We start from the raw sequence: 132020 nt of genomic DNA on the forward strand, positions 1-132020 counted from the left end.
TGAGGTACCGCTGTATTTTCCACTTACTGCTGACTTACAATAGCCAGAACTTTACCTGAGAGAAGGGTGTTTTTCTTCCCTTCCTGCGCAGATGTTTTTTTGTTCGTGATGCCTTAATTATATCTGCAAATGATTCACTGGCAACGCAGACCTGGATGGACTTATAGTGACTCAAAGTGGAATCCTACAATGTACTTAACCTTAGCAGCTCCCTCCAGCACCGTGCGGGCAGAGATCTCCTACGTACCTTCCATTGAGAGGCACAAAGACAGCTTAGATCTGAGTGGTTTTAAAAAGTGTTTAGGGATGCAGTTGGTGCTGTGGGTTAAACCACAGAGCCTAGGACTTGCCGATCAGAAGGTCGGCGGTTCGAATCCCCGCAATGAGGGCGTGAGCTCCCATTGCTCGGTCCCTGCTCCTGCCAACCTAGCAGTTCGAAAGCACGTCAAAGTGCAAGTAGATCAATAGGTACCGCTCCGGCGGGAAGATAAACGGCATTTCCGTGCGTTGCTCTGGTTCGCCAGAAGCAGCTTAGTCCTGCTGGCTACATGACCCGGAAGCTGTACGCCGGCTCCCTCGGCCACTAAAGCGAGATGAGCGCCGCAACCCCAGAGTCGGTCACGACTGGAGCTAATGGTCAGGGGTCCCTTTACCTTTAAAAAGCGTTTAAGCAAGCACTTGCACATCTGGGGGTGGGAGATTCAAGAGGATGGCCCAGATGCCATTAATTTAAAACGCATGCCAGCTTTACAGACCCTCAAAGTGTTCCTGTCTTCCAGGGGCGTCCCTGATTTAGAGAAGCCGTCCCATTTTCTGATTTGATCCTGGAATGTCCCACTTTTTCTTTGGACCGTGGTTTTTGACCAGTGTGCCATGGCATCCTAGGGTGCCTTGAAGGATGGTCAAGGCTGCTGCAGGCAACACTGGCCCATAGCTGTCAACTTACAGATTTGAAAATAAGGGACCAGCAGCCTCGGAAATAAGGGATCAGCAGCCAAAATAAGTATTTTAATATTATTTTGGGAAGCCCAGCTTGATGGGCGGGGTATAAATAATAAATTATTACAGTGGTGCCTCGCAACACGAAAAGAATCCGTTTTGTGATTCTCTTCGTCTGTTTTTTCGTCTTGCGAAGCAAGCCCATTGAAGGATTAGCGCTATTAGCGGCTTTTAGCGGCTTATCTGCTGATCGGATCAGCTGATAAGCGGCTTAGCGGCTTAGAAAAAAGGGGGGAGGAAAAAAAACCCGCAGGAACTTGCAAGACATTTTCGTCTTGCGAAGCAAGCCCATAGGAAATTCGTTTTGCGAAGCACCTCCAAAACGGAAAACTCTTTCGTTTAGCGAGTTTTCCGTCTTGCGAGGCATTCGTCTTGCGGGGCACCACTGTATTATTATTATTAAATACGTACCAGTGGGAAATTTCTCCTGTTTCGTTACTGGAAGATGCCTGGTTTGGCTTTTTTTGTTTTCAGGTGGTCTTGGGGCCTTCTGCTCTCCTTCAGGAGCTTCCGAGGGCGTTGGAGCCCCCCCCCCCGAGCCTAGCGGGATTAGGGTAGAAAGTAATTTAGGGGTGGGGAGAGAGGGGGGAAGACTCGTACGTGTGACAGACTCAGAGATCTCCCTGTTCCCAGTGACGGCAGCGTTCAAATAATGCAACAGAGGAACAGCTTGGAGGGGTCAAAATACGCACGGAAAATGATGATGCCTCGCTCCCCTCCCCATTTTTCCTTCCAGAGAAACTCCTTACGGCTCCAGAAATAGGCCTGCTCAGATTGGGTGCCAAAAGGATGCCCACAAGGCCCCCCTCGAGAGTTTGGAGAAGCAGCAAAACATAATTCGATGCAAATGAGAACTTACTTGCATTTGCATAACTCTACGACCGCCAGGAAGGGACGCGGGTGGCGCTGTGGGTTAAACCACAGAGCCTAGGGCTTGCCAATCAGAAGGTCGGCGGTTCAAATCCCTGCAATGGGGTGAGCTCCCATTGCTCTGTCCCTGCTCCTGCCAACCTAGCGGTTCAAAAGCACGTCAAAGTGCAAGTAGATAAATAGGTAAACGGTGGGAAGGTAAACGGTGTTTCCGTGCGCTGCTCTGGTTTGCCAGAAGCGGCTTAGTCCTGCTGGTCACATGACCCGGAAGCTGTACGCCGGCTCCCTCGGCCAATAAAGCGAGATGAGCGCTGCAACCCCAGTTGGCCACGGCTGGACCTAATGGTCAGGGGTCCCTTTACCTTGCCCAGGCAAGGAGGAAGCATGATCAGTGTTTGGAGTCACATTTCCAGCGAGACACAAAAAACACTCGAGGAAGGGGCAGGGCAGAGCAGGCAAGGGGTGTGGCCTGTGGAAAGGGGCGTGTCCTGACAAAAGGGGAGTGGCATCAGGAGAGTACCAAGGGCCAGAGAGTTTTGGAGGGCCACATTCAGGCACTAAGACACCGTAACCCAAGTTTCCACGGTGGTATACTGAAGGCTCAAAAGGCTTCCACCTACGTTTGGATACAGCCAGGCACCATTTTGAATCAAGATGGCAGATGGGAGCGTTTCAAGACTGCACCAAACCTAACCAAATTTCGCCCCATGGTCCCTTCCGCTATCCTGGCCAAACTTTGCATGACAGTTCGTAGGATGGAGGAGCAGGATCTTGCCTGTGTTTTGGCCGCCGTTTTTGAATCGAGGGGGCTGACCGAACCTCTCAAAACTGCAGTGGTTTTTTGCTGTTAGAATTCCAGAGCGAAAGAAGAGGAGGAGGAGTTTGGATTTGATGTCCCGCTTTATCACTACCCAAAGGAGTCTCAAAGCGGCTCACATTCTCCTTTCCCTTCCTCCCCCACAACAAACACTCTGCGAGGTGAGTGGGGCTGAGAGACTTCACAGAAGTGTGACTGGCCCAAGGTCACCCAGCAGCTGCAGGTGGAGGAGCGGGGAAGCGAACCCGGTTCCCCAGATTACGAGACCACCGCTCTTAACCACTACACCACGCTGGCTCTCAGCAGAAAGCAACTGCTGCGGGCATGACCTGCGGGAGGAGGAAAAAAGTAAATAAAAACTCGACTCTTTCGTCTGTTTTTTCCCCCCACGTTGTCGTTTCCTCCAACGTAGGGCTTTATAATTAAATAAATAAATGAAGGGTAATTCAAGGCAGTTTTCACTTCACAGTGGAGAGACCCTTCGCGCTTCTCACCAGAACGTGTCAGTGGGTCGCCCCGGGGTGCGGTGTATCGGAATCACGTTCACGACATCCCTTCCCCTCCCTGAGAGGCGGAAGGAAGGGAAACAGGAGAGGAAAGCTGTTGGTCTGCCTCCCCCTTTCGTGGAACACCCCGTCATCGCCCCAAGACACACATAAGTTTCCGCGGCATATATATATATATATCCCGCTTCCCCACAACCTGTAAACAAACATTTTTTTCTGCAGGGAGAGGGGTGGGTGGGAAAGAATACATTTATAAATTAGACATATTAAAATATGAAATTGGGGGGGGGAGAGAGAGAAGGGAGAGAAATGAAATAGGAGATAGGTAAGATGGCAAGAGAGTCAGTGGAGAGAAAGTCTCCTAAATGTTGCAAGAAAGGATCCCTTAAATAAATAATAAAAAGGGGATATTATGAACAGGTGAGGGCACATCATGGGCAGCTATGTGGGTCGAATTTCACTTCCCCCCTTTTTTTTACAGAGGCTGCTCGGGCGGATGGGGTAGGGAAACATATCCCTGTGTAAACCCAGAGGCGTTATTTGGGTGCAACGCAGTGGACACACGCAAACCGATTTTCTTGAAGAGTTCCAGGAATCGGAGATCTCTCCGTTGCGGTTTCGTCTGACTACCAGTGTAGTCAATGGAACAAGCTCACACCTGGGTGATTTGAGGAAATAGGCCGGGTACCACTGCGCTATTTACCGCAGGGATGGAGACGTGACTGTTTTCCTAAGGTCTCTCTACGGTCTATACGGGAATGCCAAGAGATTTGAGTGGGGGAGATTTGAGTGCAAAGGAAATTATGCAACCCTACAGCAGCACCTCTGGCTTGTATCCAGAGCACTCATAGAAAGAAAACGGGCTTGTCTGGGGGAAAGGTCCAGATTGGACGGGCGTGAACTAAAGGAAGCAAAAGTGGGGGTAGGTGGGCAGAGAGAGAGGAGGAAGCAGAGGACTTAAGGCCCAGCGGAATGTGTGGCCCTACTTCAGCTGCAAAACGCTACACCAAAGGAAAACTGAAAAGCCATCAGTCCTCATTGACGCCTCATAGTCAAGATGGCCACAGGGGCAGCCGATAGAATAGCGGCGACCCGGGATGACTTGCAAGCGCAAGGGTGGTATTATATACCCATTGCACAACTCACTTATAGGAGTTTTCAGGCAGCTGCGTCTTCGCCAAGTGCTGTGAATCTTCAAAGTGGGCACGGATGCACATTTGAGTCTCACTTGAGCTGGTGCCACAACGCAACGTGCTCTGTTTTGCTGGGTCCGTGACCACAAGCCCCACGTTAAATGAGCCCTCTCTCTAGCTTTCTTAATCTGCCGCCCGACTCCCTGATCAGAGCCGGCACGACACTTGTGCAAGACTCTCCCCTGCCTTTTGCACGGCGGGCGTGAACCGTGCAACAGGAGGCTGGTGCGCTAACCACGATTGCTGCCGCTAGCATCAGCGGAGGCCAACGAAGCGATTATTAGAAGCTGCAATCCACGGCTGCCAACTGCCACCTGGAAACTGCAGGGTGGTGTACCAAGGTTTATGCAGGGAGACGGACACAGGAGAGAGGTGCAGGAAGTTGTCTCTACACCTTATCAGCTCCCGCAGTTTGGAAGAAAAGCCCCTAGTTGCATGACCAAGAAAGGAGTGAATGGCCAGGTGGACGACCAATGCTTGAGGGGCGGGTGGAATTAGGTTAAGGGTATGTATGCTGCCACGAACCACCATCGCCCTGCACCACAAAATGAAAACGATGGGGGGGGGGAGGGATATACCGTATTACCAGCAACAAGGAAAAAAGCTTCCCCGTGGCTGAGGTTGAGAAAAATGGAAGAAGAGGGAGACAAGGAGGTTTGAATGGCACGGAGTCCGTCCTCGTAGTATTTTGCCAGCTGGCCGAACCGGGCAAGGTTGGGGGGACAGGACGGGACACCCGCGTTTCATGCTCTCTCTCACGCACAGAACGCGCATATACCTCCCTCCCCAGAGTCTGTTTGGCACTCCAACCGGTGCTCCTGCCGCCACCCGGCTGCCTCTCTTCCGGCAAAAGCAAACGCGAAGATTCTTGCTGGCTTTCGGAAGCCTGGCCTCCAGACCACCATGGCGGACGTCCACCCCTGGAGCGCCCCGCCCCTGCCTGAGAGCTGTGCAGTTTTGGCAGCAGGGCCTGAGAGCCTTCTTCCGTCCTGCCCCTCCACGTCCTCCCCAACCCAGCACCATCCCCGGAAGCCGATGCATCTTCGGAAGGCTGCGACATGCGGGTTACCGTCTTCGCAATGCAGGGTGCTGTTGGAGGGGATGAAGTTTCTCCCTCTGCCCAGAAGGCGGGTCCCGATAAGAGGGTGCCTTTAAAAAAAAGGCCTGGGGCGGTGTGCTTGCGTAGGGACGAAAGCGGGAGCAGGGTGGCGATTCCACCCACCCTATGGCAAACCAGGATGCGGCCACAAGGTTTGGCAAAAAGGAACGTCCCCCGCCGCTACTGAAAACGAAACTAAACAGAGGGGCCACCACAACTGAAGGAAAGTGCCCAACTTAGCTTGCTTTGCACCTTCGGAACCAGTTGTGTTCCACGTCCGCTCGCGCCGTGCGTGAAAGCTTTCCGCCCCACCGACACATCTCCTTCTCTAAAAGTGCTCCTGGCAACCCTCTCTATCTCTGCGGCCTCCCGCATTGCGCTGGGGGGTTTTCTCGGCTGGCAACGCTGGATATCCAGCTTGCCCAGGGCGGGGTTGTTGGGGAGGAAGACTTCGTCTGCCCCCCTGCATGGCTTTGCCCCCCATCTACAACGGCCCCATGGGGGTCACAGGTTCCCCTCCATCGGCTTTCTCTCTCTCTCTTTCGCAAAGCTGTGCGAGAGAGTACGACGGAGGCGTTTGGTTTCGCCAGAGGGACGTCGAGCACAGGGGCAGGAAGAGCAGCGGGCGCCCCTTCCGCCCCCCGCGATTTGGAAAGGCGAGGACCGGACGGCTCTTGACCGGCGCTCGTGGCCCCGGGGGAGTGTGCGGGGGAAGGAAGGGTGACGATAGGCTGACCCGTCTCTGTGCCCCCTCCCCAAAGGGCTATTCCGTCCAGTCCTGCCAGAGTCAGCTTTCGTCCGTCAGCGGACCCCTACGCAGAGGCTGCAGTCACTGAGACAAGGACTCTGAGTGAACCCTGGGAGCTGGGCAGCCCTGCTGAGTGGCCAGGAAGCTATTTACATCTCCAATGCCAAGGAGGCTGAAATCCGGGACCGATAAGGACACTTGAGAGGGGGCCACCAACGTCTCTGGATCCCTGTCCAGTCCCACGTGGCCGGAAATTAAAGGCAGCCCCTCCGCGACGTTCCCGGGGAGGGTGAAGTCCACGGCAAGGGCGTTCCCCGAGCACCGCAGTGGCTCCTGTTTCCCGGCTGCGGCCACCTGGTAGAAGCCGGCTTCGGGGGGGTTCGGCGGGCGCTGCAGGAAAGCGGGCGCCCGGCTGCCGGCGGCGGCTTCCTCGGCGGGGTCAAAGGAACAGTTTGTTTCCGAAGGGGTGCTGTATTCGTAGCCGTGGCCCGACTCACTCGTGCTGCCCAAACTGCACGCTGCGCTCTCGATGCTCAAAGGTTCTGTGCGGGGGGGGGAGACACACAAAAGCCTGGTTCACACATCACAGGTACTTGATTTCAACTACTGCACACTCTAAAAACGGGAGTCACCAAGACAAGGCCTTTTCGGTGGCGGTGCCCCAGCTGGGAAATGCCCTCCCCCCTAGCAAGGTTGCTATTTCGGGAGAAAACCGATTTCTATCAATTGAACCAAAATATCTTTTGAATTCCCAATGTCATGTTAGAACATTTTCGCCCCCCTCATTTGTGGAATCTGAAAGCTGAAAAATCCATCATGTCCTACTCTAGGGTGATGACAGCGTTACAGTTTCATGAAGAAGAAGAAGAGTTTGGACTTGATATCCCGCCTTTCACTCCCCTTAAGAAGTCTCAAAGCGGCTAACATTCTCCTTTCCCTTCCTCCCCCACAACAAACACTCTGTGAGGTGAGTGGGGCTGAGAGACTTCAGAGAAGTGTGACTAGCCCAAGGTCACCCAGCAGCTGCAGGTGGAGGAGCGGAGACTCAAACCCGGTTCCCCAGATTACGATACTACCGCTCTTAACCACGACACCACTGGCAAAGGTAAAGGTAAAGGGACCCCTGGCCATTAGGTCCAGTCGTGGCCGACTCTGGGGTTGCGGCGCTCATCTTGCTTTATTGGCCGAGGGAGCCGGCGTACAGCTTCCGGGTCATGTGGCCAGCATGACTAAGCCACTTCTGGCGAACCAGAGCAGCGCACGGAAACGCCGTTTACCTTCCCGCCAGAGCGGGACCTATTTATCTACTTGCACTTTGACGTGCTTTCGAACTGCTAAGTTGGCAGGAGCAGGGACCGAGCAACGGGAGCTCACCCCGTCGTGGGGATTCGAACCGCTGACCTTCTGATCGGCAAGTCCTAGGCTCTGTGGTTTAACCCACAGCGCCACCCGCGTCCCTCTTAGACTACTGTAATTAAGCGGCAACGTAAGTTGTAGCAAATGACAAATAAACATGCTTTTCCAGGACTCAGAATTTTGAAAGCTGAACAAGGGCAATTCTGACCAGCCTACCTGTGCTTTCGATTGCCAGGTGATCTGGGTTGAAACGAGAGTCGAGGCATCCAGTGGACGATGGGATGGGTGGGGAACCTCGCGAACGACTGGCACTTTCTACTTCGCCACCATCCAAAAAATTATCCACGTAATCCCTACAGGTTGGAGGCAAGCAAAACAAAACACATTTGTAGATTATGATGTCCCTCTCTGCATTAACCAATTACGGAGAGGTGGGTGGGGGGTGGAGTGGTTATCAAGGGGCATCCATGCCCCACATTTTCAGGCCTAAAGGCAAAGGGACCCCTGACCGCTAGGTCCAGTCGTGGCCGACTCTGGGGTTGCGGTGCTCATCTCGCTTTATTGGCCGACGGAGCCGGCGTACAGCTTCCGGGTCATGTGGCCAGCAGGACGAAGCCGCTTCTGGCGAACCAGAGCAGCGCACGGAAACGCCTTTTACCTTCCCGCCAGAGCGGTACCTATCTATCTACTTGTACTTTGCTGTGCTTTCGAACTGCTAGGTTGGCAGGAGCAGGGACTGAGCAATGGGAGCTCACCCCGTCGTGGGGATCTGAACCACCGACCTTCTGATCAGCAAGTCCTAGGCTCTGTGGTTTAACCCACAGCGCCACCAGCGTCCCTATATTCAGGCCTACACATTTGGAATTACAAGCGGTAACAAACAAACAAACAAACAAACACACTCTGAGAATAGTGCCTGCATGTTTTGCATTCTACATCAGGTTCTACAAATCCTAGTCACTCTTCTTTTTTTTAAGAACGGGAATATTGGGCGGGGGTGCCCTCCTGCAGAGTGGGGAGCAGCCCACGACCGTGCAGTGTGTGTGGCACAGGAAGAAGCAAAGATCACCCGTGTCGAGGCAATGATTCTTCCACATCAACTTTGTTGGACTGGGGTCATGTTGTGCAGATGCCTGATTATCGTCTTCCAAAGCAACTACTCTATTCCGAACTCAAAAATAGAAAGCGTAATGCTGGCGGTCAACAGAAGAGGTTCAAAGACTCTCTCAAGGCAAAACTTTAAAAATGTAGTATAAACACCGATAACTGGGAAACACTGGACTGCGAGCGCTCCAGCTGGAGAACAGCCTTTACCAAAGGTGTCATGGGCTTTGAAGATGCTCAAACTCAGGACGAAAGGGAGAAATGTGCTAAGAGGAAGGCACGCTTGGCAAACCCTCACTGGGATCAACTCCAGAGTGCACGGAAACACCATTTACCTTCCCGCCGGAGTGGTACCTCTTTATCTTCTTGCACTGGCATACTTTCGAACTGCTAGGTTGGCAGGAGCACGGAACGAGCAACGGGAGCTCACCCCGTCGCGGGGATTCGAACCGCCGACCTTCTGATCGGCAAGCCCAAGAGGCTCAGTGGTTTAGACCACAGAACCACCCGCAGGGGGGTGGTGTCGCTCCTCCTGCTAAAGCTTAAATGCTTCCAGATTAAATGTGGGCACCTGCCAGTTTTCCTCTCCTACTTCCAAATCTCCCTCTCCCTCCTACTTCCTTTCCCTCCCTTCCACTTCCTAGTGTTCCTCTTCCCCTGTCTTCCCCTCTCTTCTGTTTCCTGGCCTTCATCTCCCTCCTTGCTTCTGTCTTCCAGCTCCTTCTCCAACTCAAGCCCCTGGGCCTGCGATTCACCCGGTGCTGTGGACACAGGCCCCAGCGCTCCACCCAGCTCCCACGATGCTCCAGGGTGGCGGTAGGGGAACATACTTCTTCCTTCCAAACCGCGTCTGCTGGGTGAAGTAATCGTAGCGCTCCGATTTCTTCCACATGTAATAGTACTCCACACATTCGCCTACCGACCGGGTGCGGACCTGCGGGGGAAAAGGGAGGAGAGGGAAAAGGTTGGGACAAGCCACGGCTTCTGGAACACCTCTCAGGAGCGACACTTGTGTAGGGATTGCCATACGTCCGGGATTTCAAAGGCGGAAGTGACGTCCAGGGGCAATTCTCGCAAGGTGGCGGTTTGTCCTGGATCTTTGGCAAGTAAACCGAGAAATCACAGATTTTTTTGGTGGGGGGGGGAAAGCTCACCAACTTTGGGGGTGTCCTGGGTTTTTTTTTTACTTTTTGAAATAAGGCAACCCCACGCTTGTGTGAACACAGCACACGTCCTAGAATCCTCTGGGAAGCACTAGGCTTACATAGCCTTTTTTTCTGGGGTGGGGGGAAGGAAGGGGCAGGATGCCTGAGAGACAGTGTGCAAAGGGTTCTCTCCAACACAAAAGAATACTACTTCACATTTCTGTAGCACACAGGTTACCAGCCGCTGAGATTTCGGGGCCCAAACTTGAGACCCAAGTTCCTGCTGGGCTGAACCTTGCAAGCTGCACGCAGCCTTCTTAACTGAGCAAAAATGCAAAAGAATAAAGAAACTCCTGCCCACCTGAAGGAAAACTTCGGGTCAGCCTTGGAGGTCTTGAGACCCCACCCCCTCCCCTCTCCTCCCTGAGAGACAGAAATAGAGAAAGCTCATACAGTGGTACCTTGGGTTACATACGCTTCAGGTTACAGACTCCGCTAACGCAGAAATAGTACCTTGGGTTAAGAACTTTGCTTCAGGGTGAGAACAGAAATCGTGCTCCGGCAGCGTGGCAGCAGCGGGAGGCCCCATTAGCTAAAGTGGTGCTTCAGGTTAAGAACAGTTTCAGGTTAAGAACGGACCTCCGGAACAAATTAAGTACTTAACCCGAGGTGCCACTGTACAGTAATACCTTGGATCCCGGATGGATGTTTTGGCTCCCGAACGACTGAACCCAGAATGAGTGTTCCGGTTTGCGAACGTTTTTTGGAACCCAAACGTCCGACGGGTCTTCCACAGCGATTTGGAAGTCGAACGGACTTCCGGAACGGATTCCGTTCGACTTCTGAGGTACGGCTGTACATGCATACATGCACACTTTATTTTCCAAGGGATCTGGGTGCGAGACCCAGCGCAATTACTCCGAGCCTTGAAATGCACATTGAGCTAGAAGCAGAAGTTACAAACCATGTCTGTCTCCCAGACCTCCTCCTACAGCTCTATGGGCATTTAAAAGGGTGATTCCTCTTTTCCCGGGCTTCACTCGTGATTGCAGGGAGACCAACTGTCCCGGGCGACATACACACAACGGCCAACTACCTTGTTTGCTTGGATGAGGTGGAAGTTCTTTCCGTGGACTCGGAACCCGTGTTCGAAATTCCTGCATTCCTCTTCGCTCCAGGCACAGAGCTCATCTGTAGCGGAGGCAACGGGGGGAAATTACTTGTGAGAGACGCCTGCTGAAAGTTTGCAGAACCTCTCCAATAGATGTTTCTCTGTGTGACTGAAGAGTTCTCCATAGCTGTCAACCGTCCTTTATTTGGTGGGAAAGTCCCTTATCCCAGCGCTGTGTCCTGCTGCTGTCGCTTATTGATGATGTCCCTTAAATTTCCTGGGTTTCAAAGGAAGCAGCTCCTCTCCCTCCCTCCCTGCCGGCCAGGGAGGAGGGAGGCTCCAACTGTGTTGCTTGGCTGCGTTGCTCACCCAATAAGGAGTCTAAGAACGACTGGGGGGTGGAGCTTGCATGCCTTGTGCTGATCAAATCGCCTTTGCTCAGCGCTTCCCAGCGGAGAGGTGACGGTGGTTTTCCTTGCTGCATCCCCTTTGCTGGGTTGTTGCGCTGTGGGAACCACCGCTTGAGGCTTCGTTTGGCTGCTGGCTGGGCTTTCTGCCTTTGGCTCAGGCGGCTCAGAAGTTGAACATACCTGTGCTCGCAAAATCCCTTATTTTGGCTGCTGATCCCTTATTTTTGAGGCTGCTGGTCCCTTATTTTCAAATCTGTAAGTTGACAGCTGTGGAGTTCTCCCCGCCCCCACCTCCACCAAGCTCCTTGGAGAGAAGGATGGGTTGATACTGTCTCACTTGGGAAAGCCAGCAGTGCTGGGGAGGGGGAATTATTCCCTACCCCCAGGAATCTCTCACCTCGAATGACCTTCACGTTGAACCGGAGTCTCCGCAGCGCCTCTTCGGCGTTGAAGTTGCACTTTACCAGTTCGTACAGCGCCTGTGGAGCAAAGGGAAGCACGTCTAAGAGAAGCGGGGAACTTCGGCGTTGTCAGTCCGGTCCTGTGGAACGCCCTGCCACTAGAGTTCCAGCAGGAACCTTCTGTGACAATTTCTAAACGCTTGCCGAAAACCTTTCTGCTCCACCAGGCCTATGCAGGCAATTAAGATTACATCCTTCCAAACAGTTAGTAGATAACCTGTTGCTAACTTGTTAATGGTTTTAGGGTATGGTTTTGTGTTTGTATTGCTATAATTGCTATAAAAGGGGCACGGGTGGCGCTGTGGGTTAAACCACAGAGCCTAGGACTTGCCAATCAGGTGGTCGGCGGTTCGAATCCCCGCAATGACGGGGTGAGCTCCCGTTGCTCGGTCCCTGCTCCTGCCAACCTAGCAGTTCGAAAGCACGTCAAAGTGCAAGTAGATAAATAGGTACCACTCCGGCGGGAAGGTAAACGGCATTTCCGTGTGCTGCTCTGGTTCGCCAGAAGCGGCTTAGTCCTGCTGGCCACATGACCCGGAAGCTGTACGCCGGCTCCCTCGGCCAATAAAGAGAGATGCGCACCGCAACCCCAGAGTCGGCCACGACTGGACCTAATGGTCAGGGGTCCCTTTACCTTTAATTGCTATAATTAATAAAACCATTATTATTGTTAATTAATTGTCCAACAACAGCTGGGGGCCCAAGTTCGAGAAACGCTGCTTTACAGGATACTTTGGGGAAAGACGTGACTGTTTAAAGTGGCATGAAACGGGTTTAAACATATAGAGTGCAGACGGGGCCTAAGAAGAGGAAAGAATGGAGTAGAAGAAGAAGAAGAAGAGTTTGGATTTGATATCCTGCTTTATCACTACCCTAAGAAGTCTCAAAGGGGCTCACAATCTCCTTTCCCTTTCTCCCCCACAACAAACACTCTGTGAGGTGAGTGGGGCTGAGAGACTTCAGAGAAGTGTGACTGGCCCAAGGTCACCCAGCAGCTGCAGGTGGAGGAGCAGGGAAGCGAACCCGGTTCACCAGATTACGAGTCCACCGCTCTTAACCACTACACCACACTGGCTCTGAGTAGACTCAGGCAGAGAGGCTGCAGGTAGACTCTTCTGCGACGGTAGGGGCTGGGGCTCACAGGAGCTTTCAAGATGGATTTGTATCTCACGGCACACTGCCATCTCATGCGCTGTTTGGGAATGAACACTGAACTCACTTGCTCATTGTCCTTGACCGTGTCCCCCTCTGCAAGGCTGGCGTTCGAGACTTCGTCCCACCTTCTCTTTATAGCTCGGTAAAGGAACTCTTCCACTTCCCTCTCGGGGAGGATGTTTGGGTCCCAAAGGAGCTGGTCGTCATTTTCGTAGACTGGGAGAGAGGAAACATGGGAGGGCGGGTCTGAAATCAAGGGCCCCAAGCAAATACTTTGCCTTCCACTAAACCGGCTGGTGTGGGATGTGGGTGGCGCTGTGGGTTAAACCACAGAGCCTAGGGCTTGCCGATCAGAAGGTCGGCGGTTCGAATCCCTGCGACAGGGTGAGCTCCCGTTGCTCGGTCCCTGCTCCTGCCAACCTAGCAGTTTGAAAGCACGTCAAAGTGCAAGTAGATAAATAGGTACCACTCCGGCAGGAAGGTCAACGGTGTTTCTGTGCGCTGCTCTGGTTTGCCAGAAGCGGCTTAGTCATGCTGGCCACATGACCTGGAAGCTGTACAATAAAGCAAGATGAGCGCTGCAACCCCAGAGTCGGCCACGACTGGACCTAATGGTCAGGGGTCCCTTTACCTTTACCTAAACCGGCTGGCGGCTGAGTGACACAGACTGTGGGACGGACACCTTCCCCTCCGAAGCCTCACCAGAACCAAGTGGGTTGTGGCAACAGGAGGAACGGAAAGGCGCATGCCTCCTTCACCGAGCCCGTTCGCCCGCATGGAATCCCTGCTCGCCTGTGGCGACCAGCCAAGGAATCAAATGCGAAGGATGCTTTTTTAAATATAAAAGCTCCTTCTCTTAGAAAGAGGATGCTGGCTTTTCCCAAGGAGCCAAATTCTACTATCCCCTGGTTCTCTTGGAACACACGCAGATGCACACACACACACACACACACACACACACACACACACAACACTCTGGCTGGGATGAAGTCCAGAGCATGTCAGTGCCCAAGGTTTGCCTACCTTTTTCGCCATGCCTGTTCAGGTGGAGGAGGGGAACAGCCGCCTGGTATTGAGGACCAACCATGATCTCCTGTGAGCGAAATAATAACAAATGACACCAGCAGGATCATTCAATTGGCAGTAGTTGTGTACCAATCTTTCCTCGCCTCTCCTGCTTCTTGGAGGTAAGCTGGGAGGGGAGTACCTCTTCCCTATCTATCTATCTATCTATCTAGGTAAAGGTAAAGGGACCCCTGACCATTAGGTCTAGTTGTGGCCGACTCTGGTGTTGCGACGCTCATCTCGCTTTACTGGCTGAGGGAGCCGGCGTACAGCTTCCGGGTCATGTGGCCAGCAGGACTAAGCCGCTTCTGGCGAACCAGAGCAGCGCACGGAAATGCTGTTTACCTTTCCGCCGGAGCGGTACCTATTTATTTACTTGCACTTGATGTGCTTTCGAACTGCTAGGTTGGCAGGAGCAGGAGCAGGGACTGAGGAACGGGAGCTCACCCCATCGCGGGGATTTGAACCGCCGACCTTCTGATCGGCAAGTCCTAGGCTCTGTGGGTACCTTAACCTATAGCACCACCTGCGTCCTGTATCTATCTATATAGATATAGATAACAACAACAACATTTTATTATTTATACCCTGCCCATCTGGCTGGATTTCCCCAGCCACCGTGGGCGTCTCCCAACAGAATATTAAAAACACAATAAAATATCAAACATTAAAAACTCCCCTAAATGGGGCTGCCTTCAGCTGTCTTCTAAAAGTCAGATACGGTAGTTGTTTATTTACTTGACATCTGATGGGAGGGCGCCACCACTGAGAAGGCCCTCTGCCTGGTTCCCTGTAACCTCACTTCTCGCAGGGAGGGAAATACCAGAAGGCCTCGGAGCTGGACCTCAGTGTCCAGGCTGGACAATGGGGGTGGAGACGCTCCTTCAGGGATACTGGGCTGAGGCCGTTTAGGGCTTTAAAGGTCAGCACCAACACTTTGAATTGTGCTCGGAAACGACCTGGGAGCCAATGTAGGTCTTTTGGGTCCGGTGTTATGTGGTCTCGGCGGCCGCTCCCAGTCACCAGTCTAGCTGCTGCATTCTGGATTAGTTGTAGTTTCCAAGTCACCTTCAAAGGTAGCCCCACGTAGAGGACAATAGGGGAGAAAACTCTTCCGTTCCTTGCTCGGAACAGGGGTGATCCCCCAACCATTTTCCTGACTGCTTATTTATCCCTTCCTGAAGGAACGGAAGAAAACGGTGAATGCCACAAGAGAGGTCCCACCACAAACCTTGGGAAAACCAAGATGGGCAAGGTTTCCAGGAAGTGTTTTAAGTACGATTGTAAGCCAGCAAGGGATCAAAGACCTGCCCTGAAAAACCTAGTCCTACTGAGATCAACTAGATCCTTTCGGCTTCCAAGCTGCCTGGTGGAAAAGTCGGCTGAAGATGGGAGAAGGGGCAGCCCCCATATCGATTAAGATTCAGCAGATCTGCAAAACATAACCGAGCTGCAAAAACGTCTGCCCGAAAAACAGACAGAGCCTAATGGACATTTTCTTGGGAGAAAAGCAATGACAAACCTGGACAGCATGTTAAAAAGCAGAGACATCACTTTGCCAACAAAGGTCTGTATAGTTAAAGCCATGGTTTTCCCAGTAGTGATGTATGCAAGCGAGAGCTGGACAATAAAGAAGGCTGGTCACCGAAGAATGGACGCTTTTAAATTCTGGTGCTGGAGGAGACTCTTGAGAGTCCCATGGACTGCAAGGAGATCAAACCTCTCCATTTTGAAGGAAATCAGCCCTGAGTGCTCACTGGAAGGACAGATCCTGAAGCTGAGGCTCCAAGACTTTGGCCACCTCATGAGAAGAGAAGACTCCCTGGAAAAGACCCTGATGGTGGGAAAGATGGAGGGCACAAGGAGAAGGGGACGACGGAGGACGAGATGGTGGGACAGTGTTCTCGAAGATGCCAGCATGAGTTTGACCAAACTGCGGGAGGCAGTGGAAGACAGGAGTGCCTGGCATGCTCTGGTCCAGGGGGTCACAAAGAGGCGGACACGACTAAACGACTAAACAACAACAACAACAATGGGCAATTGGCTAACAGCACTCCTGAATGTTTCAGTCCTGGCCAAATACTGTAATAGGTGAAAGAAGCTTCTCTCAGAATTCCTCTTAGCCAGGGCCCCCTTCCTGTTTCCCACCTGTCCCGGTGGTGGACGGCGAGCACCCGCCCCCGGACGAAAAGGCCTACCTTCTTGCACTCGTTGGCGGGGATGGCGTCTTCTTCCGAGTCCTCAGCCGAGAAGGAAGCACACGGGGAAGAGCAGCGGCCTTTGCCTCCATCAGCTAGGAAGTTTGCTTTTTTTCCGGAAAGGGAGGAAGGTGAAGAGACAACCTCAATGCCTGGAAGGCGTAAGGAGCGCGAGAGAGGGGCCCCGTGTCCGGAGAAGGCCCGTCAATTCCACTGTCCTCTTTGCTATAGGGGACTACTAGAAGCCCACAGACAGCTGGCGTCCGGAGAGCTGGCGAGGTGAACTGGGCCTGAGAGAGACTAGGGTTCAAATCCACCGCACTCAGACACATGAAGGTCACTGGATGACCCGGGTGTCTGTGTGTGTGTTTGTGTGTGCAGCCCCTGGCTCTCTCAGTCTAGTCTGCTTTGCAGAGTCGTTGTGGGGATTAAACAGAGAGGAGTACCTGGGAGAGGTGAAGGTAAAGGGACCCCTGACCTTTAGGTCCAGTCGTGGCCGACTATGGGGTTGCGGCGCTCATCTCGCTTTACTGGCCAAGGGAGCCGGCGTACAGCTTCCGGGTCATGTGGCCAGCAGGACTAAGCCACTTCTGGCGAACCAGAGCAGCGCACGGAAACGCCGTTTACCTTCCTGCCGGAGCGGTACCTATTTATCTACTTGCACTTTGACGTGCTTTCGAACTGCTAGCTTGGCAGGAGCAGGGACCGAGCAACGGGAGCTCACCCCGTCATTGCGGGGATTCGAACCGCCGACCTTCTGATCGGCAAGCCCTAGGCTCTGTGGTTTAACCCACAGCGCCACCCACGACCTGGGAGGGACAGGGGCTCAAATCCCCTCCCAGCCACGTGAAGCTCACTGGGTGAGCGACGATGGGCTGGTATTCTCTCAGGGATTAAGTGAGGAAGGGGAGAACCACGTCTGCCCGCTTGAGTTCCTTGGGAGGTAAAAAGGTAGGATAGAACTTTAACAAACGGATAAAGGAATGAATGAATTTGGGTGCAGACTGCCCCAAATGTGGTATTTCCACTCAGCTTGATGGCTAGCTGCTACTCTTGTTGCTGCTGCTGCTGTCATTTCATGTGTTTATATGCTGCTTTCTATTATTATTATTATTATTACTTCTCGTGTTTATTTCCTGCCTTTCTCCCAAGTTAGCATTTGAGGCGGCTCCCCCAGAGTTTCAAAGCGTTGTTGTAAAATACAAGGAAATAGAAACAAAACCCGTTAGGAAAGAGAAATTAAAATAATAATAATAATAATAATAATAATAATAATAATAATAATAATAATTTATTTATACCCTGCCCATCTGGCTGGGTCTCCCCAGCCACTCTAGGCAGCTTTCAACTGAATATTAAAAACAATAGAGCATCAAACATTAAAAACTTCCTTAGTTATCTTTAAAAAGTGAAATAGTTGTTTATTTCCTTGGCATCTGATGGGAGGGCGTTCCACAGGGAGGGCGCCACCACCGAGAAGGCCCTCTGCCTGGTTCCCTGTAACCTCACTTCCTGCAGGGAGGGAACTGCCAGAAGGCCCGCGGAGCTGGACCTCAGCATCCAGCAGAGAGAAGCAAAAGCAGGGGAAGGGTCCCGGCTGGCCTTTCCTTTGCGTGTCTGTTAAATACGACTAGGCCTTTGTTCCCTTTTTCTCGAGGCGTCTACACATCTCAGAGAAAACTTACATCCCATCTGGTTGGGGAAAAGGTCCGAGGCGTCGTGGGAGGTGACGGAAGGGGTCAGGTCATCGGCCGAAGACTGAGTCTCCTCTTCTTCTTCCCCGGAAAGCAGGTCCTTTGCTATCTGCTCCTGACCAGAAAGAAGGAAGGAAGGAAGGAAGGAAGGAAGGAAGGAAGGAAGGAAGGAAGGGTGTTGTTGTTTTTTAAATTATTTTCTTTTATTTTGACAAAGTAATATACATAAAAGAATAAAAATGTGCACCCCATCTCCGAGACCATTCCATTGTAACTATCCAACCTCCCAAAATGTCAATACCTCTTCCAGTGGTTTGACCCCTTCCTGTTTTAAAAGTACAAATTCTACATACACCTTCCACATCTCCAAATCATTTCTCCTGCGTATTCCCCGCCTTACCTTAATGGCACATGTTAAGGTAAAGGGACCCCTGACCATTAGGTCCAGTCGTGACCGAGCAACGGGAGCTCACCCCGTCGTGGGGATTCGAACCGCCGACCTTCTGACCGGCAAGCCCTAGGCTCTGTGGTTTAACCCACAGCGCCACCCACGTCCCAATGGCACATGTTAATTTATCATTAAGAGCTATAACCCACACCTCTTCATACCATTCCTCCATTTTATATTCCGCTTGCCCCTTCCTCTTCCAGCTATCATAATTTGTGCAGCTGTCAAGAAAATTTGTGAGCAAGGCTTTCATAACCTGCGAACCTTCCACCCCGTCGTAAATTGATAAGAATGCTACCTCTGGACTTTCGGTCAGCTTTAACCCAGTTTTTTTTTTTAATGCATACACAAACACACCATTATGATACGATGGAAGCCTTGCTTTAATATTCGCCTTCAAGCCCCTAAATGGCTTTAGAAATCAGAATTCTTGTTATTAAAAAAGCGCACCTTGTTGCGCCCACAACCTAGGTTTAAGGTGCCATTATCATATCTCGGTTTCTGTCGCTGTGCTTCTCCCCTTAAAGGTTACCCTCATGAGGACTAGGAGCAGGGAAAGGCGGCTGGCAGGGAAAACGGGACTTACCTTATCCAGGGTCATGTCTGGAAGGTTGGGCGAGGCATCGTTGCTCTCGCTGTCCTGCTCGGAGATGGGGTCAGAGGCCTCGTAGCCGTAGAGCGCAAGCAATTCCTCAAACGGCATTTCAGAGTTCTGAACGGCAGGAGAACTTCGTCAGGAAGGGAAGGGGCTCCCTACCACACCCCCGGAGCTATGCCGGCCAGGCAGAGGATCAATGGGGCAGACTTGGCAGCTGAAACAGCCTGCATGTCATGGTAAACTATAGGGCGATAGGAAGCTGCCTTGACGCAGTCAGGCTGCTGGAGACACCAGCTGTGTCATATACAGTGGTACCTCGGGTTAAGTACTTACCGTATTTTTTGCTCTATAAGACTCACTTTTTCCCTCCTAAAAAGTAAGGGGAAATGTGTTTGCGTCTTATGGAGCGAATGCAGGCTGCACAGCTATGCCAGAAGCCAGAACAGCAAGAGGGGTTGCTGCTTTCACTGCGCAGCGATCCCTCTTGCTGTTCTGGCTTCTGAGATTCAGAATATTTTTTTTCTTGTTTTCCGCCTCCAAAAACTAGGTGCGCCTTGTGGTCTTATAGAGCGAAAAATACGGTAATTCGTTCCGGAGGTTTGTTCTTAAGCTGAAACTGTTCTTAATCTGAAGCACCACTTTAGCTAATGGGACCTCCCGCTGCCGCCGCCCCGCCCGATTTCTGTACTTATCCTGAAGCAAAGTTCTTAACCCAAAGCACTATTTCTGGGTTAGCGGAGAATGTAACCTGAAGCGTATGTAACCTGAGGTACCACTGTAAATTTTTTCTTAAATTTACATCCTTAAGATATCAATGACTTCCCTTCTTCTCTTCCCATGGTTCATTTTACATATCATAAAAAGGTAAAGGGACCCCTGACCATTAGGTCCAGCCATGAACGACTCTGGGGGTGCGGCGTTCATCTCGCTTTATCCTGTTCACAACCAGAGGTACCACTGTGTTTCTTTTTCCAAACTTTAATAAAATCTATTCAAAAGGGAGAGAGAAAACCACAAAGCGCCTTACCTGGGAGGCATTGAAGCTCTTCTCTAGCTCCTCCAAAGGCTTCGCTTTCCCCTGTGTGTGTTCCTGCTGCTGATCTTCCTCAGTCTCTTCCCGCACCCCGTAGTTCTGAGCAAGGATCTCAGCCAGGTTGAAGCGGTGGTCACCTGAGCCCATAGACACCACTGCATGGAACGACGTTTGGAACAATTAAGCAGGTTCATTTCGAAGAACGCTCCTCGCACGAGCAGCGACATAGCACCAGGGCTGGGAGGAAATCTCAGGCCTGGCTGTTTCAGTGATTAAAAAGGGGGGTGTTGCTTTTGCAAAACGGCCCTTCGGGGTATGCCGCCATGGCAAGTTCACAGCCTCCTAACTTACCTCACAGGGTCTTTGTACAGATTAACTGAGGACGGGGGAGTGAGCCATCTACTCCTTGGAGAAAAGGGTGGGAGATAAATGCAATAAAAAAGTTCTTCTGGTGATCTGCTAAAAAACGCTGGAGGGGCGGCCAGACAGAGACGTCAGTTGCTAACCCGGCAACCAGAGATCTCCACGTGTTTTCAGTTGGACCCGTGTCAGCCGCAGAACGCACCTGGCACATGTCTAACACAGTCCCTAATCTAAGAGGAGGAATTCCCCCTGTCTCGGGAGGAATTGTAAACAGGCTACCTTTGAAGGTGACCCGGAAATGACAACTAATCCAGAATGCGGCAGCTAGACTGGGGACTGGGAGCGGCTGCCAAGACCATATAAGACCGGTCCTGAAAGACCTGCATTGGCTCCCATGATGTTTCCGAGCACAATTCAAAGTGTTGGTGCTGACCTTGAAAGCCCTAAACGGCCCAGTATCCCTGAAGGAGCGTCTCCACCCCCATCATTCTGCCCGGACGCTGAGGTCCAGCTCCGAGGGCCTTCTGGCGGTTCCCTCCCTGCGAGAAGTGAGGTTACAGGGAACCAGGCAGAGGGCCTTCTAGGTGGTGGTGCCCGCCCTGTGGAACGCCCTCCCATCAGATGTCAAAGAGAAAAACAACTACCAAACTTTTAGAAGACGTCTGAAGGCAGCCCTGTTTAGGGAAGCTTTTAATGTTTAATAGGTTATTGTATTTTAATGTTTTGTTGGAAGCCGCCCAGAGTGGCTGGGGAAACCCAGCCAGATGGGCGGGGTATAAATAAATTATTATTATTATTATTATTATTATTATTATTATTAGAGACATTCTTCCATCTCTTGCATTCCTCCATTTCAGGAAAGGGGAATGCCTTTTCTGAACAGATAGGGAGTCGGGAACCCGACAAGGTCCTCACCCTGGTTCAGAGCCAATGGAAACCAGGGATGAACCAGGTGGATGAATACAGGGCAGATGCTCAGCGACCCACCTTCCCACAGAGGTGAGAGCCAGGTGACGGAGGAGGGGGGAAAGGCAGAAGTCCTGCAATACCTGGCACTAGGTAGATTCAAGATCTCCGTACCTGCCGTGGTATGAAGGCTGGGTCTCCCAGGACATAAGTTCCGCGCAGGGTAGGACACAACCCTTGGACTCTGCCTCCCAACTGAGGCCTTTAAAAAAGAAAAGCAGGACACATGGTTAGTATTTATCTATGCCTTTCTAGGGTTCAAAGGGACGCAGGTGGCGCTGTGGGTTAAACCACAGAGCCTAGGACTTGCCGATCTGAAGGTCGGCGGTTCGAATCCCCGCAACGGGGTGAGCTCCTGTTTCTCGGTCCCTGCTCCTGCCAACCTAGCAGTTCGAAAGCACGTCAAAGTGCAAGTAGATAAATAGGTACCACTCTGGCGGGAAAGTAAACGGCGTTTCCATGCACTGCTCTGGTTCGCCTTGCTGCAGAAGGGCATCGACACTGAAAGCTGCCCAGCCCAGAGTGAGCATGTCGCAGGGCGCACCTTGCTCTCTTAAGAAGACAGAGCTTCTAAAGGAAGCCTAAAGGAAGAAGACAAGACCTTATATTTATACGCAACAGTAGCCGCAAAGCTATCGATTGCGGAAAACTGGAAAAGTGGTATTGTACCGACAAAAATAGAGTGGCTTGCCAAATTAGTGGAGTACTACAATATATCCAAAACAATGGGAGAAATTGGAAGGATCTCAAAAGAAAAGATAGATAGGGACTGGAAGGTGTTTAAAAGATACTTGCAAAACCATATCGAAAAATCAGAACTCCTATTAGAATAAACAAGTTCCGTTTCAAACACTGAAATACTGAATAAGATGGATAACAATGTGTAATAGAAAAAGAAGTGTGAAATTAGGCTAAAGGCGTGTGAAAGCAAGTAATAGAAGTGGAAAGAAATTGCAATTGAGTAGATTGGAAGTCTAACACAAAGGTGGGGTGATGGGTGGTGGATGGTGATGGGAAAAGGAATTATTTGTGGGAATGAGTGTAAGTATGTTTGAACACTTTTAAGGACTGTATGAAATGTATGCTTGTATATGTGTATTAATGATGAACTATTTTAACAATAAACAATTTCTTGAATAAATAAAAAATGAAAAATAAGAGAGAGCTTCTGCAGAGACGGTTCTCCGGATTTCACAAGGCAACCGTGGGAATAAGAGCTCCCTGCCTACCAGGAAAACTTTGCAAAGGAGGCTGCCTCCCAACTTAAAGGCAGGCACTCAACGTGTGCTGCAATGCGCTAGTCCCTGGTGTCTCATTAGTGGCCGGCGGTGTATTCTCACCAGAGACCACCCTGTCTGCTTGCGGAACGAATCCAATGGATGCCAGGAATGGGAGTCGGAACAAGAGTTTCGACCTGAGAGTTTCCACGGCAAGCTGTCCTCCTCCTCTCAGAGCAGGGGCTGGGGTTTCTTTGAAGGTATTTATTGACGTTATCCCCCCCCCCCTTTTATTTCGAAAGTGTTGGTGGCGGCTCCAAACTAGACGTGCACCAAATCTGAATACTGGAATTCCTGTAAAAACTCTTCCTTGCATAAAGGTTTCCTCCAACGTGCAATATTTTCCTCCCCCCCCAAATTTTTGTTATTAGTTTTCGCAATATTATAAACAAACAAACACATAAAACAGACAAACATAAATCATAGCCTTATTGAAAATTAGTTATTAACTTTGTTAAGTGACTTCCTCGCTTCCCCTTGGTTGAATTTCATTGCATATCCTTCTAACGGTTTTCCAAATCCCAATTTTTATGAAATTTAACTTAAACATTAACATCCTTGGATCTTCACCTTATGGAATTAAACATATTACCGTATTTTTTTTGCTCTATAAGACGCACCAGACCACAAGACGCACCTAGTTTTTGGAGGAGGAATACAAGGGAAAAAAATATTCTGAATCTCAGAAGCCAGAACAGCAAGAGGGATCACTGTGCAGTGAAAGCAGCAGTCCCTCTTGCTGTTCTGGCTTCTGGGATAGCTGCGCAGCCTGCATTCGCTCCATAAGACGCACACACATTTCCCCTTAATTTTTAGGAGGGAAAAAGTGAGCATTTTATTTTAACATAAATAAAATCCTTAGCCCATTAAGTATCTGCAAGCTAACGTGTGATATTTTCCAATGATCCGTTACTAATATATCCCTGCTTTCTTTTTTTCAACAGAAGTCGAGATTCCAGGGGTTCCATTGCAGAATCACCACCTAGGGGGGAGATCCCACCAAAATGCGACCATTTACAGCCCATCTTCCCTTCTTCGTAAATTTATGAGGGAGGGAAAGCGACTAATAATTAACACCCTGGGCTTTGGACACTTTGCACGCACATTTTTTTTAGGACACATCTGATTTCTGTAACTTCCGAGTTGCTGGAGCAGTTCTTAATATTGCGCTTTCAATACTAATATTGTGTTTAAATGGCTGTAACCCACCCTGGGAACTTAAGATTTTAAACTGTGATTAAAAATAACGAACCATGATTCAGACAACCAAAACGATGAGAAGGTTCTGGGGATAAACTCTAACTTGGTGATCATTCAGTGCTTGTCAGCGGTGGTGGCAGATTTCAGAGGAGTCTTGGGTCAGATACCCTGAGCGGAGGCTCCCTTCCCGAGTGAGCCGAACTTCACGGTTAAAGGCAGTGTTAAAGGTAAAGGTACCCCTGCCCGTACGGGCCAGTCGTGACCGGCTCTGGGGTTGCGTGCTCATCTCGCTTAAGAGGCCGGGAGCCAGAGCTGTCTGGAGACATTTCCGGGTCACGTGGCCAGCGTGACGAAGCTGCCCTGGCAAGCCAGCACCAGCGCAGCGCACGGAAACGAAAGGCAGTGTTAGAAACTCATATATACGCTAGGCGCCAAATGGCTCCCTAAACCAGAGTTAAAGGTAAAGGGACCCCTGACCATTAGGTCCAGTCGTGACCGACTCTGGGGTTGCAGCGCTCATCTCGCTTTACTGGCCGAGGGAGCCGGCGTACAGCTTCCGGGTCATGTGGCCAGCAGGACTAAGCCGCTTCTGGCGAACCAGAGCAGCGCACGGAAACGCCGTTTACCTTCCCACCAGAATGGTACCTATTTATCTACTTGCACTTTGACATGCTTTCGAACTGCTAGGTGGGCAGGAGCAGGGAGCGAGCAACGGGAGCTCACCCCATCGCAGGGATTTGAACTGCCGACCTTCTGATCGGCAAGTCCTAGGCTCTGTGGTTTAACCCACAGCGCCACCTGCGTCCCTTAAACCAGGGTTACAAAACGGAATGCCTAGTTGCCATTTGTGGGGCTGGGCAAAAGTTGTATTTTTCCATTTTGCTCCCGAAATTCATTCTGATCATGCAGGTGAAATATAATGGACAGAAATTCTACAGGGTGGGGTACGATTGTGTGGAAACGGTCCAGATCCAAAGATCCCCCCAGGCACGCAGTGTGGTAATGGTCCAGATCCAAGGATCCCCCAGGGACACACCTCCAGGTGATGGAGATGTCAGGCTGCCAGCCATCTTGGCACCTGGGCATCTTCACCTGGTCGCAAGTGGCCAATAGCCAAGTGCAAAACCACAGAAGCGAGGAGAGTTGCATTTGGGTCCTGTAGACATCTGCTTGGCCCTTGTGAGGAATCATAGAGTTGGAAGAGACCCCAAGGGCCATCGAGTCCAACCCCCTGCCAAGCAGGAAACACCATCAGAGCACTCCTGACATATGGTTGTCAAGCCTCTGCTTAAAGACCTCCAAAGGAGGAGACTCCACCACACTCCTTGGCAGCAAATTCCACTGTCCAACAGCTCTTACTGTCAGGAAGTTCTTCCTAATGTTTAGGTGGAATCTTCTTTCTTGTCGTTTGGATCCATTGCTCCGTGTCCGCTTCTCTGGAGCAGCAGAAAACAACCTTTCTCCCTCCTCTATGTGACATCACTTTTATATATTTGAACATGGCTATCATATCACCCCTTCACCTCCTCTTCTCCAGGCTAAACATGCCCAGCTCCCTTAGCCGTTCCTCATAAGGCATCGTTTCCAGGCCTTGGACCGTTTTGGTTGCCCTCCTCTGGACACGTTCCAGTTTGTCAGTGTCCTTCTTGAATTGTGGTGCCCAGAACTGGACACAGTACTCCAGGTGAGGTCTGGCCAGAGGAGAAAGGATGCTGGAGCAAATGTACCACTGGCCTGATCCAGTAAGCTCTTCTTATGTTCTTATGAGAGCACAAGGCAAGCGGGGCGTATTAAACTGTCTCCTCAATCTTGCATTTGATTGCTTCCATGTTCCAAACCATTGGCTCGCCTGAATGCAGCCCCTGTGCGTCTGTCTTCATTCGAAAACAACAAAGCGATTTCCCCTCCGCTACTGATGTGGTAGGAAACCTCCAGATGCTGTGGGACTCCGATTCCCATCAGCCCCGGTCAGCATGGCTAACAGTCAGGGATGATGGGAGTTGCAGTCCAGCAACATCTGGAGAGAATGAACCCAGCAAAATCCCAGTAAGCGATCGAGCCCTGAGCGTTGAGTGTGATCTTAAGGCTCCGATCTGTTCTTGGCCGGGCAAGGAGCAGCTCTCGCTCAAAGAACGTGTCTTATCATTTCCACCATGGTTCCATCCCGATTCCCGCGAACCTCTTGAAGCATTTTCACAGCTACAGCCAGCAAGGGACAAAGAGGATAACGATGGGCCCTTGATGTCAGCATTCTCATGGACATCGAAGTTCCACCAGAGATGATCTCCGAAACCTACAAAGATCGCCCAACCTAAGCTGCAACACCCTCTCCCTGGAAATCACTGCCCCACTTCAGGAGACCTTACAGCAGGGGTGTCAATGTGGTGCCTTCCAAATTAAAAAAATTTTTTTGACTACAACTCCCATCATCCCTGTCCACTGCTGCACTAACAGAGGACGATGAGATCTGTAGTCCCCACAACTTCCGGAAAGTATTGCAATGGCTGCCCCTGCCTCAGAGGACCAAACATTTGCGTGTCTGTGTTTCCCAGGGGAAGCCCATTGCACCAGTGGTGCGATTCAGCACCCAAATCGGAAGCATGTACAGAGCCCATTTTCAAGAACCGACACGACACCTTTGTTTACATCTGCGTTCTGCACACCCCCAAAAAACTTACCAGAGAAAGCAAACGTATAGGGCACGGAAGCCAACGAAGGCAACTTTTAAGTCAGACACTCACAATCCAACGTGATTGTATGACTTAATAATAATATAATAATATTTACATGCTGCCCATCTGACTTCCTCCATTATCACCAATTTTCTGTTTCTGGTGAGACCCTTACCAAACAAAAAAGGGAATTCCTCTACCATTTTCTAATCATCGCTTCTCAGTCATTCCCATACGATCTCGGCCTCCACCTGTACCCACCCAAACCCCTGCAACCCTCAAGGCAGGCCCCCAAACATGACCCACCAGCAGCAGCCTCCACCAAGGGGTCCCAAACAAATTTGGCTTGACCCTTCGAAAGCACCGGCAGTTTAACACCACAGACGTAGTTGCATTAGGGTTCAGCCCCCAAGCGTCACCAACCATCACAACATTTGTTTCTTGCACCTTGCTAAATAAGTCACTTTGGGATGTTTTTGAGGGGTTTTGGCTGGGAAGTGCACATTTAACGGGCCTTAAATCACTCTTGAGGGACGCGGGTGGCGCTGTGGGTTAAACCACAGAGTCTAGGACTTGCCGATCAGAAGGTTGGCGGTTCGAATCCCCGCGATGACGGGCTGAGCTCCCGTTGCTCGGTCCCTGCTCCTGCCAACCTAGCAGTTCGAAAGCACGTCAAAGTGCAAGTAGATCAATAGGTACCGCTCCGGCGGGAAGGTAAACGGCGTTTCCATGCGCTGCTCTGGTTCGCCAGAAGCGGCTTAGTCCTGTTAGCCATATGACCCGGAAGCTGTACGCCGGCTCCCTCGGCCACTAAAGCGAGATGAGCGCCGCAACCCCAGAGTCGGTCATAACTGGACCTAATGGTCAGGGGTCCCTTTACCTTTTTAATCACTCTTGGGATGTTGCCTGCTGCCTCCTTAGCCTCAGGTATGCCTCTACCACTTCCCGCACCAATCGCTTTCTGCACCCCCAAATTCCAGCCTCTGTTGCACCACCCTCCAGCCCCCAAAGCAGCAAAATATTCTCCACTACCGACACTCCTAAATTTGCCCTTTTCTATAAAAAGTCAATCATGCCTCTACCAGAATCCACTGCAAGATAGATTTAATTGCACCCCTCCCCTGTATGGCATTTTTCAGGGTCGTTCCCATTAATTCCTCATCCCCCCCAAAAAGCATGGCAATTCGAACTCTCAACCTCGGTCCAGCCACACCCCTTGAAATTCCTCTCAAGTCGCAAGAACTTCGCTCCACCAGCTTGACCCCACAAGTGATGCAGTGCGACCCTCGAAGTTTCAGCTGGTCCCGAAAGACCCCAAATTTGTTCCCGCCAGAGCTGCAGCTGTTTTCGTTGCTCTCCTGTGCAACCCCAAAAGCTTGCTCTACGCAACCCCCCAAATTGCACCGTCTCCACCAGCAACTGCCCCTGTGGCCTAGCACACTGCCCCCCAAAAAACCATCTGCAAAACCAAGTCATTACAGGCATAAGCTACATGCACCCCACAAAATTCCAGCTGCTGCACAGCCACTACTTAACCCCCCCAAAAAAAAATCCAATGCAAAGTTCCGCAGGCACCACTCATAAAAACACACTTCTCTGAACCCCTAAATCTTTGATAGGCTTCTCCCCAAAACCCGAATTCTCTCCGTAGCCGTCAGCTGCCCCCTAAGCCATCGCTGCCCCCCATTAAAAGTACCCCCGGCCCAACAGCACCCCCCAAAACCGAACCCCCACATAAAAGTCCAGCCACTTCACAACTAGCAGAACCCCGAAGTTTTTGTTGCCCCCCAAGAAAAGCCCCCATTCCTGCACCCCAAATTTTTTTACCGAGACCTCCCCCCCAAAAAACACATTCCTGATTCTTCATAGCCCCCCCAAATCGTTGCAGCGCCCCAGGAACACCCCCTGGGAGCCCCAAACTTGTCACGTCGACATTCCTGGGCCCCCTAAGGGTAGGTTGGGCCCCCTAAAAGTGTGGGTTGACCCCCACCCGACCCCCCACCCCCCCAAAAAAAACTCCAGCTGCCAAATCCTTGGCCAGCCCCAGAAAAGTCACAACTGCTCCATCCTCGCCCCTGCACCCCATTAAGCCCTGTGCTGACCCCCCCAAAAAGTCGGCCCCTTAAAAGTGTGGGTTGACCCCCCACCCGACCCCCCACCCCCCCAAAAAAAACTCCAGCTGCCAAATCCTTGGCCAGCCCCAGAAAAGTCCCAACTGCTCCATCCTCGCCCCTGCACCCCATTAAGCCCTGTGCTGACCCCCCCCAAAAAAGTCAACCCCCTAAAAGTGTGGGTTGACCCCCCACCCGACCCCCCACCCCCCCAAAAAAAACTCCAGCTGCCAAATCCTTGGCCAGCCCCAGAAAAGTCCCAACTGCTCCATCCTCGCCCCTGCACCCCATTAAGCCCTGTGCTGACCCCCCCAAAAAGTCGGCCCCCTAAAAGTGTGGGTTGACCCCCCACCCGACCCCCCACCCCCCCAAAAAAAACTCCAGCTGCCAAATCCTTGGCCAGCCCCAGAAAAGTCCCAACTGCTCCATCCTCGCCCCTGCACCCCATTAAGCCCTGTGCTGACCCCCCCAAAAAGTCGGCCCCTTAAAAGTGTGGGTTGACCCCCCACCCGACCCCCCACCCCCCAAAAAAAAACTCCAGCTGCCAAATCCTTGGCCAGCCCCAGAAAAGTCCCAACTGCTCCATCCTCGCCCCTGCACCCCATTAAGCCCTGTGCTGACCCCCCCAAAAAGTCGGCCCCTTAAAAGTGTGGGTTGACCCCCCACCCGACCCCCCACCCCCCAAAAAAAAACTCCAGCTGCCAAATCCTTGGCCAGCCCCAGAAAAGTCCCAACTGCTCCATCCTCGCCCCTGCACCCCATTAAGCCCTGTGCTGACCCCCCCAAAAGTCGGCCCCCTAAAAGTGTGGGTTGACCCCCCACCCGACCCCCCCCCCAAAAAAAAACTCCAGCTGCCAAATCCTTGGCCAGCCCCAGAAAAGTCCCAACTGCTCCATCCTCGCCCCTGCACCCCATTAAGCCCTGTGCTGACCCCCCCAAAAAGTCAGCCCCCTAAAAGTGTGGGTTGACCCCCCACCCGACCCCCCACCCCCCAAAAAAAAACTCCAGCTGCCAAATCCTTGGCCAGCCCCAGAAAAGTCCCAACTGCTCCATCCTCGCCCCTGCACCCCATTAAGCCCTGTGATGACCCCCCAAAAAGTCGGCCCCTTAAAAGTGTGGGTTGACCCCCCACCCGACCCCCCACCCCCCCAAAAAAAACTCCAGCTGCCAAATCCTTGGCCAGCCCCAGAAAAGTCACAACTGCTCCATCCTCGCCCCTGCACCCCATTCAGCCCTGTGCTGACCCCCCCAAAAAGTCGGCCCCTTAAAAGTGTGGGTTGACCCCCCACCCGACCCCCCACCCCCCAAAAAAAAAGTCCAGCTGCCAAATCCTTGGCCAGCCCCAGAAAAGTCCCAACTGCTCCATCCTCGCCCCTGCACCCCATTAAGCCCTGTGATGACCCCCCCAAAAAGTCGGCCCCTTAAAAGTGTGGGTTGACCCCCCACCCGACCCCCCACCCCCCCAAAAAAAACTCCAGCTGCCAAATCCTTGGCCAGCCCCAGAAAAGTCCCAACTGCTCCATCCTCGCCCCTGCACCCCATTAAGCCCTGTGATGACCCCCCCAAAAAGTCGGCCCCTTAAAAGTGTGGGTTGACCCCCCACCCGACCCCCCACCCCCCCAAAAAAAACTCCAGCTGCCAAATCCTTGGCCAGCCCCAGAAAAGTCACAACTGCTCCATCCTCGCCCCTGCACCCCATTCAGCCCTGTGCTGACCCCCCCAAAAAGTCGGCCCCTTAAAAGTGTGGGTTGACCCCCCACCCGACCCCCCACCCCCCAAAAAAAAAGTCCAGCTGCCAAATCCTTGGCCAGCCCCAGAAAAGTCCCAACTGCTCCATCCTCGCCCCTGCACCCCATTAAGCCCTGTGCTGACCCCCCCAAAAAGTCGACCCCCCCAAAATAAGAGGCACGGCTTCACCTGCCTACCTGGAAGACCCCCCCCCCAAAAAAAACACACACACACCCCACCACTTCTCCCCCCCCCCAAACAAACGCAAGCCCCACCCCCCCACCTCGGTGCCCCCCTCTCCCTTTTTGGGGGTGGGGAGGGGGGGTGGGGGAGAGACCCGACTTTTCTCTCCCCCCCCCCCCGCGCTTGACACTCAAACACACACTCACCTCCGCCATAGCCGAGAGTGCGAACGGCCGGGCGCGGGGGGGGGGGGAGAGCCCCGGATGTGGAGCCGCCCGCTGATTGGCTGCTACGCGCAGGAGATGGAAGGGGGAGGGGGAGGAGGCAAGAGGGGAGGGAGGGGGAGGGGGGAGATTCCGGGGTGGGGGGGAGAGAGGGGGGGCGGGAGGGGAAGGTGCGAGGCAGGGGAGGGAGGAGGCAGGGGAGGGGGAAGGAGAGGGGGGTGGGAGGGGAGGCGGAGGGGCGGATGTGGGGGGGTCGCTGAGGTAAAATGTGGGGGGGAGCGGGGGAAAAGTGGGGAGGCTGAGGTGAAATGCGAGGTGGGGTGAAAGGGGAAGTGAAGGGGGTAAATATGGGGAGAACAGAGGTAAAATGTGGGGGGAGCGGGGGAAAGTGGGGAGGCTGAGGTAAAATGCGAGGTGGGGTGAAAGGGGAAGCGGAGGGGTGGATGTGGGGAGAACTGAGGTAAAATGGGAGGGAGGGTGAAAGGGGAAGTGAAGGGGTAAATATGGGGAGAACTGAGGTAAAATGGGAGGGAGGGTGAAAGGGGAAATGAAGGGGTAAATATGGGGAGAACTGAGGTAAAATGCGAGGTGGGGTGGAAGGAGAAGCGAAGGGGTGGATGTGGGGGGACTGAGGTAAAACATGGGGTGGGAGGGGAAAAGTGGGGAGACTGAGGTAAACTGCGAGGGAGGGTGAAAGGGGAAATGAAGGGGTAAATATGGGGAGAACTGAGGTAAAACGTGGGGGGAGCGGGGGAAAGTGGGGATGCTGAGGTAAAATGCGAGGTGGGGTGGAAGGAGAAGCGAAGGGGTGGATGTGGGGAGAACTGAGGTAAAACGTGGGGTGGGAGGGGAAAAGTGGGGAAACTGAGGTGAAATGGGAGGGAGGGTGGAAGGGGAAATGAAGGGGTAAATATGGGGAGAACTGAGGTAAAATGGGAGGGAGGGTGGAAGGGGAAATGAAGGGGTAAATATGGGGAGAACTGAGGTAAAATGGGAGGGAGGGTGGAAGGGGAAATGAAGGGGTAAATATGGGGAGAACTGAGGTAAAACGTGGGGGGAGCGGGGGAAAGTGGGGAGGCTGAGGTGAAACGCGAGGTGGGGTGAAAGGGGAAGTGAAGGTAAATATGGGGAGAACTGAGGTAAAATGGGAGGGAACGGGGGGAATGTGAAGGAAAAGTGGGGAGGCTGAGGTGAAATGCGAGGTGGGGTGAAAGGGGAAGCGAAGTGGTGGATGTGGGGAGGACTGAGGTAAAATGGGGGGAGCGGGGGAAAATGGGAATTTGAGGGAAAAGTGGGGAGACTGAGGTAAAATGCGAGGTGGGGTGAAAGGGGAAGCGGAGGGGTGGATGTGGGGAGAACTGAGATGAAATGCGAGGTGGGGTGACAGGGGAAATGAAGGGGGATGTGGGGGGACTGAGGTAAAACGTGGGGTGGGAGGGGAAAAGTGGGGAGACTGAGGTAAAATGTGAGGTGGGGTGAAAGGGGAAGTGAAGGGGTAAATATGGGGAGAACTGAGGTAAAATGTGGGGGGGGAGCGGGGGAAAGTGGGGAGACTGAGGTAAAATGCGAGGGAGGGTGGAAGGAGAAATGAAGGGGTAAATATGGGGAGAACTGAGGTAAAATGGGGGGAGCGGGGGGAAATGGGAATTTGAGGGGAAAGTGGGGAGGCTGAGGTGAAATGCGAGGTGGGGTGAAAGGGGAAGCGAAGGGGGTGGATGTGGGGGGGGACTGAGGTAAAACATGGGGTGGGAGGGGAAAAGTGGGGAGACTGAGGTAAACTGCGAGGGAGGGTGAAAGGGGAAATGAAGGGGTAAATATGGGGAGAACTGAGGTAAAACGTGGGGGGAGCGGGGGAAAGTGGGGATGCTGAGGTGAAATGCGAGGTGGGGTGGAAGGAGAAGCGAAGGGGTGGATGTGGGGAGAACTGAGGTAAAACGTGGGGTGGGAGGGGAAAAGTGGGGAAACTGAGGTGAAATGGGAGGGAGGGTGAAAGGGGAAATGAAGGGGTAAATATGGGGAGAACTGAGGTAAAATGGGAGGGAGGGTGGAAGGGGAAATGAAGGGGTAAATATGGGGAGAACTGAGGTAAAATGGGAGGGAGGGTGGAAGGGGAAATGAAGGGGTAAATATGGGGAGAACTGAGGTAAAACGTGGGGGGAGCGGGGGAAAGTGGGGAGGCTGAGGTGAAATGCGAGGTGGGGTGAAAGGGGAAATGAAGGGGTAAATATGGGGAGAACTGAGGTAAAATGCGAGGTGGGGTGAAAGGGGAAATGAAGGGGTAAATATGGGGAGAACTGAGGTAAAATGCGAGGGAGGGTGGAAGGGGAAATGAAGGGGTAAATATGGGGAGAACTGAGGTAAAACGTGGGGGGAGCGGGGGAAAGTGGGGAGGCTGAGGTGAAATGCGAGGTGGGGTGAAAGGGGAAATGAAGGTAAATATGGGGAGAACTGAGGTAAAATGGGAGGGAACGGGGGGAATGTGAAGGAAAAGTGGGGAGGCTGAGGTGAAATGCGAGGTGGGGTGAAAGGGGAAGCGAAGTGGTGGATGTGGGGAGGACTGAGGTAAAATGGGGGGAGCGGGGGAAAATGGGAATTTGAGGGAAAAGTGGGGAGACTGAGGTAAAATGCGAGGTGGGGTGAAAGGGGAAGCGGAGGGGTGGATGTGGGAGAACTGAGATGAAATGCGAGGTGGGGTGACAGGGGAAATGAAGGGGGATGTGGGGGGACTGAGGTAAAACGTGGGGTGGGAGGGGAAAAGTGGGGAGACTGAGGTAAAATGTGAGGTGGGGTGAAAGGGGAAGTGAAGGGGTAAATATGGGGAGAACTGAGGTAAAATGTGGGGGGAGCGGGGAAAGTGGGGAGGCTGAGGTGAAATGCGAGGGAGGGTGGAAGGAGAAATGAAGGGGTAAATATGGGGAGAACTGAGGTAAAATGGGGGGAGCGGGGGGAAATGGGAATTTGAGGGGAAAGTGGGGAGGCTGAGGTGAAATGCGAGGTGGGGTGAAAGGGGAAGCGAAGGGGGTGGATGTGGGGGGACTGAGGTAAAACATGGGGTGGGAGGGGAAAAGTGGGGAGACTGAGGTAAACTGCGAGGGAGGGTGAAAGGGGAAATGAAGGGGTAAATATGGGGAGAACTGAGGTAAAACGTGGGGGGAGCGGGGGAAAGTGGGGATGCTGAGGTAAAATGCGAGGTGGGTGGAAGGAGAAGCGAAGGGGTGGATGTGGGAGAACTGAGGTAAAACGTGGGGTGGGAGGGGAAAAGTGGGGAAACTGAGGTAAAATGCGAGGTGGGGTGGAAGGAGAAGCGAAGGGGTGGATGTGGGGAGAACTGAGGTAAAATGGGAGGGAGGGTGGAAGGGAAGTGAAGGGGTAAATATGGGGAGAACTGAGGTAAAATGGGAGGGAGGGTGAAAGGGGAAGTGAAGGGGTAAATATGGGGAGAACTGAGGTAAAATGGGAGGGAGGGTGAAAGGGGAAGTGAAGGGGTAAATATGGGGAGAACTGAGGTAAAATGCGAGGTGGGGTGGAAGGAGAAGCGAAGGGGTGGATGTGGGGGGACTGAGGTAAAACATGGGGTGGGAGGGGAAAAGTGGGGAGACTGAGGTAAACTGCGAGGGAGGGTGAAAGGGGAAATGAAGGGGTAAATATGGGGAGAACAGAGGTAAAATGTGGGGGGAGCGGGGGAAAGTGGGGAGGCTGAGGTAAAATGCGAGGTGGGGTGAAAGGGGAAGCGGAGGGGTGGATGTGGGGAGAACTGAGGTAAAATGGGGGGGGAGCGGGGGAAAGTGGGGAGACTGAGGTAAAATGCGAGGGAGGGTGGAAGGAGAAATGAAGGGGTAAATATGGGGAGAACTGAGGTAAAATGGGGGGAGCGGGGGGAAATGGGAATTTGAGGGGAAAGTGGGGAGGCTGAGGTGAAATGCGAGGTGGGGTGAAAGGGGAAGCGAAGGGGGTGGATGTGGGGGGGACTGAGGTAAAACATGGGGTGGGAGGGGAAAAGTGGGGAGACTGAGGTAAACTGCGAGGGAGGGTGAAAGGGGAAATGAAGGGGTAAATATGGGGAGAACTGAGGTAAAACGTGGGGGGAGCGGGGGAAAGTGGGGATGCTGAGGTGAAATGCGAGGTGGGGTGGAAGGAGAAGCGAAGGGGTGGATGTGGGGAGAACTGAGGTAAAACGTGGGGTGGGAGGGGAAAAGTGGGGAAACTGAGGTGAAATGGGAGGGAGGGTGAAAGGGGAAATGAAGGGGTAAATATGGGGAGAACTGAGGTAAAATGGGAGGGAGGGTGGAAGGGGAAATGAAGGGGTAAATATGGGGAGAACTGAGGTAAAATGGGAGGGAGGGTGGAAGGGGAAATGAAGGGGTAAATATGGGGAGAACTGAGGTAAAACGTGGGGGGAGCGGGGGAAAGTGGGGAGGCTGAGGTGAAACGCGAGGTGGGGTGAAAGGGGAAGTGAAGGTAAATATGGGGAGAACTGAGGTAAAATGGGAGGGAACGGGGGGAATGTGAAGGAAAAGTGGGGAGGCTGAAGTGAAATGCGAGGTGGGGTGAAAGGGGAAGCAAAGGGGTGGATGTGGGGGGGACTGAGGTAAAACATGGGGTGGGAGGGGAAACCGAGGTAAAATGCGAGGGAGGGTGAAAGGGGAAATGAAGGGGTAAATATGGGGAGAACGGAGGTAAAACGTAGGGGGGGGGAGAGTGAGAATGTGAGAAAAGTGGGGAGGCTGAGGTGAAATGCGAGGTGGGGCGAAAAAGGAAATGTTGCTGCTTTAAATGTCTAGGGCAGAGACAGCCTCTTGCTCACTCCAAAACAGACTAAAAAATGAACAGACTCTAACCAGGACTAAGCGGGCAGGTGTGGGGGATTCCCTGGTCCTGAAAGGGGTCACTGTGCCCCTGAAGGACCAGGTGCGCAGCCTGGGAGTCATTTTGGACTCACAGCTGTCCATGGAGGCGCAGGTTAATTCTGTGTCCAGGGCAGCTCCATCTGGTATGCAGGATGAGACCCTCCCTGCCCGCGGACTGTCTGGCCAGAGTGGTGCATGCTCTGGTTATCTCTCGCTTGGACTACTGCAATGCGCTCTCCGTGGGGCTGCCTTTGAAGGTGACTTGGAAACTGCAACTAATCCAGAATGCGGCAGCCAGACTGGGGACTGGGAGCAGCCGCTGAGACCACATAACACCAGTCTTGAAAGACCTACACTGGCTCCCAGGACGTTTCCGAGCACAATTCAAAGTGTTCATGCTGACCTTGAAAGCCCTAAACGACCTCGGTCCAGTATACCTGAAGGAGCGTCTCCACCCCCATCGTCCAGCCCGGACACTGAGGTCCAGCTCCGAGGGCCTTCTGGTGGTTCCCTCCCTGCGAGAAGTGAGGTTACAGGGAACCAGGCAGAGGGCCTTCTCGGTGGTGGCACCCGCCCTGTGGAACGCCCTCCCATCAGATGTCAAAGAAAAAAATAACCACCAAACTTTTAGAAGACATCTGAAGGCAGCCCTGTTTAGGGAAGCTTTTAATGTTTAATAGGTTATTGTATTTTAGTGGTTTGTTGGAAGCCGCCCAGAGTGGCTGGGGAAACCCAGCCAGAGGGGCGGGGTATAAATAATCTATTAGTAGTAGTAGTAGTAGTAGTAGTAGTAGTAGTAGTAGTATAGAATCATAGAGTTGGAAGAAATATCAACAACCTCAGATACGCAGATGACACAACCTTGATGGCAGAAAGTGAGGAGGAATTAAAGAACCTTTTATTGAGGGTGAAAGAGGAGAGCGCAAAATATGGTCTGAAGCTCAACATCAAAAAAAAAGAAGATCATGGCCACTGGTCCCATCACCTCCTGGCAAATAGAAGGGGAAGAAATGGAGGCAGTGAGAGATTTTACCTTCTTGGGCTCCATGATCAGTGCAGATGGTGACAGCAGCCACGAAATTAAAAGACGCCTGCTCCTTGGGAGAAAGGCGATGGCAAACCTAGACAACATCTTAAAAAGCAGAGACATCACCTTGCCAACAAAGGTCCGTATAGTAAAAGCCATGGTTTTCCCAGTAGTGATGCATGGAAGTGAGAGCTGGACCATAAAGAAGGCTGATCGCCGAAGAATGGATGCTTTTGAATTCTGGTGCTGGAGGAGACTCTTGAGAGTCCCATGGACTGCAAGAAGATCAGACCTCTCCATTCTGAAGGAAATCAGCCCTGAGCGCTCACTGGAAGGACAGATCCTGAAGCTGAGGCTGCAATACTTTGGCCACCTCATGAGAAGAGAAGACTCCCTGGAACAGACCCTGATGTTGGGAAAGATGGAGGGCACAAGGAGAAGGGGACGACAGAGAATGAGATGGTTGGATGGTGTTCTTGAAGCTACAAACATGAGTCTGATCAAACTGCGGGAGGCAGTGGAGGACAGAAGTGCCTGGCGTGCTCTGGTCCAGGGGGTCACGAAGAGTCGGACACGACTAAACGACTAAACAACAACAAGAGTTGGAAGAGACCCCAAGGGCCATCGAGTCCAACCCCCTGCCAAGCAGGAAACACCATCAGAGCACTCCTGACATATGGATGTCAAGCCTCTGCTTAAAGACCTCCAAAGTAGGAGACTCCACCACACTCCTTGGCAGCAAATCGCACTGTCGAACAGCTCTTACTGTCAGGAAGTTCTTCCTAATGTTTAGGTATTAGTAGTATTAGCTTTCTGGTTTCAAACTGGCAACTAATCCGTCCAATTTGGACTCTTGCTGATTAACCCATTAAACTGAGAGAAGCCGACAGGTGCAGCTCTTACTGATACACCTGTGGGACTCTCTGCCACATGATGCCATGATGGCCTTCTAAACACAGCTGGCTCTTTCAGTGGCAAAGTTTTTATCCGTGGTTGCAAGAACCACTGATCCCTATCTTTTGAGCAAAATGCTTGTTTAACCTGGAGGTAGGCTGTATGAATTGTGCATTGCTTTGTAACAATTTGTTGGGTCTCTGGACCGTAATAAAGACTGATTGATTGATCAATGGATTGGCTTTTCGAAGGGGTCGAGAGATAAAAACATACTTCTTTACGTGATGCAGAACTCATGTACCGAAATCCCGAGGGAGCAGAAAAGACTATGGATGCGACCATGGCTGCGCAGATGTTACTGGCCCAGAGATGGAAAGACAAAGTTCCTACCAGAGAAGTATGACAGATTCTTCCATCGTGGAACTGAGGGCAGGTAATCGGTCTCTTGTGTAGACTTGCTATACTCCAGTCCTGTTTAGCTTCAGCAAAATTTCCTCAAGTGCCTTCAGTCTATTCCCTGAAACATCGGGTTTTATCAAATGCTAATCCTATGCAGAGCAGACCTTTTGAAATGGATGGATAACCTGGAATAGAACCCATTATGATGAAATCTAGAATTCTAAGAGATGAGGGGAAAGTAAAAGGTGAGAGGCGAAGCCAAATAATGTGGAAATAGAAATAAGAGGTGTCCGGGGCAGTGATAGGCAGTTCTCATTTCATTAAAAAAAAAGACGGGAGTTCAGACCTCTTCTGTCTAATCCAAGTCATTTGGAAACAGATACGGTCGTTTTTGTGAGTGAGAAGTTGGTACTTTACACATGCTCAGAAGCACTTAATATCTGTACCTTGTCTGCAAGACACCCTTGTGTTTGGCATTGAGCCCCATCATTCAGGAAGCATATTGACAGCTTGGAAAGAAAAAAAGGTAAATGGACCCCTGACCATTAGGTCCAGTTGTGGCCGACTCTGGGGCTGCGGCGCTCATCTCGCTTTATTGGCTGAGGGAACCGGCGTACAGCTTCCAGGTCATGTGGCCAGCAGGACTAAGCCGCTTCTGGCGAACCAGAGCAGCGCATGGAAACGCCGTTTACCTTCCCGCCGGACCTATTTATCTACTTGCACTTTGACGTGCTTTCGAACTGCTAGGTTGACAGGAGCAGGGAGCTCACTCTGTCGCAGGGATTCGAACCGCCAACCTTCTGATCGGCAAGTCCTAGACTCTTTGATTTAACCCACAGCGCCACCCGCATCCCCTTGGAAAGAAACACGCACGTAAAATCCAGTGACGACTTTTGTACGTCAAATGTGAACCATCAAAAACCAGATGCTGGAGACAAGGTTATAGCATGTGTTGGCCCCATTCTGAGTAGACCCATTAGAAATAATAAGCATCACTAACTTTGGTCCGTTAATTTCCCTTCCCGCCAGAGCAGTACCTATTTATCTACTTGCACTTTGATGTGCTTTCGAACTGCTAGGTTGGCAGGAGCAGGGACGGAGCAAAGGGAGCTCACCCCGTCGCGGGGATTCGAACCACCAACCTTCTGATCGGCAAGTCTTAGGCTCTGTGGTTTAACCCACAGTGCCACCCATGTCCCACAAGTTAGTATTATCTCCCACTAAAAGATTGCATTATTTTCAGTGAGTTTACCCCGCGCATAACTTAGTTGGATACAACCCAAAGCAAACAGAATAAATAATAAGTAAACATAGATGTGTATCACTTCTCAACACCTCCAGCACGGTGCTTAGCAGTGGAATCTATTTGGCTGTGATTCAAGCAAGAGGCGGCTCTCAAGAGGAGAGAGGACAGCAGCAAAACATCTGTATGAAATAAACCATAGCAAGGGGAGTTCCTTAAAGAACCAGATACATTTAGCCTAGAGAAAACGAGGCTCAAGGAGAAATGGGTGAATCAGATTTCCAAATTCTGAAAAATACATCTTATAGGACGGGGATGGGGTGGAAACTGTTTGCTTGATTCACTTTGGGCAGGACGAGAATCGATCGGTAATGCAACATGCAAGGATTTAGATTCCAAGGTCCAGTGGCCACTTTTGAAACAGTCTTTCAGATTTTTCTTAGTTGCCCACGTATACTTGCCCATGTTCTTATGACATGGAGGCAGATCTAGGGAGATGCACAGATCAAAGCCAGGATCTGATCTGACGAGGTCATTCTATAAGGAAAAGGTAAAGGACCCTGGACAGTTAAATCCAGTGAAAGGCAACTATGGGGTTGCGGCACTCATCGCTTTCAGGCCAAGGGAGCTGGCGTTTGTCCACAGACGGCTTTCTGGGTCATGTTGGCAGCAGGACTAAACCACTTCTGGCATAACAGGACACCGTGACGAAAATCAGAGTGCATGGAAATGCCATTTAGCTTCCCTCTGTAGCAGTACCTATTTATCTACTTGCACTGGCGTGCTTTCGAACTGCTAGGTTGGCAGGAGCTGGGACAGAGCAACGGGAGCTCACCCCGTCGCAGGGATTCAAACCGCCGACCTGATCAGCAAGCCCAAGAGGCTCAGTGTACTTAAATGATGGCACTGTGGTGGAGCCTAGAAGGGCTGTACTGCTTCTTGCTCCCCTATGACCTTGACCACAAGGTGTACACATGTGCAGGTGAGAAGGGCTTTGTCCTGAATCCCACTGCCTGGTCCCAACAGACGTGCCAGACACCAACAGACGTGCCAAATGACAAGAGGAGTATGGAAACCTGGGGCAAGCGAGGCAAAATGATACGCCACTATAAAATCTCACAGCTGGTATTGGAAGTGGGGCAGCTCTCCTGTCACAAGATGCATTAACTCAGAGCCATGACCGCTCATCCTTTGATGAAACCTGTTCCCTGCAGGCCAGAGATGCAGCAGGCCACAACCAAATAAACGAAAAGTCCCACAACCAAATAAACAAAATACACCATGGCTTCTTTTCAGTTCCGAGAGGTCTGGGATCCTTTAATTTGAAATCAAGGAAGAGTAGCATTTACATAACTCAAGCCACTTTGCCTCTTATCCTCACCGGGCGGCTAATTTCGAGAATGCGAGGAGAAGCAACGTATTGGAGAGCCGCCTTGGAAACCTGGAGTGGATCGCGTTTGTCAAAGGTGTAGATTTTGGGTTTGGAGAGCTCGTCATACTTTGCCGCTCCAGCAGGATGGTGGATTAGTTTTCTATGTGGCTCTGTAGGAGTGAACCAAAAGAGAAGCAACATTGGCTAAATTCGACACAAGCAGCCCTTTCCCCAAAAGGTTTGAAGGTCTAAAACCTAGAGGCGATGCAAAATCGCTGACAACCATTGGATTTGGGAGCATTCTTCTGTCTTGGGGAATTCACATTATAGGGCGAAACTAGCCGACAAGTCTCATGTCAGGTTACCTCAGAAATCGTTGGCGTATCAATGATATCTTTGGAAGATAAAGGTGGCATATAAATGCAATTAATATGGAAAGGAAGAAACTTGTGAATGCTAGGTGACAGAACGAGTGTGTGGAGGCAATGGCGCCTTGTTCATGGATGGTTGGGGAAACACCTCCATCACTGGGCAATCAATTTTTTCAGATTTCCCCCCAAGTTTGTCGAAAACGTGTTTGACCGCATAAAAGATATGCACCATGAAAGTTCTCAGACCACCTTTGGGTCTGTTAAAATCACTTGCCTTGCCCCCCAGCCTGATACACATCTGTTCAGCAGCCAGGTGTTGACAGATACTGCTTTTCTTCCTGGCCCAGAGGCAAAGAAGGCAGTTGAACCCCCAGCAAAATAACAGAAGGCGGTACAGTGGTACCTCAGGTTACAGACTCCGCTAACCCAGAAATAGTGCTTCAGGTTAAGAACTTTGCTTCAGGATGAGAACAGAAATTGTGCTCCGGCGACACAGCAGCAGCAGGAGGCCCCATTAGCTAAAGTGGTGCTTCAGGTTAAGAACAGTTTCAGGTTAAGAACGGACCTCCGGAACGAATTAAGTACTTAACCCGAGGTACCACTGTACTCAGGTGTGTGCCTTACAGCTGAGGGTGAGATGCAAGGCAAGTAGTTTTAAAAGTTAGGTGGGAGGTGCCCCCCCCTCAAGCAGAAACAAAAGTCTTCCAAGTTGGCATCTGCAATCCGACTGCCGACGGCTTTTCTCTCAGGGCAGGGGGTGCGCAGGTAGCCGTTCCCGCACCGCTCGGCTGTCAGAAGGGGGATCTCGGAAGCCGGTGGGAGCCCTGCTACCAATGCACTTAGGCACCTGTGTTTGTACAGCACTATTCCCATGTTCCTCATCTTCTAAAAATGGGAAGGTTTATTGTTTAAGTGAGCGGCAGGGTGGCACAGCCTCCCCACCCACTTACGTATCCCAGAGGAGCCACAGCTAGACTCGTCTGGAGAGCAAGCTATCGTCATCGTTAGCAAGAAGGTGGAAACGTATCTCTTACTCTTTGGAATGGAGGGCACAGTCCGTGGTATGGCTAGAGCAATTATCCTTTGCGAGGGAACAGCGGCCAGTGCTCCTTTGCTCACCTGAAGACAAGAGACAAAGGAGAAAGGAAGAAATGGCTGGATCAGCCCAATGACCCATCAATTCCAGCGTCCTGTTATCACTGTGTCCAGCCTGCGGATTCTAGGAACTGGTATTCCAACTTGTGGAGGCAGAGCCAACTCAGCTCCATAAACTTGCCAAATCCCCATTTAAAGCCACCTACCATAAATAGGTACCGCTCCAACGGGAAGGTAAATGGCGTTTCCGTGCGCTGCTCTGGTTCGCCAGAAGCGGCTCAGTCCTGCTGGCCACATGACTTGGAAGCTGTACGCCGGCTCCCTCAGCCAGTAAAGCGAGATGAGCGCCGCAACCCCAGAGTTGTTCACGACTGGACCTAATGGTCAGGGGTCCCTTTACCTTTACCATATTTTTCTGTGTATAAGACGCCCTCCATGTACAAGACAACCCCTATTTGTTTTGAACCCAAAATAAAGAACCCAACCTTTTAGACCTCAAACAGAACGGCTTTGATATAGCAACCCCCCAAGATTGCCGCAAGTCAGGCATAGGTAAACTCTGCCCTCCAGATGTTTTGGGACCACAACTCCCATCATCCCTGACCACTGGTCCTGTTACCTAGGGATGATGGGAGTTGTAGTCCCAAAACATCTGGAGGGCCGAGTTTGCCTATGCCTGCCCCAAGTTGTTGAGCTCTTTTTTTGAGATTGCCCAGGGGCTCCAACGCCCTGCACCCCCCCATAATATATTAAAGCATCAGCAGTGGCCCCCCTTAATGTCTGGCAGAACTCTGTGCTCTGGTTGATAAGTGGATTGGCGATTCTGGCAGCTTCTTCATGGCAGCTGCAGGAACATAGCAACCCCTGACTGCGCATGAGACCATCCAAATTTTTTGGGAATTCACCCTATACCAAGAATTATTTACCAAAAATCTTATTCTTTTTGTAAACCACTCTTGAGGGGTTTTTAAATGAAAGAAGTGGGGAGCCGCCACTTACAAGGACTGTTCCCTTGATGCCACCTTCCATGGTGAGAGCACATGAAGAAGGTCTTCAGATGACAATTTATGGTATAAGTTATACCATATGGGGGACGCGGGTGGCGCTGTGGGTTAAACCACAGAGCCTAGGGCTTGTCGATCAGAAGGTCAGCGGTTCGAATCCCCGCGACGGGATGAGCTCCCATTGCTCAGTCCCTGCTCCTGCCAACCTAGCAGTTTGAAAGCACGACAAAGTGCAAGTAGATAAATAGGTACCACTCCGGTGGGAAGGTAAACGGTATTTCCATGCGCTGCTCTGGTTTGCCAGAAGCGGCTTAGTCCTGCTGGCCACATGACCTGGAAGCTGTACGCCGGCTCCCTCGGCCAGTAAAGCGAGATGAGTGCCGCAACCCCATAATCGGTCACGACTGGACCTAATGGTCAGGGGTCCCTTTACCTTTACACCATATGGAGGAAAGGAGAATTCATTATACAACAGCGCCAAGGTTGGTAGGGGCTTTATTAAATGGTCTCCTTGGAGACCTCCCCAATTTTCAAGTGGTTCGTCTAAATAAATGCTTCGGTACCACTGAACCAAAGCACGAGCAAGTATGCCAGAAGCAGCTGCCCCATGGCCAGGAATAATAGAATTGTAGAGTTGGAAAGGGACCCAAAGGAGCATCTAGTCCAACCCACTCCCCTGCAATGCTAGAATCTTAGTTAAGGTGGCAGGCCGGCCAAGGGTATACATACCAACGGATATAGGGGACGGTTTATTTCCCAGGCAGACCGGTAAGGCCGGGGCTGTGCCAGTTCTATCAGCCTTGACGACGCCTTCACCTTTAGGGCTGCAGCTTTTACCGGCCACGCAGCAGTGGGTCTGGATTAGGGGGAGAATATATTTGGAATTTAGCAATATAGTAAGAAGAAGAAGAAAAGCCCACCCACACCTGCAAAAGTCAAGAAGCATAAGGCAAATTAAAGCAGTCTTTGTGGCACTTTGTGGCAAATCCCCAACTAGGGACTAGTTTACCTTGCCCTATGTATTCAGAGGGACGCGAGTGGCGCTGTGGGTTAAACCACAGAGCCCAGGACTTGCCGATCAGAAGGTCAGTGGTTCGAATCCCCATGACGGGGTGAGCTCCCGTTGCTCAGTCCCAGCTCCTGCCAACCTAGCACTTCGAAAGCACATCAAAGTGCAAGTAGATCAATAGGTACTGCTCCGGCGGGAAGGTAAACTGTTTTCATGTGCTGCTCTGGTTTGCCAGAAGCAGCTTTAGTCCTGCTGGCCACATGACCCAGAAGTTGTACACCAGTTCCGTCGGCCAATAAAGTGCGATGAGTGCCAGAACCCCAGAGTCGCCCACGACTGGACCTAATGGTCAGGGGTCCCTTTACCTTAACTTTATGAAGAGGATTTGCCCCCTCAATGTGGCTGTTGTTACAGAGGGAACTAAGGCGAAAAACCTAACTGTCCAACTCTGATTCTGTTACATAGAAACCAGGCTTAAATTTGTCCCCTGAACAGAACAAAGTCGTCACAACCAAAACTTGTGGACCTGCAGGTGTTTCTTCGTGGTGGCCCCCTGATTATGCAATAACCTTCCCATAAAGGCTTGCCTGATGTCCACTCCATAATCTCTTACAGTGGGAATATTTTTCTGTTGATTCTTCCATCAAGCTCTACAAATGCATTTTAGCTGCTGTGTCTATGCTGAGTTTGAGGGTTACTTACCTGTATTACCGTTTATCCTTTTTATTACTTGTAATTGATTTCATTGTCCAAAACATTGACATGAATTTTAACAGGCCTGTAAATCACCCAGAGGTAAATGAGATGCAATGGGCAAAAAAAAAGGTTCAGGCAAAATACATCTATGTATTTTCTGTTTACAGCTGTTATTCTCTCCCCCCCCCCCTAATAAAAACCCCACTCACCCAGTATGTGTTTTTTTGGGGGGTGATTTTTTGGTCTGGTTACATTCTCTCCCTACCTGTCCCCGCTGTAGTCTGAATTGACCTTTTTGGATCGAGACAGGACTTCCTGCCGGGGAGTTAAGACTGCAAAAGAACAGGTGGAGGAAGAAAGGTAAATAGATGTGAACATTGATATAGCCTTGCCAGAATGTGATCAGATTAGCCCATCTGCGCCAAGAACATCATATTCTCCCCTAGCTTGACATTAGGGGGGTGGGAGAGAAATTTGATTCCATTTTCATTTAAGGGTAAGCCTACCTAATTCACCCCTTTTCCAAAACAACACGCAAACACAGCCCTCCTTCCAAAATTTGCACTTTTGCGAATTTTGCAATGCAGTTCTCCAACCAAGAAAAGCATACAGAAAAATTCATGTGCTAGAACCGGAAATAGCTTGCAGATACTTAACGGGCTTAGGGTTTTATTTATCTTAAGTGATGAATTAATACGTTTAATTATATAAGGTAAAGATTTAAGGATGTTAATGTTTAAGTTAAATTTCATAAAAATTGGGATTTGGAAAACCGTTAAAAGGACATGCAATGAAATTCAACCAAGGGGAAGCGAGGAACTCACTTAACAAAGTTAATAACTGTAATTTTCAATAAGGCTATTATTTATGTTTGTCTTGTGCGTTTGTTTGTTTGTTTGTTTGTTTATAATATTGTGAAAACCAATAAAAAAAATTTTGGGGGAAAAGAAAAATTCATGTGCTAGGATAAAGCATGCGCAAGACCACATGTTAAAGAAAACAGTTCAATTCTTTTATTTTCTTAACTTGCCTGGAACTGTTATTCTAGGCTGCTCCTTAGGTATCTTATCTACCCAGTATACAGAAGGCCTGCGGAAAGAGAAAGGAGGGAGAGATGGTTAGAGATGAGTTGGCAGAATATCTCCCTCTCCTGCAATTGTGACACCTATCCTACTGCTCCCATCGTGTCAAGAACAGGCCAGTTCACTTCCGCTCAGCCTCTGTCCTGGTGTTTATCTGTCCCCCCCCCCTTTTAGTATTAATGAATATTAATTTACAAAGCCCTGATCAACTTAGGCCCGGGGGCACCTCAGGGTAGGGTTGCTACCCATCCCTAGAAACGCAAGCATCCTTTTTCTTTTCACATATTCAAGCTGCTCCTCCTCCTGCAAATTGCGCAAGGAGGGTGAGTCCGGTGGGGAGATTACAGAGATCACCTGCGGTAGCATCAATGGTCATTCCCTGAATTGGCAAGGCTCATTCAACAGCAACTAGCAACCCAGTCCTGTGGAACTTCCTTTTCAACCTTATAAACACCTGCTGGAAACTTTCCTGTTCTGCCAGGCTTGTGCAAACAGTGAAGAACGCATCGTTCCATCTGATTTCAACATTTCTGCGTGGTTTTTGCTGTCTAATGTGCAATTGTTGCAAACTGCTCTGATGAAGCAAGTGTTGGTAAGGGAGGGATGGGCAGACCTCCTCCCTCCAGCCCATAGACCTCGCCTGGCAATGCCAATTCACCAAAACTGTGGGCACCTCCCATCATACACAACGTCAGGTGCTGGGCAGTGAGAGGTTCAGCAGCCAATGAATGATCAGGAACCTTAAGGTGTGCCCCTGATCAGTGCCGGATTTACCTATAAGCTATACAAGCTATAGGGACGCGGGTGGCGCTGTGGGTTAAACCACAGAGCCTAGGACTTGCCGATCAGTAGGTTGGTGGTTCAAGTCCCCATGACGGGGTGAGCTCCCGTTGCTCGGTCACTGCTCCTGCCAACCTAGCAGTTCAAAAGCACGTCAAAGTAGATAAATATTCACTGCTCTGGCGGGAAGGTAAACAGTGTTTCCGTGCGCTGCTCTGGTTTGCCAGAAGTGGCTTAGTCATGCTGGCCACATGACCCGGAAGCTGTACGCCTGCTCCCTCGGCCAATAAAGCGAGATGAGCGCTGCAACCCCAGAGTCGGTCACGACTGGACCTAACGGTCAGGGGTCCCTTTACCTGTACCTTACAGGAGGTGAGAGTGCTCTTGTTGGTGCCGATCCAACAGTACTCTTAACATTCTCTAAACGCACAGTGCAGATAAGGCCACAGTGCAATTTAGCTGGATGCAGACCTGGAAATGCTATGTTAAAACTAAAACGGCGGTTGCTCCTGCTGGGGCTGAGAGGTCTAGCAACCAGGTTCTTACCTGCAGAAGACGGTTTGGTGGATAATTTTCGGCTGGGCAAGGATGCTGGTGCGGTCTTGCTTCTGAATCCATTCCGGAGGCATGAGTTGACAGGGCACCTGGCTCTGGAGATCTCCAGATCACCCAACAGGCAGACTAAGCATGTTGTTTAGAGTGCCAGCAAAAACAAGAGATAATTTTTTTGAAATATGTAAGTTGATTGATTGACAACCAAAAAGTACATAGTAGCAAACAAAACCTACAGAGCAAATCTTGACTGTGAGTTTAGTCCCAATACTACTTTTTGATGTCAGAGACAGCAATGTGGAAGGCCAAAGGAAACAATTTATAATGGTTTAAGCTAGCGACCAAGTGTTACATTTGTTATCAGGGACGGGAGTGGGGGGGGTGGCGGCATTGATGAGTAAGAATGAGCGCATATGTCAATTTTTTGGTTTCTCATTTCCCCAAACTTCACTTCGACATTTCTGCAGCAATTTGCAAATTAATAAGAAAAACTCCTAAAAATTCACCGACATTTTAGAGCAAATTCCCCCAAATTTTGCAGGTTTTACAGGGTGTAAAAAGCTTCGGCAATTCTGGGGAGGCGGGAGGTGAATCACAAATCTAGCAAGCCCACCAATGCCATTTTATAAGTCTACCTAGAAACTGTCATAGGTATAAACCTTATATTAATCATATATATTTGAAACTATATACTGTACTGTGTATTAATTGAAAATATTGATACCGACCATCACCACTAGGGGGCAGCCCTGGCCAAAATATCCACACTGTGTTTTATTTGCAAAGGTGAATCTGTTCTGCCATGACCACAGTGCAAGAATTAGGCCTAATCTATAGATAGGAATTATTTGTGCAACGGGAGGTGAACTGACCTGATACTTACCTCCTGGGCAAATGTGCTGATCAGAAGGTATGTCTTATCTACCAGATCTCACACTTCTGAAATAGTCATCCGACACAGTCCTTAACTAAAGAAAGAAAGAAAGGAAGAGAGAAAGAAAGAGGGGAGAGAGAGAGAGAAAGATTAAAACCAAATTTTCATTTTATACATTTTGAAATAGAATTTTCATGTGCCGCTCCTCAGATTAAATAAATAATAATAATTTATTATTTGTAGCCCGCCCATCTGGCTGGGCCTCCCCAGCCACTCTGGGCGGCTTCCACAAAGACCAAAAATACACTAAGATGTCACACATTAAAAACTTCCCTGAACATTAAGATGTCTTCAGATTAATGTGAAATAGATTCACCTACCCTGAGAAATAAAGAGTCACGTCTTTCCTCACTCTGCACAGGGACATAGCAATCAGCCTTTCCCCCCAAGGCAGAGATCATTGGGCCCATCAAGCTCTGTACTGTCTGCACTGGGTGGCAGCAGCTCTCCAGGGCTTCAGGCAAGGGGACATTTCCAGGCCCACCTGGAGATGCCATTGGGGGGGGGGCAACATTTGTTAAGGGTGCAGAGAGTTGCTGAGAGACCCTGGTTCCTCTCATACAAACCCCAGGGGTTGGTTGTTAAACCACGCTGGCAACTCTAGATATGGATAGGAGAAGCCACTGGGGGAAACCAAGACCACTAAGGATGCTGAGAGTTTTTGGGGGTGATTAAAAACTTGGGAACTATGGGAATTGCAGCTGGGGTGGGGGCTGAGGTCTCTGAACGTCTCTCAGCACCCACAACAAACGATGCACTTCCCAGGATTATTTGGGCGGGGGGGAGAGAAGCTATGGCTGCTTAAAGTCCTTTAAAAATATAGTGCCCCCCTTTTCTTTCCAGCCTTGGTTGCCCTCCCCACATATCCCCCCCTTTCCCCCTTCAAGATACTAGCCTGTCCCGAGTCTATCCATGGCTCAACAGAGCGCATCAGTACTAGCATCTGTTGCCATGGAGATGGTGACAGCGTCTTCCGTTGCCAGGGAAACCCCTTTGGACCAAATACCTAGCTGGCAACGGGAACATTAGAAGGATGCCTTACTGGATCAGACAAAACGGTCTGTCCGGCCCAACCTTTCCCAACCTGGTGCCCTCATGCTGTTTAGGACTGGGACTCCCTGCCCGGCACAACCTAACCAGACCCAGGGTCGCCTTCCTCTCCATACTTGCCAGCTTGTCAAGGTCCTCCTTAAATCGTGGCGTCCAGAATTAGACACAGGACTCCAGGTGTGGTCTGACCAGGGCAGAAGTGAGCCGTGAAAGCTCACTGGGTGACTATGGGCCAATCACCATCTCTTAGCCTAACTGCCATGGTCCAGTCTATGGGCATTCGAAGTACCGGCTGAGGACGTCAGGATCGGGGACACGATGGCGGGGTGGGAGCAGGAACGAGAGTCCAGAAGCCAGGGGTATGAGCGTCGGGAAGCAAAGAGTCACAAAGTCAAGGGTCCGAGGTTCGAGAAGCAAAGAGTCCCGAAGTCAAGGGTCCGAGGTTCGAGAAGCAAAGTCACGAAGTCAGGGGTCCGAGGGTTGAGAAGCAAGGAGTCCTGAAGTCAGGGGTCCGAGGGTTGTGGAGCAGGGAGTCACGAAGTCAGGGGTCTGAGGGTTGAAAAGCATGGAGTCACGAAGTCAAGGGTCCAAGAGTTGAGAAGCGAGTCACAGAGTCAAGGGTCCGAGGGTCGAGGAGGAAGGAGTCACGAAGTCAAGGGTCTGAGGGTCAAGAAGCAAGGAGTCAAGAAGCTGAGGTCCGAGGATCAGGAAGCAAGAAGCCAAACACAGCAAGGCAGGAAACATGTTGCTGTGGCAAAGAGCCGAAGGGAAATGCTGACCTTATATCCCTTCCCGGCTCCTGCCACCAGGTGCAATGTGTTACCAATCGGCCTCACCCGTGTGGCCGCACCTTGCCTCTCCAGAACAAACTTAGGAAGACCCCAGTCCTGCGAAGTCCTACTGGTCACAGGGCCCGGCCCCTGCACGCACTCCTGACACTAACCAACCTCACCCGGTTGTTGTGAGGAGGGGAATAATGTACACCGCCTTGAGATCTGTGGAATAAAAAGGTCTATAAATGATATAATAAGTGTGGCAGTACCCACCCTGCCCTTTGACATCACAGCCCTCATTCCTCCCCCCATTTCTATTTTATCTATCTATCTATCTATCTATCTATCTATCTATCTATCTATCTATCTATCTATATTACAGCTGTGTTGCATACTCAAACAAAACCAAAGAAAGACAACTCCCTTCTCTGGAGATAATCTACAGGGCACAATGTAGGAATCAGGGCCTTCATTGTGGTGGCACCGGCCCTGGTTTCCTTTGCCACCTACCAAATACCTTCCTCTTCCATCAAGCCATTCGAGTGAAGCTCTCTCCCTTCATCTGCACTGGAATTATTTGAAAGACTTCTGCATCCTTTTATCGCTTGCCGCTTGCCCCCTTAGGCTCCTTCAGGGTGGGGGTGTAAAGGCAGGATATCCCTTTAATAAAATTAATAACATGACACATTTTTATGTGTGCGTTATTTTCACGAAGACGGTATTTCCAAACACGAGGGTTGACCGGGACACTGGCGGTCCACAGAGTCGGCCCAAGAGGTTCATATCCTTTTCCCCTACTTTCAAATAAGAATGAGAATTCCCTCCCATTGTTCCAATGGAAGGAAATGAACGGAACTTCGCAACAGCTTTTGGCATGGCAAGTGGCACGGAGGGTGTTGCAGCGGAGGAAACAGGAAATCCAGCATCCGATCTTCCTGAGATTTGAGCTCTCCTAAATATTATGAAAATGATTTATAGGTGGTACATGACCCCAGTCAAGCTAGCAAAAATTTACCATTTGCCTGATAATAAATGTTGGAAATGTAGAGAAACTGAAGGTACTTTCTACCACCTTTGGTGGACATGCCCGAAGATTAAGGCTTTCTGGGAAATGATATATAATGAAATGAAAAAGGTACTTAAATGTACTTTCCCTAAGAAACCAGAGGCCTTTCTCTTGGGCATTGTCGGCCAACTGGTGTTAAAGAAAGACAGAACTTTCTTTATGTATGCAACAACAGCAGCAAGAATACTTATCACAAAGTATTGGAAGACACAAGATCTACCCACCTTGGAAGAATGGCAGATGAAAGTGATGGACTATATGTCATTGGCCGAGATGACTGGCAGAATCCGTGATCAGGGAAAAGAGACGGCGGAAGAAGAATGGAAGAAATTTAAAACCTATCTTAAGGACTACTATAAACTTGATGAATGTTAGAATGTCGAGGTTTTCAGAAAGAAAGGGTTACAGCAATATAAGACTAGATTAAAGAAAAGACTAAGATGACAGAGGTTCGACAGAAATATTTAGAAGTTGCTAAAAAAATTTGGACATTGGGATGCAGAAAGGGGAGGTACGGGGGAGTCTCAGAAAAGAGGTTTATGAAAAAAAATGTTTTGAAACTATACGTGTTTGTATGTCTGTTTATATGTTTGTTTGTTTTTTAAAAAAATTGTAAAACCAATAAAAATTTTATAAAAAAAAGAGATTTGAGCTCTCCTTTGAGGGTCCCGGGACACCAGGGCCCATAATTTCATTTGCCCTTTGGTTAAGCTTTGGACTACAGTGGTGAAAGGGATGCGGGTGGCGCTGTGGTCTAAACCACAGAGCCTAGGGCTTGCCGGTCAGAAAGTCGGTGGTTTGAATCCCAGCGACGGGGTGAGCTCCCATTGCTCGGTCCCTGCTCCTGTCAACCTAGCAGTTCGAAAGCACATAAAAGTGCAAGTAGATAAATAGGTACCACTCCGGCGGGAAGGTAAACGGCGTTTCCATGCGCTGCTCTGGTTCGACAGAAGCGGCTTAGTCCTGCTGGCCACATGACCCGGAAGCTGTACGCCGGCTCCCTCGGCCAATAAAGCGAAATGAGCGCCGCAACCCCAGAGTCGGTCACGACTGGACCTAATGGTCAGGGGTCCATTTACCTTTACCTTTAAACCCAATTCACATAACACTTGTTCACAACAAATTGCATTTGCCATTTTATTCCCCGTTTGCTGAGCTTGTAAATGTCCTATCTAGGACGTCTAGGACTTCGGCTTAAAGAGAGCTATGCTTGCAAATGATCTGGGTGCTGCTACTGAGCTCGGATTCAAATTACAAGGAAGGCAATTACGACTGAAAATCAGGAAAATCAGAAAAATCAGTGAGAGCTGCTCGAAAGTGTAATGGATTCCCTCAGAAGGTGCTCGACTCCCCTTCCTTGGAGGATTTTAAACACAGGTTGGATGTGCCTGAATTTTAATGTAAGCAGCACAGCCAAATCTTTAGGTTGTTAACAGCGCTTGGGTAGAATCCTGTCTCCATTAGAGGAGGCCTAATAAGTCTAGCATCAGGGGTGGGAGCAAAGAGAGAGAGAGAGATCCCTCTTATTATCTTTTGGAGCAAAAAAAAAAAAAAAAGCTTTCCGTGGCCATTCTGAATATTCATTGCTTCACGATGAATATTCAGATAATGGATTTGGCAGCGCAAAGATCTCCAATAGGGAATTCATTAGGCCAAGGAGGCTCTGTGCTGGAGCTGATTATTATGGCCTGGGGAGGCGGCATCTCACAACCAGCTTATGACGCGGCATGAATATGACATCCGATGCACTTCTGGTGTGCATTTTCACAGAATCGTGGAGTTGTAAGGTTCCCTCAGGGGTCATCTAATCCACCCCCCTTGATCTATGTCCAGGTGTGCGCTCTGTGGAGCAGTTGCAGCAACAGGCGGCCATGCTCCAGGTCCACCAGTTTACGTACCTTTCCCCGACGGACTCTGCGCATGCAGCCGGAGACTATGGCTGCATGGCAACTGCCTTTGCTCACCCCTTTTCAGACCCTTCGTGGTTCCGGGAGGCAGTGGTGCAGGAAAATGTTGGGAAAGCCCTGGCCCTTCACCTGCCCGGCCTGCCTCTTCCTCGTCTTCTGAACCTCCCCCTGCCTCCGACTCTTGTCTCCTGGTCCCCACAAACCACAGTCCCCTTTCTCCCCGCGTCAGACTCCAGCCCCACACTCATCAGTGTCCCTGACAATAAGATGCATAAATATTAAGGAGGTAAAGGTAAAGGGACCCCTGACCATTAGGTCCAGTCATGGCCGACTCTGGGGTTGCGGCGCTCATCTCGTTTTACTGGCCGAGGGAGCCGGCGTACAGCTTCCAGGTCATGTGGACAGCAGGACTAAGCCGCTTCTGGCGAACCAGAGCAGCGCACGGAAACGCCGTTTGCCTTCCCGCCGGAGTGGTACCTATTGATCTACTTGCACTTTGATGTGGCAGGAACTGGGACCGAGCAATGGGAGCTCACCCCGTCGCGGGGATGCGAACCGCCGACCTTCTGATCGGCAAGTCCTAGGCTCTGTGGTTTAACCCACAGCGCCACCCGCGTCCCTAATATTAAGGAGAATTGCATATAAAAATGTGTGTATTAGGAGAAGTTCTCACTGACAAATTTTAGTGAGTTGTTTTCTTAATAGATGATGTAAAAATAAATCACAGATTACTGAGGAAATGTGGAGAAGGGGGTTGGAATGAGAAACAGAGAGAAACCCTTTATCTACCGCTGAGCTCTGAGCTGCTTCCTCCAGGAGGCTTCTATTCAACCAAGCCGCTAGTCCTTTTGTCTTCGCATCTTCTGGAAGAGCCGACCAGGATCTGTGCAATAGCAGGTCCTTTGCTGGGCCGCCAGGGGGCAGCACAACTTCACCCTTAAAATGGCAATTCCAAGCGATGTCGCTGTCGCAAGGGCGACCCGAGACGAAACCAATGGCGGTTTGCCCCACAGACAATTTGGGCACTGCCAAAACCTGCTTATCCTTCCCTGTGTTCCCTGTGATGGCGTTTGCCTGCTTGCTTGCCTTGCTTCTCGCGCTCGCTTCATCGGAACGTTCATGATGTCATGGCCAACCTGGTTGCGTAGCTTGTGACATCATCTTTTCTAGCCAATCGGTGGATTCGCCTGCGTGGCAAATCGGAGTGCCGGCTAGACTCGCCCTCTGCCATAACTGCACGGCCCTACAGTGGTACCTCGGGTTACATACGCTTCAGGTTACAGACTCTGCTAACCCAGAAATAGTACCTCGGGTTAAGAACTTTGCTTCAGGATGAGAGCAGAAATCGTGCTCTGGCGGCGTGGCAGCAGCAGGAGGCCCCATTAGCTAAAGTGGTGCTTCAGGTTAAGAACAGTTTCAGGTTAAGAACAGTTTCAGGTTAAGAACAGACCTCCGGAACGAATTAAATACATAACCAGAGGTACCACTGTATTCAACTTTGCATTTAGCACCGCAACATTAAACCCATTCGCTGTGTGTTTTCCTGCTGGCTTCGGTTCGTAGATATGACTATTGATTGAGGAAACGGTTTTGGTCTTTTTTTAAAAATTGACTTAAGAATATTATACAGACAGCAAAACAAAGAAGTCTAAGTTAACATTGCCGTCTACCGATAAGAAATAATAATATTACAATAATGAAAATACTAAAAATGTACTTCCCCTTTTGAACTTCTATTCTGGTTACAATATATTACGATTCTATAAGAATCTATTATATCCTTTGCTTTCCCATATATTATTTTATTTCCCAAATTCAACCTAACCCTCCCCTCCTCCCCAGTGCTTCCCTTCACCTGTGCGAGATCTTCCCAACATAGTATTTTTTCACCTAGTTGCTTTAACAAAATAAAATAACATGAAAACCGGGCAGCTCCCAACACACAATAAAACATCAAATTTCCCTAAACAGGGTTGCTTTCAGATGTCTTCTAAAAGTCAGATAGTTGTTTATTTCCTTGGCATCTGATGGGAGGGCATTCCACAGGGAGGGCGCCACCACCGAGAAGGCCCTCTGCCTGGTTGCCTGTAACTTGGCTTCTCCCAGTGAGGGAACCACCAGAAGGCCCTCGGAGCTGGACCTCAGTGTCCGCCAGTGTCAGTGGCTGAGCAATGGGAATGGAGACGCTCCTTCAGGTATACTGGACCGAGGCTGTTTAGGGGTTTAAAGGTCAGCACCAACACTTTGAATTGTGCTCGGAAATGTACTGGAAGCCAATGTAGGTCTTTCAGGACCGGTGTTATGTGGTCTCAGCGGCCACTCCCAGTCCCCAGTCTAGTTGCCGCATTCTGGGTTAGTTGTGGTTTCCGGGTCACCTTCAAAGGTAGCCCCACATAGAGCGCATAGCAGTAGTCCAAGCCGGAGATAACCAGAGCATGCACCACTCTGGCCAGACAGTCTGCGGGCAGGGAGGGTCTCATCCTGCGTACAAGATGGAACTGGTAGACAGCTGCCCTGGACACAGAACTGACCTGTGCCTCCATGGACAGCTGTGAGTCCAAAATGACTCCCAGGCTGCGCACCTGGTCCTTCAGGGGCACGGTCACCCCATTCAGGACCAGGGAGTCCTCCACACCCACCCGCCTCCTGTCCCCCAAGAAATCCTTGTCAGGATTCAACCTCAATCAGATAGCTGCCATCCATCTCCATCCCTGACAGAGGCAGGTAAAAGGAGGAGGAAGAAGGACACATTTTTGTGGGGGGAGTTTAGAATAATAGAATTGGAAGGGACCCCAAGGGTCATCCAGTCCAACCCCTGTGATCTGAGAACCCGGTGGGCAGATATTGGCACAGCTGCTGCCTTATGGTTTGTGCCAAGCGCAAGAATTGGGCCTCGGATCGGTCTTGCGGCCTTTGCCCTTGCCTACGTGTTTCCTCTAGACAAACCTAGACAGCATCTTAAAAAGCAGAGACATCACCTTGCCAACAAAGGTCCGTATAGTAAAAGCCATGGTTTTCCCAGTAGTGATGTATGGAAGTGAGAGCTGGACCATAAAGAAGGCTGATCACCGAAGAATGGATGCTTTTGAATTCTGGTGCTGGAGGAGACTCTTGAGAGTCCCATGGACTGCAATATGATCCAACCTCTCCATTCGGAAGGAAATCAGCCCTGAGTGCTCACTGGAAGGACAGATCCTGAAGCTGAGGCTCCAATCCTTTGGCCACCTCATGAGAAGAGAAGACTCCCTGGAAAAGACCCTGATGTTGGGAAAGATGGAGGGCACAAGGAGAAGGGGACGACAGAGGACGAGATGGTGGGACAGTGTTCTCGAAGCTACCAGCATGAGTTTGACCAAACTGTGGGAGGAAGTGGAAGACAGGAGTGCCTGGCGTGCTCTGGTCCAGGGGGTCACGAAGAGTCAGACACGACTAAACGACTAAGCAACAACAATGTGTTTCCTCGAAGCGAGGTGAGGAGGAATAAAAACAGGTCCACTCTTTCTGCCAGCTCCATTCCTGTGCATCTTTCAGGATTAAAACTAATTAGTTCTCCTACACACACACAGACATACACATAGAGAGAGACAGGAGCAACCCCAGAGGAAATTTGATAACCACACAAGCACATAAAGCCCGAGTCACTGCTATCAGCAGCAAGAGAAAGGCACTTGATAGAGATCTTAATGGGTTCTTTGTGAAGTCTTAACTGTCATCCTGAAGGAGAGAGATTTTGATTTTAGAGCCAGACCTGATTTCCTTTGGCTCGAGGGGGGAGGGAGAGAGAGACAGGGGTCACCTGTTTTTGCAATTGAGCGTTAGATCTCACTATTTCAGCAGCAAACCGCTGTCATAAGACAATAAGGTCTCAAATATATAAATGGAATGTTCACAAATTTACAAGTCAAACACATACATACTTGTTGTTGTTGAGTCGTTTAGTCGTGTCCAACTCTTCGTGACCCCCTGGACCAGAGCACGCCAGGCCCTCCTGTCTTCCACTGCCTCCCCCAGTTTGGTCAAACTCATGCTGGTAGCTTCGAGAACACTGTCCCACCATCTCATCCTCTGTCGTCCCCTTCTCCTTGTGCCCTCCATCTTCCCCAACATCAGGGTCTTTTCCAGGGAGTCTTCTCTTCTCATGAGGTGGCCAAAGGACTGGAGCCTCAGCTTCAGGATCTGTCCTTCCAGTGAGCACTCAGGGCTGATTTCCTTCAGAGTGGATAGGTTTGATCTTCTTGCAGTCCATGGGACTCTCAAGAGTCTCCTCCAGCACCAGAATTCAAAAGCACCCATTCTTTGGCCATCAGCCTTCTTTATGGTCCAGCTCTCACTTCCATACATCACTACTGGGAAAACCATAGCTTTTAATATACAGACACATACATACAGTAAGTATATGAACCACGTGTCTGAAATAGTACAGGAGAGCCATTTTGACTCTCCCAGTGACGTCAAATATTCCTCTGCACTAAGGGAGGCAAATGGGGAAAGCCTTCCCATTCTCTTTTTGCTTACAGATCCAGTATTAAAGGCGTATTTGTGTATGAATAGGGTGAGCCTGTGACCTGGACTCAGGAACTAAAAGTATTTACCATCAGAAAAGAATGCCCAGGCTGCCCAGGTAATGCAATCAGTGACCATTATCAGGTATCCTGGCAGACAGGATTTCTGCCGCAGACCGCCTCCTTCTGTGATGTATGCATGATGCTTTAGGGGGTGGTCTTGGGCTACAGGGCGGGCAATTTCAAAAGGGCTTGCGCACCACTGTTCTGGGTTCCTCTCCTCCCTCCGGCATGTGATGAGTGAGGACCCTGTTGCAACAGTTTAATAAAGATCAGGCTTACTAGCTGCTTTGCCAGTGGCGTAGCGTGGGGGGTGCAGGGGGGCCCGGCCGCACTGGGCGCAACATCTTGGGGTTAGGGCTAGGGGGCGCAAATCCACGGGTTAGGGGGCGCAAATTACTTGCCTTGCCCCGGGTGCTGACAACCCACGCTACGCCACTGTGCTTTGCTTCTCAATAGTCTCTGGTTGGCCTCTGTTATTTTCTCTTACCGATAGGGAACTGACTTAAGGACTCTATGCGGGCTCTTAGATACCCCATAAGGGATAAAGGGGCAGGTTTTTCTTATAACACCACCGATATTTACAATTTGTAACTCAAAGTATTTTTTTATGCATATCTCTCTCAGGTGAAGGTCCTGTGTGAGTGTCTGGAGGCGGTTGGAGGATGGATGGCGGCTAACAGGTTGAGGTTGAATCCTGACAAGACAGTACAGTTTTTGGGGGACAGGAGGTGGGCAGGTGTGGAGGATTCCCTGGTCCTGAATGGGGTCACTGTGCCCCTGAAGGACCAGGTGTGCAGCCTGGGAGTCATTCTGGACTCACAGCTGTCCATGGAGGTGCAGGTCAATTCCGTGTCCAGGGCAGATGTTTATCAGCTCCATCTGGTACGCAGGATTAGACCCTACCTGCCTGCAGACTGCCTCATACAAATATTCTAATCAGTAAGTTTTCTAAATCTTTCATAAATCTATTCTAAACACAACCAATAGGTAAAGGTAAAGGGACCCCTGACCATTAGGTCCAGTCGTGGCCGACTCTGGGGTTGCAGCACTCATTTTGCTTTATTGGCTGAGGGAGCCGGCGTACAGCTTCCGAGTCATGTGGCCAGCAGGACTAAGCCGCTTCTGGCAAACCAGAGCAGCGCACGGAAACGCCGTTTACCTTCCCACCAGAGCGGTACCTATTTATCTACTTGCACTTCATGCTTTCAAACTGCTAGGTTGGCAGGAGCAGGGACCGAGCAACGGGAGCTCACCCCGTCATCGCAGGGATTCGAACCGCCGACCTTCTGATCGGCAAGTCCTAGGCTCTGTGCTTTAACCCACAGCGCCACCCGCGTCCCTTAAACACAACCAATACCTTACACTTAATCTTTGTCTACATAAATAACCGTTAAACATTTCCATTGTTTCTGGATTATATTTTTGTCGTATTAAATCAGTCAGCTTTGTTGTTAAATGAGGAGCAGCTCCGTGGAGGAACCTGGTGAGATAAAAATGCAAAAATAAATGCAAACTAGCCAGCCGAAAGCAAAGCACATCTAGATCTGGTTGTTTTCATTCCAGTGTGGGCCCCGTACTGCAGGATGACTTTAAGGCAAGTGTGAAGAATCCGCAGCCGCTATCAAATGGCGATTTCGAGCAAGAGGCCTTTGAAGCCAGCAAGCGAAGGAGATACCCTTACGCTCAGACGCCGGTTTGAACTTCTCAGTGTGGAAGTAAATGACTTGTTTCCATGGGAACTGGGAACAGGAAGAAACTTTTCTTATCGTCTCTCTCTCTGCGTGTGTGGCTTTGCCTCTGCTTTGTATTCCTATTCCGGCGGGGAAATGGCAAAAAACAGAGGCAGGTGGATGACAAAACAGAAAGGTTAACAGGTACTTCAGGTGCTCATCTCCAAGTTTCCTCTCTCGTCTCGGTTTGTTTGTACGTTTCGGGGGTTTTTTGGGGGGGCTGGGGAAAGCAAGGAGGATTGTTCTGACCCTCGCCAACAAAAGAACCCCTAGCAAGCCTTCGGTATTTCCTGAAGCCCATCTCTGAACGAAAAGGAGCTATAGGAATAATAGCAATAATCCCAAAGTAGCAGCTCGAGACCTGAGAATCTTTTCATCGCTGCAAAATCCGGCACCGAAGAGGGGAAGGAGAGGGAGGGGGGTCACCTATTTTTGCAATTGAGCGTTGGAGCTCACTATTTCGGCAGCAAACCGCTGTCATAAGACTTTAAGGTCTCAAATATATCAATGGAATGTTCTCAAATTTACAAGTCAAACACATACAAACAGTAAGTATATAAACCGCGTGTCTGAAATAGTACAGGAGAGCCAATTTGACTCTCCCAGTGACCTCAAATATTCCTCTGCACTAAGGGAGGCAAATGGGGAAAGCCTTCCCTTTGTCTTTTTGCCAGTGGCGTAGCGTGGGTTGTCAGCACCCGGGGCAAGGCAAGTAATTTGCGCCCCCTAACCCGTGGATTTTAGTAGGGGCAGAGAGCTGCGAGTGCCAGCGTGCCCCCCCCCGATGTTGCACCCGGTGCGGCCGGCCCCCCCTGCACCCCCACACTACGCCACTGCTTTTTGCTTACAAATCCTGCCTTAAGGACATATTTTTTTATGAATAGGGTGAGCCTGTGACCTGGACTCAGGAACTAAAAGTATTTACCATCACAAAAGAATGCCCAGGCTGCCCAGCTAATGCAATCAGTGACCATTATCAGGTATCCTGGCAGACAGGATTTCTGCTGCAGACCGCCTCCTTCTGTGATGTATGCGTGATGTTTTAGGGGGTGGTCTTGGGCTACAGGGCGGGCAATTTCAAAAGGGCTTGCGCACCAGTGTTCTGGGTTCCTCTCCTCCCTCCGGCGTGGGGTGAGCGAGGACCCTGTTGCAACAGTTTAATAAAGATCAGGCTTACTAGCTGCTTTGCTTCTCAATAGTCTCTGGTTGGCCTCTGTGCAGGGCGTAAAGGTTTGGGCTATGGCTGGAGGCCAGGAGAAAATTAAAAACGAGGAGATTGTTACGGAAAAGGAGCAATGCGGCCGCGAGCTGCTGCTAGCTTGGAAGCAAAACATAATGGGAATGTTGGGTACTGTTCCGTGGGAAACAAAGGGACCGTCTTTTCACAGTGCGAAGCACCGGAATCAGCTCACAGTGTAATATGAGCTGTACAGGAAGTATGGGAGGAGTTTGTCTCTCTGCTGTTGGAGTTTGAAGAGAGCAGACGTGTTTCTCTGTAATGCTGCAAAGACAGAAATAAAGGCATGTAAATACGTTTCTGTCTATCTCTTTCCCCTGCCCCTGGGGGCAGGAAAGAGTGGTGTGTTCTCCTCACGCATGAGGAGGATCGCCGATCGCGACCTTGCCTGGATCTTGCCGGGAATGCAGACAGGGAGGTCAACTAGGAGATCAAGCCGGGTGCCTGGAATGTGGCCAGTTTCTCCTGAAGGCAGGCTTGAATCCCGACAGAGATCCAATGGGGAATTGAAGCCCCATTGTATCTCTGACCCATTAGCGGTTCACTCTCTCCTGCAGAGGCAGCCTGATGGAATATGGAGAGATCCTAAACCTCCACTGTCTTGCAGGATGTCCTCAGAAGAAGAAGAGAAGAAGAGTTTGGATTTGATATCCCGCTTTATCACTACCCTAAGGAGTCTCAAAGCAGCTAACATTCTCCTTTCCCTTCCTTCCCCACAACAAACACTCTGTGAGGTGAGTGGGGCTGAGAGACTTCAGAGAAGTGTGACTGGCCCAAGGTCACCCAGCAGCTGCAGGTGGAGGAGCGGAGATGCGAACCGGGTTCACCAGATTATGAGACTAACGCTCTTAACCACTACACCGCACTGGCTCAGGAGTAAAGACTACACAAATCCGGAGTGGAGTCCCAAAGGCAATTGGAAGACATCTTCTGTAAGCCTCGCTTTATGCAACTCCTACAGCTAATCTGGTGCCCAACTATGAAGTTGGGGCTACCTTTGAAGGTGACCCGGAAATTACAGCTAATCCAGAATGCAGCAGCTAGACAGGTGACCGGGAGTGGCCACTGAGACCAGGTGCGCAGCCTGGGAGTCATTTTGGACTCACCGCTCTCCATGGAGGCACAGGTCAGTTCTGTGTCCAGGGCAGCTCCATCTGGTACGCAGGATGAGACCCTCCCTGCCCGCAGACTGTCTGGCCAGAGTGGTACATGCTCTGGTTATCTCTAGCTTGGACTACTGCTATGCGCTCTCCGTGGGGCTGCCTTTGAAGGTGACCCGGAAACTACAACTAATCCAGAATGCAGCAGCCAGACTGGTGACTGGGAACGGCTGCCAAGACCACATAATACCGGTCTTGAAAGACCTACACTGGCTCCCAGTACGTTTCCGAGCACAATTCAAAGTGTCAGTGCTGACCTTGAAAGCCCTAAACGGCCCAGTATCCCTGAAAGAGCATTTCCACCCCCATCATCCAGCCCAGTCACTGAGGTCCAGCTCCAAGGGCCTTCTGGCGAATCCCTCCCTGTGAGAAGCGAGGTTACAGGGAACCAGGCAGAAGGCCTTCTTAGTGGTGGCACCCGCCCTATGGAATGCCCTCCCATCAGATGTCAAGGAAATAATCAACTGTCTGACTTTTAGAAGACATCTGAAGGCAGCCCGGTTTAGGGAAGTTTTTAATGTTTGATGTATTATTTTATTTTTTAAATATTCTGTTGAGAGCTGCCCAGAGTGGCTGGGGAGGCCCAGCCAGATGGGTGGGGTATAAGTAATAAATTATTATTATTATTATTATTATTATTATTATTATTATTATTATTATTGCCTGGTCTCATTGAAAGATGGGGGGAGGGCTACAATGGGCAGAGCCTGTTAGAATCTGGGGTCTCCTGGGGCAGAATTCACTGTTGTTTAGTGGTCATTCAGTTACAGGGAAAGGGCCGACTGGGGGCAGGGTCATGCCCCCCCCACTCCAACCTTCATATACAGTGGTACCTCGGGTTACATATGCTTCAGGTTACAGACTCCGCTAACCCAGAAATAGTGCTTCAGGTTAAGAACTTTGCTTCAGGATGAGAAGAGAAATCGTGCTCCAGCGGCACAGCAGCAGCAGGAGGCCCCATTAGCTAAAGTGGTGCTTCAGGTTAAGAACAGTTTCAGGTTAAGAACGGACCTCCGGAACGAATTAAGTACTTAACCCGAGGTACCACTGTATGGAGATTTGTATTGAGGATAACCTTCCAACCTTCTGAATTTAACTTCTTGGCCTTCTCATTATTATTATTTTTTTGATAACTTTGATTTTTATTTTATTTTTTGCTCCCCCCAAATTGCTGGAGGCTTTCATCAAACCCGCCCCCCCCATCCGTTCAGTTTTAATTACCCTGCAAAGCGCCTTTGCGGCACCCAATTAACTGCGATGCTATTTGGCTGGTGATCGGCTGAGACGGGATAATTAGCGGACGCCGGGTGACTGCGTGCGGGTCGGGGGTTGGCAGAGGTTGCGAGAGGGAGAGGAGGGCGCAATTAACGGAAATTTTATAAAGGTCAGCAGCTGGGGGCATCCCCTTCCGCCCTGCGCAATTGTTGCAAAGGTCGGGAACAGAGCGAGATGAGGGTTAATTCCGCCTCCCCCGTTTAGCCCAGCAGCGCCCCCTGATGGTAGAGCCGGTAACTGCTTACTGCCCTTGCGAGAGAGGGAGGAGAAACCTTCCGAGGGTTCAAGGCTGCTCTACTGGATCATAACTGTTGCAGGATGCCCCCCCCCAAAAAAATCATTCAGCTTGTACAAACACGACACGCACTCACACACGACATAGGCGGCGTTTCTGTTATAATTTCATAGTAAATCAGCCGTACATTGGATTTACACCGGTCCACTTTTATTTCGTTGTCTTTGTCCATGGAGTTTTCTTGGCAGGGATGCTGGAGTGGCTTGCCGGTTCCAGTGAAAGCTGGACCATAAAGATGGCTGATTGCCGAAGAATTGATGCTTTTTGAATTCTGGTGCTGGAGGAGACTCTTGAGAGTCCCATGGACTGCAAGAAGATCAAACCTCTCCATTCTGAAGGAAATCAGCCCTGAGTGCTCACTGGAAGGACAGATCCTGAAGCTGAGGCTCCAAGACTTGGGCCACCTCATGAGAAGAGAAGACTCCCTGGAAAAGACCCTGATGTTGGGAAAGATGGAGGGCACAAGGAGAAGGGGACAACAGAGGACGAGATGGTTGGACAGTGTTCTTGAAGCTACCAGCATGAGTTTGACCAAACTGCAGGAGGCAGTGGAAGACAGGAGGGCCTGGCATGCTCTGGTCCAGGGGGTCACAAAGAGTCGGACACGACTAAATGACTCAACAACAACAACACTTTTATTTTGTTCCATGAAGGAAGGACTATCAAAGGGGGGATGGTTTGATACAGGACGGCCATCATCCCTTAAGCGTACCAACACATACTCAGGAGCCCTACCCAGTTGGCATGACAACCTTGATGGTCCCAGACAGAAGACCATCAAGGTCACAAAGGACTTGCACATGGGAATGGATTCAACACGGACTGGAACAAAGGACAATGATCAGATCTTCCCTCTGGGGGCAGGAAACTGCCAGCTCCCCTTTGTCCTCTGGAAAATACTCATGGGGAGTGAGAAAGGAGGAACCAGCCAGGTGATAAGATACTCAGGTTACCTCCACAACTCCTCCCTCAACCCCTCCTTTTTGTGATGTGTCAATGATGTAGTCATGATGTAGTTGTGATGTAGTTCTAGGGGTGTAGCTTGGGGGATTAGTAACTAATAAAAGTTGGGGTCTTCTTTTGTTCCGGGCTTCCATCTTGTTGCACCTTGTGGCAGGTGGGAGTCCTGTCGCGACTGTCTTCAATAAAGACCAAGCCGATCTTTCAAGACCAGTGTTATATGGTCTCGGTGGCCGCTCCCAGTCCCCAGTCTAGCTGCCGCATTCTGGATTAGTTGTAGTTTCTGGGTCACCTTCAAAGGTAGCCCCACATAGAGCGCATTGCAGTAGTCCATGAAACTCCCTGGCACATGTGTCTGTGGAGGCAGAGGATAGCCAATGTGGCTGGTAGCTGCTGAAAGCTCCCCTTTGAATGTGCCCAGTCCTCTTTCAAAGCCTTGCAAGTTGGTAACAGTCCCTGACTCCTGCCGGAAGGAGTTCCACAGTTCAACGATGCACCATGTGAAAGCACTTTATTTTCCCGGTCCCGAATCTTCTAACCGTTTCTGTGCACCGCGTCCTCTTTTTATTTTCCTTTCCTTTCCGCCTGCCGTGCAAAAGTCGCAATTCGCACCCGCCCGCCCTGGCCATGCTTTTAAATGGGCCTGAATTGTCCCTGTAGATGCAACCTGGAGATTGATAGAAAGGACACAATCAAGACTTCTCAGTGACTCATGCTTCAGGGGTCATTAAAGCACTTTGCACAATCCCCGAGACTTGAATTCGAAAGTGCTAACTCCGCGCTCTCTCCTGTGTCCAACCTCTCAGTCCATTATGGCCTCCCTCCCCCCCCCAGTCCAGCTTCAAACACACACCCCCACTTTCTATTTTAAGAGTCAAGGGCAATGGCGCCGGAAGGAGAAGAAATGTGATTCTGTTTGGACTGAAAGGCAGACGTAGGCAATTCGCGCTCTCCGAAGCAATGTGTGAATGAAAACGGCAGCCGTCCTTTGAAATTCACCATTCCCCGAGGTCCTCCAGTGCAAAATTGCATAGAGCTACGGCGAAGGCTTCAGCGAAATGCAGATATTAGTAAAAAATACCATATTTTTCGCTCTATAAGATGCACCAGACCACAAGACGCACCTAGTTTTTGGAGGAGGAAAACAAGAAAAAATATATTCTGAATCTCAGAAGCCGAAACAGCAGATTACGAGACTCTTAACCACTACACCACACTGATTCACTAGGACTAAGCCGCTTCTGGCGAACCAGAGCAGCGCACGGAAATGCCATTTTGCCTTCCCGCCGGAGTGGTACCTATTTATCTACTTGCACTGGTGTGCTTTCGAACTGCTAGGTTGGCAGGAGCAGGGACCGAGCAATGGGAGCTCACCCTGTCACGGGGATTCGAACTGCCGAGCTGTTGTCGTTGCATATATGAATATATATATATTTCCTGGTTCCTCCCTCTGCAGCATATGAGCACAAGAAAGGTCTCCCGTCCTGTCATACCTGGTGACTGGGATTCAAAAGCAGTGCTTCTTCTGTCCATGGAAGCAGAGTCTAGCCATTCTGGCTGGTAGCCATCGAAAGCCCTCACCCACCCAAACCCCGAATTTGTCCAGTCCTCTTTTAAAGTTGGTTGGCATCCCTGCCTCCATAGTGATCCATGCGACGGTCACCTCCAGGCTTGACTACTGTAATTCGCTCTACGCGGGGCTGCCCTTGAAGCTGTCCCAGAAACTCCAGCGGGTGCAGAATGCTGCAGCGAGGCTCCTCACGGGGTCCCTGCCATGGGAGCATATTCACCCAGTGCTTTTCAAGCTGCACTGGCTCCCGGTGGAGTACAGGGTCAGATTTAAGGTGCTGCTTTTGACCTTTAAAACCATTCATGGCCTAGGACCCTTGTACCTATGGGATCGCCTCTCCTGGTATATGCCACGGAGGACCTTAAGGTCCATAAATAGCAACACCCTAGAGGTCCCGGGCCCTAAGGAAGTTAGATTAGCTTCAACCAGAGCCAGGGCCTTCTCAGTGATGGCTCCGACCTGGTGGAACGCTCTGCCTCATGAGACCAGGGCCCTGCAGGATCTGATTTCTTTCCGCAGGGCCTGTAAGACAGAGTTGTTCCACCTGGCCTTTGGCTTGGAGCCAGTTTGATTCCCTCCCCCTCTTTCTTTTTTCTTTTCCTTCTCCTCCTGCGATGAGGCATTTTAATATTTTAATGTTCCAATATTTTAATGTTATATTTTAATTTTGTTCTAAGTTGTAACCATTCAACTTGTTTTTATTATTGCTTGTTAGCCGCCCTGAGCCCGGCCTTGGCTGGGGAGGGCGGGGTATAAATAAAAAAATATTATTATTATAGGCGCTAGGAGTGCGGGACACCTGGGCTCCGGGCTCTCAGGGGCGCCAGGACGAGAGTCCGCGGCCCGAGAGTTGAGTCCGGGGAAGAGCTCGTCTGTCAGAGTGCTACAGCGGGCTCTGTGCTCTGTGCCATGAGTTTGGGGGAGATACAAGTCCGGCTTGACCCTGCGGTGAAATCTCAATCCACGCCAGGATGCCTCCCTTGGTTGGAGTCGACGCAGCCGGCAAATTCTCCAAACTTTCCCGAATAAAACTGGGCACTTTAGCAGAAGCGGAGGTTGAAAAATGGGCTGTGTATGCGTGTGTGTGAGAGAGGAGCATTTGCCACAGCAGTGTACCAACAAGAGGTCAGGAGCCGCAGCGTCACTTAGCAAAGCTGTGAAATAGCAAGTCTTCGCAGGAGTCGCAATCTATTTCCAGACTTAAAGAAAGGATCTGACAAGCAGGCGGCAAATGCTTTGCCCAGAAGTGGGCTTCGGAGCCGCTTGAAAAGTGGAAATAGTTGAGCTGCTCACAGCTCACCAGGACACAATGCCTAACCGGGGAGGGCAAGGTACAAACAAATAATAATAATAATAATAATAATAATAATAATAATAATAATAATAATAAAAAAACTCACCCCTGACTCTCGACCAGCGGTTCCCAACCTTTTTGGGGGGTCATGCCCCACCCAAGCATCTCTAAACTCCTGATGCCCCCCCCCCGCCTACCTTCTGATCGGCAAGTCCTAGGCTCTGTGGTTTAACCCACAGCGCCACCCGCGTCCCTTGAGTTACAGTCATAAGGTAAAGGGACCCCTGATCATTAGGTCCAGTCGTGGCCGACTCTGGGGTTGCAGCGCTCATCTCGCTTTATTGGACGAGGGAGCCGGCGTACAGCTTCCGGGTCATGTGGCCAGCAGGACTAAGCCGCTTCTGGCGAACCAAAGCAGTGCACGGAAATGCTGTTTACCTTCCCGCTGGAGCGGTACCTATTTATCTACTTGCACTTTGACGTGCTTTCGAACTGCTAGGTTGGCAGGAGCAGGGACCGAGCAACGGGAGCTCACCCCGTCGCGGGGATTCGAACCGCCGACCTTCTGATCGGCAAGTCCTAGGTTCTGTGGTTTAACCCACAGCGCCACTCGCATTACCTTTATGACTGTAACTCATTCTCGAATTGCCCCCCCCCGCAAAAATCAAATCCCCCCCCATTGGGAACCACAGCTCTAGACGGACCTGTGCAAATTCCAGATCCTGAATCTGGAGCGACCGCTTTCTGCCCAACTGCCCATACTCCATTCTCCGCCCGCCCCCCAGTCCTTCAACTCTCTGAGCACTCCGACGCCCTCCCACCCAAAACAAAAAAGCAGATAGCAACCAACCAGCGCCAGAACCGATTTCTGAGAGCAAGCATTGGAAGGGAACACACCAAAGCGCACGTAATTCCAGAGGCCGCATTTGCAGGAACGTCCCCGCTTGGGTGACCTTTGTCTTTCCATGTCAACCGTAAGTCCTGCCAGGTGGGTGTTGACACCTGTTCTGTGATCTGGGGCCCCCTCGGTTCGCTTGTGGGCAAAGAAGCGTGTCGCAGCATGGAAGGGGGTGGCGGCGGTGTGTGTGTGTGTCTGTGTGGCGGAAGCGGCACACGTCGGAGCGGGTATCAAAGAGACATCTGCCAAGCGGGCGACTAGGGGCTGCTGGCGAAGATTGTCTTTGGCTTGTTCTCCTGGGAAACCACTGTCTCCCTTGCGCTGGCTTGAAGCACGATGGAGGAGAGAGAAATAAGCGACACTCTCTCTCTCTCTCTCTCTCTCTCTCTCTCTCTCTCTCCATATGCTAAAGAAAGATCCCACTAGTTAGAGGCGGATCTCGCCGATCTGCTAATAGGAATGACAGCTACAAGGACTGGGTCCTCATTATTTTGGCACGACGAGCGGGGCTGCCAGTTCAAAGGAATAACACTGCCAACACCCTTCCCTCCAGTCCTGCAATACAGGGGTATTCTCAAACTGAATCCGTCCCAGAAGTCCGTTCCAAAACCAAAGCGTTCCAAAACCGAGGCACGCTTTCCCATAGGAAGCAATGCAAAACGGATTAATCCGTTCCAGACTTTTCAAAACATCCCCTAAGACAGCAGCTTAACGTGGATTTTACTATCTAGCAACACTGTCGATCCATAAAACGAAAGCAGTAAACGATGTACTGCAGCCACACAATCAATCAATTAGTAGCTGAACTGGGTTCCACGCAGTCACAGAAGCGAAACAAAAAAGAGCCGCAAAAATGCAAAATAAATAGCACAAACAGACCTCAGTGTGGCACTCAAATCGGAAGTGTAACACTCAAAACGGAGCCCGTTCAGCTTCCAAAAAAAGTTCACAAACTGGAACACATACTTCCGGGTCTGCAGTGTTTGGGTTCCAAGTTGTTGGAGTACCAAGGCGTTTGAGGACCAAGGTACCACTGTATTTTGCAAAAGTTCCTGCTTTTGAAACCATTAAGAGCTAAGAACCCCGAAAGAGGCTGCAGGATCAGGCCTGTCCATCCCCCAGAGTGGCCGACTGTGCCATCCATAGCCTTCACCCAAACCTCTTCTAAAGCTGTCCAGGTTGTGTCCTGTGGCAGTGAGTTCCACAGTTTATCTCTCTGCTGCGCGAAGGAGGACTTGGCTTTGTCTGTCCTGAATCTTCCAACATTTCACGAGTTCGGAGTATTACGAGAGAGGGAGAAAAAACTTCCCTGCGTCCACACTGTCCCCGCCATGCATAAATGATTAAGCTTTTAATTTGTTTTTGGTTTTTTGGTAAATCACACTTGTTGCTCCACCTGTCTATGCCTCTGGCTATGCTAACCAACAAAGCTTGCTCAGTGTGGAATGTGGACCTCCAGTTCAGAAATGTCCTCTGCCTCATATTTACGGAAACAGAACAAAAAGAAAGAAAAAAGAACTGAAGATCCCCAGTGATATATGAGTAAATAATATTTGGAATGTGACTCTATCAGAATGCCTTACTCACCGTGTTGTTGTTGCTGTTCAGTCGTTTAGTGGTGTCCACCTCTTTGTGACCCCCTGGACCAGAGCACGCCAGGCACTCCTGTCTTCCACTGCCTTCCGCAGTTTGGTCAAACTCATGCTGGCAGCTTCGAGAACACTGTCCCACCATCTCGTCCTCTGTCATCCCCTTCTCCTTGCGCCCTCCATCTTTCCCAACATCAGGGTCTTTTCCAGGGAGTCTTCTCTTCTCATGATGCGGCCAAAGTCTTGGAGCCTCAGCTTCAGGATCTGTCCTTCCAGGGAGCACTCAGGGCTGATTTCCTTCAGAATGGAGAGGTCTGATCTTCTTGCAGTCCATGGGACTCTCAAGAGTCTCCTCCAGCACCAGAATTCAAAAGCATCCATTCTTCGGCGATCAGCCTTCTTGATGGTCCAGCTCTCACTTCCATACATCACTACTGGGAAAACCAGAGCTTGAACTATACGGACCTTTGTCGGCAAGGTGATGTCTCTGCTTTTGAAGATGCTGTCTAGGTTTGCCATTGCTTTAAGGCACTTGAAAGATAGGCAATTCTGGTGGGACTTGGGTTCCGGTTTTTCCCCTTTATAAATGAGACAGAAGATGCTTTTATTCCAGAACACATGAATCTCTGTGGAGAGGATACTTGAATTGACAACGCATACATAAACGTATTGCTTGCGTACTGTGTACCGCATATGAAACTTAATAAGAATATACGACTGGACAAGTGACTGTCGTCATATGTTGGCCTTTGTATTTACATGAAAGCCAATAACAATTATTTGGATTTTAAAAAAGAAAAGAAGTACAAGAGAGGACGCAAGAAGCAGGAAGGTTAGAGTCATTTTTAGTTAATAGCCTCAGCTTGGAAAGCTCATACCAGGCTCCGCAAGAGGTGTTTGTCTTTAAAACAAACAAGCCCCAGCACCCACTTAAAACAGCCTCCCTGTGCCATCCTTGCGTTTGTGAGTTGGCACAGGGGTCAAAGGGCACAGCTGGTCATGAGTTCTCTGCCAAGGCTCGCTGCTTGCGGAAATCGCTCCATTCGCTGCCCTCTGTGGAGCAGGAAAACGAAACTCACCTCTGTCCTTCGCAGTACAGTGGTACCTCGGGTTAAGTACTTAATTCGTTCCGGAGGTCCGTTCTTAACCTGAAACTGTTCTTAACCTGAAGCACCACTTTAGCTAATGGGGCCTCCTGCTGCCGCCGCGCCGCCAGAGCACGTGCCGCCAGAAGCAAAGTTCTTAACCTGAAGCACTATTTCTGGGTTAGCGGAGTGTGTAACCTGAAGCGTACGTAACCCGAGGTACCACTGTAGTTGTTTATTTCCTTGACATCTGATGGGAAGGCGTTCCACAGGGCAGGCGTCACCACCGAGAAGGCCCTCCGCCTGGTTCCCTGTAACCTCACTTCTCACAGGGAGGGAACCACCAGAAGGCCCTCGGAGCTGGACCTCAGTGTCTGGGCTGATTGATGGGAATGGAGATCAAATGAAAGGAGCATTCAGACCATATAAAACCGGTCCTGTAAGACCTACATTGGCTCCCAGTAATTTTCTGAGCACAATTCAAAGGGCTGGTGCTGACCTTTCAAGCCCTAAATGGCCACTGTCCAGTATCCCTGAAGGAGCATCTCCACCTCCATCGTCCAGCCCAGAAGTCCAGCTCCGAGGGCCTTCTGGCAGTTCCCTCCCTGCGAGAAGCAAAGTTACAGGGAACCAGGCAGAGCGCCTTCTCGGTGGTGGCACCCTCCCTGTGGAACACCCTCCCATCAGATGTCAAGGATATAAAGAACTTTCTGATTTTTAGAAGACATCTGAAGGCAGCCCTGTTTAGGGAGGTTTTTAATGTTTGATGTTTTATCATGTTTTTAATATTCTGTTGGGAGCCGCCCAGAGTGGTTGGGGAAACCCAGCCAAATGGGCGGGGTATAAATATATTGCTATTGCTATTGCTCCTGGTATGCCCCACAGAGGACCTTAAGGTCCATGAATGACAACATTTTGGAGGTCCCAAGTCGCAAGGTGGTTAGATTGGTCTCAACTAGGGCCAGGGCCTTTTCAGTACTGGCCCCGAATTGATGGAGCACTCTGTCACAAGAGACTAGGGCTCTGCAGGGACTTGACATCTGTCCGCAAGGCCTGCAAGACAGAGCTGTTCCGCCTGGCCTTTGGTTTGGACTCAGTCTGACCCTTATGTTTCCCTCCCCTTATGGTTTTGATCAATGAGCTATTTTTAAAATGAGGCTGCATTTTAAATTGGTTTTTTCTTTTTCCCCTATCGTGTTTTTTACTGTGATTTTATTGGTGTTAGCCACCCTGAGCCTGGCTCTGGCTGGGGAGGGCGGGGTGTAAATAAATTTTATTATTATTATTATTGCTATTGTTATAAAAGGCTCAGTACCAATAAAACGAAGGCTCAAAGCAGATTTGCCGCTGGTAGCTTTCTGCTCCTCTTCCTCCAATGACAACGCTCTTCGTGTTTTTGTTCAAATCATGCCTTCCTCTCTCCCGATTACAATTTCGAAGCAGCCCTAATAAAATTATAATAATACCAAATGCTGCCTCCTCCATCCTCCACCTCGACGCTGGAGCCATGGAAACCAGATCACATAACACCTGTGCTTTGGACTGAACCGTTGCTCAGTCTCTGGGTCTGCGGAGCAGCCGTAATTAAATATACATATAAACAGAGCACCGGGGGAAAGCTGGGTTTGGTGGGAGGTGGTATAGATTGAGGCTGGAGAGAAGCCAAAAAAACCGGGGGGGGGGGGAGGAGCAGGCAAGTCTCGCTCAAACCCCTGGTCTGGCGTTATGTGCTTTGCAGAGCATCAGCAATGGAGTAAGGAGAAGAAACCCCCACTCACACCTGCAGCAAAAACATCTGTAGGGAAGAGGAAATGGGCATCTATAGACAAGGACGTTCCCTTCCAGATGAACCATCATTCCCAGTTTTCTTGCTTTATACGTAAAAACGTAAGGTTGTCGTCACGTAGGATTTGTAGTGTTGCAAGAGAACCCTAGAATTGCATGAAGTCGGGACTCAGGGGGAAGCTGTAGGTCAGGGGTCAGCAAACTTTTTCATCCGTGGGCCGGTCCACTGTCCTTCAGACCTTGTGGGGGGCCAGACTATATATTTTTTTGGGGGGGGGGAATGAACGAATTCCCATGCCCCACAAATAACCCAGAGATGCATTTTAAATAAAAGCACACATTCCACTCATGTAAAAACACCAGGCAGACCCCACAAATAACCCAGAGATGCATTTTAAATAATAGGACACATTCTACTCGTGTAAAAACATGCTGATTCCTGGACCGTCCATGAGCCGGATTCAGAAGCCGATTGGGCCGGATCTGGCCCGCGGGCCTTAGTTTGCCTACCCATGCTGTAGGTGGTTAATGTGGGGCTTGATTTGCAGAGTTTACAGCGCCACAGGTCCATGTCATCTTTTCTAAAAAGAATGGGTGGCATTTGGGAATGTGTGATACAAGCCAAACTGCGCAGGCACTGATTTCGTGTGTGCATGGAGCTCATCGGTTTCACACTTACGGCGTTTTACTGTCGTCGTTCCCTGACCAGATTCTCATGGGCACCCACAAAAGGCGGCTTACATGCCAAGGGTCATAAGAACTGACCCAATTTGCACTTCCAGAAACAATACACGAACGGTAAACACTTTGTTGGGCCTTTGCCAACAAAGGTCCGTATAGTTCAAGCTATGGTTTTCCCAGTAGTGATGTATGGAAGTGAGAGATGGACCATCAAGAAGGCTGATTGCTGAAGAATGGATGCTTTTGAATTGTGGTGCTGGAGGAGACTCTTGAGAGTCCCATGGACTGCAAGAAGATCAAACCTCTCCGTTCTGAAGGAAATCAGCCCTGAGTGCTCACTGGAAGGACAGATCCTGAAGCTGAGGCTCCAAGACTTTGGCCACCTCATGAGAAGAGAAGACTCCCTGGAAAAGACCCTGATGCTGGGAAAGATGAAGGGCACAAGGAGAAGGGGACGACGGAGGACGAGATGGCTGGACAGTGTTCTTGAAGCTGCCAGCATGAGTTTGACCAAACTGCGGGAGGCAGTGGAAGACAGGAGTGCCTGGCGTGCTCTGGTCCAGGGGGTCACAAAGAGGCAGACACGACTAAACGACTAAACAACAACAACAACAAAGACAGCTGCATTTTCAAATCCCACTCCTCCCTTTGCTGTGAAATGCCCTTCTCCCCACCAAAAATGCACTCACAAAACTGGAAAAAACACCCATGACTAAAATTGCATATAGATGAGTGAATGTAATATGCAAAAATGCCTTCTAGTAGTACAGTGGTACCTCGGGTTACATACGCTTCAGGTTAGAGACTCCGCTAACCCAGAAATAGTACCTCAGGTTAAGCACTTTGCTTCAGGATGAGAACAGAAATTGTGTGGCGGCAGCAGGAGGCCCCATGAGCTAAAGTGGTGCTTCAGGTTAAGAACAGTTTCAGGTTAAGAACGGACCTCCGGAACGAATTAAGTACTTAACCTGAGGTACCACTGTACGGGATAGAACAGGATTCTGTACTCAATGGGCCTCATACAGCAGCCTCTTCTGTTATGTTCATCCTCAAGAATGACAGCAATACACATATTAACTTGTTCCTCTTTGTGATGCTGCCCACAAATGTTCTTTATTCTCTTCTTCCTACGGGCTAATTTGTCCCCCGCTCAGATCCCAGCCTCGGTTGGCAAAACTCACAGTGCCGGGCCTCAAAAGGCGAGTGACCGCGCCGCGGAGAGTTCCCCCGCTTTTCTTCCTTCGTGAATGGACTTTAATTTCCATTGATGAGGGCTTGCTGGTGTTTTCGTGGCCCAGACGCCGCTTTAAACGTATCATTAGCTCCCGCGGCCAGACGGATGCTGCGCTTTTGTTGGGTCTTAATGGAGGCCGCCTAACGAAAGAGAGAGAATTTGAAGCAGGGTGGAGACCAGAGACGGAGGCGAGAATGAAGACAACGTCTGGACCAACGACTCATCAAGAGAGGCCAACGCCACCCTGGTCTCCCTCCGGTCCTCTGACGGGCAGATCACGAGAGGCAGCGGCATTAGAAGAACTTCAAAGCTTGACCAAGTAATAGGTAGATGTTGTTGTTGTTTAGTCGTTTAGTTGTGTCTGACTCTTGGTGACCCCCTGGACCAGAGCACGCCAGGCACTCCTGTCTCCCACTGCCTCTCGCAGTTTAGTCAAACTCATGCTGGTAGCTTCGAGAACACTGTCCAACCATCTCGTCCTCTGTTGTCCCCTTCTCCTTGCGCCCTCCATCTTTCCCAACATCAGGGTCTTTTCCAGGGAGTCTTCTCTTCTCCTGAGTTAGCCAAAGTCTTGGGGCCTCAGCTTCAGGATCTGTCCTTCCAGTGAGCACTCAGGTCTGATTTCCTTCCGAATGGAGAGGTTGGATCTTCTTGCAGTCCATGGGACTCTCCAGAGTCTCCTCCAGCACCAGAATTCAAAAGCATCCATTCTTCGGCTATCAGCCTTCTTTATGGAATAGGTAGATACAGTCCACCAACTCTAACGGGGCTCTCCTTCACTGCCAAACAGCTCTTATTGTCGGAAAGTTGTTCCGAATGTTTCGTCGGAATCTCCTTTCTTGCAACTTGAAGCCCTGGGTTCGAGTCCTGCCCTCCAGAGCAGGAGAAAACAAGCATGCACTTTCTTCCATGTGACAGCCCTTAAGATATTTGAAGGTGGCCCTCCTCTCTCCTCTCAGTAGTCCCATATGAGCCCATCGAGCCGAACCAGGCAGAGGGCCTTCTCGGTGGTGGCACCCGCCCTGTGGAACGCCCTCCCATCAGATGTCAAGGAGATAAACAACTATCTGACTTTTAGAAGACATCTGAAGGCAGCCCTGTTTAGGGAAGTTTTTAATGTTCAGTGGTTCAGTGTTTAATCGCTTTTAAAATTATTATTAATACTCTGTTGGGAGACGCCCAGAGTGGCGGGGTAAATAAATTATTATTATTATTATTATTATTATTATTATTATTATTATTATTATTATTATATTGGGATGATCCACAGTCCTCAACCTCATCCCAGGGATTTCACCTGTCTCTCATTTCCGCTAGCTTAGGGTTCATTTTCCAATTTTTTTGTTCATTAAGTTTGCATGGCTGCCCTTCATCTGCAGATATCAGGGCGCTTCACAACATAAAACAGCAATATAAAAACCACAAAACACTAGATAGATCAGTTGGTTAGAGCATGGTGCCGATAACACACCAGGTTGCAGGTTCGATACCCGTATGGGACCGTTGCAATACCCCTGCATTGCAGGGGCTGAGACTAGAAGACCCATAGGATCCCTTTAAATTCCATTATTCTGTGAAAATAAATAGTAAAAATAACATCAACGTGACACATTTAAAAGGGCACCAGATGTCCATCAGCCCAAGGCCTGGCTGAAGAGGAATATTTTCGACTGGTGCCTAAAAATACATAATGAAGGCGCCAGGTGAACTTCCCTGGGGAGAGTATTCCAGAAATGGGGAGCCACCGCAGAGAAGGCCCCGTTCTCGTATTGCCACCCTCTGGACCTCTTGAGGAGGCGGCACATGAAGAAGGGCCACAGAGGATGATTTCAGGGTCCGGGTAGGTTCATATAGGGTTTTGCAGTCCTCAGCCGTTTAAGGCTTTATGAGTCAAAACCAGGACTTTGAATTGGGCCTGGTAACTAATTGGCAGCCAGTGCAGCCAGGCCAGGATCAGTGCGATATGCTCAAACGGTCTTGCATAATTCTACATAACTTTGCAAAAAATATATATTTTTTAAAGAAAGCCCTCTAGCCCTCTGGAAAACACACCAGTATTTCAGAATGAATTTATCCAAAAGGAGCCCATTATGGCAACCAATCTTACCATATCTAACGCTGTCTCTCTTTTTTTTGGCATGTCCTTTTTGCCAATCTAGGTATTTTTGTGTGCTCTCAATTCCCCCCCCCCCATACGCACAAGGCTAGGCTGACGAACCTCGTTGCAAAATTCGGAAAAAAAGTGCAAATTCTGGCTGGCTGGGCTTCGATTCTCCGATTGTTTCAGGGAGCGACGAGCTGGGAGTTTTGCATTAAAAAGCTGAACTGAATTCCTCTCCCAACCTCTGTAGAAGGGCAAAATTGACACCCCCCAACCCCCCCCCCAAGTAACGACATTGCAGATCCCAGTCCTGTTGCTGCCAACTGGTTTGAAGACGAACCTGGCAGCGATGGGGCCCCCATAACTCCCCAAAACCAGAAAGCAAATCTTTTTTCCCCTCTTGGCCAGGAGCCCAAACAGCCATCTGTTCGTTTGGTACACAGCGACAGAAATGCCAGCCGCCATCCACTCAGCTCTCTGTAATTGGGGGCAGTTTTTTTTTCTGCTGGTATACCTGTAAGCACCTGAGTAGGGGGAAGAGATGAGAAACCTGTTATTATTCCACAGATGCCTTGCCAGTTCCCACCTTCTATCTGTACACCTCCCCCTGCCACAATTTGTGCAGGTTGAAAGGGATGGGGGGGCTGAGTACCAGCCATATGGCTCGATGTTTCTGCAATGCACCTTCACTCTTTTTAAACTTTTTTTTTACTTTTAAAAATCATCCCTCCATCTGATCGACGTGGCCTGTTCTGTGTGGAAAAAAGGGGTCTTGCTTTGCCTCTTCTCTGCAAGGAATTCTGAAGGCTTATTTATTCAGACGTCTTAGACTTACGTGTGTCTGCGTGCCTCTGAGCATGTGCAGAAGGCAAACTTTTTAGTATAGAGGACAGGAAAGGAAGAGGTGAGCTGATTGGGCTTTCTCAAATCATATGTGGGCGTCAGGCTGCAAGGAATCCTAGCCCTCTCATGGTGTGATGCCAAGAAGCCTCGGTCCAGTATACCTGAAACAGCGTCTCCACCCCCATCGTTCTGCCCAGACACTGAGGTCCAGCTCCGAGGGCCTTCTGGGGTTCCCTCCCTGCGGGAAGTGAGGTTACAGGGAACCAGGCAGAAGGCCTTCTAGGTGGTGGCTCCCTCCCTGTGGAACGCCCTCCCACCAGATGTCAAAGAGAAAAATAACTACCAAACTTTCAGAAGACATCTGAAGGCAGCCCTGTTTAGGGAAGCTTTTAATGTTTAATAGGTTATTGTATTTTAGTGTTTTGTTGGAAGCCGCCCAGAGTGGCTGGGGAAACCCAGCCAGATGGGCGGGGTATAAATAATAAATTATTATTATTATTATTATTATTATTATTATTATTATTATTATTATTATTAGCAGACCCAGAAACTCCAGCAGGTGCAGAATGCCACAGCCAGGCTCCTTATGGGGTCCTCACCACGAGATCACATTCATCCAGTGAACTGGCTCCCGGTGGAGTACAGGGTCAGGTTTAAGGTGCTGGTTTTGACCTTTAAAGCTCTATGCGGCCTAGGACCCTCGTACCTACGGGACCGCCTCTCCTGGTATGCCCCGCGGAGGACCTTAAGGTCCACAAATAACAACACTTTGGAGATCCCAGGTCGCAAGGTGGATAGATATGTCTCAACTAGGGCCAGGGCCTTTTCAGTGCTGGTCCCGACTTGGTGGAACGCTCTGTCACAAGAGACCAGGGCCCTGCGGGACTTAGAATCATAGAATCATAGAATCGTAGAGTTGGAAGAGACCACAAGGGCCATCGAGTCCAACCTCCTGCCAAGCAGGAAACACCATCAGAGCACTCCTGACATATGGTTGTCAAGCCTCTGCTTAAATACCTCCAAAGGAGGAGACTCCACCACACTCCTTGGCAGCAAATTCCACTGTTGAACAGCTCTTACTGTCAGGAAGTTCTTCCTAATGTTTAGGTGGAATCTTCTTTCTTGTAGTTTGGATCCATTGCTCCATATCCGCTTCTCTGGAGCAGCAGAAAACAACCTTTCTCCCTCCTCTATGTGACATCCTTTTGTATATTTGAACATGGCTATCATATCACCCCTTAACCTCCTCTTCTCCAGGCTAAACATGCCCAGCTCCCTTAGCCGTTCCTCATAAGGCATCGTTTCCAGGCCTTTGACCATTTTGGTTGCCCTCCTCTGGACACGTTCCAGTTTGTCAGTGTCCTTCTTGAACTGTGGTGACTTGACATCTTGCGTGTTTCTTGTCTCTTCGGTCATTCCTCTCGTGATCCTTTCTAACCGGCTTAACCTTTTCTGCGGTTGCCAAGGGGGAAACCATGATGAAATGACCAGTGTCCCCTCCTGATTCACAGCAGGGGTGAGCAATGATGTCCGGCCTCTTTGCAACGTCTTTTACAAACACACGGGCTACCATGATTTCTCTCTCTGTCTCTCTTTTAGTAGAATGTGTGTTTTGATTTAAAATGCATCTCTGGGTTATTTGTGGGGCGTAGGAATTCATTCATTCCCTCCCCCCAAAAAATATAGTCCGGCCCCCCACAAGGTCTGAGGGATGGTAGACCGGCCCCCTGCTGAAAAAGTTTGCTGACCCCTGGTGTAGACCGTCCTGAGCTAGATAGACCTGGGAGAACTCAGTCGGTTGAGCGTGAGACTCTTAAACTCCGGGTTGCAAGTTTGGGCCCCATCGTCAGATTTCTGCGTGGCCGGGGGTTGGACTAGATAACTTTAGTGGTCCCTTCCAACGCTATCACTCTATGGCCAAACATTTTATCAATATACAAGGAAGCTGGCTACGCTTTTACTGTACAGTGATACCTCAGGTTAAGTACTTAATTCGTTCCGGAGGTCCGTTCTTAACCTGAAACTGTTCTTAACCTGAAGCACCACTTTAGCTAATGGGGCCTCCTGCTGCCGCCGCGCCGCCGGAGCACGATTTCTGTTCTCATCCTGAAGCAAAGTGCTTAACCTGAAGCACTATTTCTGGGTTAGTGGAGTCTATGTATGTAAACCGAGGTACCACTGTACTCGTGGTGTTCAAATGAGCACCGGAATACGTAAAAAGAGGGGATCCATACCAAAGTCTGTGCTCAAATGTGTTGATGGGATGTGGGTCTGTTCGCTCCCTCACCCCCAAGCCTGGCACAGAGTTATTGCATTCCTCTCAGAAGTCTCTCCGTTCAAAAGACTTCCGCGGCGAGAGTCAAATGAAGGAGACTCTGAAAAGAAAAAGAAAAACGAATAGCAAAAAGCAATCGGAGTTCTTGATCGTTCAAATGCCTTTTTGTCGTTGTTATGCGGTTCGGAAGACGATAAAACACAGCACAACTTGAGCAGAGGAGCAGAGGCTAGTAGGATAATGAGTTTTCATTTGCAAATAGTAAAAAAAAAAAAAGGAAGGGAAAAAAAGAACAAACCACCCAAACTCGTCGGGTCAGCCCTGGGGAAGGAAGAAAAGCTCTCTGAGGACAGCGTCGGTTGTTGTGGTACCCGGTTGCCATGACAACCTGCAGGCCCTGGATATGGTCTAGAGCATCAGCTTCCGGTTGCTATGGCAGCAAGCCCGGACCATTCTAGAACTAGTGGCTGGTTGCTGATACCCCCATCCAGGGGAGATGCAGCCACAAGTCGTCGCGTCGTCCCCCCCCCCCCGCGCCTTTTTTAGAAAAGCATAATTTTAGGAGCCAAGTGCCAGTTTTTTCGACCCTGCGCCTGTGTTCGAGTGGGCTGTTTTGTTTTGTTGCTTTAAACAAAAGGTTATCTCTTTTAAAAGGAAAAAATATTAAGCGTACCTTTTAAAACGATAATTACAGGTAGCTGATGCAAACATCAAAGGTAAAGCATTAGGGATAATCAAGTTACCCAGATCATGAAAAAGCAAAGCGTGTCGGAATTAAATATAAAAAAGGCACGAATAACCGAAAAGGTGTCTTAAATCATTAAAGTTCTCCCAAGCACAGAGGAGAATGGAGAAAAAACAGTGTTTTTTTATTTTTAAAGGAAATAAAGAGGAATTTTAAAGATGAGGATTTGTCCCTAAAACTAAATGCAGACGCTCTCGCATATCCGATCATCCCAGTTCTCTATATTTTGAGAAATGGTTCGTCCGTCTTCTCTCTATGGGATAGGATGCCTCTTGAGATTGCGGCGAGATGTCTTCAGTTATGACATCCCTGTTCCGATAGGCTTTCCCAGCTGGATAAATGGCTCTTGCCACAAGTGTCTATTGGTGTGGTTTGAGAATCACAGAGTTGCAAGGGACACCCAAAGGTCATCCAGCCCAACTCTCTGCAGTGCAGGAACCCTGCTTGTAGCCAACCCTGGTGGGCTAGAACCACCAACAGCTTGACACGCTAACCTATTCCACCATGGAAGCCTATTTTGTTTTAATTGCATTGGTTGTTTTCTCACTTTTTTTGGAGGGGAAGATTTTATTAAGGTGGTTGTGCAAGGGGGTGATAATAAACAGAAGATGACGATGAGTAATGATAATAAGTGTCAATTAAAAAAAAAAATCTCTCCCCAATCACTAACTGCGTCTCACAAATTTTACTGTTAGCACAGTGTTTAACAGTCCAGAGGTCCTTTACCTTTTTTACCTTTGTTGAGTTGTTGATCTTCTTGCAGTCCATGGGACTCTCAAGAGTCTCCTCCAGCACCAGAATTCAAAAGCATCCATTCTTCGGCGATCAGCCTTCTTGATGGTCCAGCTCTCACTTCCATACATCACTACTGGGAAAACCATAGCTTTTACTATATGGACCTTTGTTGGCAAGGTGATGTCTCTGCTTTTTAAGATGCTGCCTCCTGACTACGCGTTGTATGAAGACGGACTTTGCCTGTCCAGAATCTCCCAGCATACAGCTTCGTTAGATGCCCCCAGGATTTAATATTATGAGGGAGAAAAGGTTTTTTCTACACCTGGGATAATTCTGCGCATGTCTCCTCTTATCGTTAGTAAAAGTTTCTCAAGCAACAGCAGATGGGGAGTCAGATTATGCCTGTTGCCCAAAGCCAGCTCCCCACAGAACACATCCTTGGAGATTCCGCCATCATCATTAAAAAGGTGGGGCCCTCACCAAAAAGGCCCCGTAAAACAATGCTGTAGCTGGTGGGTTCTGGACTGTTCCATTATTATTATTATTATTATTATTATTATTATTATTATTAAATTTATTTACAGTGGTACTTCAGGTTACATATGCTTCAGGTTACAGACTCCACTAAGCCAGAAATAGTGCTTCAGGTTAAGAACTTTGCTTCAGGATGAGAACAGAAATCGTGCTCCAGTGGCGCGGTAGCAGCAGGAGGCCCCATTAGCTGAAGTGGTGCTTCAGGTTAAGAACAGTTTCAGGTTAAGAACGGACCTCCGGAACGAATTAAGTACTTAACCCAAGGTACCACTGTATTTGGTTTTTCAAATTAAATTTTTACAGAGATATGTCAAACATAAATAATAAGAACAAGATTTGTGGGTCCTGTTATTAAGCATTTCCTCCCGCATCTTTTATGACAGTTCAAATCTTTTACATCTCCATTGTGTCCAGAATTCACCCTTAAACTACAAGCGATATTCCTTAAACTACAAGCGATTTTAACTGTTTACAATGGTCTTTAAGTTATAAATTTTCCCTATTCCTTATTAAAATTTTGGTCTTCCTGATTTCTGATTCTTCCAGTCATTTTAGCCATTTCTGCATAATCCATCAACTTCATCTGCTATTATTTTCTTGTAGGGACTTTGTCTTCTTTCCATCTCTGGGCCAATAACATCCACGCAGCCGTGGTCACGTACATAAATACCGTATTTTTTGCTCTATAAGACATACCAGACCAGAAGACGCACCTAGTTTTTGGAGGAGGAAAAGAAGAAAAAAAATATTCTAATCTCAGAAGCCAGAACAGCAAGAGGGATCGCTTTGCATTGAAAGCAGCCTGCGTTCGCTCCATAAGGCGCACACACAATTCCCCTTACTTTTTAGGAGGGAAAAAGTGAGTCTTAGAGAGCAAAAAATACGGTATTTTCATTTCTGCTCCCTTGGGATTTCGGCATCTGATTTTGAACTGTTTCAGTTCAGCCTTAGGCAGAGAGACTAAAAGATCGCCTCAGCCCTTAAATGCTCACGCCAAACCACCCATCATTTTGCAGAAGGAAAAGGAAATTTAAAAGAACGGCAAAAGCTTTTATCTTCCTCCTCGTTGGTAGGTTGTAATTAAGTTCTATTTGCATCTCGCTTCCAATTTCCCTTTCCGCCATTTCTGAGAGCCGGCCCAATTGCAGCGTGGTAAATCTTGCGCGCTCTCTGCCTCCGGCAAGCGAGAGGCGAGAGCACAGGAAATGCGTCCCCTTCAGCTGGCTGTCAAAAATGGCAAATATTTCACCCTGGGTAGGAAAAGATTGGGTGGCACTGTGGGTTAAACCCCACGACGATGGAGTGAGCTCCCGTTGCTCGGTCCCTGCTCCTTCCAACCTAGCTGTCGAAAGCACACCAGCACAAGTAGATAAATAGGTACCGCTCCAGCGGGAAGGTAAATGGCATTTTCGTGCACTGCTCTGGTTCGCCAGAAGCGGCTTAGTCCTGCTGGCCACATGACCCGGAAGCTGGATGCCGGCTCCCTCGGCCAGTAAAGCGAGATGAGCGCCGCAACCCCAGAGTCAGCCACGACTGGACCTAACGGCCAGGGGTCCCTTTACCTTAGGAAAAGACTGTCCCTTTGCAGCCCATTGTTTACCTATCCCAAACCTGATGTCATATATGATGTCAGGGGTTGAGTGTTTGGGTACTTGGTAGGAAACTACCTTGCAAGTCCTATCAAGACTACTGCCAAGCTGCTGCTGCTGCTGCTGCTGCTGCTGCTGCTTCTTCTTCTTCTTCTTCTTCTTCTTATTATTATTATTATTATTATTATTATTATGTCTCAGCTTCAATTCCCCCCTGCTGGCCTTTCCAGATAGGGCTGGGAGGGACTCTGCCCAAACCCCTAGACCCTGCCCATCTGGCTGCTTTATAATAATATAAATCATGTTGCCTTATAATAGGATAATGACAATGACAATGACAATGATAATGATAATGATAATGATAATGATAATGATAATGATAATGATATAGTTTATGACTTATACCCCACCCATCTGGGTTGGCCTCCCCAGCCGCTCTGGGCGGCTCCCAACAGAATATTAAAAACACAATAAAACATCAAACATTAAAAGCTTCCCTAAACAGGGCTGCCTTCAGATGTCTCCTAAAAGTCAGGTAGTTGTTTATTTCCTTGACATCAGATGGGAGGGCGTTCCACAAGGGCACCGCCACCGAGAAGGCCCTGTGCCTAGTTCCCCGTAACCTCGCTTCTCGCAGGGAGGGAACTGCCAGAAGGCCCTCGGTGCTGGACCTCAGTGTCCGGGCTGAACAATGGGAGTGGAGACGCTCCTTCAGGTACACTGGACCAAGGCCGTTTAGGGCTTTAAAGATCAGCAGCAACACTTTGAATTGTGCTCGGAAACATACTGGCCTAATTTGGCCAGATACCTCTTGTGCCTGATCTCAAGATATTTAAGAATACCCTCCTTTGCAGGTCACCTCTCACAATGGGGAGCCCATTTGCCCCTCACCTCTTGCAAAGTTTATCTTACTTGCACCTCACCTCTTGCAAAGCTTATCTCCTTTGCATCTCATCTCTTGCAAAGTTTATCTTACTTGCACCTCGTCTCTTGCAAAGCTTATCTCCTTTGCATCTCACCTCTTGCAAAGTTTATCTTGCTTGCACCTCACCTCTTGCAAAGCATATCTCCTTTGCATCTCACCTCTTGCAAAGCTTACCCTACTCGCGCCTCATATCTTGCAAAGCTTATCCTATTTGCCCCGCCGTGATTTGGTAGGGAACCTGTGGAGTCCGTAAAGCATTTGACGGGGAACGAAAGCGAGCCGCGATGTGGCAACGGGGAAAAGCAAAAATGCAAGACGCTTTTCCTCTTCGACTTACAGCTCGCTGCTATCCAGAGGGATGGAGCTGGCAGCCACGATGGCTGAGATGCATATGCAAAAAGAGAAGGATGAAAACACACAGCAGACGCGGTTCCCAGCAGCAACCCCCCTGCATTATTTATCCGTATTAACGTTTCTTAAAGGCAAATTAAGGAAGGGGCGGCGGAGAGGGAGAAGCGAGCCCCAAACGAAAACAGTGACTAGGCAGTCGCAAGAGTCTGGTGGAGAGAAAGCGTCGGGGGGGAAGCCGGGATGAGTTTGGGTTGGCATGAAGTCTCTAAGTGGAACCGTTTGCGCCACGAGCTGTCAAAACAGTGGGGGCTTGCGGGGAGACGGCGAAGCAGCGGGACACATTCTTGGCTCCCCACCCCACCCCCCGCTTGCACAAATTTGGGATGGATCCCTTAGCAACTCCTGCAGGAGTGACAAAAGAACACAACACAAGGTTGCTGGACCAGGGCAAAAAAAGTTCAGCGTCCTCACAATGCCCCACCAGCTGCCCCCAAGGAGGGCTGGATTAGGTTTCATGAAGCCCTAATCCAGGCATAAGTGAACTCCAGCCATCCAGATGTTGGGGACTACAATTCCCATCATCCCAGAACACTGGTCCTGTTTCCTAGGCATGATGGGAGTTGTAGTCCCAAACATCTGGAGGGCTGGACTTTGCCTATGCCTGCCCTAAGCTACTGAAGGTAATGGGGCCCTTTCTATGTCCAGCTGTCCTTTGTCAACAACAAATTGCCGCTATTTTTTGTGTGTGTTGAATATATGCTGTATGGTCATTTACGGACCTAATAGGTATCTCAAGCCATTTGCCCGTGTGGCCATGCAACCAGTCCATGCAGAATGTAAAGGTAAATGGACCCCTGACCATTAGGTCCAGTCGTGACCGACTCTGGGGTTGCGGCGCTCATCTTGCTTTATTGGCTGAGGAGCCAGCGTACAGCTTTTGGGTCATGTGGCCAGCAGGACTAAGCCGCTTCTGGCGAACAAGAGCAGCGCACAGAAACAACGTTTACCTTCCCGCCAGAGTGGTACCTATTTATCTACTTGCTAGGTGGGCAGGAGCAGGGACAGAGCAATGGGAGCTCACCCCGTCATTGCGGGGATTCGAACCACCGACCTTCTGATTGGCAAGTCCTAGGCTCTGTGGTTTAACCCACAGCGCCACCTGTGTCCCATGCAGAATGTCGGCACCCTATATATAGAAAGGAGCAAACCAGGGATATTTTAGGGAGCAGGCTAGCAGGCGGGGCCCATGACTTACATCCTAGAACCCTACACAACACAAAACACCGTTTACCTTCCCGTCGCAGTGGTACCTATTTATCTACTTGCACTGGTGTGCTTTCGAACTGCTAGGTTGGCAGGAGCTAGGATGGAGCAATGGGATCTTGCTCCGTCGCAGGGATTCGAACCGCCGACCTCCCGATCGGCAAGCCCAAGAGGCTCAGGGGTTTAGACCACAGCGGCATCGTGACATGCGCATTTCAGAAGGCACTGCTAGTCCGCATTGGCTTGATTTTCATGCGCAGAGCATTTAACCAGGCCTTGACCTTGTTTGTTATTTTTAACAATTCCCGGCTTGATTATTTACTTTGCATTTTAAAGTATGTTGCAATCCGCTTCCTGGACGGTTTTTGTTTTGTTTTGTTTTGTTTGTTTTACCCAGAGCAAAAATCTATGAAATGCATACATAAGTAGTTCTTTTAGATCTGCTCTAGCATAGCAGAAATCTGGGCAGTCGTGTGTGTGGGGGGGGGGACTGTTGGATGGGACCATAGGTGGGCGGATAGGTGTGTGGGTGGATGAGGGGCGGGGGAGGCACAGAGAGTGGCAAAACACTCACTCGCTCGTCCTCAGTGGAGCAGTCAGCAAGAAAGGAAAATACCGTATTTTTTGCTCTGTAAGACTCACTTTTCCCCTCCTAAAAAGTAAGGGGAAATGTGTGTGCGTCTTATGGAGGCTGCGCAGCTATCCCAGAAGCCAGAACAGCAAGAGGGGTTGCTGCTTTCGCTGCGCAGCGATCCCTCTTGCTGTTCTGGCTTCTGAGATTCAGAATATTTTTTTTCCTTGTTTTCCTCCTCCAAAAACTAGGTGCGTCTTGTGGTCTGGTGCGTCTTATAGAGCGAAAAATATGGTGAATCTACGCTGCCTCCTGGGCTGGCAGAGTTTCCACCCCACCCCAGTTTGCGGGTGTCATAGGGGACCTTAACCAACGTCAATACGGAGTCTGGAGGTTATCTGCAGTGGCGAGAAGCCATCTAACTCCCAGGTTAGAGTGCTCTGTCTCTCTCACACACCCTTTGTCCTCAGGGAGGGAAATCTGATGTTTTCTATGGCTCCCTCAGATACCCTCCTGGGGGCCACAGGATTGCAAGATGAATGATCTTACCGTGGCCTCCGCCGGACACTCCCAGGTTTTTCTACAGCCATCGGAACACCTTCCCAGGGGCCATAGGATTACAGGCTCCTGTGGCCCCTGGGATACCCTCCCAGGTTCTTTTGTGGCCCTTGCAGCATCCTGTCTGGGGCCATAGGATTGCAGGGTGAATGGTGTTATGTGGCCCCAAAAACACCCTTCCAGAGGGATTGCAGCGTTAATATTTTTATGCGGGGGGAGAGAGGGCTTTTGATGCTAAAGTTTCTTCAAAATGCTGTCTGCCTGTCTGTTGCATTTAGGGACCCATTCTGCCAAGAGTATTCCCATTCCCTGCAGACATCCACCCAGGGAATATCTCAGCCCTGAGGTCTGCAGGGAAGCATTTGACGGCGATGCCAGAATTTTTTGTTTCATCGCTATTGCTGTTAGTATTAGGAATGAATTCCATCCAGCCTTTGTTGAGATCTCTTTCGGGGCTGGAACATAAGGCTGTCTCTCTCTCTCTCCCCGTTTCTGCACACAATCGCACCCCGAGACGCCACTAGGAGCCAAGCAGATACTGAATCCCAACAAGCCTATTTCTTGAGCCAGGAATGTTAAGGGAAAAACAACAACAAGGTAGAGAACCCAAGATATGCAGCGCATTTGAAATCCGTTTTTTGAAAAGACAGATGGAAATCGTCTCTCCCCGAGCCCAGAATGCTGCAGAAATGAGCATGATTGACAGCCGCCCAAGACGTTGATCTGGGGTCCTGCCCTGCTTATCATTCTCTCCGAAATTGTGCTAAGGAGGTGGAAAGGATACCAGGAGGAGGACCTCAGGAGACCAGGGCCAGATTTATGTATAGGCTAAATAGGATGCGGGTGGCACTGTGGGTTAAACCACAGAGCCTAGGACTTGCCAATCAGAAGGTCGGCGGTTCGAATCCCCGCAATGACGGGGTGAGCTCCCGTTGCTCGGTCCCTGCTCCTGCCAACCTAGCAGTTCGAAAGCACGTCAAAGCACAAGTAGATCAATAGGTACCGCTCCGGCGGGAAGGTAAACGGCGTTTCCGTGCACTGCTCTGGTTTGCCAGAAGCGGCTTAGTCCTGCTGGCCACATGACCCAGAAGTTGTACGCCGGCTCCCTTGGCCAATAAAGCGAGATGAGCACTGCAACCCCAGAGTCGGTCACGACTGGACCTAATGGTCAGGGGTCCCTTTACCTTTACCTTATGACTGTACTAGAGGATGTGGGTGGCGCTGTGGGTTAAGCCACAGAGCCTAGGGCTTGCCAATCAGAAGGTCGGCGGTTCAAATCCCCGCGACGACGGGGTGAGCTCCCGTTGCTCGGTCCCTGCTCCTGCCAACCTAGCAGTTCGAAAGGATGTCAAAGTGCAAGTAGATAAATAGGTACCACTCCAGCAGGAAGGTAAACGGCGTTTCCGTGCGCTGCTCTGGCTCACCACGGCAAACCCAGAAGTATTTTACCTGGTTTCGCCATGTGCTCATGCGCAGAAGCGGTCCTCAGGTTGCGAAAACCTTGGGATCCGACCGCACCTCCAGAATGGATCCCGTCCACAACTTCAGGTACCACTGTATAAATTTATAACGAAACCAAATACATATCCAGATAAAGAGATTGTGAGATGCTTCCAGCCAGTGTAGGCAATATTGAACTAGATGGTATAAGGCAGGTGTTTTTTTTAATATATCCCCAAATGTAGTTGATGAGGGGTTTTCAAAAGGTTTTGGTCAGGCAGCAGTAAACCTGGACTATCCTTGCTCATTTATTTCTGTCATTTTTTTTGGCTTGTTGGTGCTGTCAGGTATCAAAGGGCAGTGTTTGATCTTGAATCTCAATCGCCCACAAAATTTTGCCCTCTCTCCCTGCCTCACTGTTTCTTATATCATAGCCAGATGCCACCCACTCAAACTTCTAACCATCTCTTTATATACAAAAGTTTAAGGTTCAGCTAAGGAGAAGGACCTAGTTCTTGTAAAATGTTTTGTTGTCGTTGTCGTTTAGTGACTCCATGGACCAGAGCACGCCAGGCCCTCCTGTCTTCCACTGCCTCCCACAGTTTGGTCAAACTCATGCTGGCAGCTTGGAGAACACTGTCCCACCATCTCATCCTCTGCCATCCCAGCTCTCACTTCCATACATCACTACTGGGAAAACCATAGCTTTAACTATACGGACCTTTGTCGGCAAGGTGATGTCTCTGCTTTTTAAGATGCTGTCTAGGTAGGGACAACTCTGCTACTTAACCACCACCTTCCTCGCTCAGGACACCGAACTCAGAGGGATAAGGCTGGGGAGATGTTGCGCCGTGGAACACACCTGCTGGAAGATCCATAGCATCTTAGACTTGGGAGGGACCCAAAGGTCATCTAGTCCAACCCCCTGCAATGCAGGAATCTCAGCTAAAGCACCCGGGACAGATGGCCATCGAAGCTCTGCTTAAACACCACCCGGGAAGGGGAGTCCACCACGGTCAAACAGCTCTGACTCTCAGAAAGATGTTGAGTCGGAATCCTCTTCCTTGTAACTTGAAGCCACGGGTTCGAGTCCTGCCCTCCAGAGCAGGAGAAAACAAGCGTGCTCCCTCCTCCGTGTGGGAGCCCTTCAGATATTTTAAGGTTAGCTCTCATATCTCCTCTTTTCCAGGCTAGACATACCCAGCTCCTTCGACCGTTCCTCATCAGGCTTGGTTTCCAGACCCTTGATCATCTCAGTCACCTTCCTCTGCACACCTTCCAGCTTGTCAACATCCTTCTTAAATTCTGGTGCCCAGAACTGGACACAGTATTCCAGGTGTGGTCTGACCAAGGCAGAATAAAGCGGGACTATCAAAAAATTAGTTTCTTCTCTAGTATGGTGAATCGTTAGTTCTGTTGAATAGCACAGTGAATCGTCAGTTCCACTGCTATCCCTAATATCCATTTACTGTATTTATTTTCCCCCAGTTTGAACTATAAAATGGTGATTTTTCTTGATTCAGAATGAGAATACCCCTAAACATTTTATTAGAAAAAACCCCCACTGCTAATACCAATCATTCAAATACCAAATTATATAATTTAGGTCGCCTCCCCCCATCTCCACGTGTTCTAATTAATGGTTTGATGGTTTTCTTTATTTCTGCATTCCAAAATCTTAATTTCAGCTACATTCTGGTTGAAATAATAATCACTTACACAACAACTGCAATATTCATAACTTCCATTCATGTCGACACATTAAGTGATTTATAAAAACTACAAGTGAGGCACTCAAACCATATCCTTGTTCTTCCTGTGTGTGGCAATTAATTCTGTCCGTGATTGAGGAATGATGGAGAACAGCAAGAACAGGGAAAAGATAGATGTAACATTTTACAAGAACTAGGTCCTTCTCCTTAGCTGCACCTTCAACTTTTGTATATAAAGAGATGGCTAGAAGTTTGAGTGGGTGGCATCTGGCTATGATATAAGAAACAGTGAGGCAGGGAGAGAAGGCAAAAATTTGTGGGCGATTGAGATTCAAGATCAAACATTGCCCTTTGATACCTGACAGCACCAACAAGCCAGGAAAAAAATGACAGAAACGAATAAGCAAGGATAGTCCAGGTTTAGAGACATCACCTTGCCAACAAAGGTCTGTATAGTTCAAGCTATGGTTTTCCCAGTAGTGATGTATGGAAGTGAGAGCTGGACCATCAAGAAGGCCAATTGCCAAAGAATGGATGCTTTTGAATTCTGGTGCTGGAGGAGACTCTTGAGAGTCCCATGGACTGCAAGAGGATCCAACCTCTCCATTCAGAAGGAAATCAGCCCTGAGTGCTCACTGGAAGGACAGATCCTGAAGCTGAGGCTCCAAGACTTTGGCCACCTCATGAGAAGAGAAGACTCCCTGGAAAAGACCCTGATGTTGGGAAAGATGGAGGGCACAAGGAGAAGGGGACGACGGAGGACGAGATGGTGGGACAGTGTTCTCGAAGCTACAAACATGAGTTTGACCAAACTGCGGGAGGCAGTGGAAGACAGGAGTGCCTGGCATGCTCTGGTCCAGGGGGTCACGAAGAGGCAGACACGACTAAACGACTCAACAACAACAACAAGTGCATTTTCCCTGGGGGTTTCTGGCTGGTTGCTCTTAGCAAGAAATGTCAGAATCGGCACAGCTCTTCGTCCATCCGTCCAGCGTTCCAGCCCACTCTCTCATCCCTCTTTGTTTCCGACCACTTATCCCCTCCCCCACCCCATGCTCTCTCATCCATTGCCCCCCCTCCTCTCCCCCCCAAAAAATCTGTGTCAAAAGTTGCTATGGGAACCTATTACCCTCTCGAGGCCTGGCGGTTTTTTCTCCCAAGCGTTGATTAGACTGTCCACTTCCCCTGCTCCTAGGGAAAGCTCCCTCAACTCAACATCTCGCAGTCTGGGCCAAACGCCCTCTGTGCTGCGGCAAAAGAAGAAGGAGAAGAAAACCACCATCAAGGGGAAGCCAGTAGCTTCCCGAGTGCCTGGGGGCAGCTTTTTAAAAAATAGAGTTTGCAAGGCGAGACATCGATTTGGCTTCGCTGCAGCGTCTGGGGTTATCAGTTGGCTGCTGGTGGGTGTTTTCTGTGGGGGGAGTTTGAAGGGACTCCAGAGCAGGCTTGCAGATCAGAAGGTCGGCGGTTCGAATCCCCGCGACGGGGTGAGCTCCTGTTGCTCGGTCCCTGCTCCTGCCAACCTAGCAGTTCGAAAGCACGCCAGCGCAAGTAGATAAAGAGGTACCGCTCCAGCAGGAAGGTAAACGGCATTTCCACGTGCTCTAGTTTCCGTCATGCGCCAGAAGCGGTTTAGTCCCGCTGGCCACATGACCCGGAAAGCTGTCTGCGGACAAACGCTGGCTCCCTCGGCCTGAAAGCGAGATGAGTGCCGCAACCTCAGAGTCGGCCACGACAGGGCCTAATGGTCAGGGGTCCCTTTACCTTTTTAAGGAGTCTCAAAGCAGCTAACAATCTCCTTTCCCTTCCTCCCCCACAACAAACACTCTGTGAGGTGTGTGAGGCTGAGAGACTTCAGAGAAGTGTGACTGGCCCAAGGTCACCCAGCAGCTGCAGGTGGAGGAGCGGGGAAGCGAACCCGGTTCACCAGACTACGAGTCCACCACTCTTAACCACTACACCACACTGGATCTCTGGGAGCAGAGGCATGCAAATGTAACAAACTCATCTTTACTGGGTGGAGGATTTGGGCACGATGGGTGCCCATCACTCCCATGGCATTGGCTTGGCTGCCGGCGTCTGTTTCGAAAGAATCCAAAGACCGGATGAGGACGCATTTTCCCATTTCCTCGTGGATGCTTCGGTCAGAAAACGGGCCGTCAACATTACCCATAATACTTGGAAGCCAGGATTTTGCATGAGCCAGGCAGCCTCAATTTCTGCCGCCGGCAAAGAGAGCATCTCTTGTCTCCATCCCCGCAGAGTGGATGCGCGGTGCAAGCGAGCATCCGAGAGCATCGACCTTCCGGGCGGCTCGGCGTCAAGAGCCTAACAATTCACAGAAGCACCACTTGATGCGAGAGAGAAAGACGGGCTCCCATTAAACTTCCCTCTCGCTGGTTTCGCGTCTCAGACATTCCTGACACAGCCGAGCGAAGATAGACCAGTGGACTCGTTGTTATGCTGAGTCGAAGGATGGCACCGTGGGAATCGGGATCGAGGCCTGGGGGTGTTAATGGAGAAATCTGAGGGCTCTCTTGGACAAAAAGCAAAGACACCCAGCAGGAATATTGGAGCAAAACAGCAGCCAGTGGGCTTGGTCTTTATTGAAGACTGTCGCCACAGGACTCCCACCTGCCACAAGGTGGAACAAGATGGAAGCCCCAAACAAAAGAGAACCCCAACTTTTATTAGCTGCTAATCCCCATGTTACAGCCCCCCAAACTACATCACGGTTACATCATGAAAGGGGAGGTCTGGTGGCCGTAATCTGAGCATCCTGGACCCTGCCCCATGGTTCCCCTTGCCCTCCACCAAACAACCATCAAGTGTAACAGAAAATATATTTACATTTCCCTGTTTCCCAGCCAAGTGAATCACACCCTTTTGTCTTCATCTGGGTTTGTTATTTCTGGAATGGCTACCTGTCTGGCACTCAGGTATCAGGATGCCAGGGATTATTACTCAGGCAGAGGGGCTGCTGAGGAGCTGAGCTCACATGTCTGTATGAATTTCTGAAGTTTTCCCAGTGAGCTGGTACATAGATACATTAATCAGTGAATTCTTACATTTGGTATCGTGCAGCAAAGGCCCTTTAAATAGATAGGAAGAAACTGTGATGAAGTGTTTTGTGGGGACAAATCACAAAAGTGATTGTGCTGATTTTGGTAGTGGACTGCATGTGCGTGATATCTGCTGGAGGGGCAACCCCCCCCCCCAACCTATACATAAAGTCCTGCAACAGGGGACACCCAGGAAGCGGGTGGCTGGGGGAGGAATAGGGGTGCAGGGAGAGATTTGTTCAGTTTGTGTTTTTAAATGCAAACCTGCCCGACGCCCTCTTCCAGCAGAGAAATCCGAACACAGCTATCCTTCAAGATTTGCATGTATTTTCCAGGGTAATCTTGCAGCCCTAACACTGCAGGAAAAATGTGTTGATTAGGGCAAAGGATGCACAAAAATGCCTATATTAATTACACACACACAAACAAAGGTAAAGGTAAAGGACCCCTGACAGTTAAGTTAAGTCCTGTCGCATATGACTCTGGGGTTGCGGTGCTCATCTCACTTTACAGGCCGAGGGAGCCGGCGTTTGTCTGCAGACAGTTTTTCTGTGTCATGTGGCCAGCAGGACTGAGATGCTTCTGGTGAAACCAGAGCAGCGCACGGAAATGCCATTTACCTTCCCGCCAGAGCAGTACCTATTTATCTACTTGCGCTGGTGTGCTTTCGAACTGCTAGGTTGGCAGGAGCAGGGACCGAGCTGGGACCCCGTCGCAGGGATTCGAACCGCCGACCTTCTGATCGCACAGACACAAATCTACTACATATTTTGGAAAATACAGTGGTACCTCGGAAGTCGAACAGAATCCGTTCCGGAAATCCGTTCGACTTCCAAAACTTTCACAAACCAAAGCGCGGCTTCTGATTGGCTGCAAGAAGCTCCTGCAGCCAACTGGAAGCTGCGTCGGACATTCGGGTTGCAAAGAACATTCGCAAACCAGAACACTCACTTCTGGGTTTGGGAGCCAAAACATTTGACTCGCAAGGCGTCTGGGATTCAAGGTACGACTGTACAGTGGTGCCTTGGCTTACAACCATAATCCATTCCGGAGGTCCGTTTGTAAACCAAAACAGGTTTGCAAAAAAAGCTGCCCAGAATTCAATGCGGCCCCCGTCCTGGAAAAAAGAGCAGGGAAGCAATTTCAACTGCGACCTTCCTGCAATTTGGGTGTCAAAGGGAGTTCTCCGAGACCCCCGTAGCCAGCAGGTCGCTGTGAAGAGGAGCTAGTTCCTTACGTCTCGACGGCACGGCAAGGACTTGCAGGGGGCGGCGGCGCAGATTCAATTAACTTCTGTTTTCCTCGCCAGAGCACAGCGGGAGCCTCAAATCGGTTCTCTAAAAACAGGCAGAAGACGGACGGCAGCGACGGGGGGAGGCGTGCGTTTCAAAAGGCAGGAGACGGATAGGGGGAGAAGCTTGCCAGCAGGAGGCTACGAGTGGCCCAGTTTGCTGGTGCGCATGTGAACATGGCTTGGGGCGCTGGGGAGATGAAATCAGAAACCGGGACGGCTCCTGTGATTCCGGGACTGTCCCTGGAAAACGGGGACACTTAGAAGGTATGGAGTCAGACGGGGGTTTCAGGTCCGGACCTGGCTGTGTGTCAGAGTTGGAGGGGGGTTTCAGGCCTGGGGGCCAAACGCAGCTCTCTCTCTGGTCCTCGAGACTCTCCTTGGCGCCGAGGGCCTTCTGCCGGTTCCCTCACTGGGAGAAGCCAAGTTACAGGGAACCAGGCAGAGGGCCTTCTCGGTGGTGGCGCCCGCCCTATGGAACGCCCTCCCATCGAGATGTCAAAGAGAAGAACAACTACCAGACTTTTAGAAGACATCTGAAGGCAGCCCTGTTTAGGGACGCTTTTAATGTTTGATGGATTGCTGTATTTTAATATTTTGTTGTTTATTATTTTTACCCCGCCCATCTGGCTGGGCTTCCCCAGCCACTCTGTGCGGCTTCCAAAAGAATATTAAAATACAGTGGTACCCTGGGTTACAGACGCTTCAGGTTACAAATGCTTCAGGTTACAGACTCTGCTAACCCAGAAATAGTTCCTCGGGTTAAGAACTTTGCTTCAGGATGAGAACAGAAATAGTGCTCCGGCGGCACGGCAGCAGCAGGAGGCCCCATTAGCTAAAGTGATACCTCAGGTTAAGAACAGTTTCAGGTTAAGAACGGACCTCCGGAACGAATTAAGTTCTTAACCCGAGGTACCACTGTACAGCAATCCATCAAACATGAAAAGCTTCCCTAAAGAGGGCTGCCTTCAGATGTCTTCTAAAAGTCTGGTAGTTGTTCTTCTCTTTGACATCTGGCGGGAGGGTGTTCCACAGGGCGGGCGCCACCACCGAGAAGGCCCTCTGCCTGGTTCCCTGTGACTTGGCTTCTCACCATGAGGGAACCGCCAGAAGGCCCTCGGAGCTGGACCTCAGCGTCCGGGCAGAACGATGGAGGTGGAGACGCTCCTTCAGGTCTACTGGGCCGAGGCCGTTTAGGGCTTTAAAGGTCAGCACCAACACTTTGAATTGTGCTCGGAAACATACTTCCAAGTCTTTCCTGCTCCCCAACTTCAGACGGCTTCAGATCAGCTCAGTGACAGAGACCGGATGGGGGAAGAGGGCTAGGTTTTGCAGAGGGAAAACCTAGATGAATTTCAGACTGCCGTGGTATTCTCTAGACCCTGCAAAATAAGAAAACACACACACCAGCCTGTCCGAGTTGACGGGGTGAGCTCAGTCCATGAGCAGCCAGTGTGATGCAACAGACCACAGGCTTTTTTTATTCCCCCACAGGTAATTTTAAGCCACTGGAAGAAAATCCTGGCAGCTCAGCTGCAAATCCCCCTTATCTTGTTCTTGAAATCCCCAAACCTGAAGCGCCAGCGTAGCTGGGAGCTGATGTTGCCGTGTTTTTGCCCACGGAACAAGGAGAGCCGTTGTTGAGTGCCTGGAGGCGGTTGGAGGGTGGATGGCGGTTAACAGATTGAGATTGAATCCTGACAAGACAGAAGGACTGTTTCTGGGGGACAGGGGGTGGGCAGGGGTGGGGACTCCCTGGTCCTGAATGGGGTCACTGTGCCCCTGAAGGACCAGGTGCGCAGCCTGGGAGTCATTTTGGACTCCACTGTCCACTGTCCCTCAGACCTTGTGGGGGGCCGGACTATACTTTGAAAAGAAAATGAACGAATTCCTATGCCCCACAAATAACCCAGAGATGCATTTTAAATCAAAGCACACATTCTACTCATGTAAAAACACGCTGATTCCCGGTTACCGTCCGCAGACCGGATTTAGAAGGCGATTGGGCCGGATCCGGCCCCCAGGCCTTAGTTTGCCTACTCATGCTTTGAGCGATTATTTTTTGAACGCGGAGGAGAGCTGGCAACTTTATCCCCACCCCGCCTGGGTCACTGTATCTCCGCGCAGAGATAAATTACTAGGTTGGTGAAAATTCAGAAAATACCATTTTAATGAAAGGCAAAGCGGGCAGGGGAAACCGTTGCTAACAAAAAGGGAAGGCGGTGATATCAAACACGAAGCCTGATTCAGGAACAGAACAACGGCACCGGTCGATGATCTGATTACCCAAAACAAAAACTGAAGGGGCAGAGGTCCCTTAGGGGCGGGAATGGATCGGTCTCTAGCAATGAAAGCCTGTTGCTCTCAGCTGCCGCACGGCACTGTTCCCAAATCCTCTGAGGCCCTTCTTCGTGTACCTCCTCCGTGAGAGGTCTGGAGGATGGCGACACGAGTACAGGGCCTTTTCTGGGGTGGTTCCTCACTTGTGGCTACGTGACTCCGTGCTCCTCGACCCTCAGACCCCTGACTTCGTGACTCCCTGCTTCTCGACCCTCGGACCCTTGACTTCGTGACTCCTTGCTCCTTGACCCTCGGACCCTTGACTTCGTGACTCCTTGCTCCTTGACCCTCGGACCCTTGACTTCGTGACTCCTTGCTCCTTGACCCTCGGACCCTTGACTTCGTGACTCCTTGACCCTTGACCCTCGGACCCTTGACTTCGTGACTCCTTGTTCCTTTGATCCTCGGACCCTTGACTTCGTGACTCCCTTCTTCCTGACCCTCGGACCCCTGGCTTCTGGACTCTCGTTCCTGTTCCCACTCCACCATCTTGCCCCCGGTCCCGACGTCCTCAGCCGGGACTTTGATAGCCCATAGACCAGACCATGACAACAGGTCTTCAAAGTAGGCCCCCTCTGATACAATGCACCGTTTTCAACGTTCGTAGAACTGTTGGAAACTTCTGGAAAAGTCCTCTTTCCGTGCTGCTTCCAGTTCCCTCGTCGCAGCGGCTTGGACGTGTGAAATGTTGGGGAAATCTGTGCCCCTTCAGTCCAGATCTCAGCTCTGGAAACAGAAAGAAATCCGGTGACGTCAGTTCAGAATATGGAGGGTGGGACAACTCAGTAACCTCAGGAACGGTTTCGCACAGAATATGCAATTCTTCCGCCATCATTCGGACGGACAAACGCCGATCCCACATCAATAACAAGCGGACTCTGTCGACATTTGCCGACGGTCTGCTTGCCGACGGTCTGCCAGACCGAGGGTCGTCTTTGATGGTTTGCCGCCCTCCACATAAATGCTTGAACACTCGTATGCTGTCTTTTGAGTTACGGCTTCACCTCTGTACACAATTGTGAGCATTTTGTGGGTTTCCGATGCCCATTGTATGTTCGGATATTTCTCGCTGTCCGGTTTCACCGAACTTCCCGGTCACGCCTTGTATGGTCCTACAAAAAGAAAAAAATGAAGGTGAGTTGTCAGGAAGTTTGAGCATATCCCAAAAGCTCCCCCCCTTCCTTTTATTGGAGGGTCCTATTAACACCTCATTGGGAGTGGGGACAGAATTGAACCCAATAAAAGTTTGAGAGGAGTGCGGTGGGAAAGATGAAGACAAGTTCTCAGGAAAGCTGTTTAGCAAGGCCAGGAATTTCTCTCCAACTCTCAAGAAATGCATACCTCCCAATGGACCTTTCTGCCTCCTCTCACACACACACGACCTCCTCCTCTCTCCCCCCCCCCAAATATTTCCCACCAACTAAACATCAAAAGCAACGAATGGGAGGTCTGAAAAGCCTCTAGGGCCTGGGATGTGTTGCTAAGCAACGGGATGCAACTTTGCCTTCTCCTCTCTTTTTGGGCCTGACCGAAATAATAATCAAAATATCATTTGATCTGATTCCACCCACCCTCCCCCCGAGTTGAAGGTGAGGAGTTGTACAATGTGCCGCCACAAAGGAGAGTGAAGGAGGCAGGCAAAGTCGGAAAAGCTTGGCTGTGGGATCAAGCCAGAAGGGGGCTGGTCCAGCCCAAAACCCTGTTCTCACAGTGGTCAACCAGATGATTAAAGGTAAGGGACCCCTGACCATTAGGTCCAGTTGTGGATGACTCTGGGGTTCTGCGCTCATCTCGCTCTATAGGCCGAGGGAGCCAGCGTTTGTCCGCAGACAGCTTCCGGGTCATGCGGCCAGCAGGACTAAGCCACTTCTGGCGAAACCAGAGTAGCGCATGGAAACGCCGTATACCTTCCCACCAGAGCGGTACCTATTTATCTACTTGCACTGGTGTGCTTTCGAATTGCTAGGTGGGCAGGAGCAGGGACCGAGCAACGGGAGCTTACCCTGTTGCGGATATTTGAACCGCCGACCTTCTGATCGGCAAGTCCTAGGCTCTGTGGTTTAGACCACAGCGCCACCCGCGTCCCTAACCAGATGATTACTTACAGTAACACGAACCGTCCTCCTTGCAAACGCTTCGGGTTACAAGCTCCGCTAACCCGGACGTAGGTGCTCCTGGTTGCGAACTTTGTGGGTGGAAATTGCGCGCCAGAGGTGGACCCATTGGCGAATGCAAGCCTCAGGTTAAGAATGGTGTCGAGCTGAGAACGGACCTCTGGAACGAATTAAGTTCATAACCAGAGGTACCACTGTATTAGATTTACACGCCAGCCGAAGGTGGCAGGGTGGGTCACGGCATGGAAAAAACAAAACGGGAACACAAAACATGCAACCAAATGAAAGAAACCAGCATCACCCCCCCTTCCCACAAAACACATTTAAAAGGCCGTAGAATGTTAAACAGCCCAAGGCTATAGCGAAAGGTTTTTTCCTGGTGCCTCAAGATATGTAAGAAGAAGAGTTTGGATTTGATATCCCGCTTTATCACTACCCTAAGGAGTCTCAAATGGGATGCGGGTGGCGCTGTGGGTTAAACCACAGAGCCTAGGACTTGCCAATCAGAAGGTCAGCGGTTCGAATCCCCGCAACGGGGTGAGCTCCCGTTGCTCGGTCCCTGCTCCTGCCCACCTAGCAAGTTCGAAAGCACCTCAAAGTGCAAGTAGATAAATAGGTACCGCTCCGGCGGGAAGGTAAACGGCGTTTCCGTGCGCTGCTCTGGTTCGCCAGAAGCGGCTTAGTCCTGCTGGCCATATGACCCGGAAGCTGTACACCGGCTCCCTCGGCCACTAAAGCGAGATGAGCGCCACAACCCCAGAGTCGGTCACGACTGGACCTAATGGTCAGGGGTCCCTTTACCTTTACTTATGACTGCACTGCTGGAGAGAGGTCTTCATTCTCTTCCCCAAACCAAGAACGGCCACATTTATTCGTTGCCGAATTCAGAGTCTGGGCAAGCGACGCTTCTTCTCTCCCTCCCTCCCTGGGGAAGCCCAGCCAAAGCCGGCTGGGAGGAGAGCGAACGAGGGAACATGTTGCCAGGCAGATGGGCATGGTGCTAGTCCATATGGAGCCTCGCAGATGCGCAGCCATGCGTGGAGCTATTCTGGGTTTCAAAGCTGGAAGGGACTGCTGTTCGCCTTCGCCACAGAGCGAGGCGGCGCCCCCGAGCCAGAAATTAGGTGTTGATTTCATGCGGAGAGGAGCAGTCTCAGAGGTGCCTCCAAAGTCAACGCGAGCCTTTAAATATAAGCCTCTCGATCGCCGCCGGCGTTATTTAAAGCACACGGTAATTGAAAAACGGGATGATTAATTGCTCCCACACTGCCAACATCCACTGGGGGGTTGTGTTCTTAATTTATTTATTTATGACAGAGCATCTCCGCTCTTCGAGAATAGAAACTCGCAAATGAAAATCTGGGGAAGGTGGATGGAGAGAGAGGGAGATAAACGAGGAACCTACAGAGATCTGGTGACCATCTGAGAAGACGAAGGAAGACTTGAAGCAGGCAAAGGCAAATATAGCACTTTGATGTGCTTTCGAACTGCTAGGTTGTCAGGAGCAGGGACCAAGAAGCGAGGTTACAGGGAACCAGGCAGAGGGCCTTCTCGGTGGTGGCACCTGCCCTGTGGAACGCCCTCCCATCAGATGTCAAGGAAATAAACAAAAGATCTGACTTTTAGAAGACATCTGAAGGCAGCCCTGTTTAGGGAAGCTTTTAATGTTTGATGCATTCCCTGTAACCTCACTTCTCGCAGGGAGGGAACCGCCAGAAGGCTTTTCGGAGCTAGACCTCAGTGTCCGGGCAGAACGATGGGGGTGGAGACGCTCCTTCAGGTGTGAGCTGAGTGCTATTCCCCACCCTGGCAATTCCTCTCTTTCTATCCTTCTCAAAAACGTGCCGGTATCCCACGAACCAAACCTTTCCCTCTCAGAGGTTGGAATGCTTGTGAACCTTCTGTGCCACCCATCAAGCATCCAAGCTGATGGCTTGGTCACTTCTCAAACCCAGTTTTCGGTGGGACTAGCAGGCCCCGGGCACCGATTTGTTGCTTTCAGCAGGGGGTGGGGGGAACAGTTTGATCCCGGAGCTAAACTGCCCTTTTATAAACACGCAGACCGTTCCGTTTGTTAAAAGCTCTGCAAACGGCTGCGTAATTTGGGAAGGGGGGGAGAGAGAGAAACAAATAAGCAGGCGTTTTGAAACGCGGCAGCTTCGCTGATACCTCTCTTTGCCACCTGCCCTGCCACCCCCCGCTGCCTGTGTTGTCAAGATGTCTGCTTCATGGCTGGGGTGTCTCAACAGGATGCTATTTTTAATTGCTCCCTGCCGCGCCGCGCCGCCACACTTTTATTATGCGCCGAGGTGCTGTTGTGGCTGCAGGGGAGGAGGCGTGGTCGAGTCAGGAGCGACCCGTTTCCCAGACGAGCAAGGGCGTCAAAGCTCAGGCCAAGTCTGAACAATAAGCAGATTGACAGCTGACACTCAGATTCTCCACACACCCCCTGCCAGAACGGAGCTTCAGGGTGACATTTGGTAGCAGATCAACTCCCCGCTGCGCCGACGATTCTTCTGGTAGGAAGCTTGAAGAGTTTTATACATGGGCCAGCCAGGGCTATTTCTCTAGAAAATAAATATATATGTATAATAAAATATATTTATTAGGTATTATCCTTCCTCACGTTTGTGAGTTCAGCATAGCGCCATCCCTTTGCAGCTGGAAGGAGAAGCTTAGATAGGCTGCCACCTCCAAAATATAGGACATAGGTCTTCAACCAGTGAGGGCCACTGCTGTCCTAGAGAACCTCTCCTGGAAGCTTTCAGGGTGCAATTATCTGTTCTATCCAAACTTGTTGTCTTTGTCCATGGAGTTTTTTCCATGGAGTTTTTTAATGAGGGTGAAAGAGGAGAGTGCATAATATGGTCTGAAGCTCAACATCAAAAAAAGGAAGATCGTGGCCACTGGTCCCATCACCTCCTGGCAAATAGAAGGGGGAGAAATGGAAGGCAGTGAGAGATTTTACTTTCTTGGGCTCCATGATCACTGCAGATGGAGAAAGCAGTCACGAAATTAAAAGACGCCTGCTTCTTGGGAGAAAAGCAATGACAGCATCTTAAAAAGCAGAGACATCACCTTGCCAGCAAAGGTCCGTATAGTTCAAGCTCTGGTTTCCCCAGTAGTGATGTATGGAAGTGAAAGCTGGACCATAAAGAAGGCTGATCGCCGAAGAATGGATGCTTTTGAATTATGGTGGTGGAGGAGACTCTTGAGAGTCCCATGGACTGCAAGAAGATCAAACCTCTCCATTCTGAAGGAAAACAGCCCTGAGTGCTCACTGGAAGGACAGATCGTGAAGCTGAGGCTCCAAGACTTTCATTCATCCCCCCCCAAGAAATATAGTCTGGCCCCCCACAAGGTCTGAGGGACAGTGGACCGGCCCCCTGCTGAAAAAGTTTGCTGATGGCCTAGCCCAACGCTCCGACCACTGTGCCGCACCACCCAACCAGATTTCCTGGCCGCTGGATCAGATAATAGCTTGGCTGTTGATATTGCTTCAAACAAAATGGTGGGGGGGGGGTCTCCCTTGATTCTCCATCTTCAGGCCACTTCAGCATGAAAAAATAACTGGGTTTTTTTGCTTTTTTAAAAAAAGGTTGTTGGTTTTTAAAAATAAAGGTGATTTTACAAAGGCTATTTATTTATCAAGGGTGTTTTTAGGCTTCGCTGCCAGCCGCCGACAAGCAAGTGGCAGTGTCACTTTCTGGAGACACGAGTTCGGCTTGCTGTCAAGCCTTCTATATTGGATTGCCAGGGATGTGATTGCTACTCCACAAAAACCAACGAGCTCTCCACAATTTTGGTGTAGGTGTGATTGCAGAGTGCTGTGTCCACTCAGAAGAAATAAGATGGACGTCCATGGCCATTTTTCTGTGCCAAAAAAGTGTGATCTATTCAACAAATGTCTGTAGAGTTAAAGCTATGGTTTTCCCAGTAGTGATGTATGGAAGTGAGAGTGGATACAGTGATCCGTGCGAGAAGCACGTTCGCAACCCGCAGCGCTGCGTCTGCGCACGTGCAGGTCACGATTCGGCGCTTCTGTGCATGCGCAAAGCACGATTTAGCGCTTCTGCGCATGCACAAACGCCAAAACCCAAAAGTAACCAGTTCCGGTACTTCCGGGTTCGGCGCGGTGCGCAACCCCAAATCACGCAGCCCAAAGCGTCTGTAACCTGAGGTATGACTGTATATAAAGTAATTTTTATTGGTTTTGCAATTTAGTTTTACATTTACAAAAAGGAAAAAAAAGAAAATCGGAATTTACAGAATTCTCCGAATTCTCAGACTTCCATCCTCCCTTCTCTGGTGGTCTGCTAGTAACCATGTTCACTGCATATCATATTATCCTCCATTTAGCCACAAATCTCTGTTTTCTCCTATAGTTCTTTTCGCATTGCAAGTGTTACTTCAATCCTGCTAACCTTTATAAACTATTTACAGTGTTCTGTCAAATATATTACAATTTTCCCCCAGTCTTTGTTGAAGTTTTTAATCGTCCTGATTCCTGATTTTCCCCAGTCATTTTGGCCATCTCAGCATAGTTCATCAGTTTTACTGTCCAATCTTCTCTTGCAGGTATTGTGTCACCCTTCCATCTTTTGGCTAAGAGCATCTCAGCACCTGTAATTCCTAATAAAAAGGCTTCTTGGTTCTTTACAAAAGCTGTTTTGAACATTTTTTAAAGCTCATTATATGCCAACAAAGGTCCGCATATAGTTAAAGCTATGGTTTTCCCAGTAGTGATATATGGAAGTGAGAGCTGGACCATCAAGAAGGCTGATCACCGAAGAATGGATGCTTTTGAATCATGGTGCTAGAGGAGACTCTTGAGAGTCCCATGGACTGCAAGAAGATCAAACCTCTCCATTCGGAAGGAAATCAGCCCTGAGTGCTCACTGGAAGGACAGTTCCTGAAGCTGAGGCTCCAAGACTTTGGCCACCTCATGAGAAGAGAAGACTCCCTGGAAAAGACCCTGATGTTGGGAAAGATGGAGGGCGCAAGGAGAAGGGGACGACAGAGGACGAGACGGTGGGACAGTGCTCTTGAAGCTACCAGCATGAGTTTGACCAAACTGCGGGAGGCAGTGGAAAACAGGAGTGCCTGTTGTGCTCTGGTCCAGGGGGTCACGAAGAGGTGGACACGACTAAACGACTAAACAACAACAACAACAATATATCATCTTTATTGCCTTACAGGCCCACCTCATATGACAAAAGGTGCCCACATTTTTTTCCGGCCAACCACATGCTCGTTCCTTTCTCCTGTCCCCATTGTGTAAGCTATCTTGGGGGGGGGGTCAAATTCAATAATAATAATAATTGGGATGAATCAACCATTCCTGACAATCAAGGGCTTGTTCTCCTAAATACAGAACTCACTAAGTGTGTGTAGAGAGGAAATTAAGGTAAAAGCAAAATTAGAGCCGCAGAGGCTCATCTGTTTTTTTTGTTTTTCCTCCCCCTCCCAGGGAGCAAACCTGAGATGATGATCACTGCTAATTAGTAAATGGACAGCTGCCAGTTCCTCTCATCCTGACATCTCATCCCGCCACCTTGTCGCAAGTGACGTCATTCAGCCATCCATCCCTTGGTGGCCTACGACGGGTTGCCTGCCAACCCTCCAGAGTGGGGGGAGTGTTAAGAAGACTCCCCCGGAGACAAAGCAGAGGGGGTCGCGCTCCTCTTTTCAAGCCAGCCGGAGGAGCGCTCACAGGGGGCAGCCGGCGGTGACTCACACAGCGTTCACACAAACACATGAGCTCTTAAGGGCTGCCAGCCTCTGAAAGTTCATTAATCCTGGACACAGGTGCAGCGCTTGGAAAAGGGTGGCGGTTTGGATGTTCCTGATCTGCGTTCATTTCCCTTCCTGTTTTCTTCCAGTTATTATAATCATGATGGCAGCTTTCTCTGGTCTGCTGGCTTTATTTAAGCCATTCTTAGGGACACGGGTGGCGCTGTGGGTTAAACCACAGAGCCTAGGTCTTGCCGATCAGAAGGTCGGTGGTTCAATCCCCGCAACGAGGTGAGCTCCCATTGCTCGGTCCCAGCTCCTGCCAACCTAACAGTTCGAAAGCACATCAAAAGTGAAAATGGATAAATAAGAACCGCTCCGGCAGGAAGGTAAACGGAGTTTCCGTGCGCTGCTCTGGTTCTCCAGAAGCAGCTTAGTCCTGCTGGCCACATGACCCAGAAGCTGTACGCTCCCTTGGCCAATAAAGTGAGATCCTGAAGCTGAGGCTCCAAGACTTTGGCCACCTCAGGAGAAGAGAAGACTCCCTGGAAAAGACCCTGATGTTGGGAAAGATGGAGGGCACAAGGAGAAGGGGACGACAGAGGACGAGATGGTGGGACAGTGTTCTTGAAGCTACAAACATGAGTCTGACCAAACTGCGGGAGGCAGTGGAAGACAGGAGTGCCTGGCATGCTCTGGTCCAGGGGGTCACGAAGAGGCAGACATGACTAAATGACTAAACAACAACAAAATACCCTTTTAAAATCTGTCTGGGGTTTTATTTGGGGGGGGTGGTGTTATTGGGTTATTGTTTTGATTTTATATATTGTGATCTTTCCTGTGAACTGCTCCGAGTCCTCCGGGTAGAGGGCCGTATATAAATTCAATAAGTAAAAATAAAAATTGCTAAGGGAGTTCCTGTTTCGAATCTCACCCCTGCTGTGAACTAAGTGGTCTTTAAACAAGCGTGTTGCTTTCAGCACCAGGTCAATAACTCCGACTAAAAGCACAGGGAAAGAGATTTCCCACCATCCTGCTAGAGATGGCAGAGGATTCAATTCACTTTGCCTTCAAAACAAACCCACCTAATTTGTGCTTTCCAGAAGAATCAGAGAATTGTAGAGTTGGAAGTGTCCTTTAGTGAATGCAGGAATCTTAGCTAGTCTGTGAACCCAAAGCACAGCCACCTTTAACAATTTGTCCTTCTATCGGGGATTATTTGGCTGCGATTCCTGCATTTTAGAAGATTTTTAGAAGGCATCTGAAGGCAGCCCTGTTCAGGGAAGCTTTTAATGTTTAATAGGCTATTGTATTTTAATATTCTGTTGGAAGCCGCCCAGAGTGGCTGGAGAAACCCAGCCAGATGGGCGGGGTATAAATAATATGTTGTTCTTTAGTCGTTTAGTCATGTCCGACTCTTTGTGACCCCCTGGACCAGAGCACGCCAGGCACTCCTGTCTTCCACTGCCCCCCGCAGTTTGGTCAAACTCATACTGGTAGCTTCGAGAACACTGTCCCACCATCTCGTCCTCTGTCGTCCCCTTCTCCTTGTGCCCTCCATCTTTCCCAACATCAGGTTCTTTTCCAGGGAGTCTTCTCTTCTCATGAGGTGGCCAAAGTCTTGGAGCCTCAGCTTCAGGATCTGTCCTTCCAGTGAGCACTCAGGGCTGATTTCCTTCAGAATGGAGAGGTTTGGTCTTCTTGCAGTCCATGGGACTCTCAAGAGTCTCCTCCAGCACCAGAATTCAAAAGCATCCATTCTACGGCGATCAGCCTTCTTTATGGTCCAGCTCTCACTTCCATACATCACTACTGGGAAAACCATGGCTTGAACTATACGGACCTTTGTTGGCAAGGTGATGTCTCTGCTTATTATTATTATTATTATTATTATTATTATTGCAGAGGGTTGGACTAAATGACACGTAGTTTCTACTCTACAATTTTGCAATTCTATGAATTTTGCAACACAGTTCTCCAGGGAACGAATGGGTACAAAATTCATACATTTGGGTCCAAGTGTGTATTTGATTGATGTAAATAAGCTGGGGGAATTCATGATTTATGAGGAAATTGCTTTGCAAAAAAATTGTTTATTTGGGGGGGAATTGTACAGGGCATGTAAATATTTAGGAGACGCCCTCTCTAAAAAAATTGCTGGTGAATTTTCACGAGGACTTCAGAACCACAGTCTGACAACTGAGTTTAAGACTGGGAAATATTAGAGATGGGGAGAAACAGTTTTGCCCTCCTTTGCAAATCATTTTAATTTCACATCTTGATTCTGTATCCTGCAGATAATATTTCAGAAGAAAGGGGCTGTTAAACCCACTGCCACTCTTTCTAGTGGAGGAGCAAAGCATTCTGCGGACGCTGCAAAAAAAAAGGGAAAACATCAGCGGATTTTTAAAAACAAAAGCTGGTTCTTTTGCCCTTGGGCTCCTGGCAATAAAAAAGCTTGCCGTCTTCCCTCTCTGTCCATTTTACTGCCTTTTCCGCAGCTGTCCTTAAGCAGAGTAGAACAGAGTGCAATTCTTTGTCTTGTCTGCGGGATTCATCAATCTCCCTGTTCTGTCAGGAGCATCCGTGGAAGCAGTTGGATGGGAGATTTCGCAAAAAGCTTCCAGCCGTCTCTTGCCAAGAAAGCTCTCTCTCTCTCTCTCTCTCTCTCTCTCTCTCTTTCTCCTTCGCTCTTTAAACCAGCCTCTCTGCTTCCTACGACGATGGGAAGAGCCAACGTCTCAGCGAGCAAGAAAATTATCTCTCTATTTAATGTAGACTGGGGTCCTTCAGTCTTCGCAAGTTCCTCTTTGGGGCCAGACCTTTCGATTCTTTCAGTAAAGAGTTCACTTCGCTGACATTACGTCGTTTACTGTTTGATTGCAGACCTACGCCTGGAGTAAAGGTAAAGGGACCCCTGACCATTAGGTCCAGTCGTGACCGACTCTGGGGATGCGGCGCTCATCTCGCTTTATTGGCCGAGGGAGCCGGTGTACAGCTTCTGGGTCATGTGGCCAGCAGGACTAAGCCGCTTCTGGCGAACCAGAGCAGCGCACGGAAACGCCGTTTGCCTTCCCGCCGGAGCGCTACCTATTTATCTACTTGCACTTTTATGTGCTTTCGAACTGCTAGGTTGGCAGGAGCAGGGACTGAGCAACAGGAGCTCACCCTGTCACGGGGATTCAAACCGCCGACCTTCAGATCGGCAAGTCCTAGGCTCTGTGGTTTAACCCACAGCGCCACCCTAGGGGGTAATTAAAATGAGAATTGTCCTCTTTTTTGCTCTTCAAAATATGGCTGCCCAGTGCCAAGTCTTAACCATGGCAATCCCTGGTGACAGGATTAGCGAAAGGACTTAAACTGGGTTATCCCAATGTTTCTCCCTCCCTGATCCACTTTCTGCAGCCAGGGAAATCTCCCTGAAGTCTCCTCCACACTTCAATCTCATCCACTTTCCCTCTGAAGTGGCCTTAATTCCAGACAATCACCCACTAATTAGCTCATTTAACCAGCTTCCTTTATTGATGTGCATTACCCAAGCGCAGCGATAATTTTATTTATTTTTTCTAACAGTGAGATTGTATAACATTTCCTCTTTGGCTTCCCCTCATATTTATTCTTACTTCTTTTACTTTATGGATGCTTAATGAAAGCTATTAACGATCCTTTGTTTGTTTGAGTAAGCAGGGATCTCGCAGATTCCTAAGGGCATGAGACAAGCCTGACAGACCGGACTCTAATATCATGTAGGTCACAGGCATAGGCAAACACCGGCCCTCCAGATGTTTTGGACTACAATTCCCATCATCCCTGACCACTGGTTCTGTTAGCTAGGGATGATGAGAGTTGTAGTCCCAAACATCTGGAGGGCCGGAGTTTGCCTATGCAAGCTTTTCCACTCACTTCAGCGTGGATGTCAAAGGACGGCTATGTCTCGGTTCTCAGAACATTCAACTGGCTACTCCATATAACACCGGTCCTGAAAGACCTACATTGGCTCCAAGTACGTTTCCAAGCACAATTCAAAGTGTTGGTGCTGACCTTGAAAGCCTTAAACGGCCTCAGTCCAGTATCCCTGAAGGAGCGTCTCCACCCCCATCATCCAGCCCAGACACTGAGGTCCAGCTCCGAGGGCCTTCTGGCGGTTCCCTCCCTGCTAGAAGCGAGGTTGCAGGGCACAAGGCAGAGGGCCTTCTCGGTGGTGGCGCCCGCCCTGTGGAATGCCCCCCCATCAGATGTCAAGGAAATAAACGACTACCTAATAAACAACGGGAGCTCACCCCGTTGCGGGGATTCGAACCGCCGACCTTCCGATCAGCAAGCCCAAGAGGCTCAGAGATTTAGACCACAGCGCCATCTGCGTCCCTTTCTATCAGGCCCTTGGAGCCATCCTCAGTCCACGCCCCTTTCCCCAGGCCACACCCTCCCTGTCCAAGCCACTCCCCTCGCTGACCTCGGGAAGGATGCCTTCAGGCTGAAAAAATGCTTCCCACTCCTGGAATATAGGCTTTCATCATACTGCTCCTAAGGCACTCAGATGGGACATGGGTGGCGCTGTGGGTTAAACCACAGAGCCTAGGGCTTGCCGATCAGAAGGTTGGCGGTTTGAATCCCCGCGACGGGGTGAGCTCCCGTTGCTCGGTCCCAGCTCCTGCCAACCTAGCAGTTCAAAAGCACCTCAAAGTGCAAGTAGATAAATAGGTACCACTCCGGCGGGAAGGTAAACGGCGTTTCCGTGTGCTGCTCTGGTTCGCCAGAAGCGGCTTAGTCCTGCTGGCCACATGACCCAGAAGCTGTACGCCGGCTCCCTCGGCCAATAAAGCAAGATGAGCACCGCAACCCCAGAGTTGGCCTAATGGACCTAATGGTCAGGGGTCCCTTTACATTTAAGGCACTCAGAGTCCCAGCTGCCATACACCAGTTGAGAGGCAGCGAGGTTCAATGGTTACAGCACCAAGACTAGGAATGAGGTGTTGTTGCAATCTTTACCCAGCCGCTCTCTGATCGGCTCAACTTGGCTATGAAGTTTGCTCAAGCTTGCCGCCACCCCTTACCTTGGCCTCCCCCTTGCAGGGTTGTCGTGAGGATTTTCTTAATAAAAGGGGACTGTGACTCTTAGGCTGAGAAGGGGTCCCCCCCCCCTCCAGCTGTATTCTGCTCCGTGAGTTGAAACCAGAAATCGAGACCAGGAAAAAAAATCACTCCATGCACATTCAAGAACTTGGAGAAAGGTTTAGCAATCCCATGCTCTGTGTAAAAGTCTTTTATATATATATATATAGATATATTAAAAAACAATAACAATCATTGTTATAATTATGAAATAGGAACCAACTGGTGATACAGTAACAAGGAATCATCGGATCATTGGAAAAAAGCATTTCTTGCAGAGGTTACACTCAAAATTCACCTGCCACTGTCCAAACTGCACAAAGTCAAAATACAGCCGACAGAAGTTCACGGCCCTCCCCCCCCCCATATTACCATCATTAGTTATTGTTATTATTATAAACAATCAATAAGCAAATCGTTTGCCAAGAAGGCAACAGAAAGGCGGACTGGTGTGGCTTGCAACATCTCCCAGCAGCAACCATGCAGAAGACGCCCGATAAAACAGATTCGATAGATTAAATAGGTAGGTTAATTCAGGTGCAATAGGAATAAGAGCAAGCAAAGATTGTTGTTTCCCCAAATCCACACACACACACACACACGCACACACTCCAACAAGATTATCTCCTTTGTTTGGCAGGCAAACAAACTCCAAAAGCCTGAGGCTTTCGCAAGCAACGGAAAAACGAAGAGACGGTTTTATATCTGTATATATAAATATATATATATATATAAAAATCAGTTGGCACTCTGTTAACAAGGTATTTGGGTGGGGGAGAAAGCAAGAGGGGATTAACCCAAATTTCAGCGCCCCTTGACGTCCTGCACTTGGTCCAACTCTAGAGTAACCCGAGAGAGATGAAAAGATGTCTGGATTATTTTTTTCCCATCGCCTCAACCACCGCTTCCAGAGATGGGCTTTATTATTTTGCTTCTGTGTGTCTGTTTACTGTCTTCTGGGGTTTCAGGCCGAAGGCTGATCTGTTTATTTTAATCAGCGGCTGAGAGAAGCAGAGATTGGGTTGAATTGAGGGATGGGGGGAGTGCAGCAGAGGAGCTGGGGGGGGGTGGAAGTTAAACCAGAAAACCAGGGGTCTCCTCCTCACTGTCAAAGCCTCTGGGACCAAAAGGGTTTCTGGGAAGAGTGGAAAGACGTCTCCATTTTACGGGAGAGGAGGTTCCCCCGGCAGGTATAATTAATCGCGTTCGGAAAACCATCAGCTCAATTCCGACACTCGGGTTTACAAACCTAGAAAACAAAAAAGGAAAACCCTTCGAGCAGAAACGCGGAGAGATCATAAGGCACAGCTCGATAACCGTGTCTCGCCATCCCAAAATATGCAGGAGGCGTTTTGCCAGAAGGTTTTCCCCAGCCGACGAAGGGCAGTGGGAAAAGCACGTCTCTTTGTTTTCTCTCTTAGAGAGGCCAGGACTCCGAACGATTTCTTGGCTCTGATCAGAATCCCAGATGTTTGTGCTTTGTGCAACACTCCAGGGAGGTCTTGCTTGTTCTGTATACAGCATTTGGCACCCGACCGGGGGGGTTGGATAGGGTGGGGAGTGGGAGACAGAGGGCTCTGTGCATCTCTGCAGTTGTGGAACGGCAACCCTGTCTGGTGAGGATGGGACTACTCATTGCGGAATAATAATAATAATAATAATTTATTATTTATACCCCGCCCATCTGCCTGGGCTTCCCCAGCCACTCTGGGCGGCTTCCAGCAAAATATTAAAATACCGTAACACATCAAACATTAAAAGCTTCCCTAAACAGGGCTGCCTTCAGATGTCTTCTAAAAGTCTGGTAGTTGTTGCTCTCTTTGACATCTGCGAGACCTGCATTGGCTCCCAGGATGTTTCTGATCACAATTCAAAGTGTTGCTGCTGACCTTGAAAGACCTAAGTGGCCCAGTATCCCTGAAGGAGCGTCTCCACCCCCATCGTCCAGCCCGGACACTGAGGTCCAGCTCCGAGGGCCTTCTGGCGGTTCCCTCACTGCAAGAAGTGAGGTTACAAGGAACCAGGCAGAGGGCCTTCTCGGTGGTGGCGCCCACCCTGTGGAACTCCCTCCCACTGGATATCAAAGAGAACAACAACTACCAGACTTTTAGAAGACATCTGAAGGCAGCCCTGTTTAGGGAAGCTTTTAATGTATGATATTTTATCGTGTTTTTAATATTCTGTTGAAAGCTGCCAGAGTGGCTGGGGAGACCCAGCTAGATGGGAGGAGTATAAATAATAATAATTATTATTATAGTTGCAGTGTTCCCTGCAGCGCCTGAGGCTTCGTGCCCTGTGTGACCAAACCAATCACACTCCCCTAAATCTGTCTTTGGCGTGTTTGTCATCCATCAACAAGCATCCACACTGAGCCTCTGCCCATGAGGAACAGCAATGTTCGATAGGCAACTCCCAGGCAATGTTTTGCCCCTGGCACCTGTCCATCAAAGGATGTTGCAGATTCCAGCACAACTGCCAACCTTTCTTAAAGTAAAGGTAAAGGGACCCCTGACCATTAGGTCCAGTCGTGGCCGACTCTGGGGTTGCAGCACTCATCTCGATTTATTGGCCGAGGGAGCCGGCCTACAGCTTCCGGGTCATGTGGTCAGCAGGACTAAGCCGCTTCTGGCGAACCAGAGCAGCGCACGGAAACGCCGTTTACCTTCCCGCCGGAGTGGTACCTATTTATCTACTTGCACTTTGAGGTGCTTTTGAACTGCTAGGTTGGCAGGAGCTGGGACTGAGCAACGGGAGCTCATCCCATCGCAGGGATTCGAACTGACAACCTTCTGATTGGCAAGCCCTAGGCTCTGTGGTTTAACCCACAGCGCCACCTGCGTCCCTCCAGCTTCCTTAGCCATCACCAAATAGAGACGTTTAAAAGTGCTTTTCTTTTGTGCAAAAGTGGGGGTGGCGTGTCGGTTTTGAGGAAGCGAGAAACGGGCAGTGCGGGGAGAAGGGAACCCCGACGGAGCACTTCAAAGCCAACGCAAGAATTCCCAAAAAGTAGGAGGAAGGGGAAAAGCGGATGACGGTGGGTGATAGGAATCGGATACTCCAAGTGTGAAAAGAGCCATAGCTCAGCTGCAGAGCACATGCATTGCATGCAAGCAGTCCCAGATTCGAATCCTGGTCCCGCCGGTTATCTCCTTGCTTGCCATGCGGGAGGTCTGGATCAGTTCTGAGATCTCTACTTCCTAAGGAAGGGGACCGTAACTCAGAAGAAGAAGAAGAAGAAGAAGAAGAAGAAGAAGAAGAGGAGGAGGAGGAGGAGGAGGAGGAGGAGGAGGAGGAGGAGGAGGAGGAGTTTGGATTTGATATACCACTTTATCACTACCCAAAGGAGTCTCAAAATGGCTAACATTCTCCTTTCCCTTCCTCCCCCAAAACAAACACTCTGTGAGGTGAGTGGGGCTGAGAGACTTCAGAGAAGTGTGACTGGCCCAAGGTCACCCAGCAGCTGCAGGTGGAGGAGCGGGGAAGCGAACCCGGTTCCCCAGATTATGAGTCTACCGCTCTTAACCACTACACCACACTGGCTCTAGCAGTAGAGCACTATGTTTTTGCCTGTACAAGGTCCTAGTTCCAATCCCTATCTCCAGTTAGAAGGAACACAGACATCAAGAGAGATGAGGAAGACCCTGCTCCGACCGAGAACCCTGGACCAGATATGGACCAGAGCAGTGTAAGGCAATTTAAGGGGGCTTCCCTGCTTCCAGAGAAGGGGGGGAGTTACCGTATTTTTTCCTCTATAAGACTCCCTTTTCCCCTCCTAAAAAGTAAGGGGAAGTGTGTGTGCGCGTCTTATGGAGCGAATGCAGGCTGCGCAGCTATCCCAGAAGCCAGAACAGCAAGAGGGATTGCTGCTTTCGCTGCGCAGCGATCCCTCTTGCTGTTCTGGCTTCTGAGATTCAGAATATATTTTTTCTTGTTTTCCTCCTCCAAAAACTAGGTGCGTCTTGTGGTCTGGTGCATCTTATAGAGCGAAAAATACGGTGCCTATTTGGGCAGCGTAACAGGTGCCCTTTGCAAACCCCGCAAAGCCACAAACTCATCACGCAGGGAGCGGCTCTGCTTGTTGGGTTTTCCCAATGGGAAAAGAAGGTAGAAAGATGAACAAACCCCCAATTCTACAAAACATCTGGTGCTGGCCTTCATGACAGCACCTTTACAGCTTTAGAAAGGGGGGTGCTTCTGGGTCTCCCCACTGCCCATAGCTCCTTGCTAGGGTAAAGATAAAGGGACCCCTGACCGTTAGGTCCAGTCGTGGCCGACTCTGGGGTTGCAGCGCTCATCTCGCTTTAGTGGCCGAGGGAGCCGGCGTACAGCTTCCGGGTCATGTGGCCAGCAGGACTAAGCCGCTTCTGGCGAACCAGAGCAGCGCACGGAAACGCTGTTTACCTTCCCGCCAGAGCGGTACCTATTTATCTGCTTGCACTTTGACGTGCTTTCAAACTGCTAGGTGGGCAGGAGCAGGGACCGAGCAACGGGAGCTCACCCCGTTGCCGGGATTCGAACCACCGACCTTCTGATCGGCAAGTCCTAGGCTCTGTGGTTTAACCCACAGCGCCACCCGCGTCCCATCCTTGCTAGGGTACCTCCTTGCAAAAGAACGAGCCACCCCCAGCTCCTAGGTGCAAATCCATCGTTTGCAAAAGCTTGTTAAGGCAAGGATGTTCGGATAATGAGGGTCATTTCCCCTGTCCCCTTTCCCATAAGGCAACTGGGTTATTTACACTGAGGGTCACCAACACAGCAACTGTGGCAACACAGGAAACCCGCAGGAAAGTCTCTTCCCCTAACCGCCACCCAAAATTAGTTCCTGATATAAGCGTTCCGTCGTACCCAACTGAACAGGTCGTGTGTCCACAACCATTTCTCCGGGTTTCTAAACGCCCCCACAGATCCCATAAAGTTGGTGACCCCCGGTTCACGCTGTCTTCCACCGGATTAATTCCTGTCTGTTGACCACCTTTGCTCAGACAACGTCGGTCAAGCACAGCTGATGGCCGATGGGGATCGCCAGTTTGCTACACTGCATGCAGTTTAACGGGGTCCAGGTACAACAGGGAGAAGGAAGCAGAGCAAAAAGCCCGTTGCGCTCATGCATCAACATGCCGCAGCAAAAATCCGTTCTGAGGATCCCTTCCCAGACTTACAACAGCCCTATAGTCACCCCCCTTATCTTCCCGTAATGAGCTCATCTCTTTGATAAACTCAGAACGCTTCACTGTGCACAGGGCAAAATCTCGTCCACCCCGGACAGGCAATTATATTTTCGATCTCGCAAGGAAAGGGATCGCATCAGCAGCTGGCGAGATTACATGCTTACTCCCCCCTCCCTCCCTGCCCTAAAACATGCAGCAAGCATTTTTTCGGGGGTGGGGGACACACTGAGTAGCCATCACCATCTTGTGACAGCCTCCCCCTCCAACTTCCTTGTATTTACAGGGTGGAGGAACGAGCCGTTCTGGACAGGATGGATGCAAGCGGGAGACGTGACCAAGGTCGTTTTATAAAAATGGGAGCAAAGACGTTAAGGGGAGCTCCTTCTCTCCCATCAGGGTGTCTCTCTTGAGGCTCCCTCCCTTGTTGAGCACCTTGACCTTGAGGGAGAGTTTCTTGGCGTTGCCGGCCCCCAGCCCGTCGAAGAAGAAATCTTCGTTGAAGACGGGGTAGCGGCTGTTCTTGATGATGGTGCTGCGCTGCTTCTGCAACTTCCCGGGGTTCAGATAGAGGGCCACGCAGCAGTTGATGCTCCGCACGTCGCAGTGCTTGTCATAGAGGTCTTCCGCCGTGATGACGCGCACCCGAAGGCGGGCGCTCGAAGGGTTGTACTCGGCCGCCAGCCGCATGCTGCCCCCTTTGCTCAGCGGAATGATGTGCTCCTTGTGAAGCCGTTCCTGTTGGTCCGCCGGCACCGCCGGCTGTTGCGCCGCACCGGCTGCCCCCGCGGGAGGGGTGGCGCACCGCTGGCGCCGCTGCGAGCTGGGGCTGGTGTCGGCTGAGCTGTCGTCGGTGGAGAGGGAGCTGTTGCGCGCCACCGAGTGCTTCAGCTTGATGACTTTGGACTGGCTCTCCTGGCTGAAGATCTTGAGGAGCGACACCGAGCGCGAGAGCAAGGGGGAGCCGAACGGGGACGATTCAGCCGAGGAGCACGTGTCGCTTTCGCCGCCGCTGAAGTAGCGGTAGGGGTTCATGAGGGACATGCTGATGTCCGAAGGGTTGAGGTGGCCGCTCTCGCCGTTGGTCTTGCTCCCTCCCGAAGTAGACCTCCGCTGGGAGCTGGGAGAGGTCGACTGCGACGGGCACAGGCTGGTGTGCTCGCTGTGGAAGAGGGACTCCTTGCGGCGAGTGTGCGGGCTCTCCATGAGCGTGGCGAAGCCGTACGACGTCTGCGCCTTGGGCACGTACGGCAGGGACATGGCTGTCTGCGACTGGGGGTCCGCGTTGGTGCTGAAGTCCTCCTCCGATGCCCATTCGTCGGCGCTCTCGATCTGGATGATGTGGCGGCTGGCGGCCTTCAGGAGATTCTTACTTTCCGAGGCAGCTTTGGCCGGCAAGCGCGGGCTACGCTGCGGCTTGCGGGCTGAGAGGTTCTGCTCCGAGGCCGACGTGCCCAGATTGGGCTTTGCCTTCCCTTCTGCCCCCTCTGCTTCTGGGGGCACCATCGGGAGCTTGGGCGGGATGAAGAAATCCGGGATCTTGTCCGGCGTCAGGACGTTGCTGTACAGAGGCCCTTTGGACTGCTTATCGCCGGAGTCGCCGTTCCCCCGGGAGCCACCGTTCTCCACCGAGCCGCGGATTTTCTCCAGTAACCACATCTTCTCACTTCCGCAGTTCCCCTTTCCAGGAGAGGAGTTGGCAAGTCCTGACACCTGATAGGCAGAAAGAAGACAGGGTTAATGGTAGCTAAGAGACTGATATTGACGAACGGGAAGAATGAAGGCATGGTCTGTCAGGGACCGTGCTGAGGAAGGCTGCACTGATGAGGAATGGTGGGAGCCTCTCTCTTGCTCCTGATACGGATCCTGAATCTTCCCAGGAGCAGGAGGACAGTACAGTGGTACCTTGGTTTAAGGACAGCCCTGTTTACAAACTATTCGGTTTACGAACTCTGCAAAACCGGAAGCAGTGTCCCGGTTTGTGAACTTTACCTTGGTCTAAGAATGGAATAAGGGACGCAGGGGGTGCTGTGGGTTAAACCACAGAGCTGAGGACTTGCCGATCAGAAGGTCGGCAGTTCGAATCCCCGCAACGGGGTGAGTTCCCTGCTCCTGCCCACCTAGCAGTTCAAAAGCACGTCAAAGTGCAAGTAGATAAATAGGTACCGCTCCAGCGGGAAGGTAAACGGCGTTTCCGTGCGCTGCTCTGGTTCGCCAGAAGCGGCTTAGTCCTGCTGGCCACATGACCTGAAAGCTGTACGCCGGCTCCCTCGGCCAATAAAGCAACTCTGGGCAGCTCCCAACAAAAGATTAAAAATACATTAATTTTTCCCCTATATATTCATATAATATTTTTCCCCTTTACACAGTTGTGTGTCTTTTTGCCTGCTGTCTTTTCCCTTTTTCTTTGTGCAGCACTTTATACTGTATAATTGAAATATGAATAAAGTAAAATATCAATAATAAAAAAGAGGACAGGGTGGTGGAAAATAAAAACGAAGAAGGAATCAGTCTTCGGGGGAAGGTGAGCGCTGCAACCTCGCCCTAATTGATTTCACAGGGGCAAATTTGCAAATCTACTTCCAATGCATATAAATCTATTTGCATATCGACAGCAGCAGCAGCAGCAGCAGCAACAACAACTTAAAGCTTGCTTTGGTTCTCTTGCGTGGAAGTTTACAAATAGGGAGAGAAAGAAATGAGGAGTGGCAAAGCAACAGAAGGTGTCTGTTTGCAAAAGAATAAAACAAATGACTAGGGTATTTTTGCCCGGTGTGCTTCACAAAACCAGCAGGTCGCCTTGAAAAAAGTGAGATGTTGCAGCTCGTATTGGTGAAAATGCAGACTTTCGAAACATCTGTAGCTCTGTATCTCCTGCCCCTGCTGCCTCTTGAGTCAAGAACTCCCTCCTGTAGCTTTATAGACGTCTGGCTCTCCTGCGTCTCAGGGGGTTGGAATAGATGACCCTCGGGTCCCTTCCAGCTCTAAAGATTCTGTGATTTTATGAAAGTCTCTGCCCACAGAAACAGGAGCGGGGGGTTCATAAAATCATATGATTGCAGAGTTGGAAGATACCCCAAGGATCATGTCTGCGTCGCGAAACAATGCAAGTCCAAAAAGTGTGTAGTTTGGATAGGTAAAGGTAAAGGGACCCCTGACCATTAGGTCCAGTCGTGGCCGACTCTGGGGTTGCGGCGCTCATCTCGCTTTACTGGCCGAGGGAGCCGGCGTACAGCTTCCGGGTCATGTGGCCAGCATGCAAACCAGAGCAGCGCACGGAAACGCCGTTTACCTTCCCGCCGGAGCAGGACCTATTGATCTACTTGCACTTTGACATGCTTTCGAACTGCTAGGTTGGCAGGAGCAGGGACTGAGCAACGGGAGCTCACCCCGTCATTGCGGGGATTCGAACCGCCAACCTTCTGATTGGAAAGCCCTAGGCTCTGTGGTTTAACCCACAGCGCCACCCGCGTCCCTAGCCTGTTTAGTCCAGCCAACCAGATCTCCGTAGGAAACCAGCACAAGACCACTCTCTCTTCGGCTATCTCCAGCAATTGCTGCGTCTGACCCAAGGCAGACCATCGTCCTTGTGGCTAGTAGCTGCCAGCAGCCTTTCCCTCCTCTGTGAATTGGTCCAACCCTCTTTTAAAACCATCCTAGTTCTGCTGGAGGGACGCGGGTGGGGCTGTGGGTTAAACCACAGAGCCTAGGACTTGCCGATCAGAAGGTCGGCGGTTCAAATCCCCACAATGGGTGAGCTCCCGTTGCTCGGTCCCTGCTCCTGCCAACCTAGCAGTTCGAAAGCACCTCAAAGTGCAAGTAGATAAATAGGTATCACTCCGGCGGGAAGGTAAATGGCGTTTCCATGCACTGCTCTGGTTCGCCAGAAGCGGCTTAGTCCTGCTGGCCACATGACCTGGAAGCTGTACGCCGGCTCCCTCAGCCAATAAAGCGAGACGAGCGCCGCAACCCCAGAGTTGGGCACGACTGGACCTAATGGTCAGGGGTCCCTTTACCTTAGTTCTGCTGGAGAGAGTTCCACAGTTTAACTATGCGTTGAGCGAACAATGGCGTTCTCTTCTTCCATCCTGCAACTCTCTGGGTGCAGATTTCACTGGGGACTATTGCTCCCTTCGCTGCCACATAACAAACCTTACACGCACAAGCAGAATTCTCTCTCTGCTCATCATACCCGTGAGAGTTTCCTTTTCCAGGTGTGCAAGGAAGGAAACGCGTGAAAATCTGATTTCGCTCCTGGCATCCCCACAGCTGACTCTTTTAGCTCTCGCTCTTCCCGCTGAAGAATCATCTCCTGTGAGCTTAAAAGGCTCAATTTCCCGCCGGACTTCAGATTTTCCACCTCACACCAACAGACATTAAGCCTAGATGCCAGCGTCTGCTACAAAATGACCGGCCCGAGACCCAGGGGAAACCGTCTGAAGGCTATAAACACTCGCTTGCTTCTCAACTTCGCCAGTGACAAATGCTTTTCCGATGGCGTTGCAAAGCTACATTCCTTCAAAGCACACACACACACACACGCTTTATCTCTCCCTGCCTTTGCAGAGAGGAAGAGAATCAATACTGCACTGATATTTGCCACACAAATGCTGGGCACCTCTAGACGGATGAACTTCACGGGGAGAGGGGGACAGAGGTCTGCGTTCAGAGTGAGGGGAGCTTTTGCTGCAGCTGACTCAAAAGGCCTGAGAAATTGCATGCCACTACTGCAGCCCATGGGGACGCGGGTGGCGCTGTGGGTTAAACCACAGAGCCTAGGACTTGCCGATCAGAAGGTCGTCGGTTCGAATCCCTGTGATGGGGTGAGCTCCCGTTGCTCGGTCCCTGCTCCTGCCAACCTAGCAGTTCGAAGGCACGTCAAAGTAGATCAATAGGTACCACTCCGGCGGGAAGGTAAACGGCGTTTCCGTGCGCTGCTCTGGTTCGCCAGAAGCGGCTTAGTCATGCTGGCCACATGACCCAGCCAGTAAAGCGAGATGAGCGTCACAACCCTAGAGTCGGCCACGACTGGACCTAATGGTCAGGGGTCCCTTAACCTTACACAGATGGCCACTGTTGTAGAAAACTGGGGGGGGGGGAGAAGGGTTGATCTTTGCTGCCACAAGGGACTCTGAGCCCCCTAAGTCTATGACTGGTCTGAGAAAGGATGGAGGCAGCTTTCAGTGAAAGCAAAGAAGATTTTTATTTTTCTGTTGCAAAAATAGTGAGATGAGCGCCGCAACCCCAGAGTCGGTCATGACCAGTGGCGTAGCGTGGGGGGTGCCAGGGGTGCCGGCCGCACCGGGCGCAACATTTGGGGGGGCGCGTTTGGCCGGCCCTCCTCGAGGAAGCAGGAACCCCACTGTCCTCAGACCTCCTCCGAAGCCTGGCGGTGGGGCGGAGAGACCTTCTCCCCGCGCCAGCCTTCGGATGGCTGTCCTGAAGACTTGTGGTGGGAGCAGTGGCATAGCGTGGGGGGTGCAGGGGGGCCTGCTGCACCTGGCGCAACATCTTGGGGGGGGCGGAAGAGACTCGAGTGCTAAAATCCACGGGTTAGGGGGCGCAAATTACGTGCCTTGCCCCTGGTTAGGGGGCGCAAATTACTTGCCTTGCCCCGGGTGCCGAGAACCCATGCTACGCCACTGGTCATGACTGGACCTAATGGTCAGGGGTCCCTTTACCTTTACTGCAGCCTGTGCCTTGTTAGCCCCCAAATGGAAAACGAGCGAGGTCCCAACCGAAGAATAATGGCAACTTGAGTTGACAGAATATGCACAACTCGCAGGCATAACATATAGAATAAGAGAACAAGAAGGACATAGGTTTAGAGAAGATTGGAAAACGTTTATTGGCTATATGGGCAAGAGTTGCATTATGCTGAAAACGCGGGCAGCGTCAAGATAAATTCAGCAGTGTAAACAAGTTTTGATGGAATAATGAACGGTCTGGTTTTTGCAAAATATGCGGGGATTTACAATATGCAAAATGAACCATGGAAAAAGAAGAAGGGAAGTCGTCGATGTCTTAAGGATGTAAAATGAGTATTTTCAGTTGTAAAGCAAAAAACTTAATAAAATTATATACGAAAGGCACTTCGGGTACCTCTGAAATTCAGTAGGTTCCCTGCTCGTTCGCAACCAAGGAAACCCAACAGAGCTGAAGATTTGGGGAAGAGTGGGGAAAAGTCCTTCTTCACCCAGCAGAGTTAAAACTGAATCAGTAATGGCTACCAACTTGGGTGGTTTGAAAAGAGTGAGCTCCCATTGCTCTGTCCCAGCTCCTGCCCACCTAGCAGTTCAAAAGCACGCCTGCACAAGTAGATAAATAGGTACTGCTCCGGCGGGAAGGTAAACGGCGTTTCTGTGTGCTCTGGTTTCCATCACAATCTCCCGTTGCACCAGAGGTGCTTTCGAACTGCTAGGTGGGCAGGAGCAGGGACCGAGCAAGGGGAGCTCACCCCGTCGCATGGATTCGAACCGCCGGCCTTCTGATCGGCAAGTCCTAGGCACTGTGGTTTAACCCACAACACCACCCGCGTCCCTAAATGTGCATTAGATGTGCTTTAAACATACTGCGCGAGTCTGCCCTCAGTTCCTCGCTTACCCTGTTCTGAGTTCCAGTTCTCCACATCAGTTCATGATTTTTGAAAAAAAGAGTCCCCATGAAAATTCAACAGCGCTTTAGTGAAAACTTCTCCTCATATACATACATCTGTATTAAATTTTGCCTGATATGTTCCATGCATTCTTTCTGCAAAGCATACCCTCCCTAATAATAAGGTTTTTCCTGGGTTATTCTCACTGAGATAGCTTTGTATGCGTGCCTTAGCCCTGCTCATTCAATTTTTTTGCACGCATTTTGTTTGTTTGCCTGCAGAACCGCATTGCAAAATTGCGGGTTTCAGAGGACGGCTGCTTCTCGGTTCCCCAGATGGTTCCGGGAAGAGCAAACCCAAATCGATTTGCTTTCCAGTGCAAATTGAATCGGATTGCTCCTTTATCAATCTTCCGCTTGGGGGGGAAAGGGCGTCTGGGGAAATCAATGGCCCCCTGCCAACATCACCAAAGGCTAGGGCTCATGGGAGTTGTAGTTCAGCAATCTCTGAAGGGTCACAGCAACGTGTTAAAGGGTCTCGAGTTCGCTAGACTTGGTCCCCTGGTACTCTGGAGAGCGACTGGCTCTCCAAAACTCTCGAGCCAGCTGGACTAGCGGTCAGAGTCAGTGCAACAGAGCTTTGTGTGACTTAACACCTTACAACATCTCTCCGGTTCTGCTCCAATTTGCCAGTTCTTGTTCTGGGAGAACAATATTAGACCGAGGTGGTCTGGTAAAGCGTTCCTGGTTTCCGACGGGGAGGCAGCACACATCAAACTCCTGGCAGCCCCTGGTTCTGGGAGACGGTCCACTTCATCGCTCTGCAACAGCGGCCGTTGAATCACAGAACTGCTGGGCGGAAATGTACTCCCAAAGCTCATCTAGACCAACCCCCCGGGATCACGGCTCAAATGCAGGAATCGCAGCCAACGTGCTGAGCTGCAAGTTGGAAAGGCTCTCTCTTTGCTCCCAAAAAACCACGCCGTCCATCCGTGCTCTCCTGAAGGAGCCGCATCCTCCGTCCAGGTAGCCCACACCTGAAAACCACAGAGGTGGTCCCTGCCTCTCAAGGGAGAGATTGTGGGTGGCAGAGGCAAGGAAGCAGCCCAACAGAAGCAAAGCAGCTTCAGTTGGGTGTCCTGTGAAATCGGCGACCTGTTCATCAAAGAGCCCTTTTGCAAAGCTGGTGTGTGCTCTGTGAGACCTAACAGAGGTTCCTTCCACCGAGTCGGACCTTTGGTCCACCTAACCAACTGAATCTAACCAGGCCAGGGACCTAGATTCGTGCTGCCCACACTGGCTGGCAGCAGCACCCTCCAGAGTTTCAGATGGGGGATAATCTCTCGCTTCCACCTGGAGATTTTCTAGCACTGAGGCACGGTTCACCCCCTTGAGGGGCAGTGCCAGAGGTTAGGGGCTCAGCCAGCCACCCCACCCTCCTCCTGACCCCTGACCTCAGCTTCAAAGAAGCGGATTCTACAAAGACAAGTTCTCCGCTAACATCTGGACAGATGCGATACAAATCTAGAGGTTACGTCTGGTTTAGAGAACTGTTTCTTTTCCAGGCTGAGACTGGCGCAGGTTGCACCGTAGTTCGTATCCCCTGTGCTGGCCGAAGCAGACAGCCTGTTCCACCCGTGGTCAAATATTTGGACTGGGTCTCTCTCTCAAACACGCCTGCGGACCTCGTGACGTCCCCTTTGCTCTGTAAATCGGCACAAAACTTTGCCGGCTTTGTTCTGGCTCCCCCACCCCGCTTCCTTCCCTGTGGGGCTTTCTGCCACACTCCGCACATGCTCAGGGGACACCTCGACTGGGTCCTGCCGAGGGGGGGACTTTCTGGGTGACTTTTGAGGCTGCAACCGGGCTCAAAACATCACCCCTGGGTCAAACTTTGCCAGCCAACTGGCCCCGAGACCCCTGACCTTTCTCTGGACCCCCGGATGCGACAAAGGAAATTATCTATGGGGAATCCGTAGCCTCAGAAAACATTCTGAGGAAGGACCTACGAAAGGGGGGATTAAAACCCAGCAAACCAATTCCCCCCTCCTTTATTTTAGCTGTTGCGCAGAGTGTTGATAAGAAAAAGTAGAGAAACTGACTGTACTCACCTGTAAGTTGAAAACTCCGGCGGAGACAGGGGCTGCGATGTTTCTGGAGGGGCTGAGATGCTCTCCGCACCTGGTCCGGCTGCAAATGAAGTAGGCGAGAGACCTGCGCTCAGTTTTATAGCCGGCTCGGTTAGCACCGTTCATTCATCACGGGAGAAAGCTTCCAATTACAAGCTGCGCGCAGCCCTGCCGTATTCCTCCTAAGACAGCGACGGGCAGTTTTTTTTTTATTCTTTCTCTCTCTCTCTCTCTCAACACCCCCCACCCCTCTCCGCAAGACCCCCCCCCCCCAATCTGCCACCGCTGTCACGCAGAAGCCTGTTACAATGAATTGGGTGGGGGGGAGATAGGGACATGCCAACTTGCAACGCACCCCGAAGCATCCTAAAACCTTTTTTAATATTATAAAAAACGCAGCTGCCTTCTCTATTCTTCTCGTTTTCCGCAGAGGGCAAGGTAACAAATGTTGTACGGAGGACGTGTTTAATTGTTCCCATTCCTTCCCTCTCCCCCGCCAATTTCACCCCCCATTCCTTCCCTCTCCCCCGCCAATTTCACCCCCCATTCCTTCCCTCTCCCCCGCCAATTTCACCCCCCATTCCTTCCCTCTCCCCCGCCAATTTCACCCCCCCCCCAATTGTCCCAATAACATGCGCCCGGTTGCAAGGTTCAAACCTTCAACATACGCAAAGAGAGACTTTATTTATCCAGCTCAGCCCTCGCTGCTTTTGACCAGGGGCTGGGAAATTGGGGGGCGGCGGGTGGGGGGCGGGATACGCGCTCAGAGCCAGAAACCTCTGGAGGCATCGCAAGGTGATGGTCCGAAAAGGGCGGCTTTGGCTTCTGAGCGCACGCAGAGCGCGTTTCACCAGTGGCGTAGCGTGGGGGGTGCAGGGGGGCCCCGGCCGCACCGGGCGCAACATCTGGGGGTTAGGGTTAGGGGGCGCAAATCCACGGGTTAGGGGGCGCAAATTACTTGCCTGGCCCCGGGTGCTGACAACCCACGCTACGCCACTGCGTTTCACACACGCCCAAAGCTCTCCGGTGAACACTGCGGCCGAACCAGATGGGTGGGGTTTGTCCATACAGCCTTGCCGGACAGCGCAGTTGGTTAGAGCAGGGGTCAGCAAACTTTTTCAGCAGGGGGCCGGTCCCCTGTCCCTCTGACCTTGTGGGGGGGGGCGGACTATATTTTGAAAAAATAAAATTAAAAAATGAACGAATTCCTATGCCCCACAAATAATAATAATAATAATAATAATAATAATAATAATAATAATAATAATAATAATAATAATAATTTATTTATATCCCGCCCATCTGGCTGGGCCTCCCCAGCCACTCTGGGCGGCTTCCATAGAAACCAAAAATACAATAAAATATCACACGTTAAAAACTTCCCTGAACAGGGCTGCCTTAAGATGTCTTCTGAATGTCAGGTAGTTGTTTATCGCTTTGACATCTGCTGGAAGGGCGTTCCACAGGGCGGGCGCCACCACCGAGAAGGCCCTCTGCCTGGTTCCCTGTAGCTTTACTTCTCGCAATGAGGGAACCGCCAGAAGGCCCTCGGTGCTGGACCTCAGCGTCCGGGCAGAATGATGGGGGTGGAGACGCTCCTTCAGGTATACTGGACCGAGGCCGTTTAGGGCTTTCAAGGTCAGCCCCAACACTTTGAATTGTGCTCAGAAACGTCCTGGGAGCCAATGTAGGTCTTTCAAGACCGGTGTTATATGGTCTCGGCGGCCGCTCCCAGTCACCACTCTGGCTGCCGCATTCTGGATTAGTTGTAGTTTCCGGGTCACCTTCAAAGGTAGCCCCACGTAGAGCGCATTGCAGTAGTCCAAGCGGGAGATAACCAGAGCTGAGATAGGGTCTCATCCAGTGTTCCAAATGGAGCTGGTAAACAGCTGCCCTGGACATAGAACTGATCTGCGCCTCCATGGACAGCTGTGAGTCCAAAATGACTCCCAGGCTGTTCACCTGGTCCTTCGGGGGCACAGTGACCCCTTTCAGGACCAGGAAATCCCCCACACCCACCCGCTCCCTGCCCCCCCAAAACAGTCCTTCTGTCTTGTCAGGATTCAACCTCAATCTGTTAGCCGCCATCCATCCTCCAACCGCCTCCAGACACTCACACAGGACCTTCACCGCCTTCACTGGTTCTGATTTAAAAGAGAGGTGATTTAACCCAGAGATGCATTTTAAATAAAAGCACACATTCTACTCATGTAAAAACATGCTGATTCCCGGACCGTCCGCGGGCCGGATTGAGAAGGCGATAGGGCCGGATCCGGCCCCCGGGACTTAGGTTGCCTACCCATGGATTAGAACATGGCACCGATAAGGACAAGGTCACGGGTCTGATCCCCCTATGGGGGCGTATTGCAGGGGTTGGACTAGATGACCTATGAGGTCCCATTGGGCTCTAGGATTCTATTTTTCTGTACCTGTGTGGCCCTCTGGAAACTGCTGGACTCCAGCCCATCGCCAATGGTGAACAATGATGGGAGCCGCTGCACCCCCAACAACAGCTAGAAGAACAAAGATTTATCCAACTCCTCCAGTCTTTGAACATACAGTGGTACCTTGGGTTACATACGCTTCAGGTTACACACTCCGCTAACCCAGAAATAGTGCTTCAGGTTAAGAACTTTGTTTTTTTAAAAAAAGATATTTATTAAGGTTTTTTTTAAACTATAACAATGAAAATGAAAAATAAAAAGAAACAAAATACAAAATACAACATAAAAACAGTTAAAAAACAAATAGTTTTCCATAACATATCTTCCTTACACTTATTTCCCCAGACCTCCTCATACCTCCCTTCTTTGTATTCCACTTCAGTTTGTTAGTTCAGCAAATCCTTACCATTAAGCTTTTACCCATTTGTAAACCTTTTTTTTTTCTTCGTATCTCCTAAAGCATTACAGCTGGAAACCCCTTAGTTTCTATCCAACATCCTTCTAGCATTCATTAATTTTACAATATTTCTGTAAATAGTCTTTAAATTTCTTCCAGTCTTCTTTCACCATCTCTTCTCCCTGGTCTCGGATTCTGCCAGTCATTTCTGCCAATTCCATCAGGTTAAGAACTTTGCTTCAGGATGAGAACAGAAATCGGGCTCCGGCGGCGCGGCGGGAGCAGGAGGCCCCATTAGCTAAAGTGGTGCTTCAGGTTAAGAACAGTTTCAGGTTAAGAACGGACCTCCGGAACGAATTAAGTACTTAACCCGAGGTACCACTATATAAGAGTTATCATTATACATAGGGCTGCCTCTGAAGACGGTTCGGAAACTTCAGCTGCTGCAGAATTCAGCGGCCAGGTTGCTCACCGGACGGCAAGACAGTCTGGGCATATTACACTGATCCTGCTCCAACTGCGCTGGCTACCGATTAGTTTCTGGGCCCAATTTAAAGTGCTGGCTTTTGACCTATAAAGCCTTAAACGGCTCAGGAGCGCAATATCTCAAGGACCGCCTCTTTCCATATGAACCTACCCGAACCCTGAGATCATCTTCTGAGGCCCTCCTTCGCGTGCCCTCTCCTCAAGAGCTATGGAGGGTCGCAACATGAGAACGGGGCCTTTTCTGTGGTGGCTCCCCGTCTGCGGAACGCTCTCCCCAGGGAAGTTCGCCTGGCGCCTTCATTATACACATTTGGGCGCCAGGCAAAAACGTTCCTTTTTAAGCAGGCCTTTGGTTGACCTGATCAACATCCTAACTCTTTAAAAATGTGGCTCTTGGGGGGGCGGTGTTATTGATTTATTCCTTTTATTGTTATTTTATATGTTGCGATCTTTTTATGTGAACTGCAGGTATAGGGCGCTATATACATTCAATAAACAAAACAAAACAAATAAAATAAAAACATAGCATTGAAAATTGGAAGGGGCCCCTAATGTTAATCTAGTCCATCGTCTTGCAACTCAGGAATCATAACAAACCAATCCTGATGGGAGGCCATCCAACGTCTGCTTAAGGTAAAGGGACCCCTGACCATTAGGTCCAGTCATGACCGACTCTGGGGTTGCGGCGCTCATCTCGCTTTACTGGCTGAGGGAGCCGGCGTACAACTTCCGGGTCATGCGGCCAGCAGGACAAAGCCGCTTCTGGCGAACCAGAGCAGCACACGGAAACGCCATTTAGCTTCCCGCCGGAGCAGTACCTATTGATCTACTTGCACTTTGACGTGCTTTCGAACTGCTAGGTTGGCAGGAGCTGGGTAAAGAACAGTTTCAGGTTAAGAACAGTTTCAGGTTAAGTACAGACCTCCGGAACGAATTAAGTACTTAATCTGAGGTGCCACTGTATAGGAGTTGCTTTGGAAGACGGTAGTCAGGCATCCGAACCACATGACCAGTCCAACGCTGAAGAGTCATCGCTTCGACACCGGGGATCAATTTGTGCGGCCGCACGGTGATGCCCCCACTTCTGGTTTCTCCGCACAGCCCTTCTGAGTCCCCACTTGACTTGATGGGGAAAGGATAATGGAATAGGGTCTTTCCGTGTTGCATGTATGTGCGTGGGCGTGTGGAGACCACCCCCCATCCCCACGCCCTCTGTGGATCCGGAGATGAAGAGCTCTCAGCATTTAGTGGGTGCCCCGTTGAAGGGTGCTTGAGACGGGGATATAATGCCTCGCCAACCTGAGCACCTCGCTCCATCAGCGTGCCAGACAAAAGCCGAGGGCGAGGCGGCAGCGCTGGAGAGCTCTACTGAGTGTATTAAGAGCTTTAATATTACAGAGGGGGGAAGCAGGAGGAGATGGGTGGGGAAGGCAAGAGGGACGATGCGCATGCCGTCTGGCAGGAGTCATAACAGCCGGAGGCAGCGAGGAAGGACGGGGCTGGCGCACAGAAAGGAAGAATAAAATTATCGCCGGCGTTTGAAAGGGACCCGAAGGGTCATTTAGTCCAACCCGCTGCAAGCAAGAGTCTGTATGTAGTAGGATCTGATGTGGGGTGCGTAATACACCCACAAGGATGTTTCTCCTCCAGGGTCCCTTTGCTGTGAACAGATAATAATAATAATAATACAGTGGTACCTCGGGTTACAAGAGGGACGCGGGTGGCGCTGTGGGTTAAACCACAGAGCCTAGGGCTTGCCGATCAGAAGGTCGGCAGTTCGAATCCCCGTGACGATGCGGTGAGCTCCCGTTTCTCGGTCCATGCTCCTGCCAACCTAGCAGTTCGAAAGCACGTCAAAGTGCAAGTAGATCAATAGGTACCACTCTGGCAGGAAGGTAAATGGCGTTTCCGTGTGCTGCTCTGGTTTTGCCAGAAGCGCTTAGATATGCTAAGAGGGTATCTTCACTGCACTTCAGCACCACTAGTGGCCAGGAGGTGGTAGTGCAGCTTTTGGACCTCCAGGTCGTCAGGGGACGTCAGAAGCCAATGGGAGCCCTCTAGCCACTTTAAAGCTCTTGGTTTATCCACAGCTGTGAGACATGAGAGAAGGCTAGGCTGCTATGATCTAGACGTGTGTACAAACCGACCCACACCCAGTGAATGCCCAGGCACTTGCCTGGCTGACTCAGAAATGGCCTCCAACGTGTGATGGCCTGGGATTCGGACTCGGAGGCTGAACCTGAGGAGTCCCAGCCTGCACAGGAGCCCCCGCCTCCAGAACCAGCTGAGCCGGGGCTGGGGCTTGAGCCTGAAGGGTCCTCACCTGTGCTGGGTCCTCAGGTGAGTCAGCTCTGGCTCCTGAGGTGATGGAGGACCCATTGCCTACAGGTGCGCCACTCTCAGCCCCGTCAGGGGAAGGTGAGGCTGCCTCTGGGTCCAGTAACCCTCCAGCCTCTCCTGGGCTGCAGAGGCTCAGGGCAGAGAGGCGGAGGGAACTAAGTTCCTGCAGGAGGAGTGCTCACCTCCAGGCCAGGAGAGGCGAGTCACCTGTGGACCGGGGCTGCCCTGTGCCGCGGGGCAGATAAAAGCCAGCCAGCCCCAGTCCCAAGTTGCGGGAGCAACATTGTTGGTTGCTATAAAGGTAAAGGGACCCCTGACCATTAGGTCCAGTCGTGGCTGACTCTGGGGTTGCGGCGCTCATCTCGCTTTATTGGCCGGGGGAGCCGGCGTACAGCTTCCGGGTCATGTGGCCAGCAGGACTAAGCTGCTTCTGGCGAACCAGAGCAGCGCACGGAAACACCGTTTATCTTCCCGCCGGAGCGGTGCCTATTTATCTACTTGCACTTTGACGTGCTTTCGAACTGCTAGGTTGGCAGGAGCAGGGACCGAGCAACGGGAGCTCACCCCGTCGTGGGGAATCGAACTGCTGACCTTCAGATCGGCAAGTCCTAGGCTCTGTGGTTTAACCCACAGCGCCACCCGCGTCCCTTTGTTGGTTGCTAGTTCCTGCCCGAACCCTGTCCTGCTTTTCTGCCTGAGCTCCTGATCCGCCCTGGCTCCCTGCTTGCAAGGCTGTTCCTGACTTCACCCGGCTCCCTGACCTGCACCCAGCTTCAGCTACTACGGACTGCCTCCACGTTGCACCTTTGACTTGGACCTTGCCTCTCGGGTAACCCACAGGACCAACCCACAACGCCTCCTCTTCTGTGGCGCGAAAAGCCCACATTTCCCCCTCTTCTTTGTGAAATCTCAGTGGCGTTTGTCTTCCAAGCCTATTTTCGGTGTCGGATTATCTGGGGCTGATTCCCCCTCCTTTCCACCTCCTTGTCAGGGGGGCATCTGGTTCGAGTGCCCGCCTGTAATTTATGAGGTGTCCTTGCCTGCTGCGCCAGCCTTAACGAGCCGCGGACCTTTAACGAGACGAACGCCGGTGGCATGAATCTTTTTAATTTCCTCTGGTGTGACGCGAAATGTAGCCTTTCGCAGCCCACCCCCCCTTCCCTCCCTCTCGTGCACTTGGCAGCTCAAAAGGTCTGGGAAGAGAGGAGAGTTGCGGGTATGGATCAGGACCGGGGTCAGGCAGAGAAGAACCAGGGGCTGAGGCTGGTGCGAGGGAGGAGCCACATGCCCTGGGGGAGGAGCTTATCAGGGCTGGGTGAGCCATTGAGCAAAATCTTCTTCTTTGGCGATCGGTCATAGCTGAGTAAGATTGCCTTCCGTAAACACGGTTTTAACAGTGAGTCCGTAAGTGGCTGTGGAGGCCAATTCTGTTTCTTTTTTTGAAATAATATTTATTAGTTTTCCAACAAATCAGCTAATTGGTGCTGACAGCAAGTCCTGTTTGCAAAGGAGAAAAAATTCTAGAGTTCCCTTTAAGCTTCCTGTGAAGCTGTGCCCTAAAGATGGATGCAGCCAAGATACCAGGTGCCTTCAAAACCTCAAACTCCAGTGTGATGTAGCTGTTAGAGGGCCAGCCGAGCTGGGGGCTCCGAGACCCGAGTTCAAATCCTAACTCAACCATGAAGCATCACCGGTGATGAGTCTCTCTGTCTGTCTGTCTGTCTCCACCTGGCCTACTTTGTGGCATAGCTATCAATCGTCCCTTATTTGGCGGGAAAGTCCCTTATCCCAGCGCCGTGTCCCACTGCTGTCCCTTATTGATGATGTCCCTTAAATTTCCCGGGTTTCAAAAGAAGCAGCTCCTCTCCCTCCCTCCCTGCCGGCCAGGGAGGAGGGAGGCTCCAACTGTGTTGCTTGCCTGCATTGCTCACCCAATAAGGAGTCTAAGAACGACTGGGGGGTGGAGCTTGCACGCCTTGTGCCGATCAAATCGGCCGCTTTGCCTGGGGACTCGCCTTTGCTCAGCGCTTCCCAGCGGAGAGGTGACGGTGGTTTTCCTTGCTGCATCCCCTTTGCCGGGTTGCTGCGCTGTGGGAACCACCGCTTGAGGCTTCGTTTGGCTGCTGGCTGGGCTTTCTGCCTTTGGCTCGGAGGGGCTCAGAAGTTGAACATACCTGTGCTGGGAAAATCCCTTATTTTGGCTGCTGATCCCTTATTTTTGAGGCTGCGGGTCCCTTATTTTCAAATCTGTAAGTTGACAGCTATGCTTTGTGGGGCGGTTGTTAGGATAAAATTTGAAAGGGGTGGGGAGCCATTCACATACACAGCAGAAAGCAAGGGAATCTGCATAAACAAATAAGGGGGAGAAATTTCTTCCCAACCACCTTCCAAGAAAGAATGCCAAAGGAGGTCTATGTCTGTGTGTGATTTTGCGATGAGGCCTGTGGCCAGAGGGAGGTTGCCACTCACTTAATTGGGATGCTATTCTAAGGCTTCTTGAAAATTTGTGAGCTTTGACACCCTGTTTCTACACTTATTCTACCCCCCCCCTTCCATCTGTTCCACGGCAAAAGTGTACAGAGATTTTTGCATACTATCGCTGGGCAAAAAGAGGCAGCCTTCTCTTTCGTTCTGATATCCCTGTTCTTCCCTTCCTACCACTACTGCAACGCGCTCTATGTGGGGCTACCTTTGAAGGTGACCCAGAAACTACAACTAATCCAGAATGCGGCAGCTAGACTGGTGACTAGGAGCGGCCACCGAGACCACATAACACCCGTCCTGAGAGATCTGCATTGACTCCCAGTACGTTTCTGAGCACAATTCAAAGTGTTGGTGCTGACCTTTAAAGCCCTAAACGGTCCAGTAGACCTGAAGGAGCGTCTCCACCTCCATCGTTCTGCCCGGACACTGAGGTCCAGCACCGAGGGCCTTCTGGTGGTTCCCTCACTGCAAGAAGCCAAGTTACAGGGAACCA

The 132020-nt window shown here is 50.4% G+C and overlaps 3 protein-coding genes and 1 long non-coding RNA gene across 5 annotated transcripts; 1 reads left to right on the top strand and 3 right to left on the bottom strand.

Moving 5' to 3' along the window:
• Positions 1-5040: 5040 nt before the first annotated feature.
• MIER2 (MIER family member 2) lies at positions 5041-30790 on the bottom strand. Of its 2 annotated transcripts, none has more exons than XM_082206442.1 (13): positions 30717-30790; positions 21454-21541; positions 20005-20165; positions 18966-19091; positions 17923-18040; positions 16238-16344; positions 13998-14067; positions 13039-13190; positions 11756-11837; positions 10934-11028; positions 9523-9626; positions 7805-7941; positions 5041-6774 (listed from the first exon to the last, which is right to left on the bottom strand). In XM_082206442.1, the coding sequence occupies exons 1-13, from the start codon at positions 30723-30725 to the stop codon at positions 6314-6316; spliced, it is 1710 nt and encodes a 569-aa protein (XP_082062568.1). In that variant the 5' UTR covers positions 30726-30790; the 3' UTR covers positions 5041-6313. The 2 variants fall into 2 exon arrangements, with proteins under 2 accessions (XP_082062568.1, XP_082062567.1); XM_082206441.1 differs by having other exon boundaries at positions 17923-18046; positions 30717-30788.
• A 9643-nt stretch (positions 30791-40433) lies between these two features.
• SPMAP2 (sperm microtubule associated protein 2) lies at positions 40434-45259 on the bottom strand. The gene is made up of 4 exons (XM_082206793.1): positions 44957-45259; positions 43716-43842; positions 41922-42006; positions 40434-40686 (listed from the first exon to the last, which is right to left on the bottom strand). Exons 1-4 carry the CDS (start codon positions 45067-45069, stop codon positions 40499-40501), a joined length of 513 nt encoding a protein of 170 aa, XP_082062919.1. The 5' UTR covers positions 45070-45259; the 3' UTR covers positions 40434-40498.
• Positions 45260-49028: 3769 nt separating this feature from the next.
• On the top strand, positions 49029-50545 carry LOC309523107. Its single transcript, XR_014215256.1, has 2 exons — positions 49029-49097; positions 50245-50545. It is a non-coding gene; the product is annotated as an uncharacterized lncRNA (long non-coding RNA).
• A 63511-nt stretch (positions 50546-114056) lies between these two features.
• On the bottom strand, positions 114057-123517 carry C2CD4C (C2 calcium dependent domain containing 4C). Its single transcript, XM_082206479.1, has 2 exons — positions 123359-123517; positions 114057-116366 (listed from the first exon to the last, which is right to left on the bottom strand). Exons 1-2 carry the CDS (start codon positions 123500-123502, stop codon positions 115002-115004), a joined length of 1509 nt encoding a protein of 502 aa, XP_082062605.1. The 5' UTR covers positions 123503-123517; the 3' UTR covers positions 114057-115001.
• Positions 123518-132020: the final 8503 nt, after the last annotated feature.

This window comes from Podarcis vaucheri (assembly GCF_965113315.1).
Source record: "Podarcis vaucheri genome assembly, chromosome: 18".
Classification (NCBI taxonomy): Eukaryota; Metazoa; Chordata; class Lepidosauria; order Squamata; family Lacertidae; genus Podarcis; species Podarcis vaucheri.

Excerpts from the sequence above, each read along its gene's own strand:
- MIER2 (XM_082206441.1), bottom strand. Across the intron at positions 13,191-13,997 it reads GAACAGGCATGGCGAAAAAG|TCTACGAAAATGACGACCAG; the intron begins GTAGGCAAACCT and ends CCTCTCTCCCAG. Across the intron at positions 6,775-7,804 it reads CCTGGCAATCGAAAGCACAG|AACCTTTGAGCATCGAGAGC; the intron begins GTAGGCTGGTCA and ends CCCCCCGCACAG.
- SPMAP2 (XM_082206793.1), bottom strand. The coding sequence starts at position 45,069 with ATGTTCACATCTATTTACCTTTCTTCCTCCACCTGTTCTTTTGCAGTC. Across the intron at positions 42,007-43,715 it reads ACCGTCCCCTATATCCGTTG|GTGAGCAAAGGAGCACTGGC; the intron begins GTATGTATACCC and ends TCTTGTCTTCAG. Across the intron at positions 40,687-41,921 it reads TGTGCCCTCCATTCCAAAGA|AGCCACATAGAAAACTAATC; the intron begins GTAAGAGATACG and ends TCACTCCTACAG.
- C2CD4C (XM_082206479.1), bottom strand. The coding sequence starts at position 123,502 with ATGAACGGTGCTAACCGAGCCGGCTATAAAACTGAGCGCAGGTCTCTC. Across the intron at positions 116,367-123,358 it reads CCGGAGTTTTCAACTTACAG|GTGTCAGGACTTGCCAACTC; the intron begins GTGAGTACAGTC and ends TCTGCCTATCAG.